The following is a 142859-nucleotide window of genomic DNA, read 5'->3' on the forward strand; positions in this document are numbered from 1 at the left end:
GCCAGTGAGCCGTTTCTTGAACTTTTTGACCGCTGACTGCACGGCGCCAGTAAAATAATGAGGGCACGCAGAGAGAGGACAGCGTTTTTGTTTGCTGCCCGTGTATAATTTAAGTTCTGCCTATTTTTCCATTACTAAAAGGACACAAATAGACATTGAGTATCTTACTTAACCTTCAACCCGACGTCTTTTTTTAGTTAAAAATGTTTTGTTGCATGCAGAAATTTAATTTCTTTTTCTCAGCAAAAATTTAATTTATATCTCTTAATACTTTACATTTAGTTCTGACTGATCCATGGTAAACTCTGCAGTTTCAGGATGAACAACTATTGTACGTCATATATAATTATGAAGTATTAAATAAACTAATGAACACAGCATGAATTAAACTTCAGCGTTCCTTACATTTTCTTTTTTTATGAACTGTATCCTCCCACAATCTAAAAACACACGTTAGTGGATGGATTGGCTGTGCAGCATTGTCTACTGGTGTGAATGTGTGAGTGTGTGATACCCAGCGATGGACTGGCACCCTGCAGTAATTTCCACAACAGAATTGTGATGACTTTTAATGCATTGCCACCTGGTGCCCAAAGATCACCACCATCATTACTGAAAGGCTTTCAGGCCTGTCCCTTGCACAGAGATTTTAATTCAATACGCTGTACATTCTGTGGATTCTCTGAATTGTTTATTCATATTATGTGCTGTAGCTGATGGAAGCCCTAGACTAGATTTGAAGCTGTGTAAAAGAGAGACAGGCTTGTTTAAACCTGTTTAGACCACTGAGTTTTCAGTACAGAGTAAAATATAATATCCACTAAAACTGTGCCAAAATGATTTTCTGGGTGTATTCCATCATTCCTAAAAAAAAGACTCATTTAAAATATTCTGCATGAAGAGCACAGTTCTGGAGCCAGCTGTGAAGACTCAAAAGGCAGCTAAGAGCCCAAGTTCATCTCCAAAAGGTGGAATAGGACCAGAATTCACTAAACAGGTTTTACACAGGAGCTCAGCTGAACAGCTTGTTAAATCCTGACACTTTACAATGAACACTGAACAGAACGCCATTCCATGCACCATTCGATCCACACACACACACACACTGGTGAGAAGCAGCACCCAAACACACACAGTGTCCTCTCAGCCAGTAACGACTGTCCACCTGGAGGACTGCATCAGCCACTAGGGGATTCACCCATGACAGAGTGCCAATCCATATCTGGGACACACACACACAAAGACATTCATTCACACACACATTCATTCACTCACACTACGACGGTGTTTTTGAGTAGCCAATTCACATAACCTCCATGTTTATGGTCTGTGGGGGGGAAACAGGAGACCCCTGAGGAAAAATACACACACACACGGGTAGAACATGGAAACTAAATGTCAGAAAGTTTGATTCCTGAAAGACAGTGGACAGCAGCTTGTCTTCTAATATTTCTGTTGACTGAATCTCCCACTATTAACTCAGCTGGTGTGAGACACTGCAGTAAAACTCTGTGGAGGATCTGTCCAGATGAATGTGGAGGAAAGGTTGTTGTTGTAGGGATATTCAGAGAGAGCAGATTCTGCAGAAAGTACTGCTCACTGTGTGATATTTCAGAGAAGTGGTGTTTAAAGAACACAGTATGTTACTAAAGTGAGAGACAAAAACTGAGTTGTGTATTAACTCCATTGAGATAAACTTTGTTTAAAAGACTGACACTGTGTGGTCATCTCTTCAGTGTTCATTAACCTCAGTGTCACAACTATACAGAGTTTTAATGTGTGTTTTTCTTAATGGAACTGTCTCTAAATCCTCTGTTCTTTTCTCCCTGTAGCTCTACCCACTCCTTCACTGACTGTGGAACCAGAGGGAGATGTGTTCAGGGGAGAGTCAATCTCTCTGAAGTGTGAGATTAAGGGTTATAGTGGATGGATATATCAGTGGGAGAAGAGTAAAGGCAGTAAATGGACTGCAGTGTCTCAGTCTGAGTATTACACTGTAAACACAGACACTCTCACCATCAGAGAAGATTATGTCTCTAATAGAGATCAGTACCGATGCAGAGGACAGAAAACTGACAGATCACTATCATCACATTACAGTGAACCTGTTACTCTCAGTGTGAAGGGTGAGTGCTTTAACACTTTATGTATTTTCCTCTTTACCACAGCAGTACATTCTATATATTCTATCTATAAATATTTAATAGTAAAGTGAAGAACCTTCTCTTTACACTGACACCTTCAGTGTTTGTCTCAGCACAGGCTCCAGCAATATATCTTCCCCACAATAAATTATAAATAACATACTGTAAATGCCTTGTTATTTTAATGAATATCACAGTGACACTTTATATTCACTATATAAGTGCAGACTGACTAATGGTAAACACTGCATTTATTAGAGGGAAGAAATCTTAAGGTACATTTTAAATTATGATGAACTGCTATTAAAAACTGCATTAATCTTTCAAACAATCAATCAGTTTATTATTTAATTATTAATTTAACCTTAAATTGTTAACATAAGATTAATTCATTAATAAACACTCAGACATTTTATTTGTTTGTTAATTTGTTCCTTCATTATCAGATGTGATCATCTCTTCACTGTACACTTCAGTATCACAGCTGTACAGATGTTTACGTTGTGCATTTTTCACTGAGGTCCTAAATGAATTGAATATGACCAGTCTCCTCCTTTCTGTAGAGCCACTAGTTGCTCTTAATTATTCATTCATCACTCTATGACTATCATTTATTAATATGTTATTTAAGCATTTGAAGATAAATGAAATCACTGAAAACAAACATTTATTCACTGACAGTATTTATGTCATTAACAGTTAATATTGATGTCTTTATTTTACTGTTCTCAGTCACTGAACAAACCTAAAGCAGCAGTGAAGTGGGTCTCTGAGTTTAATTTGAAAATGACTTAACTATCATTAAATAAACTGTTAGTTAAAACAGTAATATGTTTCATGTAAATCAGATCTATTTTAAAATATCAATCTATAACTGTTCATAGATATTACTCAATAATCTTTAAACATCCATTCACCTCAGTGTCACAGTTGTACAGACAGGAACAGATAAAATGCTGTGGTTTTTAAACACCGTTGAAACATTCCTGATGCATTTAATCACCTAGACATAAATAATCTAATTAATGAAATAAAACACTGAAATCTATTTAACAAAGGAGCCTCCAAGACCGGGAACACATGATTTAATGGAAATGATTCTAAATATTAATGCAAATGCTAACCCTACACTATAAAGTAAATAATATACATTAGAAATACGAACATTTTATTTTAACATTATTTAACAGAAAAACCTAAACCTGAGCTCACATCAAGCCGTAAAGGACCTGCACTGAGAGGACAGCCAGTGGTTCTGTTCTGTGAGCTGGGTCAGTCTGCTGGATGGACGTTTTACTGGTCCAAACACACACACAACCCTGAGAATGAGATCAGCACTGAAACACACTTCTACACCATCAGCTCAGTCAGTGACTCTGATGGAGGACAGTACTGGTGCAGAGCTGGGAGAGGAAACCCACTCTACTTCACCCACTACAGTGATGCACTCAGGCTAATAGTTACTGGTGAGTCAAACACTGTCATACACATTGCAATCAGCCTTTAACGTGCGATACAGTTTGTATTAACACAACATGGACATTTTTGTGAAATGGCAAAAAATAAAAACATTTGTTTTGGTTCTGTTCACTGAGCTTCACTGAGGCTTTGAAATGGGTCTCTGTTTAAGAGAAATTATGTCACATGATGTGAAAATAATGTTCTAATGCTTTATATTTGTGGGAATAAAAACCAAGTGTGTGCAGCAGACCAGAGACAGATGAGCTTCTGTCTGAACACAAACACACAACAGTCTTTCTATTGTTTATAATATATAGACCTAGATTTTACAGCAGTCTTTACCATTTCCATTTCATCTGCTATTAGTCAAATATTTCTCAGGCTTTTGTGCTGATGTGCACTTCCCTGTCACATGTTCATTCCCTATTTTATTATTTTTTTTGTTTTTTGTTTTAAATCTACAACCCCAATTTTAAAAAAAATGGGACAGTGTGTAAAATAGACATGAATGTAAATAAAAACAGAATGCAATTATTTGCTAATGATACAGGCCCATATTTTATTCACAATAGAACATAGAACACAAGTGAGACATTTTACCATTTCATGAAATGTATTAACTCATTTAGAATTTCGATGGCAGCAGCACAATATAGTACTGGGTATAGGGCCACGTCTACCACTGTGTACCATCTCCTCTTCTTTAAATAACTGTTTGTAAACGTCTGGGAAGTGAAGAGACCAATTGCTGGAGTTTGGGAGAGGAATGTTTCCCCATTTTTGTCTGATGTAGGATTCTAGCTGCTCAACAGTCCTGAGATGCCTTTGCTAGATTTTTTTTTGTTTGTTTCATGCAGCACTAAATGTTTTCTGTTGGTGACAGGTCTGGACTGCAGGTGGACAGTTCAGCACCTTCAAAACTCTTCTTTTGTGAAGCCATGCTGTTGTGATGGGTGCAGTATGTGCATTAACATTTTCTTGCTGAAATTCTTCCATTTTCTTGCAAGACCTTCCCTGAAAGAGAGTGTCTGGATCAGAGTATATGTTTTTTCTAAAGCCTCTATACACTGTTCAGCATTGATCAGGCCTTTCCAGATGTATAAGCCCACACTATAGGATTATTGCACTATTGCAATCCCACACTATCAGAGATGCAGGCTTTTGAACTGTGCGCTGATGACAAGCTGGATGATCCCGCTCCTCGAGTTCACAGGACACGGCACCTGTAGTGTTGAAAAATAATTTCAAGTTTTGATGACAACAGAACTGTTTTCAAATTTGCCTCCGTCCATTTTAAATGAACTTATAGGAAGCATTTCTGGATCGTGTTGAAATAGAGCTTCTTTGCATGATACAGATTTAACTTGCTTTTGTGGATTGCTGTCTGACAGCCCAAAGATCATAAGCATCCAGTATTTACCATCTGCCATGTCCCTTCCAGATTTTGATGATATTATGTACTGTAGATGTCACATAGATTTTAAAGATCTTTGCGATTTTATTTTGTGGAAAATGTTTCTGAAATTTTTCACTAGTTTTAGACAGAGTTTCTCACAGATTGGTGAACCTCTGCCTATTTTTGGCTTTTGAGAGACTCTGCCTCTCTAAAATGCTCTTTTTATACCCAGTCATGTGACCTAGTTGGAAATTGTCCCTCCATCTTTTTTATTTATTTCAATATATTACTTTTTCAGCCCCCACCACATCTTTACCTCTGAAAGCCTCAGCCTCATTTTGATGCTCTTTTAAACCACAGACCTCTCTCTACAATGAACTGATGCAGAATTTTTTAGTCCTGGTGCTGGTGTTTTATGATATCAGTTCTGTAAATACACAGTTGCCTGGAGACACAGCTTCCAGTGAACTACTGTAATACTGCACTGACTCCAGTGATGTGTAGAGACTGTAGGAGTGTAAAACTCCAGTGTACTGGCCTCATTGTTTCATTATTGAATTAAAGTGCATTCACCACAGGGAGGCCAAAAACCACGGTGTTTATTAACTCTACTGAGATAAACAGGTGTTTATAGGAGAGACTGTGATCATCTCTTCAGTGTTCATTAACCTCAGTGTCACAGCAATGTAGATTTTTCATTTGTGTTATTCATTAATGGAGCTGTCTCTAAATCCTCTGTTATCTTCTTCCTGTAGCTCCACCCACTCCTTCACTGACTGTAGAACCAGAGGGAGATGTGTTCAGTGGAGACTCAGTCACTCTGAAGTGTGAGATTAAGAGTGATCTTAGATGGACATATCAGTGGGAGAAGTGGAATACATGGAGATGGAGTGCAGTGCCTCAGTCTTGGCCTTACACTGTAAACACAGACACTCTCACTATAAGATCTGTCACAGGCGGAGATCAGTACCGATGCAGAGGGAGGAATTCTGACAGATCACTATCAACATATTACAGCAAAACCTTTACTCTCACTGTGAAGGGTGAGTGCTTTAACAGTTCTTTTTTTAAAGCATTTTCATGTTTACAGCAGCAGTTCTAAGAGTTCTGTCTATTAATGTTTCCATTAAAAATCTGAAAAGAATTATTAATATCTCTTAATACTTTACATTTAGTTCTGACTGATCCATGGTAAACTCTGCAGTTTCAGGATGAACAACTATTGTACGTCATATATAATTATGAAGTATTAAATAAACTAATGAACACAGCATGAATTAAGCTTCAGCGTTCCTTACATTTCCTTTTTTTATGAACTGTATCCTCCCACAATCCAAAAACACATGTTAGTGGATGGATTGGCTGTGCGGCATTGTCCACCGGTGTGAATGTGTGAGTGTGTGATGCCCAGCGATGGACTGACACCCTGCAGTAATTTCCACAACAGAATTGTGATGGCCTTTAATGCATTGCCACCTGGTGCCCAAGGATCACAACCATCATTACTGAAAGGCTTTCAGACCTGTCCCTTGCACAGAGATTTAAATGCAATACACTGTACATTCTGTGGATTCTCTAAATTGTTTAGTCATATTATGTGCTGTAGCTGATGGAATCCCTAGACTAGACTTGAAGCTGTGTAAAAGAGAGACAGGCTTGTTTAGACCTGTTTAGACCACTGAGTTTTCAGTACAGAGTAAAATATAATATCCACTAAAACTGTGCCAAAATGATTTTCTGGGTGTATTCCATCATTCCTAAAAAAAAGACTCATTTAAAATATTCTGCATGAAGAGCACAGTTCTGGAGCCAGCTGTGAAGACTCAAAAGGCAGCTAAGAGCCCAAGTTCATCTCCAAAAGGTGGAATAGGACCAGAATTCACTAAACAGGTTTTACACAGGAGCTCAGCTGAACAGCTTGTTAAATCCTGACACTTTACAATGAACACTGAACAGAACGCCATTCCATGCACCATTCGATCCACACACACACACACACACACTGGTGAGAAGCAGCACCCAAACACACACAGTGTCCTCTCAGCCAGTAACGACTGTCCACCTGGAGGACTGCATCAGCCACTAGGGGGTTCCCCCATGATAGAGGACCAATTCATATCTGGGAATACACACATACAGACATTCATTCACACACACACATTCATTCACTCACACCAGGACAGTGTTTTTGAGTAGCCAATTCACATAACCTCTGTGGGGGGAAACCGGAGACCCCTGAGGAAATACACACACACACACAGGAAGAACATGAGTAAATGTCAGCAAGTTTGATTCCTGAAAGACAGTGGACAGCAGCTTGTCTTCTAATATTTCTGTTGACTGATTCTCCCACTATTAACTCAGCTGGTGGGCGACACTGCAGTAAAACTCTGTGGAGGATCTGTCCAGATGAATGTGGAGGAAAGATTGTTGTTGTAGGGATATTCAGAGAGAGCAGATACTGCAGAAAGTACTGCTCACTGTGTGATATTTCAGAGAAGTGGTGTTTAAAGAACACAGTATGTTACTAAAGTGAGGAAAAAAACTGAGTTGTGTATTAACTCTGAGATAAACTGTGTTTAAAAGACTGACACTGTGTGGTCATCTTTTCAGTGTTCAATAACCTCAGTGTCACAACTATACAGAGTTTTGTGTGTTTTTTCTTAATGGAACTGTCTCCAAATCCTCTGTTCTCTTCTCTCTGTAGCTCTACCCACTCCTGCACTGACTGTGGAACCAGAGGGAGATGTGTTCAAGGGAGAGTCAGTCTCTCTGAAGTGTGAGATTAAGGGTTATAGTGGATGGACATGTCAGTGGGAGAAGAGTAAAGGCAGTGGATGGACTGCAGTGTCTCAGTCTGAGTATTACACTGTAAACACAGACACTCTCACCATCAGAGAAGATTATGTCTCTAATAGAGATCAGTACCGATGTAGAGGACAGAAAACTGACAGATCACTATCATCACATTACAGTGAACCTGTTACTCTCAGTGTGAAGGGTGAGTGCTTTAAAACTTTATGTATTTTCCTCTTTACCACAGCAGTACATTCTATATATTCTATCTATAAATATTTAATAGTAAAGTGAAGAACCTTCTCTTTACACTCACACCTTCAGTGTTTGTCTCATCACAGGCTCCAGCAATATATCTTCCCAACAATAATTTATAAATAACATACTGTAAATGCCTTATTTTAATGAATATCACAGTAACACTTTATATTCACTATATAAGTGCAGACTGACTAATGGTAAACACTGCATTTATTAGAGGGAAGAAATCTTAAGGTACATTTTAAATTATGATGAACTGCTATTAAAAACTGCATTAATCTTTCAAACAATCAGTTTATTATTTAATTATTAATTTAACCTTAAATTGTTAACATAAGATTAATTCATTAATAAACACTCAAACAGACATTTTATTTGTTTGTTAATTTGTTCCTTCATTATCAGATGTGATCATCTCTTCACTGTACACTTCAGTATCACAGCTGTACAGATGTTTACGTTGTGCATTTTTCACTGAGGTCATAAGTGAATTGAATATGACCAGTCTCCTCCTTTCTGTAGAGCCACTAGTTGCTCTTAATTATTAATTCATCACTCTGACTATCATTTATTAATTTTATTTAAGAATTTGAAGATAAAGGAAAGCAGTAAAAACAAGCATTTATTCACTGACAGTATTTATGTCATTAACAGTTAATATTGATGTCTTTATTTTACTGTTCTCAGTCACTGAACAAACCTAAAGCAGCAGTGAAGTGGGTCTCTGAGTCTTTAGTTTGAAAATGACTTTACTATCATTAAATAAACTGTTAGTTTAAACAATAATATGTTTCATGTAAATCAGATCTATTTTAAAATATCAATCTATAACTGTTCATAGATATTACTCAATAATCTTTAAATGTCCATTCACCTCAGTGTCACAGTTGTACAGAGAGGAACAGATATAATGCTGAAACATAATGCTGTGGTTTTTAAACACTGTTGAAACATTCCTGATCCATTTAATCACCTAGACAAAAATAATCTAATTAATGAAATAAAACACTGAAATCTATTTAACAAAGGAGCCTCCAAGACCAGGACTGGGAACACATGGTTTAACTGAAATGATTCTAAACATTAATGCAAATACTAACCCTACACTATAAAGTAAATACTACATATTAAAATTATACAAACATTTTATTTGAATATTATTTTACAGAAAAACCTAAACCTGAACTCACATCAAGCCGTAAAGGACCTGCAGTGAGAGGACAGCCGGTGGTTCTGTTCTGTGAGCTGGGTCAGTCTGCTGGATGGACGTTTTACTGGTCCAAACACACACACAACCCTGAGAATGAGACCTGCACTGAAACACACTTCTACACCATCAGCTCAGTCAGTGACTCTGATGGAGGACAGTACTGGTGCAGAGCTGGGAGAGGAAACCCTCTCTACTTCACCCACTACAGTGATGCACTCTGGGTAAACGTTACTGGTGAGTCAAACACTGTCTGATAAGACAGTGACACTGAACATATACATTCCAAAGACAGCAGATATAGTAACATACTGTGACTTGATGTATTTACACATCGTCATGCACATTGCAACTAGTTTTTAAATGTACTATAAATTTGTATTACGTCAATATGGACACTTGAGAATGGCTTGTGTGAGCCAGAATATAAAAACCTAAGATTTGGTTTAGTGGACAGGCTTCACTGAGGCTTTGAATTGGGTCTCTGACAATACAGCGGGAAAAACTGCACTCATCTGAAATGACTCAGAGGAGCGATCTGAGGCTCTTGCACTTTCAAAAAAAACCAAAAAACTTCAGAGCACATTAACAATCCCGCTAACGATATTTCTGAAGCAGAACCAGCAAAGAGACATGTTGCTTATGTGAGATGAACAGAAAGCATGACTGAGGGAGGCCAAGTGTGTGCAGCAGATCACAACAGTCTTTCTAATGTTTATAAAATGTGGACCTACACAATACAGCAGTCTTCACCATTTTCATTTTATCTGCCAGTAGTCAAATAATTCTCGAGCTTTCAGGCTGATGTGTATTTCTCAGTCACTATTCATCTCCAGTTTGCATTTTTACTACTGAAATACATATAGCTGTGTTAGTTTCAAGTGATTTGGTGGTCTGAGTTTCAAATTATTTTTTGGGCCAAAATTTACAACGTGGGAAATTACTTATTGTAATATATTGTAGATGAATTTATTCATGAAAATGGCTTTTTAATATAGCATTTTTGCCACCGTCATTACCCTCCATAACAGTACCCACTTGCTCTCACTCAGAAAAACAATTAAACAGTGCCACCCTTATAGCCATTTTTGTTTAAATTTTTAAATTGTTGTTAGTTCAGCGATAAATAATTTAAAAAATATCTCAAATCTTGTAACTTATGTGTATTACAGTTGGAGGTGATATTGGATATTGTCACGTCCTTGGGTTAAATGGGGAATGTTTATGTGATGGAGGGGGTGGAATGATTCATGTTCCACATGTGTGAGTTTCCATAACGGTGCAAAACATGAGGTGAAAAAGCTGTGACCCAAAATGTTTGTTTCTAGTGTTCCGATTGTGATTATTTTCTGTTTGTGCTCTTCTCTTGTTAATAAACTATATTCCTGTGTACGTCCACCTCATCGTCCTCCCCCCCAGCCAATCGGGAAGTGACAGGATTGACCACAGGTTTCCTCATTAAAACAGCGGGATCACTGGGTCAAGTTGATGGAACCTGGAGCTTGGAAAACGCATGTTTTTGACCTCACTCTATTCTATTTTATTTCACCAATCTTCAAAGGTTTTTCTTTAAGGAAAATTACAAGGACAATGTTAATTACATTTCTTTTACCCTTTGTTATTGCAAATGAACTTGTAATCAAAGAGCATGCGTTTCAACTGTCTTCCTAAAGACAAGTCTCAGTAAATTGGACAAAACAGCCACCACCAGCATTGTGCATAATTTATTCAGTGACAGTGTGGAGGGTCAAGAAACTGCCCAAATTTAACATAGGAAATTGTCTCAATTAAAATGCATAATAAATACAGACAACACCCAACTGTTTTTAAAATGAGATTTTAAATATAAAATTCCTAATATTCATTATCTGTAAACGCTTATCAAGTTCAGGGTCTGGAGCTTGGGATCACACAGTCCTTCACATTCACACTCACATCTACAGACACTTGAGTCACCAATCCACCTACCAACGTGTGTTTTTGGACCATGGGAGGAAACTAGAGCAGCTGGCGGAAACCCACGCAGACACAGGGAGAACACACCAACTTCTCACAGACAGTCACCCGGAGCAGGTCCCTGGAGCTGTGTGACTGCGGCACTCGAGTTGCACATAAGTTGCTCAAACAGTGACTTCAAACTTGACTTGAGACTCTTATCAAATGACTCAGACTCGAGATTTGAGACTCGTGAACAATCTTTGTGTAATGTAATTCGCTACTATCATTATTTATTTATTTAAATGTATATATTTATTGTTTGTATAGTGACCTGCATTCAGTTCCCTCCGAGTCCGTCCGTGTTCAGAACGCGAGACACACGAGGAAACCGCAGCTTTCTTTTCGTTTCCCCCAGACTGCACCAAATCCGGATTAAAAACAGGATTAAAAATGCAACTCATGCTTTTCAACCATAAGAGACTGAGACTCGACTTGGACTCATGATGAGAGACCTGGGACTTGACTTAGATTTGCCCCTCAATGCCTTGAGATTTGAGCTCAAAGACTTGAGTCTTGACTCAGACTTGCAAGAAAAATCATCACAGCGTTCCTCCCAAAATTTCTACCATTTTTCTGTAAAGTTCACCCATTTTGCCAGAGATGGCACTATTGTGTCAGGGTGGAAACTGGACCCAGTGATCCCTCTGTTTTCAATGGGGAACCCTGTGGTCAACCGTGTACGATTGACATATTATGCAGCGAATACTGAGAAAGTGAGCCACTGCACATGCACCCGCATGACGCAAATCTCCTGGGTGCTTTTCAGACAGTCGTACTGTGTCTGTAGAAGCTGGAAAAAATCCGGAGAATGAACACTGTGAGAAGTCTTTCCCAACATAGAGATGATTTTGCTTGGTGCACAGGCGTAGGCTTACACTGAAGTTAGTGAGGGCTTTCTGTGTGCAGTTTGACATTACATATCACCAGTAATTACTTTGGAATATATCAGTGATATATATCAAATCCTAAATTTAAATTCTCTGTGGTGTTTTTTTTTTTTTTCATACTCACTGCACCCTGCAGTTTCAACTATTATTTTCTTGAGCCAGATATTGACTCAGTTCTTCTACAAATAATGTGTATGATCATTTGAAATAGTTATTAAAAGGAAATATACTATTTTGTCACCATCCTCTCTCCGAAAGATTTTATTTCCTTTTAGCAGGATGTGGAAAATACAATACCTGTCACAAGATTGGACTTGTAAAAACTGGTGTTCAGTGAAGTACCAAGTGCAAGGTGTGATGGGTTCACTTCCAGAGCACTTCTGCTTTCACAGACACCATCAGATATCTGGACAGCCAGGTGGATCACAAGCTCCCCTTTATTTGCTGAAATACACATAAGATACAGTGGAGTCTGTGGGAGTGGGCCTACAAATCAATCTGGATAACTCTCGAGACAACGTGGGTAGAGGCAATTAGCATGCTAGTCAAACAAGTAAATAAACCTAAAACTACTGTGTGTCATGGAATCATCTCAAAATAGTAAATCTAAATCAATAAACAAACTTGTGTACTGTTTATTCCAGACCTTTCAAAAACGTGACCCACACATTCAATGTCCTGAATTGCTTTCAGTAACTTCATGCGACCTCCCACTACACCGTACCAGACTACCACTAGAGGGCGTCATTGCATCATTTAAAAGTAATTGAATAAAAGTACTCTTTGTACTCTGTTACAAAGGCATGTTTATGTCATTCAAACATACGTATTAGAAATAATACACTAGACAAGAATTCATAAAATGAACAGCAGCAAATATCTGCCACAATTTTATTTATGACTTGCTTCATGAACAACAGATTTACAAGTGTGTGTTCACCACAATTAACAAGAGACTCATTTTCATTGACACAATCCTGTCAAACAGTTACTAGCAGCACTGTAAATTGGCTCTGAGCTTCTTCAAACTTTACAGCACAGTGTTTTGAGTCACAGCTTTAATATTGTTGTGGAAAAACTTACATATTTAAGCTAGGAAGAGTTTGTTAAACTTGTGGATCAAATGACAGACAATCCACTCTCTTTAGTATTTCTCCACATTAGTTTGGAGTGTTAATCTTTGACTGTTACAGCCCAAGTATGAATACCAGTATTGACTGTCATTAATAAATTCTCTGCATAATAATAATAATAATAATAATAATAATATATTATGAATGTTATTGTTTATATGAGTTTCTTCAACAGATAATATTATATTATTCCTGAATTAAGGAATGTGAAAGTTCATGAAATAGCTGTAGTTTAAGATCGAGATCAGACTGAATTACAAATGCAGATATTGTTTTGTGATAATTGAAAAATAATTTGTTTGAAGGAAAAAAGTGAATATAAAATGACTAAAAAGTAAGGCACCCCCTCACTCCTACTTTGCCTTGATTTCAGGACAGTGCTCTAAACGTTTATTACACTAGGGGGAGCCCCATTAAAATAAAATAAAAAAATCGTACCTAGTCTTCCATTTAAACTACCATTTTGTTATTTGTCATTAGAATTCACTCCTTTTCTCACCTTTCAAAATACCCAACATTAAATGTTATGTAACCACTGAGAAATTTCTATGAGAAAGTAAAAATGCACTGAGAAAGTTACATCTTGTCTGTAGTTTATGGACAGGGACACTACAATTCCCAGGATTACACAGGGGATGTCATAGTGCTGACTGACAGCTCCCACACCAACCAGAGCCAATTCAGATGCCCTTCCTCACTGCAGTATTGGTTATTTTCACTTTGTTTATGCCTATTTAAACTACATTTCCACACAGCTCTACAAAGCATTGCCTTGTGTTTTTTCAGAGTCATACAGAGTGGTTTTCTTGTGTAGTGAGATTTAACTTTGGATTTTCAGTCTTCTCTTTTAAATTCACCCTTGAACTAGTTTGTCTTGATATTTTGCTGCTGGTTGTGACCTCTGCTTGTGTGTTTTGGACTCCTGATTAAAACTTCTCGATGTAAATTTGCCTGTGTGGTTTACCTGTTCATGTCCCCATATATCTGCTCTGAAATCACTCTTCAAATGTTCCTCCTACCTTCAGGACACATGATTTAAAGGGGGTTCCCTAGTCTTTAAACATAAGCTTCTCTCTCAAGATTATTGCAGCACCATCACAGGAGGCTAGAAGGCTATGGACAACACATTTAAGGATGGATACCGTTTTAATATATGACTCTATTGCATTCTCCACAGTCTTTAATATTGTTTTTCCTCTTTCCTACAGATGGTTCTGTAATTCTGGAGAGTCCTGTTCATCCTGTGACTGAGGGAGACTATCGGACTCTACTCTGTGACACAAAGCCACAAGTGACACAAAAGAACCAGACTACATCAAAGACGACCATCCACACTGTCTCACAGTCAGATGAAGGTCTCTACCACTGTAAACACTCACAGAAAGGAGAGTCACCAAAGAGCTGGGGCTCAGTCACAGATTTAAAATGCATTTTGTTAAAAGCAACAACTTATTCACTGCTGTGTTTTTCAGGAGCTTCGTTCTCAGTGCTGGGAGTGCTCAGTAGTTTAATGGCAGTGACCCCATATATTTTGGTGTCCATCGTGCTGGGAGTAAAGTGCTACAGAGCTCGAGGTAAGAACTCAATCTCCCTGTCATAAGCAACCTTATTTTGAAAGTCCCTCATGTCATTTAAAGCCCCTAAATACACGTTACTATTAGCTCACCTCACCCCTACACAGTCCACATGCTGCTTGAATGCTTGAGTCTGCAAGTTGAAAGGATTAGTTACTTAGAATTGTGGTATAAGAAACCCTGGCAGTCTGAATTTACTAATTTTAAGACTGCCTTCAAAACACTGTACTTTCAAAATGGAAACACTCACGATGGCATTGATAGCTTCCTACTTTTAAATACACCACATGGCCATGTTTTTAGATGTAGTTAAAGCTGGGGGAAAAAAATCCACATTATTTGTAATTTGTTTAAAGATTGGCCTAAAACTGAACAATACTGCTTTTAGAGAATCATTTTCAATTTCAAAAACTATATTTAATGCTTCCAGAAGCAATGAATAAGATGAGGCATGTCCACATGGGACTTTAAGTGTTCCTACAGCTTTAGAACTCAGAAACCTAACATCCAATAATGAACACTTAATAAAAATAATCCCTGTTTATGTAGAGTTTAGAAAAGCTAAATGTGCACTGAAACATTACGATTACATTCATTAATAACCCAAACCTATACTGCTTCTATATTTTATTACATTCAAACTGTGCAGTGTTTTTTTGCTATTATATATTAGTTAGGGTTTGGTTTTGTAGTAAATAAAATATTGAATGAATTTTTTTTTTTTTTTTTTTGTATCTCACAGCCAAGTCTGATGAAGATGAAGAGGACAGAGCATGAGCAATCAGGAAGCAGCCAGAGCATATCCACAAGTGTTTTTGAAACACTTTGTTTGTTTGTTGGTTAAATTCTGTATCCGTTATATACTGTGTCATGTTATTTTTTGGAGGTTTAATTGTGTAATGTGGCAGCTCACACAGAGGTGGATTTGAACCCCAAACCCTTGATTTGGGAAACTAGAGTAAACAGAGTGAACTACCAACAGAGTCCTGGAGAATAGGACTCCAGCACAGAGATACTGTATCAGGAAGAGTGATACAACAAGAGGGAAGACTTAAGATGTCAGAGTAAAACTGAACAGCTCAAAATCAGAGCAAAATTAAAACAAAGGCAAGAAAATGCTTCCCAAAAAAAAAGGGAAGAAAAGAGAGAAAATAAATTAATAATATATATAAAAATGTCACTTGCAAAAGAATAAGAGAAAAACTTATATTAATTTATACAAAAAAATGGGGGAAAAGGAAAATATTAAATCCCAAGGAGGGAAACCAGAGAAACCCTTAGAGATAAACTCAAAGGCAAAACTCTGGTGAAAAACTAGAAGATAGCAGGAAAGGAAGACCCAGGAGAAAACTCATGGGGCTTTACCACATTACCAGCCAAACTTGTGTGACACTCTGATAAGAGAAACCCAAGACTGAGCACTGAGGTGTGTGTTGGATTTCCGTAAGTAGGAGAGGAACAGGTGCCACTGATTTCTCCTAATTAAGACGTGGTAGCGCCATGTCTCCCTCTGGTGGCTGGGGGTGGCTTAACGTGCCTGCCCCAGCCCCACCTCTTACAGCAGGTTTCTTTGTCTAGTGTAAGTGAGTGTAGTTAGTTATTAGAAAAGTACTTATAGATAATGTTTAAATTGATATTTTTTTATTTGTCATATTTAAAAAAATCATATTTATTTTTATTATTTTGTTTGTCGCCTCATATTTCTTTTACTTTTTAGTTATTTTAAACTTTGATTTGAAGCATTTAAAGTTAAGAAAATGGCATTTTTTAGCACAGTCTGTAAACTTACAGTAAAATTATAGGTTTGATTTCTGTTTTATTTTAAATTGTATTATATTGTGTCAAATGTTTTATTCTTAAATAGTGTAGTTTTTATATTTCAAAGATATTTTAAAAGTTTTTATTCTGTTTTACATCTACTAATATTTTATTTTAATACATTTTTATTTGTTTTTTCTTCATATTTGCTTAAAAGTGTCATGGAGACTCAGCAGTTAGTGTCGCTGTCACACAGCTCCAGGGTCCTGGGGTTGAGGGTTTGAGCCCTACTCTGGGTCACTCTCTGCGTGAGTTTCCTCCTGTAGTCCAAAATCATACAACCCCAATTCCAATGAAGTTGGGACGTTGTGTAAAACATAAATAAAACAGGATACGATGATTTGCAAATCCTTTTCAACCTATATTCAATGGAGTATTGTGAATGTATGAGTGTGTGAGACCCTGTAATGGACTGGTGCCCCATACAGGGTGTATCTCTGTCTTGTACACAGTGATTCCAGGTGAATCCCACTGCAACACTGAACAGGATAAGCGGTTACAGACCATGAATGAATGAGTGAATATTTACTTATATTTGTATTATTTTAACCATTCAAATTCTCTCAACATTGGTAATGTAGAGATTTCTCCTTCTACTCCAGTCTGAAATCTTTTTTTCCTCCTCGATTCTATTCCCTCATTCACAGCCCATGTAAACTCTGTGGTAAAACCTGTATTCCTCCATCTGTGCAGTATGATCTCTTTCTCAGTCTGCTACTGAGCTCCTCATTCATGCATTTATCTCCAGTAGGCTAGACTTCTGTAACTCCATGTTGGCTGGCCTTTGCTCTTCTTCTGTCCATAAGCTCCACATGGTTCAAAACTCTGCTGCTCGGGTACTCACTCACCCCCGCACACATGACCACATTACACCTGTTCTTCAGGATCTTCACTGGCTTCCTGTTAAATACCGGATTCAATTCAAGATTCTCCTAATTACCTATAAGGCTTTAAACAAACTGGCACCTCCTTATCTGTCTGATCTTCTTCCCTACAAACCTTCTCACACTCTCAGATCTTCCACTGCTGGGCTGTTACATGACCTGTCATCCAACATCTGTATCTGTGCTCATTCTCTAGGCTTGCTCCTCAATTATGGCATTCCCTCCCAACTGTGGTTATACAATCTCCCTCTTTTTCCATATTCAAATCTAATCTTAAGACTCACCTTTTCTCTTTTGTTAATGGCCTCCCTTCGGCCTAACTTGCTAATTTTAGGTTCCTTGTAGTAGTACTGCTGGTTTGAAGTTGAACCTGTTTTGTTCGTGTGTTGAATGTTTCTATTCTAATGAATGTAAACGTTTTTGGGTTTTAGAAAAGCGCTATACAAGTGTTATTACTATTATTATATTTACAATAAAAATATGGTAGATATTTGTGATGCAGTGTAATGTGAAAATATAACTGGAGTAATGTACATTTCAGGAAGTGTGTATATAGCCTCCCAGGTTTAGTCGTTCCTGAAAATGCACAGGGTCCTTAAACAGGGTCCATTCAGAGTTTAAAAGTGAGAGTTGAAACCATTTTGGAAGGAGTCCTCTGCCAGCCTTTCTCAGAAATCCTTCACTAAACGTTTGGGCCTACCAGGGCTGTCCGGTGGTTTTCCCTGTCGACTGATCCAATTTATCACCAAACCTTGATCAGTTGACAGCTCAGCCCCTCTCTTTGCACAAGTGTCCAAGACATAGAGCCTCAGGTCTGAAGACACGACTACAAAGTTTATCATTTTTACCAAGTTTCCTCTGCTACCAAGTTCACTTATGAGCAACTATGTGTTTTAACATGGTATTAGTTACAGCCAAGCTGCAACTAACACAGAAGTTCTATAACACCCTAACACTCGGGTTCAGATCAGGTCAGTCATTTCAGTCACTGCTCTCCAGGTTTCCTGGTCATTGCCAACATGAGCATTGATGGCTCCCAGCAACACAAAGGAGTCAGTGCATGGAATCCTGTTCATAACACTACCTCTACCCAGAGCCCACATTGTGTGTAGAGGTGAGCCAAACAATCTAGTTGATACCTCTCAACTTCCTACACAAGGTCCAGATAGTTAGGTTACATTCCATGTACCAAGAGTCAGTTTCCAAGATTGTTGCCAAGTTCCATGCGACCAAGGACCACATTCCCACTACGTGTGCCCACCGGGCACTGCACCACACCCTTACCCTGGACATTGCTAGTTGTTTATCCACATGTCTCTCCCATATTGCTTTTTTGGGCTGAGCCCAAAATTATTATATGATAAATAATATTTATTATATGATAATTTTTTATGTTTTTTCTGTTTAATTTATTTATTTCACATTAATTTTGGTGAAACTTGATTCTTTTGTTCTGTGTTCAATAAACGTAAGCAAAATTACAATTCTGTATCTGCTTTATTTATTATTTAAAGTAATATTGATGCCTGCATTTTAACTGAAGGGATATGTCTATTCTGAAGATGAAGCACATTTTTTTGTCTTTTTACTGTGGAAATATGGAGAAATGAGAAAAATCCCTGGACAGCAAAACCTACTGTGCCACAGTGCCGCCCCGATTATTCTATTGTGTATTTGTATTGAGTGAATTTTATTTACTGGCACCCACTCCAGTGTGTGTTCCTACCTTGTGCCCAGTGATCGGGCTCAGGACCCACTGCAACCCTGAACTGGATAAGCAGTTACAGACAGTTAATGAATTAAATTGTTTAACTGGGCCCATCTTAGAGTTGTTGATCTTTCCTCTGTAAATACAAATAACCTCAATCGATTTCCAACATAATTTTGTTATGGAACCCTAGTTTAAAAAGGAGCTCCGTCTTCCAGTTCATGAGTGTCATGTTATAACATGTCAGGAACAACAATGCAATTAAATACTTTTGTTGAAACTTGGGTATTCCATGGCTATACAAATGAATAGTTATATAATCTAGAAAAAAGAGGAAAAATATTTTTTTACTATAATAACAGAACATGGAATACAGAACATACTGTGTGTACAGTTACTACGAAATAAATATATATAGGCTGAACTGGCAAAACAGGAAATTGCAGTTAAAAATTATGGTATGTATGGGTAGTGACCATAATAAATTGACATAAGCATAGACAAACTATAATAATAAAACAATATTTTACTGAGGAGAAAGTCTAAAATAGTAACAATAACACAGAAATTTCCATAAGAAGTGTATTGAACAATATCATTAAAAGTGTTGTGCACAGATCTCATTTGAGTCTTTAGCAGCAAAGAGTAATCCAATATATTCTTAGCAGAAGTAGGTGAGTTGATCTATTAGCAGTTTACAGTTTTACACTTATATTATCAGCATTTAGCAGCTGCTCTTATCCAAAGTGACTGACAAAGGTGCTTTGTGTTTGTTAAAGTTTGTATTCCATATACCTTTGAGCTCAAACAATGCCAGAGCAAGGCCAAACAATAACACAGCAATAACACAGCAATAACAAACAATACCTATGTGTTCACACCTAGAAAGAAGTTAAATAATTAAGCAATAAGTGCAAATACAATGCGCTACAACAAAAACATAATGCTTATTTAAGTAGAGAGTGTCAGCCAGTGGAAGAGTTTATTCCACCATCTGTGTGTCAGGAGAGAGAAGAGTCTGGATGCTTGTCTTCCATGCAACTTGAAGGACGCTGGGTCAAGTCGGGCTGTTTTATTTATATTTTTCTTGCTCGTACAAGCTGTTTTTTAATCTGTTGATTTTTAAATGGTGCTGTCATAACATTTACCAGTGTGACAGGTGAAAGGACTTCTCATCCTTGACTAAGCCCAGGACTACGGAATCTTTACCAACCTAAAAAAATGATAGTGAAGCTTCGCCTGGTAACACCACTGTGTAAATTAGAAGTACAGGATGGGTTTGAGCACACATCCCTGAGGTACTCCTGTGCTCAGAGTCACAGTACAGGAAGTGCAGTCACTGATTTTCACCTTCTGCAGTCTGCTCTTAAAGTTGCACAGAAGAATGTTTATTCCTGCCTCTGCCTCTGTGAGCGTTATGATGATCTTGGCTGGAGAAATAATATTAAATGTCCAGGAGTGAGAGGGCAGTGTCCAATATCAAAGCAACAGCTTCATATATGGCCCTGTATGTGTGATATGCAAACTTAATGCTCCATGGAGACCGAGACAGGGACACAGACGTGTGATTTGTGCAGCAACTCAATGCACTTAATGATTGTGGAGGTCAGTTTGACATGGTGGTAGTCAGTTACATATATGATTGCAGTTTCTGACTAGAATCAACAGTAGTTTAATAGTTTTTCTAACTCATTCTTGTTTATTCAGCCATGTTATAAGTCTTCAAAGTCACATTCAGCTGAAGGGCAGGCACTAGGACCTAGGGAGGCACTGGAATGGAATGGAATGGAATAAGCCCCCTCATTCTCTGAGACACTTCCTCAGTGAAGGAAAAAGAAATATTCTGCTTTAGAGTTTGTTGGATTCATGTACAACACTGGTGAACCTTGACTGTTTGATCCAGACCTTCAGTTTGTGGTCATTCTGAAAGTATGATCAGGCTTTGAGACTGAACAGATAAAATGTGTGTTTTTTAAGATGTCAATAGTCTGTTATATTGTGTCTATAGTGAGCCTTTCAGATTTTTGAGACACTTTGAAAATAAAGAGATAATATTCGCCGAAGGAAGCTAAACGTATAGTTTTTCCACAGTATGGAAGTTGTGTTCGTAGCGACAGAATCTAGCGGCGACAGAATGCAACTACTGCACCATTTAAGATGCAACAAAAAATCCTAATTAATCGATTACTTATCCCTCGTATCCCGGATGTGTATCTGAATTTTTTTCACTCGTATTTTGGCATCTGAATTTCGTCTGTCGAATTTGAGCAACTTCGAAATATATTGTTTGAATTTATTAACCTTGAATAATAACAGTGAAAACGTGTTCTTGAAAGTTCACGAGTTCAATTCAACAGCAATTATATTCAGATGCATAGTTGCGAAGCAAAATATTCAGAGGGGGAAATCTGAAGACTTAAATACAAAAGAAACAAAATTCAGATTCATAATTTCAGTGCAAAAAAATTCAGTGCTACGAATTCAAAGGTGGTAATATTTCAAAGTCTGATGAGACCAATTTGCTTCCATAAAAGTAAGTATTTTCTTAAAAGTACCAAAATGCAATGTGTGGAACTGTGGGCAGTGCACAATTTAAAGTAAACCTGGTTAGCTTTATTTCAAAGGTTAATTCCAGAAACGTAGTAACAAAACAAAGCAGAGTTCATAAATAGACTGCAGAGTGAAAGGAAATGCTCTGAACACACACAGAGAAATCATTCCAGGGCTGACCACTCCCGAGGTAAGAATTCTCATTGACTTTCAGGGACAGCACTTATTGTATTAACCATAGGAAACAAAATCAAGAAGGTAATATTATTCAGTTATCTTAACATTCTGTCAACCAGTTTGCTTAGTTTTCCCAGTCATACTTAGGCACAAAAATATAACTTATTTTTGCTTTACATTCTTCAATGTACATGACTAATGTTATGTTATATTTACATTTACAGCCATCAGCTCACACTTTAATCTATTTGCAAGGTATTTCCAGAAGTGACTGGGCAGAACTAGATTGAGATTTGGTTTGATTAGATGCAAGTGCACTTACACAAGCTGCTTATAAATATTAATAGTTTTGGGTTTGTTTCTGAAGTGTAGTTGAACATGTGAAACTGAGTGTGTCCTGTAGCACAATTTCTTCCCCTTCTCCGTACAGATCAAAACCTATATCTAACGTCAGTTTTTTTTAGCTAATTCCTTAACAATGTCAGGAACTATGTAAGTTTTTTGTTTGTTTTTGGTGCCTCACATCCATTTACCTAAACAAATTTGGACGAAGGCTCTCTGATATATCTTATGAAGGAGGAGTCATTTCTTCAGGATCTACTGCTAAAACACCAACAGTTAGAATCATTATATGATCAACACACAACACAGAATACACAACACTCACTATATAAACACCAAGTACAGTTTAAAATCATAAGGCTTTACAACACATCTAGTCTACAACCCACATAGGTCACTCATCGTCTGATAAATTACTTGAAAATGAAGCCTATCCTTCAACAAGCACCATAATGTTTGTCTTTTGTTTTAAAGGTGCATTATATGAAATTCTGCCAGTAGATGTCAAACTAAACCAACAAAATCTCAGACCATTTTCAGTCACACCTGCCCCTCGCATCCAGCAGAGGGACACACTGAACTCCACAAGAAGAGTTTACTGCCTACTCAGTCAGAGTCATGAAAACGGATTATTTAGATTTCCAGTTACACATTAAGGAGAAGAAACACCAGTTCAGAGCCATGTTGTAGGCTACTGGCTACACTTTTCTGATCCAAGAATCCAAAAATATGGTCCAACCAAAGAGGTGGTCAGGGTCTGCATCAAACAGTAACAGTTATGTATGGTAAATAAAGAATGATGTGATTAGGTGATTTGCTCACTGACTACATTCCAAACAAACAACAAGAAAAGTACAAATACACATGTAAAAACTTTTAATTTAACTGTAAACATGTTACGAAAAATACATCACACTGCCTTAAGTGAAAAGTGCATCAGTGAACATCAATTTATATAAAACTTCTCAGCAGTTCAGCATGTTTCAACATAAGGGAAAATAAAATATAGCACCTCTAGTCTCAGATATTGTCTTTTTTTCTGTCATGTTGCTGTAGTCTTTACACTCTGTATATTAGGGATGGGGAGATTCACCGATTCACATCGGTGGTTCGGCACACATGTCTGCGATGCGACTGCACCGGTAGATTCAAGTTGCATCGGGTTTAATTTGCAGGTGAATTTACGGTGCATCTCCTCTAGCCTTTTTGCATCGGCAAATACCATGGTTAAATCGGGTGTTTTGTTTTGCAGTATCTATTCCTTATTCTAACGTATTTTCTGAGTCAACGTATTTTTTTATTGATTTCTTTTTTTTCTGAGGCAACATAAATGCACCATCGTGTCCTCAGGCACGGACTCAAGCACGCAGACGTACACAACAAAAATGGAAGGAAACGAGAGCATTAGCAACGACAAAGAGATATTTAATGCACCAAAAAAGACACACAAATCAAATGTGTGACCATATTTTGGGTTTTTTAAGCGAGGTGGTCAACTTAACAAGATACACTCAATCTGCAAGCAATGCCGTGGGGCTATAAAATACGTTAGTAGTACGACAAACCTGGTGACTACACGACGAACCTCCACGACGGCACGGTGTGGAGTAGCAGATAAGTCTAGCAGACAATAGTATGTGTTGCAAATTATAATTTTCTCTATGCACATTTTTAATACTGCACTTTTGAAAACTGTTCATATATGTTTTATACATTTTGTATAAATATAGACGGAGAATATAACTCAGTAATTCAACTGAATAAAATGTAATTCTCTGTCTGAATGTATTGAATTATACATATTTTATATTATGTATTGGTTTTACTCTATTGAAAACAACCAGATGCATACATCCCTCAGATCGTTACAGAGAGTAAAGCAGAATTGTGCTATTGAGTTAAGAAAACTGATGGGTTAGGCTAATACATCCTCAAACCTCAACTAACTGTATCGAATGATTACTTATCAAACCCAATCCTCTTATAGTTAAGTCATATCGTTATCAAATCATTTCTGAATTGCATCGTATCCTGAACAGGGGTGATTTGTATCGCATCGTATCAACAAGGGTTTTCAGTGTATCGCAATTATATCGTATCGGTGGCAGTGTATCGAGATGCAAATCGAATCGACCTTAGTGGTGAAGATATACATCCTTACTGTATATGTTCGTCAGTGAAGCTCAAATATTACAAGTCGACAGTCAATGTATCAAATTAATGTTTAAAGTCTCTGCTTTTCATTGCTTTAATAACCCCACTCGAAAAATAAGTATTTTGGTCCAAATATACTTTGCCAGGAAATTGTTATGAAAAATATCAACGTCAACATGTACATATACATCAGTCAAACAGGAAGACTCTCGGGATCACAAAGATACGCCATTATAAATGTAGGACTAAGAAATTAAAGCCGAAAGAAAAAACTTCAGGTTTGTTCCTCACCAAAAACAAAAGCGTGGCCTCTCGAAGCCTGAAGAGCCCAGAGACTCACTCACAAACAAAACTGGGCACTCATTGTTTGGAACCAGAATGTTTGTCATTCTCTGCTAGTGTGAAATCAGTGCAGTGACAGCATGAGTGAACTCTCATCACTGGGGGTGAGACGATAAAATCACCAGGGATATTAAACCTCCCTCAGCCAGCTTGTTTTTTTTTTTCCACTGCACCTTAAAATGGCTCTGGAGTTATACTGTGTTTTTACACTGAAAAGGTACATGTCAATACAATTCCAGGGCTTTTTACACATTACTTTTCAGTGTAAAAACAGTATAAACTGGTAAATGAACAAACGTTGACAACAGTTCTTTCGTGCTCTCACTAAACTGCAGTGTGAAACCAACACTTACCAAGTCAGTTGTTTACAACATAAAAAATAAAATAAAATAAAATAAAAACTACGTATTGCTCAGAGACTTTTTTTTTTTCATCTGCGGTGGAGGATGTAGCTATTTCTTTCTCCTGAATGTTTGGTACTGTACTTGTTGCATGGACAATACTGTGTCTTGTCTCTTGTGGAAGGCAAATCACATTGGGGTAGGCCAAAGTTTCCACAGAGTGGGACTAACATGCACTTGTGGCTGTCCCAGCAATGAATGAAACAATACAATGGTTTTGTGGCTTCATTCTCTGCTCAAGACACCTTTATCTCACAATTTCACTGCATTTAATTTAGCGGTTTGCTGCTGAATGTTTGAAATGTCTGATATTGCAGCTTTCTTGCCTTGAGAAATGCTTTCTCTATTGAAATTGGTGTTTCCAGTTGATTCTGTCCTGACTGGCTCCTGTAGAGTCCGCTTCTCCACATTTTTTACAATTGCTGGTGTTGTCCAACCATTATTTACACTTTGTAGCTTTTCATTGTATCACCTGCTGCACCCATTTTGAATTAATTCAGGTCTTAATCACTGATAAAATATACTGTATGTGCCTGCATATGGTAACAAAGGCAAAGTGTGAGTTTTTTTCTCTTGAAATTAGTCCCACCCACTGAAAATCAAATTGTGATTGGTTGATTACAGTGTCACTTTAAAATTATGTTTTGGCCTCAAACTAATGAATGTGGAAACATAAATGATGTGCTTCCATTCCTTTTTGTTCTACTGAAAAGAAGGTAAAATAGTTCATTATATTTTTAAATTTTATACCAGGTTAGAGACAGAGACACACACTCTTCCTTATTTAAATAGCCCCACCCCTTCTGAAAGCAAATAGAGCCTGAGGTGGAGCAGTTGGTAAACTAGTCTAGAATCACAGCTCTGCTCCCGATGGATCCCTCCTCAGTATCTTGCATTCAATAGGTACATACACTCATTAGTCCTTCATTTTTTAGTGAGACAGAAGGTTTTTATTAAAACACACATGTATAGGTTGTGAAAAGTTAACAGGGGGAAAATGGGTTCCATAACAACATTGACATGCAGTTACCATTTCTGCTGTATGATGTGCAGCAGTAAACTCATTAGGGTCTGTGATATTAACTGTACAGATGGGCTGCTGTTTCTCCAGAAAGGACAGAGTACCATACGTTTCTGTTTCAGCAGCTTTGGATAAATTCAAATCTACTGCTTCATAAAGAAAGCTTAATTTGAAACTCATGCCAGTGGATTTTTGTATAAAAATGTCTGAATTGACAGTTATTGAAGAGCAAAATTTGATTGATGAAATATGGGTAAAACTATGAAATACACACACAGCTACAGATACATAACATTTCTCATTACGATTTGAAGTGGGCATTTTTTATCATATCATGTTACACATTATAACACAAGGTAAACAAATCTTTTTCCATTATTTTTGATAGCACCAGTACAAGGCTGTGGTACGAGTTTGTGGTAAGTGGAATGTTTTGCTAAAAAGAACATTCTAGTCACAGTGAAAAGTAATATGAATCTAATTCTGATTAACTTACAATGGCACAATTATTACAGTGACATTATTAGTGGTGTTAATTAGGCATGAAGTGTTGTGGTGCAGTACAAGACTATTGTCACATCCTGGCCCAGTCCTGTCTGTTTTCCCCGCCATGTGCTCTCTCAGCACATGGCTCTGACTGCTTTTGTCCATGTCTCCGCCCTTGTCCCGCCTTTGTTCCACCTCCTTGTCCGTACTCCTCGTTATCTGTTTCAGGTGTGTCTCGTCTGTAAGATGTATTTAAGTTCCCTTGTGTCATTTTCTTGTATTGGTCATTTGTTTCGTTCCTATTCCAAGTCATGTTTGCGTTCTAATTCCTAGTCAGTTGTTCCTTGTTTTCGTTTCCTCGTTTCATGTTGTTGTTTCGAGTCTGTTCATTTATCAGTCATCGTGCTTGCCCTCAAGTCTGTTTGTGTTTGTTTTGTTATTTTGGTTTAAATAAACATCTGTATTGTAGCGTGTGCGTCCGCCTCCGTCAGTCCGCCCTTCGCCTGACAACTATACTGTATTGTGTAGTACATGGGTTACCAGTCTTTTTCACAAAGGGCCAGTGTAACTGCAGGTTTTAATTCAAATTAAGCAGGAACACACCTAATGCTACTTGTCGGATCAACTATTCTCCTCTAAACAGTGTACTCCTGTTTGGTTGGAATGAAAATCTGTAGTCACACCGGCTCTTTGTGAAAAAGATTGGTGACCCCTTGTGTAGTACAAAATGTGCTTCATTTTAATTTTATTTTTCTTCAGTAAACACAGATTTTACCAGTTTTTTTTTTTTTTTAAATAAAAACAAAAACAACAACAACAAAAAAGCCACATTTCACAACAGTCATTAAATAACACTTGTAAATCGCAAAGAATATTAATTAGAGTACATAGCATATCTGTCACAGTTGGAGGGAGACAAGGTTGATGTACATGCAAGGAATCAATTTTATTACAAAACAAAATCAAACAACAAACAGAAAACAAATACGAACTGGAATATATTAAAAGAGAAAACGACCATGAACCGGTGTAGACAAATGTAAAACACCAAGACACTGAAACACTGAGCTACACACATCTACACCCACAAGATCAGACAAGGGGGCACTCAAACAAGGGACTATATATAAACAACGAGAACACCTGGAAGAGATAAAGAGAGGGCAGGGCAACAAAGGATGCACAGGTAGAAACACTAACAAGACGGCAGAGCTAAGGCAGAGACAAAGGACCAAAACAAACAGAGCCATGTGCTAAAAGAGCACATGGCAGAGAAACAGACAAACAGAATAGGAAAGAACGAGAGAGGTGTGACAATAGCGTGCCTTAATGCTTGAATCTACGTCTAGAACATCCAGTGATGGTCGTCTCAGATTCACCAGCCACTGCCTCAGTCTCTCAGTGTCCTGGTCACCTGCAGGAAAACAATGTAAAAGTGTACATTAATGTAAACATTTTTGATCAATAATGTGATCTTCTGGAATAGCAAGAGACACAAACACATTGGGATAACAACTGTAGCTTTGTGCTATCATGGACTTAATGTAACATGTGTATTTATTCATTCATTTATTCATTCATTCATCGTCTGTAACCTCTTATCCATATCATGGTCAGGGTGGGTCTAGAGCCTATACGGAGTAATGGGGGCAAGTCAGGAACACACCCTGGACTGGGCACCAGTCCATCACAGGGTACAACACACTGACCCAGTCACTCACGCCTACCGACACTTTTGAGCAGCCAGTCCATCTACCAACAGTGTGTGACACTTGTGCCGCTGTGCTGCTCTAAATTGTTATGGCAATGTCCGTATTGTGTATTTCCTATTGACACATTAATGCATTTGAAAGTGTACACTTCCTTGTCCAGTTCTGTTTTTTTTAGGTCTGGCTAAACTATTAAAATATGCTAATCATGATCTCAAATTTGTCTCTATTCCAATAATGTAGCCTGTGTCACAGTGGTACAAATGATAAAATGAATAAAATCACATGAAAATCACATCTGAAAATGTCTCCATTACTTCTGTTCAGAGCTTAAATACTTTCACCTGGAGACATTTGACTCAGGCTTCAAATGACTTCAGATTGGACAGAGTAAATATCGAAAGATAACCTTGTCTATTAGTTGAGATGATATGAAAATGGAACTCTTTTATTTACCATGCTTACAACAAGAGCAGTATGAGGCAAAAAATGTACAGGGGCGAACACATGAACTTGTACGTGTGATGTTACAGGGTTTATTTTTTTACTGTAGATTCACAAAAACTATATTACAACATGATTTACAGTTTCGTCAAATTACAGTCCATTAGTTCAGCTCTATTTGCAGAAATTGAAGATACTCCAACTAGTTTACCTCTCAAGCTACTGCAAGACGCATGCACAGCTGGTGGTAAAAAAATTAGCTGTCTGGCTAAGCAATAAGTACACTTATATATAACACTACTGTACTATACTATAACAACTGCATTTAATAAACAGAATGGATGCAATGCAGGTCTGACAGAATGGGGTGGGTCCTGCATGTGGTCTCACAATGGCCAAGACCGTCAATCACTTTTCTAAGTGTAACCCTGTATTCTTTTAACAGAAAAAAAAGACTTTTAAGACTTGATTTCTGGGTAAATTTAAATGTGCCTATATTAGAATAAGGGAATCTAACTAATGGAATTGTACACTAGAGATAGTTTAGAGGGGAAAAATGGGACTGAAAGGATGCTTTGCCATAGAAAATAAATGGGGAAATGTGGAGCTACACATCATATTACTGCATCCAGCAGAGGAACAGGCTTCACTTTTGAGAGACATTGTGCACTCTGTCTTGGGTCAGACAGAGCGTTAGGTTCCCATTCTAGAACTTGAGGGCCCGACCAATAGGAAAGATAGTTTATCCACCTATATTCTGCCTAGATACCACACAAACAAAAGGCCTGATTGGGTTTATTTTGCTGCTTCAAAAGTAATTCTTCAATGCCCTGCCAAACTTTAACAATTACAAACTCAACTGATACAACAGTGACTGATTAAAATATATATTATATGGAATGAAATTATACTATAAATTACAAACTTATTTATTTATGTACTTACATTCTGGAGGCATAGAAACCCATAAGAGTTCCCTTTTTGCCCAGAATAGCTTTCTTCTGCTAGATTAACATTTGACTCTAACTGGACATGTGAAATGCTAAAATTATATACATTCAATAATGCAAATGAACTTTCTCATTAATCTAGAGTAGGAAACCTGAGGCACAGATGCTAAGCTAATTATATTTAGAAAACCCTGCAGTACTTAAGGCAAATGTAAATGGACGATTCATACTTGATTCTATTAATTAATTCTGCAGACGTCTGCTTAAAATATGTTCATTTTTTGGTTTCAGTGTAATTTTATTTCTCTCAGTTCCTCTTTAGCAGGATGTAGGAAATTTTTTGGTAGAAATAATTGCGCAGTCAAAAGTCAGTCAGGTGAGACTTTGCCTTTGTCAGTGAATGTTTCAATATGTAAAAATACAGATGTACATATAGTGGCATATTATTAAACAGAAAAGAAAGGGACCAAACAGAGTCAGAGAGTAAGTGATTGGCCAGTACAAACCATCTACTGATTTATATTTCACATGTTGAAACGTAGGATGGAGTCAGATGTAAAGAAGACTGTGATTAAGTTTGTCAGGAGATTTGTTGTGAATACCAGTTCTAAACTAATGTTCTTTTAAACTAAGTTTTAAGGAAAGCTTCACTGTTTCTGAAATTCTAGATTTTATCATCACTAAAGACCTCTGAATCTCTGAAGAGAGGTTAAATCCTTTATCTGATCAGAAAATAAATGGGTAGATATGGAGTTTCACAGCAGTTGACTCTTTTGATGAAGGTCCACGGCTCACGAGTAAATTCATCATCAGACCATTAAATCAGTGCATGTTAACATTTCATATTTAAAAGTAAACAAACACCCCTGGCACATAGTGTCATATCATACATCATATCATATCATATCTGTAGGGTAACATTTGATTTTCCCTCACTGACTGTGGAACAGAAGCTTGATTTGGGCCAGACATTGTTTGCTTAAAATCAAACTGAAACATAGATGTAGCTGTGAAATAAGCTGTATTTGTATTTTTCTCACTATGAAACATTCAAGCATTCTTTATTTCTACTGTAATGAAACGTTATGCGTAGGACTGCACATTCAGTCATAAATACATTTGCGGATAGATCTTGAAGCTGAAGTGAAAGTCAGACTAGAAACTGTTCTATTTATGGCACTAATGGAAGGAAATATGAAACTAACTGAGGGTTTGTATCAATGTCCCAGTCATGACCAGGAACATTCATTTTTTATTCATTCATTATCTGTAACCACTTATCCAGTTCAGGGTCGCGGTGGGTCCAGAGCCTACCTGGAATCATTGGGCACAAGGCGGGAATACACCCTGGAGGGGGCGCCAGTCCTTCACAGGGCAACACAGACACACACACACTCACACCTACGGACACTTTTGAGTCGCCAATCCACCTGCATCGTGTGTTTTTGGACTGTGGGAGGAAACCGGAGCACCCGGAGGAAACCCACGCAGACACGTGGAGAACACATCAACTCCTCACAGACAATCACCCGGAGCAGGAATTAAACCCACAACCTCCAGGCCCCTGGAGCTGTGTGACTGCGACACTAACCTGCTGCGCCACCGTGCCGCCCTATGACCAGGAACATGCACATGAATAATCTGGAGACCTTCCACTGCATTTATACATCAAGCCTGTTTTTTCACTTGTGTATGTGCTTTTGTTTATTCCTGGCATAGACATATTTAACACATTCCATATGTTTAAATACTCTTCTGTGTGAAGGTCTTTGCTGGTGAAATATAGTGTAGTTTAGAACAGAATAACCATAATTTTTGGAGCTCTACAGTAGATCTGAATCCAGATTTCCTTTGTCTTGGCAGTTCACACATCTTTAGTGTGAAACAACAGGTTCTTGAAACAACCCAGATTTACATTTGAATATCAGTGATGTTATTAGTGAGATCCATGTGATTCATTTTAAACAAACATCTATGATATAAAAAAATAATCAACAGGGCTGTAGTCCCAGTATCAGTTTGCTCTGGATCATGGCAGAAAGCTTGTGTCAGGGTGTGTTTCTCTTTTTAGCATAAAGTAATCTGTTTTATTTGGTACAGTCCATAATCTCAGTCTTTTGATGCATACACACCACAAATGAGAAAAACTACTTGCCATCACTCACGCCGCTTTCAGCTCTTTCGCTGAGCTCCTTTATCACTGACAGCTGGCGGGCTGAGAATTTTCCCACTGAGAAGAAATGCTTAAAGGACTACACAGCTCTGATGAGTTAAATTATTTTTACCCATTTAATTTTTTTGTGCATTGTACACAGTTAAAGGAACACTACTTAAAATTTGGTATGTTTGCTTCTGGGCTGCCCCTTCCCCCTCAAAGTCCCATTTGTTTGTGTAGTGTGAGTGTGCTCTGATTAAGGAGGTTGGCCCAGGCACAGTTCAGTTCAACTCGAGCAGTGATTAAACTGGGCCCAGTGTTAGTACACCCTAAAACTTACATAGTGCTGTTTCTGCAGAGCTGAGCCTGGTGTATCTATGACAGAGGCTCTATTATTGGATTGTGGAGAATCATTTAGATTTTGAAGCTGTCATTCACTCTCACTTTAAAAGGCTAAAATATTATGTTAATGGTCGTCATTATGGAAGGGTCATTTCTGTCTACAACACTTTGCTTCTCGTTTCATTTAGGGCACAAGAGACAATGTTCTCAGGGATTGTGCAAGATGGAAACAACTATGAAAGCTTACAAGCTCGCACTTTCTGTGGATTTATTTTAACAATTGACCAATCACAGGCTTTGTCCATGGAGTTCACCCGTTAGCCCCATGTGCAGCATGAAGAGTGAGGTTTCTGCATGACGTCTGTGTTGATTTATTTTCTCCACAATCTGGACAGACTCTTTACAGAAGCAAGGTGAAAGTTGTCACTGGAAGAACGATGATGAGACCTTTAGGAAGAGTGTCCAATCAGGACATGTGTCTGTTAGAGCTGCATGTTACATGTTGTTTGACTTGTTACATTTTGTATTAAACTGAAGCTGTTTTTATGTATTGCACACCTTCATCTTCTTGTTATGTTCTCATTCTCCTACATTCTCTTCAGAGCCTCCAGTAGAGAGGTTACACAGCTCGTCAGCTGACGAATAAATAGGCCATAGTGTTAGCATGTAGTGGTTTTGAAGCACAGCAAGGATGAGAGGTGTAGGAGTAATGGTGGGGCAGAAGTGGTGGGACCAGGGTATGAAGGGGTACACTGAGGGACAGTTTGAGAAGGACGAGGATAACAGTGATATAAACAGTAAAGAGTGTGGGGAGAATAACGTGAGATCTGTGACCATCTCAGGCTGGTAATGTTAAGATGTTAGTGTATTCTTCAAGAATTAAATTGAGAAACAAATGCCAACTAAACAAAGTCAAATCCACATTTTTGTTCTAGATTTTTATGTTGTTACCATTCTGCATTGCCTTTTTTAAACAGACGTTGTATCTCTGTGAGTGAAAATGTTTTACTCTTGGTGTCGATGCGGTTGTGATCTTTTTCAGTTCCGCTTTGTGGGTTTGAAAAGTGGAGGAGGGGACGAAGAGCTAAAAGGCCTCTTGCTCTATTCATGACGTCATACATTTAGATTAGAGCAGAAATACAGATGTGCACACATTCACACATATCAAAACCTCTACAGCTTATTAATGAGAATAAAGCAACATCAGCAAAGCTAGAGTAGCACTAAGTGCTGTCAAAACCAACAGTGAGTTGATCCAGAAAACTGGTAGAAATCAGTATTATCTTGTATCAGTGCTGTCCTATGTGCTCCTCATATCGACACACAGACGCTAGCATACACACACTGAATTCCTCACACAGAGCTGCACCCATGCCTTCACCATGCACAATAAGCATAACCCCTACAAACAGCTCTGACAATATAAAGTAAACTTTTCATGAAGTTATCTCAGCACAGCAAGCTCAGGAGGACAGAGAAAATGTGAAATGGCCAAACAAAATATGATCCAATCAGAATGATCTGTGGTTCTTGGGGTAGAACTCCCAAGAAGGTTTCTCGATGTAGCCAGTAGCTCAACACAGTTTATGAACAACACATACATGATCCTGTTTCTGATATTTATTATCAGAATAATATTATCAGATATTTTGATATAATCAGATATAAAAAAGTTTCCTACACAAACCACACACACACATTAATAATTTATTTGTTACACTGTTATTTTGACTTCAGGAAGTAACTCACACATTCACTGGCCAACAGGAAACCAGCTCTTAAGAGCTCAGCTGAACTGATCTCACTCATTTTAAAAATAGTCAAACTTCAAAGAGTGTTATTCTTGTGTGTTTTAAAAAGCTGCAAAAGCAATAAAATGAGCTTGGAGCTCTGAAACAGACCCACTGTTGATTAGTGGTCCAAACAAGAAGTTAACTCCTTATATCTTTAAGCCATGACTCTGAGCTTCTTGTGTCTACAACCATTGTTCATTTACTTACAGACAGTGGATGTAGCAATGACCATGTTACCCTGGGTATGAGGACACTACAGATGAGGGCAGTTTCACTCTCAGACCAGTATTCACAGAGAGAAGCCTTTAAACTAGGGCTATTAATCAATTAAAAAAACTGTTTTATTAAAAATATATATTTATATTAGTAGAGCCGGTTGATAAAAAAAATATAATCACAACAATGAAGTTAACAATATTACAACTTCATTGTATTTGTGGGAGGGAGATAAATGTGTGATATTCATGAAATCCTGGAAAGAGAAAACTGTTATTTTTATTATATAACTTTTATATACCCTTTATTATAATATCTCAGTTTTGATGATTATTGAAATAGATTCTCTTTTTCTGTTGCGTAATATTTCAGACTGAGCCTTATTGGATGCAGAAGCTTTAACTCTCTATAGCATGGTATATGAAATAATGAAGTAAGAAAAGCACACATTTTGTTACCTTCCATAGAAACAATTATAATAGTAATGTAAAAAAAATAATGATAATAGGGGGTCGATTTAAGTATGTTACTTGCAACAAGATAATAAATTGAAAATGTGCATTTTACTAAAAAAATGTTTTTATTTTATAGTAAATCACATTTAATTAAAGAATTGATTAAACAACTACATTTAAAAGAGCATTTTTACTGACAAAATACAGTTAGTATCAGGTGTTATTTTAGTGGAGAGTTGTTAAGTAAAAACAACAATGTGCAAGAAAAGAATATCAGTTTTATTCATTCACTGTCAGTCCAGTCTTTAGGCTAATGAATCCAACAATACACAAAACCAAATTTTTATTGTTCATAACATTGCTGTAAAGTACTGAAGAACAAAGACTGAATTTATGAACTGTGTGTGTGGAGACACACACCCACTGAGCTTACAAAGCTACAGCATCAACATAACTTTTGCCTATGCACAGATGAGTACAAACTCAAAAAATACCATACATTTAGTTCTTTAACATCAAAAAGCAGCCATATACTGACAATTATTTCAGTATTTCTTATTCTGCCATCTGTGTGGCATATTGCTATACCGTAAAAATTTAAAGCAATAAGTCATGACGACCTATTTTTGTCATTACACTGGCGACGTCATAATGACCCAGAGCAATAGCTGGCCTGTGGACCAGGAAGCTGGACTGTACTGACAGTGAATGAGTAAAATTGATATTCTTTTCTTGTGCATTGTTGCTTGTAGGTAACAACCCTCCACTAAAACTACAGCTGATACTAACTGTATTATTTTGTCAGTAAAAATACTCTTTTAAATGTAGCTGTTTAATCAGTTCTTTCATTAAATGTGATTTGCTATAAAATAAAAACATCTTTTTTTAGTGAAATGCAGTTTCAATTTATTACCCTTATGGCATCTTGTTGCGCCCAAGTAACATACTTATATCAACCCCCTATTATCATTATTTTTTTACATTACTATTATAATTGTTCATTGTGGTCTATGGAAGGTAACAAAATGTGTGCAAATATTTACTACTCTGATAGAAGTTAAATTACTTTTTGTCCTTACAAGTGTTTCACATACCACTTCTGGAACATTGATTAGATATAGTAACTTCAGCCAGAGGAAATATTTTCCATCCATACATTTTTTTTAATGAGGAAATTGCCTGTTGTGTACAAGATGCCTCTTTAGAACCTTAAAGTTCTCTTTATGAACACAGAAAAATATGTATTTAATGGACACTGGGAAGACAATCAGTTTTATAAGTGAACTTGGACAACAACATCTTTTATGTAGTAATGCAAATCAGGGCAGTAATGGACACCGTGTTTATAGTCATGAGTTTGCACTGATTTTTGTAACGGTATGAATAAACAAACATGCTCCAAATTTAATATTGAAAATATCCTGTTTCTTTGTTTGGTCAGTAGAAATGCAGTCTGTAGTTACAGCAAGAACAGTGAGGTAAAGTTGCTGATCCCTTTGCACTTAACACTTGTGAGCTAAACATGGCATATCTTCACGCTTTAAACTCTAACAGTGTCAGCAACGTCTTTACATCTCATACAAAAATGGCAACAGCTTTTCTTGTACTTCCTCTTTCAAATGTACAGTGCCAAGTGCATGTTTGGACGTGTGCAGAGTCAGAACGCTAGATCAGTCCTGCACTTGAGGATAGTCCTTAAATGGTATCAGAGGTTTAAAAGGTTTCATGTGAAATATTTGGATCACTGCAGACAACTAAGAGCACGTTTTGCACTGTGGGCAAAGACCCTTTAATGTGTGAGTCCCGCTTCTTTCACAGATCACTTTGTGGTCCTTTAAGTGTCTGGAGGAGAACAGTGTGTTCCAGTGAAAACAGTGTCTAATATCAATTAAGCTGATCTCTGCTTCAGCGGGGGTCATTGGCCTAGTGTTGTAGTTGGCAAGTTGGTGTGACACTCTCTCTCTCTCTCTCTCTCTCTCTCTCTCTCTCTCTCTCAGGAAGTGATGATAGTTGAACACAGAGTATTGTTGTCAGTCAGTCGTTATTGGGACAGTATGGAGCTCAGTGCTCTCTCTGTAATTCTCTGTGAGTAAATCTTTTAATATCTTTATTAGAGTGTTGGTGTATGAAGTGGTTTATATTCAGACTGTTTCATGTTTTACATAACATTGACTCAGACTGGATATCTCTGCTGTATTCGGATGGTTGTCCTCACATTTCTACAGTTTCATTGATGTTATGAGAAATGCAGTTCTCTTTGCCATATGCAAAAGGAAGTACACATTGATGATAAATTGGAAGACAATATTAAACATTATTAAAATTGTATTTTCATGCGAACTCATAAGTTGTCAAAATCCTTGGCCCAGTTCAATAACTTGTAATATTACAGCACCACCATGTTTGTTGTACGCACTGGTTGATGAAATAAGCAAAAAGCCTAATGAACTGGTGATTGTCTAGAACAGAGTGGTGATAACTATACTGTGGTGGTCTGTTCAGATGCTGAAAACTGATTTAAACTGGTGACAGCAAGATGTTTTTTAGCCTTTTTTTCAGTGATGTTAGATGGTTCCTAATAATGTCTGGTGTAGACAGTATCATTGGTGTAGATCAGTGCTGTTGGAGGCCTGGTCTGTGGTCTGTAGCCTGTGGTCTGTGGAGAGATTACTTTAAATGACATCAGTCAGTTCCGTAGTGCAACAAATAAGTTGTAAGTGAATATTTTAGTAACAGAGATGTGATAAAATATGAGTATAAATGTTTAAAATGTTCAAATATCAACGATGGTTATTATGCTTAAGTCATAGGACATTTATGGGTAATGCTTTATAATACAGCCTGCATCTTAAAGTGTACTTTCCCGGCACTTACTGTGTATCTTCACAAGTATTACGGTGTACGTTCTCATGTTTTAAAGTGTATTTAACGGGTATTTACAGTATACTTTGCCATAACTCCCTTACAATGCAATAAGGGAGTTTTAGATGCACTAATGACTCCGGCAAATCTGACTATAACAGCTTTAACTAAAAGGAGAGAACCAGAAGGACACACAGACATGGGAGCATCCTGAAACACTGGCATACCTCCGCTCCACTGTCAACAAACCTGAGCGATCGCGAGAAGTGGCGGACAACACCAGCGTCTTAATTTACTATAACTCCCTGTGTCCATGGACCCCCTGGATCTGCCACCTTTATCTATGGCGTAGCATTAACTATCAAAAGCTAAACTAAACAAACAAGATTTTAGCCTAGATTTGAAGATTGCGACTGAGTCCTGAACATTTTCTGGAAGATCATTCCAGAGTCTGGGGGCTTTATAAGAAAAAGCTCTTCCCCCAGCTGAGGTCTTCTGAATTCTGGGAACTATTAAAAATTCAGTACTCTGTGATCTGAGTAATCGTGGAGGCTCATAATAGGAACTAGTATCTTGAAGGCATTCAGGAGCGATCCCATATAGGGCTTTATTTGTTAATAACAGAATTTTGCATTCGATGCAGAATTTAACAGGCAGCCAATGAAGTGATGATAGAACTGGGCTGATATTTTCAAATTTTAGTTTTAGTGAGGACCATGGCTGCAGCATTTTGAACTAGTTGAAGTTTACTTAAATTTCTGCTTGTGCATCCTGACAGTAGTGCGTTACAATAGTCAAGCCTTGAAGTAATAAAGGAATAGTGTAATAATGTAAGGAATAGTGGAATAATTATAAAGTAACCACAAAGTAAGTGTTGTTCTCTCCTTCTTACACCATTAACACAGGGAAACAATGGGGAGTGGGCTGGATTATGTAGTTCCCCACAGTTCACTCCTTCTTACAGTATAACTACAGTGAAACAACGGTGAGCGGGATGGATTATGTAGTGGACAACTGTTATCCCGGTTTACTCTGTAAATACACAAAAACAACAGGGAGTGAGCTTTACCTCTGTGGTGTGTTGTTCATGATTTGCTCTGCCACTGGATTGAAGACACCCACACATCATAGTAATGTGGAGAATTTATTTTCCTTGTCTTCACAAAGTGCACAAAAGATGGTTAAACAATGTCAACAAGTACCAATTTAAGGTAATTATATTCAACAAAAAATGTGAAACAATGTTCTACGAACAATCAGTACCTGTAATCTCTCTTCATAATTTACATTCCACCTTAAATGACACCTTAACTCACCTCAGACTCAATCACGAGTAAGAGTAAACATAGCAAAAAAAAAGATACTCAAAACATACTCAATATATACCTAGATGTTGGAAATAAGTGGGTTAAGGTGATTTATGTCGACAATTAGAATATATAATACATTTTCAGGCCTAAAATTAAGGAGCCGTGCCATACCTCAACACGGTGTTATAACGATAAGTGGGAAAACGGCCTACTTCCCACACGGAAAGGCTATTGAAACTCCGCCTGTTTGGACAACTAATAAGCCTTTTTATTTATTTATTCATTCACTGTGGTGAGCTACATTATCTAGTCCGCTAAGTGAAATACAAGATATAATTATTAGAAAAATAATAAGTCTCTGGAATGTGAGTGAATCTTGCCCGCTGAATAAAAACATAAACAATGACTGTCATACACATAGAATGTACACCATAAATTCAGAGAAATGACATGGTAAAATATCCGAAATTACACTTCTATTTAACTACTAGAAAGAACCCGTAGGTATTTGATATTTACCAATTCATATATAGAATCTGTAAGTTATGTGAAGGTACACAAGTATGAGGTAAAGTTTTTTTAAAACGCCAGAATGTACACCATAAAAATGGACACGTTAAAACGCAGGCAGGTAAGTGTCTTAGATGTAATGACGCATATAATAAAGTTATGGGAAGGTACTCTGTAAGTACCGGGTAACTACACTTTAAATCACGGGAAAATACACCATAAAACACGTGAAGGTACATTGTAAGTTCTGGGTAAGTACACGTTAAGATGCAGGCTGTATTATAAAGTGTTATCCATTTATGCATATGCTATGTTTAGCTGCTTTTCTAAAAATAATTCCACATCCTTAATCTATAACTATATAAAAAGTCAATGAAACTGAACCAGAGTTTTCTAAACTTTTGCACTGCAAGGTATTTTTGTTGTGAGCTGATAAGAATATACTCCTATATTTAACATAAAGCACTGAACATGTTAAGTTCATGTGCAGCTGCTCCAGACCATCACATTTCATTCATTCCTTTCTGCAGATATTTTAAAGCTATGTGCACTACTGAATGACTCTGTCCACAATGTGTGTGACTTTAAGTTGAATTCACTAGGTATAAGGGGTGTCTACAAACAGTAACAGTGGTAACAGTGAAGGACAATCATCCGTATTTCTTCTCTTTATCAGTTTAACTCTGCTTGAACAAATGCTGATGTTTATTATTGTGTAAAACTTGTTGAATGTGTTTAAGGTTGTTGTGGAGATAGACGCAAAGTCTTCAACTTTTAGAACACGTAACAGTGATATCTCTCTTTACAACAGGACAAACGTTAACATCTCCCACACTTTTATGAAACTTTCTGAGGGTGTGGGTTTCTATTTTAATTTAGTATCAAAGTTAGGAGCTTGACAGGGAGTGATTGAAAGACTGGCTGTTCTTTGTGGTGAGACAGACCTTTGACCTGGAGTACACATTTTTATTTGAATGCAACCTGAGTGTTTTCTGACTGATCTGCATTCTGTATTTTGAGCTCCAACTTAGAGGCTGACAAAATTCTGTCCAAACCCCATCTGACCCAAAAGAAAAACAAAAATAAAAACAAAAGAAGTCTCAGACTCAAGCAAATCTACCTAAAATGACTGGCATTACCCAGTGTCCAATATAACATCTGACAGGACGCTGGCAGTTACTTTCCTGTGAAAATAGCATTTTTCCAGTCGTCATAGATACTACAATGTAAAATAATATGCTATAAGGACATGTCCTAAATCAAAATTAATTAATGAATTAATCAAGGTTTATTTTTACACAGAACAAAATCTATTGAACATAAATGTACCAATCACTGGGTTAGGAACACCTCCTTTGTATCTACACTCATTGTTGATTTTATCAGCTCCACTGACCATACAAGAGCACTTTGTAGTTCTGCAATTACAGAATGTTGTCCGTCTGTTTCTCTGCATACATTCTCATTCCTATATCACCCTGCTCTTCAACCACAGAGCAGGCATTATTTAGGTGGTGGATCATTCTCAGTGCTGCAGTTACACTGATTTACATTTACATTTATGCATTTGGCAGACGCTTTTATCCAAAGCGACTTACAAAAGAGGATCTAACATTCGAACTACAGCACAAATTATACAAAATACCTTACATTAAGTGCATTATGCCAGGAAGTAATAAGTGCATTAAAGAATGATGTGTTGGTGGTGTGCTGTTAGGTTTTCAAGCCCTTAGTGTCACCAACCAAAAATATCAGAGTGATGTAGGTGTATCTAACAGAGTGGGCAGTGAATGGACACAGTGTGTACAAACACAAGCAGCCCTGCTGTGTCTGATCCACACAAACTAGCACAGTACACACTAACACACCTCCATCAGTATCACTGCAGCGCTGAGAATGATCCACCACCCAAATCATACCTGCTCTTTGGTGGCCCTCTGGGGGTCATGTAGGGGCTCTAATCACTCAGAGTGTAGGTGGACTACACTCTGTAATTGTAAAATTAGTGCAGATGTCTGAGTGTGAGATGGACTGTGTTTAATCTGAGCAAGTTATACTGACAATGAAGCATTTATTAATAGAAGTGAAACTAATGTTTCACAGAGACACACCCTGCGTGTGCAGTGGACACAGACAGGGAGGAGTAGTGTGTTTTCAAGGCTGACAGGTGTGAGGTGCTTTGGGAGAAAACACTTCTTCAGGGGTTAAATGCCCCTGTGAGAGAGCGACAGGAAGAATTTAACTCATGTGACTGAAACTGAATCACAGTGCAGTTCTAGTGAACAGGTGCCATTTGTTGCTACCTGTATTTACTGGTAACGATAACATACCGTATGTATAGCTCATTTTGCCATTGTTTTTGTGAGATTTTTTAATTATAATTCTTTTGTGAACACTGTCCAGCAGTTCTATTTCTATAGTACATGGCTTGGGGCACACTGATTTTCTGATAAACCCAGATGTACCTCTCTTCTTGCAAATGAGTGATAGAGGCGTAGAGTATGAGGCGTAGAGGGGTACAGAGTATGTACCCTTGAGGGCAGAGCCGGCTCTGGCCAAACTGGAGCCCTAGGCAAGATATTGGCTGTTGCCCCCTGGCCCAGGATATGCTGGGATTGGTTTCAGATGTTTCAAAAGTGCATCTGAGGAGAACAGAGATGTACAGGTGACCTTTCAGGGGTACAATATATTAATTTTAAAAAGCTGCTGACAGTGAATCCCAGCCAAAATCAAGAAAATGTCTAGCATAAATGAAAAAAAAGGAAATAAATCCTACTTACGTAATGAATTGCTTTATTGGGTCTCACATGATATCTAAAACAGAACTGCAAAATCACACTCATTCTGGCAGCAAATAATAAAATAATATAAACAGAATGTAAAATATGAAATACACAAAATACTACAGTAGGTTTAATTAAAACACATGCTACGGATTTTATTTTATATAATAGAAATGTTCAAATAAATACCAAACAATGTGTGTGAACTCTTTTAAATAAAACTTACTCACACACGAATAAACTGAGTTTATAACATAATATACTACAAACACATCATCCAAAGAGAACAAAGGGAAAAAGAGTTCCATTTCAGTAAAATTCATGCTGTTCTGGAAGGTGCATAATCTTACATTCTTAAGGTGGAAACGGAACCCAGTGCTTAAACAAAACTATATATTACAAATGTCAGTGCTAATTCCTTCATTATGTTTTATTTGTTTTTTGTATTTGTATTTGTTATTACTTTGTTTAGTTTCCTGTTCCACCTCAAGTAGTACAGAAATATGTTTCTGCTTCATTTAAGGTGGAACTGAAAATTGGAAAAAGCAACTGGTAAATTTATTTCTACATTACACTGCATCTAACTTTGTGTCGCCTTTCATCTTCTTCTTCTCCCTCATCATCCATGATCAAGAGCAGTTGACAGTGTCCTCTCACCGACTTTAACCACAGCCCCGCTCCACTGACCCAGCTTCTCTAAACAGCCTGTCTAGTCTCATCTCACCTCTATTTTTAATGTTGCCTCCCCAGCACACCACAAAATACAAAAGACAGCTACTGACCACAGACTGGTTCACTGTAAAAAAAAACATCACCAGCTTCAACTCAAAAACGTCAGTTCAAAAGATGCCTTAATATTTTAAGTTAAATCCAATTAGAATTACTATTTATTTCAAATCATGCCTTTAAGTCAAGTTTGGCCTTGAATAACTTTCTGCAAATTTAATTATTTGTGACGACTGGTGTCAAGAAGAACATCCAGCATCATAGTTGTCTTTAATGCTCTTTATTAAAACTCTCTGTAAATAATGTCACAGAATAAGAACAAGCAACACACAGCATTTGGGCGTGGCTTGTAAAGACACTCAGCCGGAACCTCACCAAAGCTGCTGTGATTCACTCTGAGGGTGAGGGCTCTGACAAAACACAGTTCATGCTACAAAGAAAGACCTAATAGATCCAAACACCAATAAACAACCTAAAGGCATCATAGATATTACTCTCACCCTCAGAGCACACAATAATGCCTGCGGTGCATGCTGGGAGCTCTTCCTGAGTGTACCAAATTACTTCCTGGGAGTAATTTAAAAACTTGTGTTGAAAGTCTGAAAACCCAGTTGAAATCCCCAAACTTAATTTGATAAGGTAAATGACAAAAATATGTTGTCAAGACTTATTGCTTAACAAATTATTTACAGTGTAGAACAATCACTGGAGATTCCAACAGATGTTAAAGTAGCCCTACTTCTATAGGATAAAGAGCTTTCCCTTTAGGTAATGTATATCTGTGTCCTAAGAGCAGTCCAGATTGTCAGAATACCTATCCGCTTGTTAAGTGTTACACCACATGTAACGTTTCGCCATTTCCAGGTCCAATCACGCCTTTGGTCACATCTCTTACATTCATTACGCATGTGTTTATGGTTTGAATAAAGCTGCATATCTCAATTAATTTGGGTATCTTGGTTTAGGGGTTCATTAAAAGGATAATTTAAGGGTAAAATTAAGCAAACATGTCTTTGGCAGCACTGTTTGCACATTCGCAGCTCATTTTCATCAATGTGATGTGCCGTGTGGACTGACTGTGTGCCTCTGGGAGAGAGAGCTGCTGCCAGTCCGTCTCTGGGAGACGTCTCCGGCACACGGTCAGTCCCAGTGTTCTGATGAGTTGTACTATTGATTATCTAATATAAATATAGATTTGATGCCTGTCATTTTTCTTCATAATAATTAGCTAGACGGTCTGAAAAGTCACTGCATCTAGCAGCAAAATCACTAACGTTGCTTTACCGAGCAGCAGTGTGGACCCAGAGGTGGCGTTTCACAAGGTCAATATGTCACATCTTCACAAGTGGATGGGTATTAACCACCTCCAATATTGAAAACCATGACTATCACACTGCTACCATACTTGTCCAGGTGAGAGCAAACCCAGTGGAGAAATTAGAGGATGGTATCCCACCTTCTCGCAGTAGGAGAAGTGTCAGGGGTTGAAGGATGTGTTGATACAGTCGCTCCAGGTTCTTCATAATGTTAAATGATATTGCGACAGGCCTGAAGTCATTAAGGACACTTGGACACCTCTCCTTGGGCACAGGAACAAAGCATGATGTCCCCTACAGTGTGGAGATCATCCCCACTTGCAGACTCATGTTAAAATGTGCTGTAAGGGTTCCTCCAACTCATGACATCAGAAGTCTTGGATAAACTTTGTTTGGTCCCACTGATTTCCTTATGTGGAGTCTCCTCAGTTCACCTCCAACCTGATCTGCAGTGAAGGATGTAGAGGCAAAGAAGTGGTGCTGCAGACAAGATCTGAATAATTAAGGCTGTTTTCTGATTCTGCACAATGCCCTGTGCCATATTGAGCATTTTTATGTTTGCGTTGGTGTCTGCATCACTTTGCAATAACACCACCAAAACACTAGGGCTGAATCACAAATATGATCCCCGATTTTATATAGTACACAATTTAGTGGTGTAGTAGTAATAGTTTTATCACTTGTGAAGTGCACTATGTAGGAATCAGAGTGTAGTGGTTCCAGGACAGAAATACAAAGTCTCTACATTCTCTAGCTTGGATCCCTGCTCCTTATAAGAAGGTATTTTTGGCAGATGTTATTTACAATTAGATGAATATAATCAAGTGACACTATATTTTTCACTGTTATTCCAGCTTTTTATTTGTTGCTTGGTGTCCAAACCTATGTCTAGGGAAATCTATCACCATGAATTTGCTGCTGTCTGCAGTCTCTATATCTCTAGTGTGGTGAAGAGGAGTTTTTGTAAGTTAAGCTGTGTACATACTCTACTTCAGTTTTTCTGGGTTTTTTTTTACTGCTTGTTTTTTCCCTACTGTGAGGGATTATGCACCCAAGTTTTTCACTCACCTTACACAGTAAATTCATCCGTGTTAAATCAACACTATTAGTGTTAACTTAACACTGAGAGTGTTAATTTATTACACTAACAGTGTTAATTTAACACTGGTGAATTTACTGTGTACAACTGTGTTACTTGATGTGACAGTAAACCTGGTTGGATTTGATTTGATTTGATTTGTGGACTCTCTGTTATCCCTCTTCAACTTCATCCATGTTTGTCTGACTTCAGACTAATCACAGCTGTTGAGGTCTGCATCAACATGTTTCATAGTTACATTTCTGGGGAAGGTGCACATCAGGCTACAACACATGGAACAGCGTAGGGTTTTTGTGGCTGTGAGGCACCTAAGCATTGCCTATGGTGTGGATTCGTCACAAATATAAATTGGCCTTTAGTGTGTGAGGAGTTGGGTGAGGGGGCTGCATTGTCTGTGCTGACAGCCTGAAGGATGAGTGAATCATGATGAGGCATTGCTATACAGGCAGGGTGAGGATGTGCTGGTGGTAAACAGGAGCTGTAGAAATTGGAACAGGGCAAACAAACCACTTATAGAAAATCCAAACTCATTCTCTGATGCACCGTCTGTTCTCTGTTTACAGCCTGTAATCGTGCTCATAATATTCCAGTAATTAATCATGTTATTCTCCCATAAGTTCTGCTCTACCTTCTTCCTGTAGGACTCATCTGCCTCTCGCAACTGGACTTTGTCTTACCTCTGTATGTTCCTTAGCTCCTCCTGGTTATTGTCTTCTTATTGTTCAGAAGGTCTTTGACATTGCTAGTTATCCAGGCCTTGTTATTAGCAAAGTAGTGTGCAGTTTTTACAGGAACAGCCATGTCCACGCAATAGTTCATGCAGTGTGTACCCACTCTGTATGGCTTCAGCTGAGGTTAGCCTCAAAGCAGTCCCTAAGAGGTTCTTTGGCTTCCTGAAGGAATGAGTAGTGGTTTGTTGCCTTTGGACACAAGGCTGGTGTGGCTCTAGGATGACCAGGTTGTGGGCACAGGGATGTAGAGGTGTATGCTTGGTTTGGGCGGAATAACTGAAATACTATATACTTTGGTATTTAAAAATGTTGATGATATCTTAAACTGAGAGTGGTGTTGTGTGTCCAGTTTCTGTTGTGTGTCTAAGTTAAGTACAAGGCAAATTGAGAGCATTCATGTGCATTTAGGAGAGCCATGGGAAGGGAGCACTGATTAATATAGCAACATGTAGCACACACCATGTTGTGGCATGTTTACCGTATGCTGTGAATTAGCTTTAGACTCACACATTTCCTACTTTTGAGTGCAACATTAATGTTCATTCATTCATCCGTTGTCTTATCCAGTTCAGGGTCACAGTGGGTCCAGAGCCTGAATCACTGGGTGCAAGGCAGGTACACACCCTGGATGGGGCCCCAGTCCATCACAAGGCATCATACACTCACACATTCATTCACACTCACACAGCAGTGGACATTTTTGACTAGGCAACCCTGTCCAAATAAGTGGTGAAATCAGAGCACCTGGAGGAAACCCACACAGACATCAGGAGAACACACTAAATTCCTCAGTCATCTGAGGTGGGTCTTGAACCCACAAGCCCAGGAACCTGAAGCTATGTTACCTGTACTTCCCTCAAACATTGACGTTACAAGCTACAGACCACTTTGGGGTACAGTATCATATTAGATTTCATATTAATGCAATATTTCTGTTTTCTCTTCCTCTGCTCTAGTGCTGATTGGAGTAATTTACAGTGGACAAACTGTAGAGGACAGCACTAACGTTGGCCCACCTAAACCAGGTGAGATGTTCTTATCTTTATTTCATTTCATAAAATTAATTTGTAATTTTACAAATGCAGTATTAGTGTGAGTATAGACTAATGTAGGGGAAGCAGAGAGACGAAGGGAAGGACAATGAGAAACTATCAAAGTCTAAGACGAAGGCAATGACCCAGGCAGGTCTTTTTAAACCAGACATTTCCTCATGAACAGAGGCAAAGCAGGATAAACAAGGGTACACAAGGAAAAATTAAGTGAAGTTCTGTTTCCTGGACTGAGCTAATGGTGTGGTAACCAGTTCGGTTAGTTCAGCTCCTCACAACTTGAGGCTGTTGAAGCTGCTGACTTTAAAATGTGTGTAAAATTACGCTGGTCAAATTCCATTATCCATTCTGATTGGTGGAGAACTTACAGACAAATATTGCACTAAAGATCTCATGCCTGGTATGGTTCATGAGCACACAGGATAAACCCGAGTACAAATGTGGAACACAATGAGCAGCGCCAGTTTGAGAAGAAGAGTGAAAATTTGAGAGTGTGCACTGAAAATCTGAACAAGGACATAAATCTGGCCAAGAGAAATTAAACTCTATAAGTTCTCCATGACTAGTGTTGTCTGTTCCCGCCAGTGATTCCGGGTAGGCTCTGGACCCACCGCGACCCTGAATTGGATAAGCGGTTACAGACAATGAATGAATGAAAGAATTAACGGCTTATGAATGCGTATGAAGCCAGACCCCCCCGTTGGATAAATGAATATGAGAAAAGGGTGGAGACGGGGTGGAGGCAGGAGCGAGTTTAAAACAGAAGGCTCAGTGATCCCTCAGTTGGGGGATCAGCAGGAATGACCCAGCGCAGAAGAGCGAGCTGACGTCGTGAAGCAGTTGAGTCGAGATCCATCTCCTGAACTAAATGAGGCGAGTTTGTCCGACGCGGAAATTACGTGAATTTGCAGGGTATATATAGGGCTGAGAGGAGGAGTTCGGGCGTGGTCCTACTTCCAAAATTATGTTATTACATAACTTCACTTATAGATATTATTTTATAACTGATAAATATGTGAATTTCATTTTCCTGTGAATTCCGTGTTGCACATATATATATATTTATTAACTCTTATATTTCATATAATAAATAGAAACCTTAACACTTAACTGAATAAAACTTCACCAATTCAACACCATAATCCTGAGAACCAGCCCTTTCATTTGATGCATAATTTATTCATTATATTATTTGTAGAAATGAACAATATTCATATATCCTTTCATTTTTCTTTATTTTATTTTTGGTGATATGCTTTCTTTGAGGCAGATTCTTCATTATCTGTCTTAATTCTTTAATAGATTGCACCACTCTAATGGAAAGAGAACATTTCTAGCTTTCACATGGGATCTTCATATGTCTTGTATATATTTTATACAATATGAAAGTTATGAAGGAGCATGTGAAATTGCTGTTGCTGAATGTAATTCAGGTTTACAGTCCTCTTGTGAAATCAAGTGTCTCTCTTTCTCTCTCTCTCTCTCTCTCTCTCACACACACACACACACACACACCCTTCTCTCTCTGTCTCTCTCTCACAAACAAGCACACACACACACACACACACACACACACACACCAATTAAACCAATATATTTCTCATGATATACACTAGACCTTGTTATTACAACCATAAACTATGGTATTACTCTAGCCGTTATAACACACAGCAACCGACAGAAAAGCACTTATTACAATCATCTATGTCCAGTGCTAAAAAAGTGAGCTAATCTGGTTAAGTTTGCAAGAGCCACCACTGGCCCTTATTCATCTGTAATTCATCTGTCTAACATATTATCATCAACAAAGCTTGTGTTCCACTGACACAAAGTGTAACACTTGCCATTAAAACAGTACCCAGGAACAGCACCTATTACCCGAATTGTTGTCTAATGCTAAAAATGAGCTAATCCAGCTAAAGTTAGCAGCTGCAAACCCTGGCTCACTGCTCAGTAATTCTAAGAAACCTGACTATTGTCACAGTTGCTAAAATATTGAGACACACACACATTACCCTTACAGCAGCTTTTATGAAATCCCATTCTAAATCAATAGGCATTAATATGGAGTTGGTCCCCCCTCCATATAACACCATCCACTCTTTGTGGAAGGATTTCTAGACCACTTTGGAGTGTATCTATGGGAATATTAGCCCTTTCATCCAGAAAAGTAATTGTGAGGTCAGATGTTAATGTTGGAGGAGAGCGTCTGGTTCACAATCTCTATTCTAGTTTCTCCCAGAGATGTTCAGTGGAGTTGAGGTCAGGGCTCTGTGTGGGTCAGTCAGGTTCTTCTACACCAATCTCATCTAATCTCGCCTGTATGGACCTTGCATTGTGCACTGGGGCAGAGTTATACTGGAACAGAAAAGGCTCGTCCCAAAACTGTTCCCACAAAGTTGCAAATATACAACTGTCTAAAATGTCTTGGTATAGTAATGCATTAAGGTTTCCCTTCACAGTAACTAAGGAGCCGAAGTCAGCCTCTGAAAAATAACCCCACAGCATTATTCCTTCTCCACCGTACTTTACAGTTGGCCTCAGTGTATTCAGACAGATAATGTTCTCCTGGTTTTGGCCAAACCCAGACTCATCCATCAGACGGCCAGATAGAGGCGTGAGTTGTCACTCCGCAGAAAACATTTCCATTTCTCCAGAGTCCAGTGGCAGTGTGCTTTACACAACTCCACATGATGCTTTGCATTGTGCTTGGTGATATAAGGCTTGCAAACTGTTGATTGGTGGATATGTAGGGTAGAAGATATGTAATTAACTGATTTGCAGCAGTGGTGGCATCAACACTTTTGAATCCAGTAAGCATTTTAGAACAACTCATTCTTTCACAAGTGTTTGTAAAGGCAGACTGCATGACTCAGTGCTTGGTGTTATTCACATGAGGCAATGAAATTGAATGAAACACCTGATTTCTGTAATTAGGAGGTGTGTCCTAATACTTGTGTCCATATAGTGTACCTCATTTAATTTTGGTCTCTAAGAAATGAAGAAGCAATGTGTCACTGATGCAAAGCACAATAGCACCCCCTTGTGGAGCAGTCCCTGTGATTATGAGAGAAGTGGTGCCCCTTGATTTGCAAACATGCTTTTATTGGTCTTCCAAATATGGTTTTGGGGCTTGGGGTGGGGGGTAAAATAATAGCGTTGTCTGCTCCTTAAATCCACTGCTGTTTTGAGTGTGAACAAAGCATCTATCCCCAGTTGCTCCTAGGGTGCTGTGGATGGCTGTTCTGTGTGTGTTTGTGTGTGTGTGTGTGTGTGTGTGTGTGTTCTTTGCTGAGCAATTTTTCCATCTTTAATAATGATTTTTATTTATGTATTTATTTATTTTTGATTGGCAGTCACAGATGCTGGGTCCGGTGAAGCAAGTAAGTAATTGTTTATTATGTTGTCACTCATGAACAGGGTTTATCTGTCATTTCGTTGCAGACATTAGACAAAGCCCTAGCAGCAGAGATTGGCAAACTCCCATAAAACTCTTATTAGACCGTCTGGACAGTTTAAAGCTTTCTAAACAGAAAGGATCCTATTAAAAGCAGAAACCCAACATTAGCTCCTGAGACAGTACACAGTGAGTTTGAGAGTATGAAATGTAAAATGTATATGCATAAATAAAAAAAAAAACATGTGAAAATGACTTAAATTACAGTGCAAACCAATGGACTAGCCACAACTAGAAGCCGAACAGACACTGTTCTCACACAGTTGCAAATATACAACTGTCTAAAATGTCTTGGTATAGTAATGCATTAAGGTTTCCCTTCACAGTAACTAAGGAGCCTAAGTCAGCCTCTGAAAAATAACCCCACAGCATTATCCCTCCTCCACCGTACTTTACAGTTGGCCTCAGTGTATTCAGACAGATAATGTTCTCCTGGTTTTGGCCAAACCCAGACTCATCCATCAGACGGCCAGATAGAGGAGTGTGATCTGTCACTCCACACAACATATTTACACTGCTCTAGGGTCAAGTGGTGCTGAAGGAATAGTTTTATTTTCTGCTTCTTAAATCCACTGCAGCGTTTACTGTGACCAAGACATATATCCCTCAACTGCTCGCAGAGAATGGTGTGGATGGCTGCCCTGTGTGTGTGTGTGTGTGTGTGTGTGTTTGTGTATTGTAAAATGACTTTATTTATTTATTTATTTATTCATTACTTTTTTTGATTGGCTCCAACAGCTGCTGTGTCCGAAAAAGCAGGTTGGTAACTGTTTATTATGTTGTCAGTCCTGGACAGAGTTTATCTGTCATTTCTTTGTAGACATTAGATATATGCAGATATAACACCATCCACTCTTTGTGGAAGGATTTCTAGAACATTTTGGAGTGTGTCTGTGGGAGTATTTGCCCTTTCATCCAGAAAAGTAATTGTGAGGTCAGACGCTGATGTTGGAGGAGAGGGTCTGGTTCACAGTCTCTATTCTAGTTTCTCCCAGAGATGTTCAGTGGAGTTGAGGTCAGGGCTCTGTGTGGGTCAGTCAGGTTCTTCCACACCAATCTCACCTAATCTTGCCTGTATGGACCTTGCATTGTGCACTGGGGCACAGTTACACTGGAACAGAAAAGGGTCGTCCCAAAACTGTTCCCACAAAGTTGAAAATATACAACTGTCTAAAATGTCTTGGTACAGTAATGCAATAAGGTTTCCCTTCACAGTAACTAAGGAGCCTAAGTCAGCCTCTGAAAAATAACCCCACAGCATTATCCCTTCTCCACCGTACTTTACAGCTGGCCTCAGTGTATTCAGACAGATATGTTCTCCTGGTTTTGGCCAAACCCAGACTCATCCATCAGACGGCCAGATAGAGGAGTGTGATCTGTCACTCCACACAACATATTTACTCTGCTCTAGGGTCAAGTGGTGCTGAAGGAATAGTTTTATTTTCTGCTTCTTAAATCCACTGCAGCGTTTAGTGTGACCAAGACATATATCCCTCAACTGCTCGCAGAGAATGCTGTGGATGGCTGCCCTGTGTGTGTGTGTGTGTGTGTATTGTATAATTACTTTATTTATTTATTTGATTGGCTCCCACAGATGGTGAGTCCCATGGAGGAGGTAGGTAACTGTTTATTATGTTGTCAGTCCTGAACAGAGTTTATCTGTCATTTCTTTGAAGACATTAGAGAAAGTGGTAGCAGCAGAAACTTGCCGCTGGGACTCTTTTCCACTGCAGGGCCAAGCCATTACATGCACCTATGATAACTTTTCCGCTGGCTGTTCCACACAGACACGGTTCGGCACAGAACGCAGTACCACTTTAGAAAAACACGACACTTATAAAGGTTTATAAATGGTTTAAAATCTGTTTATTAAGTGTTATTAATTATGTTGTTATTACATTAATAGTCGTTAATAGTCAGTTATAACAAATAGATAGAAGGGGCAACACTGATTTTGTTTGCCAAATAGTGAACCCACAACCATCTACACTGTTAAACCTCAGATCTTGCCAAATACTGAATAGATGCTGTCAGTCTTGGTGGGCCTCCAAGGCCTTTACACACATTCTCCATGTTTTCTTTGCCTCTGGGACAGCTGGTGTTCTGAAGAGTTGTGCTACCCTGTTGAAACGTACTGCCATGGTGTACTTTTATATTTACAGTTGTTTAAATTAAATAGTAGGTACGCTAAATGTTGTGTATCAGGAGATGCTGCCTACAGAAGTATAAGCAGGAGACATGCACAGCCCAAATCCCCTTATTAAAAATATTATAAGATTAGTATAATAAGTATAAAATATATAATAGTATATTAGTGATAAGAAATGTTTTTATAGTTTTTTTACATTTAATTCACTGTGTACAGTTTTGGAACATTCAAGTGAATAATAACAGTGAACTATGAATGTGTATTGCATAGAGAAACACATATTTAACAAGTAGCACTTTTCGACAAGGTAGCACAACTCATCCGAACACCTGTGTACAAGCACACACTACTGCAGAAAGAACTGGACTTCTCTGAGAAAGTGATGTTCAGAACAGTTGCAAATCCAGAAAATATACTAATTTTAGAGCTATTATTCACAGCATTGGTCTAGTTTCATAATTATTGCATATTGTTGATTGATTCTATGATGAAACACAAACACAATTCAATTTCATGTTTTTTTATCAATAAATAAAAATCTAGTGTAGGTCACTGTCACAAAATCAAAGTTCATGAGGAATGTTGCTGGGTTTATTTTATTAAATTTATACATGAGCAGTTGAAATATAAGAGTTATAATCCGGGAACAAAAATTGTGTTACATAGTGTAATGTTCTCCTGGTTTTGGTCAAACCCAGATTAATCCATCAGATGCCAGATAGAGAAGCGTGATTTGTCAGTCCACACCTCATATTTCCACTGCTCTAGAGTCCAGTGGTGGTGGAGGAACAGTTTTTTCTGCTCCTTAAATCCACTGCTGCGTTGACTGTGACCAAAACAAATATCCCTCAACTGCTCCCAGAGAATGCTGTGGATGGCTGCCCTGTGTGTGTGTGTGTGTGTGTGTGTGTGTGTGTGTTTGTGAGAGAGAGAGAATAGGGATAGAACTGGCCCTTTTTTACACCAGAGAGCATCTTGTCTCAAGAGATGGGTCCAGCTGGTTCTACGGGTTGGAATCAATCTTTGAGAAAGATCCGAGTGTTGCCATTGACCAGAACATAGCCCTTCAGAATCCAATAACATTGGATGTTCATGTGTGTATGAATGTGTGTGTGTGTATTCTAAAATGACTTTATTTCTTTATTTTTTGATTGGCTCCCACAGATGAAGCATCCCAAGTAAGAGGTAGGTAACTGTTTATTATGTTGTCAGTCCTGAACAGAGTTTATCTGTCATTTCTTTGTAGACATTAGAGAAAGTGGTAGCAGTAGAAACTGGCCGCTGGGCCTCTTTTCCACTGCAGGGCCGAGCCATTCCATGCACCTATGATAACTTTTCCGTTGGCTGTTCCACACAGACATGGTTCGGCACAGAATGCAGTACCACTTTAGAAAAACAAGACACTTATAAAGGTTTATATATAAATCTGTTTATTAAGTGTAAATTATGTTGTTATTACATTAGCAGTCATTAATAATCAGTTATAACTAACAGATAGAAAGGGCAAAAGTGACTTTGTTTGCCAAATAGTGAACCCACAACCTTCTACACTGTTAAACCTCAGATCTTGCCAAATACTTATTAACTTAATACTTATTAATTAACAAACAACACATTCTTACCCTTGATATTTTCAGCTCACTGACACTTTCAGTACTAGACAAAATATGTTGTCACTGTCGCACTGTTACAAATGATTATTAATGACTTTTAAGGTGTTTACATCCTAATTAATACTTGTGTAATAAACGGGCATTAAAACCATTTACAAGGCTTTATAAATGTAGTCATATTTTAAAGTGATACCCAGAGCGCTTACAAAACGTTTTCTCACCACGACTAGCTAACTGTACTCAGGGCCACAAATTGTTTGAAGGAGCCCAGGAGCAGTGAGAGACACACTATCCTCCCTTTTACAGGTCGAAAACGCCTCACAGTCTTTTTGAAGGTATTCATTTTAGGTAAAAAAAATATGCCATAGTGTTTGTTTAAAAATTATTTTATTGTTTAAAAACATAAATATCTCATCTACACAATTAATGGGGCCATGGCTGGTGTTTCTTCATCATTTAAATCTGCTAAAGGAAATAAACCCCACCTCACTAGTCAGTTTTAACAAGGCAGCAGTAGAGGTACAGTCGTCATGATTAGAACAGAAACAACTTGAAGCTTAGTTTCAGATGTGTGAGGCTGAGCATGTTCTGTGTGTGTTTGGAAGGTTGTAGTCCTCGCAGGAGCACACTGAGAGTGGTGTGGTGTACTGAGATGCTAAGAGTGTGTTTACTGCTGTAGATCTTAAACATACACTGTACGGACTAAAATATTCAGACACACACACATTACCCTTACAGGAGATTTTATGAAATCCCGTTTTAAATCTATAGGCATTAATATGGAGTTGCCCCCCCGCAGATATAACACCATCCACTCTTTGTAGAAGGATTTCCAGACCATTTTGGAGTGTGTTTGTGGGAATATTTGCCCTTTCATCCAGAAAAGGCAATTGTGAAGTTAGACGCTGATGTTAGAGGAGAGGTTCTGGCTCACAATCTCTATTCTAGTTTCCCCCAGAGATGTTCAGTGGAGTTGAGGTTAGGGTTCTGTGTGGGTCAGTCAGATTCTTCCACACCAAACTCACCTAACCTTGCCTGTAATGACCCTGCATTTTGCACTGGGGCACAGTTATACTGGAACAGGAAATGGCTTTCCCAAAAACCCAGTGGTGGTGAAGGAACAGTTTTTTTTCTGCTCTGAAATCCACTGCAACGTTGACTGTGACGAAGTCATATATCCCTCAACCGCTCCCAGAGAGTGCTGCAGATGGCTGCCCTGTGTGTGTGTGTGTGTGCATGTGTGTTCTCAATGCCCATAGTGCACTAGTGTGTGTGTGTGTGTGTGTGTGTGTGTGTGCGTGTGTTCACTGCTAAGCATTTTATATTTTGTACAATGAATATTATTATTTTTTGATTGGCTCCCACAGGTGCTGTGTCGCAAGAAGGAGGTAGGTAATTGGTTATTATGTTGTCAGTCCTGAACAGAGTTTATCTGTCATTTCTTTGTAGACATTGAAAAAGAAAAGTAGAAAGTGGTAGCAGCAGAAACTGGCCGCTGGTCCATGAAATAAAGACCTCTTTTCCACTGAAGGGCTGAGCTATTCCAAAATTTGACTGTGTGCAATGAAAATCTGAGCAAGCACATAATTTTGTCCAAGAGAAATAAAGATCCATGAGTGCTCCATGACTTTCACATTTCATAATTCTACTTACTAAATTAAGACTAAACCTGCTAATGTCTTAAAATAATGGTTTGGTTTGAGCTGATCTTCACACAGACCCTGATATTACAGCTTATAATAACCTCATTCATGGGATCTTGATATACTTAATAGAAAACAAACACAAGGACTGAACAATGATCAAGATGTATTTGTTTGTTAACAGAAGAACAGTTCAGCAGTTGTTTTCTAAAATCCCATGAGTTTTTCCTGTTCGGAATTCCTATTATGGGCAGGATTCAGAATACACAAGAAAATGACAGTTCAGTGGTCGATTAACTAGTTTGTTTTTAGGCTGGAGAAATTTAGTCATAGCCTAAAGGTTATTGAAGCATGTGTGGAACTACTAGGTCATTGGTTCGAGTCCCATCACCTACAATGGGTAAGTAATTGTTCATTAGGCTGTCATTCCTGATCAGAGTTTATCATCTGCCATTTCTTTTTAGACATTCAGATTCTACACTGTAACAAAATAGGCTTATAAAACAGTAATTTTCTGGCAGCAGGCGCTATTCTTTAGTTTTAGAAAGCTAAAGAATAATTTTCTTTAAAAAATATGAAGAACAGTTTAAGTTTAGGTGATTACTACTGTGATTACAAAGGTTATCATGTATAACACACATGAAAATTTTAATTTTACTTAATTTTACTCTAGCTGTCAGGAAAAGCACAATCTCGTTGTGCCTGAAATAATGTCTTAAACAAAGTAGTGAAATGTCTTTTGTCTTAAACAAAGTGGTGAAACTCTCCTTATCTTGAATTCTGAAAGATTCAGCCTCACTGAGATACTCTTTTTAAACCCAAATATGTAACTGACCTCTCCAAAATTAACCCACTTAGTTGTGATGTGTTCCACCAGGTGCTTATTACCACTAAATTTCTCAGTCTTGTTGGTGCTGTCCAGTGAGTTCTGTAAATAAACTTATACTGGAGACACAGCTTCCAGTGAACTACTGTAATACTGCACTATAGTTTTTACAGTGAGTCTCTGACTCCAGTGATGTGTAGAGACTGTAGGAGTGTAAAACTCCAGTGTACTGGACCTCATACACTGTATCTGTTCATTTATTCTGTTAAACATTGTTGCAGTAGTGAATTAAAGTGTTTACATTAGTATTTTGTTTTGTAAACTGAGGCCCTTATGTTCCCACAGAGAGAACAAACACTGTGTTGTCTATTAAGATAAACAGGTGTTTTTAGGAGAGACTGTGATCATCTCTTCAGTGTTCATTGGCTTCAGTATTACAGCAATATGGGTTTATCATTTTTAATGTTATTCAAATATAGAGCTATCTCTAAATACTGTGTTATCTTCTTCCTGTAGCTCTACCCACTCCTTCACTGACTGTAGAACCAAAGGGAGAACTGTTCACTGGAGACTCAGTCACTCTGAAGTGTGAGATTACGACTGATGGTGATTGGACATATGTTTGGGAAAGGGTTCCTCCTGAAGAGTCAGCTACAGGGATCCAGGCTGATACTGAAGACAGAAACACACAAAGCGTTATAGTAGCTGCTGTTGATGGAGCTCAGTACAAGTGCAGAGTACAGAAATCTGACAGAACACAATCGTCACCGTACAGTACTCCTGTTACCCTCACTGTGAAGGGTGAGTGCTTTAACACTTCTTTTTATGCATGTTCATGTTTACAGCAGCAGTACATTGTGTTTCTACACTCACAGTCTGCTCTCTCAGGTAACTGTGAATACAGAAGCACTTTGTAATTGTAATATTACAGACTGTAGTCCATATCTTGCTCTGCATACTTTTTTAGCCCTCTTTCACCTTGTTCTTCAATGGTCAGGACCCCCACAGAGCAGGTATGATTTATGTGCTGGATCATTCTCAGTGCTGCAGTGACACTGATGTGGTGGTGGTGTGTTAGCGTGTGTTGCACTGATATAAGAAGATCAGGTAACATAAGAAGGTAGGTGTGTCTAACAGAGTGAACAGTGAGTGGACACAGTGTTAAAAAGCTCTAGCTGCACTGCTGTGTCTGATCCACTCACACTACTCACAACACACACACACACTCCACCACCACGTCAGTGTCACTGCAGCACTGAGAATGATCCACCACCACCCTGGGGGTCTTGTGGGGTCCTGACCATTGAAGAACTGGATGAAATGTGAGAAAACAAAGTATGTAGAGCATGAGATGGACTACAGTCTGTAATTGTAGAACTACAACATACTCCTGTTTCATCAGTGGTGCTGAGAAAATAGACTGTGAGTAGAAACGAGGAGGTGGTCATGATGTGATATGGTTGATTGGTGTACACATTCTATTCATACATTTTTCTATTAATAAAGTGATGAAACATTTCTGTTTAACTTTTGTTATGGATTCTGCCTCTAAATATTTCTATTAATAAACTGAAGAACTTTAGTAGTTAATTTTACATATTGTGTTTGTTACATACAGTGTTTGTTCCAGGAATATATCTTCATCAGAATAATTTATAAACAGCCCGAGTGCCTCATTATTTCTGAACATATTCCCTGTAACACTTTATATTAAGTGCTGATTGTGATTTTTTTTAAACATACATTTAAAAATATTTCACTTAACTGTGATAAATTTATCCGTCTTATACGGTACTTGATGTAAAGTAAAGCAAAATGGCAAAATATTTTTTGTTTACTTTCATATTTTCTTGCATGTATACTGTATTATTAACATTTTTTAATAATTATTTTTATGTAGGCTATTTGGAAATCATTTGGAAATACAGAGAAATTACGTAAAAATACATTGGGAAAATCTGTAAAAAATATTTTTTTTTTACAATGTAGGCACCCCTTTACCAGTTTATGGCGAGTCATTTGAAAACCCAAACAGGGCTAACCAATCATGCCTTTTGGCTGCTAACCAAATCAATTTCTTCTACCTTCGAAGGCAGTTGGGTAGTGATTTTGCACACCAGCCTTTAACGTTTCGTCCTGGTCTCGTAACCTTAACAAAAATAATAAATTAATACATTTTTCTCCTGAAATAATATAACTAGTGAAAGAGGTGTGAGGGTGGGAGGGATTTATGCATCTGGCTACAGTGATTCATTTAGGAAAGTATCACACGTCAGAAGGCACATTTACAGTGTCTGGTGTGAGATGGGCTTAGACAATCAAAGTGGCTACTGCCTCTCATCTGCCTCGCGCTGCCCTTACGTCCCTTGTGCTCCAGCTGAAAATCTGACTTGGGGAACTGTGCACTGAATAATCAAGAAGGACAACATGTCTGCACACATTAGCTATATTTCATAGACTTTGCTTAGCTGTAGACAACGTAGCAAAAAATAACCTCTGTAATACAGGTACAGTTCAATTAATCACAAATATATGAAATAATTACAAATAAAGATGCAGCTTATCTCAGTTTACTAGAACACTTAGAATAAAAATCCAGCACAATTTAACAAATAATCACTAAGAAAACAGTATATTTAACAAATTACGTATACGTAATGTCTCTATCTTGTTTCTACTTTTGTGTAGTTGACCTTTTAGTTCATAGTTCTTCTTTTGTGACTTGTACACGTAGTTTATATTTAGGCTCCTTAGTTCTTTAGTAGAGTTCTCTTAAGTCCCTTTAGTCCTCTACCACTCCATCTCTAGTTTGTTCTTAGTGTATCTCTTTATTATTTATTATTTTTTTCTGTCTTTGTTAGAGTTTAGATATTTTTGTTTATTTTAATCTGTAGCTTGTCTCCTGTTGTGTGTGTGTTCCCTTATCCCTGTGTGAGGTTTAGTTCTTTTTTATTCCCTGTGTGTGTTCTAGGCTCTATTCTGTGTGTGTCCTTGTGTATACTCTGTTATTGTCTTGATTTATTTTAGCTTTTTAGCGTTTTGTATTTCTCTAACTTTAATCTTTGTCTGTTGTATTTTAGTCTTTTCACCTGTCTATTGTTATAGGTTTATCCTTAGTTCCTGGTTCAGATCTTAGTTTTTCTCTGTTCTTATATACTTTTTGCATATTCCAGTTTATTGTCCTGGTTTCTTTTGCTTGAGTGTTTGGCTTTCTGCTTAAATTCCTGTCCTGATTAGTATATATCTTTTGATTTTTCAAACTCTGCATCTCTGCACATACTTCCATCCCCTATGTCCCTTGATCTCTGCTCTCCTTCATGACAGCACACTGAGTAAACAGCAGTACAGCTGCCGGTGCCACTGGCGCTGACCAATACAAACTCTGCCACATACCAAGCCCAAACACATTAACACCACCACCACGCCCCATCCACAAAACACAATCACAACATAATCCCCTTCAAACCCTAAAACAACCCCAAACTAACCAAACTGGTGGCTGCCAAGAATGCTGTGATCTCCCTCACAACCTCCCCAGCCTCTCTCGCACTCTGTAATGTATATCCATGAGGAAGAGCAGTATTCTAGTGCCCTCTATTGACCAGTCGCACCTGTTGCCTGCACAGTCTTAAGCAAAGTGCTGAAACTCTCCTTATCTTCAATTCTGAAAAATTCAGCCTCACTGAGATTCTCTTTTTAAACCCAGACATGTAACTGACCTCTCCACAATTAACCCACTTAGTTGTGATGTGTTCCACCAGGTGTTTATTTGCACTAAATTTCCCAGTCTTGTTGGTGCTGTCCAGTGAGTTCTGTAAATAAACTTTTACTGGAGACACAGCTTAGAGACTGTAGGAGTGTAAAACTGCAGTGTACTGGATCTCATACACTGTATCTGTTCATTTATTCTGTTAAACATTATTGCAGTAGTGAACTAAAGTGTTTACACTCTGTGTGCAGCTGTATTTTTTTGTAAACTGAGGCCCTTATGTTTCCACAGAGAGAACAAACACTGTGGTGTCTATTAATATAAACAGGTGTTTTTAGGAGAGACTGTGATCATCTCTTCAGTGCTCATTGACTTCAGTATCACAGCAATATGGGTTTATAATTTTTTATGTTATTCATATATATGGAGCTTTGCTACATACAGTGTTTGTTCCAGGAATATATCTTCATCAAAATAATTTACAAACAGCCCGAGTGCCTCACTATTACTGTATTACAATATACAGTACATTCATTAGGGAGTGCTGTATTGACCAGCTGCACAAACAAAGTGGTGAAGCCCTCCTCATTTAGACTTCTGAAATATTCAGCCTCACTGTGATACCTTTTTTAAACTTTAAGATCTGTAAATAAACAGTTACGGGAGACACAGCTACCAGTGAACTACTGTAATACTGCACTACAGTGTTTACAGTGAGTGTCTGACTCCAGTGATCTGTAGACTGTAGGAGGGTAAAACTCCAGTGTACTGGACCTCATACACTGTATCTGTTAAAATATTAATTCTGTTAAACATTTTTTACAGCAATTAAAGTGTATACACAGAGCAGTGCTGTTTTATGTTGAGGTCAAATGCTCCATCATCTTTATGTAATTTATTTCCATAAGCAGCCCTGCAGACCTTACGATCTGTCCGAGTTAAAAACTGAAAAATCCAGTATTATTGGTGTCAATCAATAAAAAATATTTTTGTGAACACTCATGATTAATCACAAGTAAAATGCTAGTATTTTCAGTAACACTCTATAAAGAATGTATTTAAAAGCCTTTATAAGTGCAGTTATTACAACTTGTAATTTGGTAATAATGCTTTGTAACCATTCAATCCATTAATAAAATCTATTAATGCCTCATAAGGCTCTTATAAGATATATAATCAATTGTTTTGCAACATATAAACATATAGTAGCATAAGTGCCACTATTAATTATAATGCCTTTTAAATGAATAATGACTTTGAATGAATAATGTGTATAACTTTAAAGAACCTATTATAAATAATGAAAAATTATAAACATATTATAAATGCTTTCATTGGCATTTTGGCATATTCATTGCAATTTAAATATTTGTATTATATTTATGATTGTTAATATGTATTATAGGCTTTTTACAATAATGCACAAGTTATTATCCATTTAAAAGGCATTATAATGAATAGTGACATTTTTATATAAGATGGACATTTTTAAATATACCTCATAATAATTGTTATATGAGGCCTTATTAGAGTGTATATGTCTAATTACAAAGCATTATTACCAAGTTACCAATAGTTATAACTACATTTATAAAGACTTATAAATACCAGCTTCATAGAAAATGTTAGAAAAAGTATGATTTTTTTTTAAAAGGGATACAAAACAATGTGTCAATTCCTCATAGTACGACCCACACACACAGTAACTCCTGACTACACCACCCCTGTCATAAGCGTATGGTGAACCCACTTTAGGCCACTCAACTGAGTGCCCAAAGCTATCTAATAATATATATATATGTTTAGGTTTAATGTATTACTAGGACTAGTATTAATATTAAAATATTTATATTAATTTTAGTATTATAATACTTAATATTAGTATTAAACTGATGTATTAATAGGATTAGTGGAAGGTTCACACTCAGTAGTTGAAAATTATATACTTAAAATGTATTCAGTTTTGAGCTGTTTTTTTTTTTTTTTGTCAGTGATTTGAGAAGACACTTCATGCAATTTGTATTATTAATACATTTTAATAATTGTGAACTCCCTTATTAGACCAAACATTTTACGGTGAACCAATGATTTTTGTCAAAATATCAATTGTGGTTTGTGAACTCTTCACAGATCATGTTTTTGGGAAGTGTTCCTGAGTCCATGCAGTGATTTCCAGGACAGAATTGTGTCTAATTTTAATGCAGTGCTGCCATAGTTGTCCACTGGTGTGTTCAGCCTTGTCACTCACAAACAGAGATTTAACAGAGATTTCTCATGTTTTTCTCAGAAACCTTTACCTGCTCTGTATGATTACAAAGCAATATTTCCAAGTTACAAATACTTAAAGCTACATTTATAACGGCTTATAAATATTGGCTTCACCGAAAATGTTATGGTATTTTTTTTTTTGAACAATTCCTTTTTTTGTAGAAGGGAGACAAAACAAATGTGGCAATTCCACAAAGCACATCCCACACACACTTAGTGTACCCTTACTACAGCACCCCTGTGATAAGGGTAAGGGGACCTCACGCTAGGCCACACAACTAAATTCATTCATTCATTCATTATCTGTAACACTTATCCAGTTCAGGGACACGGTGGGTCCGGAGCCTACCCGGAATCACTGGGTGCAATGCAGGAACACTGCCTGGAGGGGGCGCCAGTCCTTCACAGGGCAACACACACACACATGATGTCAGAAATAGCTATATTTTCCTTCAGCAGAGTGTTTTCTTCTATTTCGTCTTCATGTGTACAGGATTCTCACTGTGTTTCTCTTTCTTTGGTCCTTGATTTTGTCCTTCTGGATGCCAGAGTATTTATTGGGTTTGATCTCGGCTTGGTGTTATATCTTCACCAAAATCAGTTAAAAAGAAAAGCATTAATGCATTTCTATTTCTATGAATATCCCTAAAACACTTTACATTAAATGCTGAATAGCTGATGGTAAACACTGCATTAATTAGAATCAACAAAACGTAAAGTAGATCATTAATAATTCTGAATGAGTAGAGCCCATTTACAGAAATGCAACATTGTGTGTGAGGCACAAGGCCTAAAACTAGTATTAGCTGGCTGTTGTCTTCAGGCCCTCAGATGGCACTGAATTAAAAACAGACACCTTTCTTTACTAGAAATCACTGCATGGGTTAAGAAATACTTCCTAAAACCACTGCCTGTGAATACAGCTTTTCCACTGCATCCACAAAAGCTAATGCTGCCACCTTTCTGGGCCCAAGCTCATTTAAGAAGGACTGAGGTGAAGTGGAGCTTGATTTAAATGAACACTGTGGGTAAACGGAGGCCTTTATTTTCCCACAGAGGGAACAAACACTGTGGTGTCTCTTCATTGTATTAAGATAAACACTCCTCAGTGTTCATTAATCTCATTGTCACAGCAAAAGGTATTTAATTTGTGATTTTCATTAACTGAGCTGTCTCTAAATGTTTGTCTTATTTCTGTAGCTCTACCCACTCCTACACTGACTGTGGAACCAGACGGAGAAGTGTTCACTGGAGAGTCAGTCGCTCTGAAGTGTAAGATTAAGGATTATAGTGGATGGACATATCAGTGGGAAAAGCAGAACTCCGATGAATGGAAACCAGTGTCTCAGTCTGAGTATGACACTGTAAACACAGGCACTATCAACATCAGAGAAGATTCTGCAGCTGTTGATAATTACAGGTGTAGAGGAAATAGACAGGGAAGACCAGATTCATCAAATTACAGTGTCGTTCTAAAGCTGACTGTAAATAGTGAGTGAATTAAACTTTTTAGATATTTTCATATTAGTAGCATTCCATTCTGGATTATTTCACATTAACGTTATGCTCCACATGCTGTAAACAAATGCCCTAATTAATGTTAATGTATACTATGATTAAATAAGCAGTGTTAGTGTAAAAATTGCTGAAAAAAACTTAAACACTAAATGAGTGATGCCCAGTGTTCATTCATTCATTGTCTCTAACTGCTTATCCAGTTCAGGGTCGCTGTGGGTTCAGAGTTTTTAGATATCAGTGTGGTCACTGTTAGGAGGTAATTACTCTCCTCACTGTTCTGTCATTAGGGAGTGTATGGGTCAACATACTGAAAATATTCAGTCATTCATCTCTCTCTCTCCCTTCACCAGACATCTTTACTCTCCCTCTCTTCCTTAGGTCTTCACCATGACTATTATTTTACTGATAGAACACAATGCACTGAAAACTACGCTCTTATTATTTTGTGTGAAATGTTTAATTCACTTGCAGCAATGTCTCCATTAATACAGTGTTTCTTCACAGTACTCACACTGTTATAATTACAGTATTTACAGTGTTTCTAAATGCAGTTAATGAATATATTTGTCGACAAACATAGTTCTATTTGCTTCTGGTTTCAATGACACAAAGATTCATCCAGACTAACTACAAGACTGACTAAGAAGGGTCCTTCACAATTTTCAGAATGATGAACAGAGCCCAAGGGCCTAAGAGACACAGCTGAGACATGAATGTATACAGTGTCACTAAGACTGAAAGGAAAGTTTATTAACTGATTATTTGATTAATTAATTGATTAATTGACTAATTCATTAACCCAATTGATTCATTCATTCTATTCACTGTCTGTAACTGCTAACCGCTGACTACAGCACCCCTGTGATAAGGGTAAGGGGACCTCACGCTAGGCCACACAACTAGATTCATTAATTCATTCATTGTCTGTAACCCTTATCCAGTTCAGGGTCGCGGTGGGTCCAGAGCCTACCCAGAATCACTGGGTGCAATGCAGGAACACTGCCTGGAGGGGGCACCAGTCCTTCACAGGGCAACACACACACACATGATGTGAGAAATGGCTATATTTTCCTTCAGCAGAGTGTTTTCTTCTATTTCGTCTTCATGTGTACAGGATTCTTACTGTGTTTCTCTTTCTTTGGTCCTTGATTTTGTCCTTCTGGATGCCAGAGTATTTCTTGGGTTTGATCTCGGCTTGGTGTTATATCTTCACCAAAATCAGTTAAAAAGAAAAGCATTAATGCATTTTTATTTCTGTGAATATCCCTAAAACACTTTACATTAAATGCTGAATAGCTGATGGTAAACACTGCATTAATTAGAATCAACAAAACGTAAAGTAGATCATTAATAATTCTGAATGAGTAGAGCCCATTTACAGAAATGCAACATTGTGTGTGAGGCACAAGGCCTAAAACTAGTATTAGCTGGCTGTGGTCTTCAGGCCCTCAGATGGCACTGAATTAAAAACAGACACCTTTCTTTACTAGAAATCACTGCATGGGTTAAGAAACACTTCCTAAAACCACTGCCTGTGAATACAGCTTTTCCACTGCATCCACAAAAGCTAATGCTGCCACCTTTCTGGGCCCAAGCTCATTTAAGAAGGACTGAGGTGAAGTGGAGCTTGATTTAAATGAACACTGTGGGTAAACGGAGGCCTTTATTTTCCCACAGAGGGAACAAACACTGTGGTGTCTCTTCATTGTATTAAGATAAACACTCCTCAGTGTTCATTAATCTCAGTGTCACAGCAAAAGGTATTTAATTTGTGATTTTCATTAACTGAGCTGTCTCTAAATGTTTGTCTTATTTCTGTAGCTCTACCCACTCCTACACTGACTGTGGAACCAGACGGAGAAGTGTTCACTGGAGAGTCAGTCGCTCTGAAGTGTAAGATTAAGGATTATAGTGGATGGACATATCAGTGGGAAAAGCAGAACTCCGATGAATGGAAACCAGTGTCTCAGTCTGAGTATTACACTGTAAACACAGGCACTATCAACATCAGAAAAGAATATGTTCGTAATGGAGATCAGTACCAATGCAAAGGACAGAAAACTGGCAGATCACTATCATCTCATTACAGTGAACATGCTACGCTCAGTGTGAAGGGTGAGTGCTTTAACACTTTATTCATTTTCATGTTTAAGGCAGCAGTACATTCTATGAATTTTGTTTATAAATGTAATAAAATTTAACTTATAAATTTATTAATGTTAATAAACTGAAGAAATGTAGTGATAGTGACACATTGATTGTCTCAGCACAGACTCCAGGAAAATATAATCAATAAAATAATGTATAAACAGCTAAAGTGTCATGCTTTTTCTGTGAATATATTTAAACACTTTACATTAAGTGCTGAGTGATATCCGCTTTTATATTAAGTGCTAATTGTCTATTGGTAAATAATATTATTTTTATTAGGTTTACTAAGATAAACAACTCTTAAGATACAGTATTAATTATGATGAACTACTGAAAACTGCATTAAAGAAATGTATATTATAGTAGAATAAGCAGTGTTGCCCAATAGATTCACTGTCTGAAATGATCATGTGTAAGTAAAATATTTATGTAAATTAATAAACGCAGCTTAGTAATATGTGCTTTTAGATGTCAGTGTGGTCACTGTTAGGAGGCAATTACCCTACTCACTCTTCTGTCATTAGGGAGTGTATGGGTCAACATCCTGAAAATATTCATTCATTCATCTCTCTCTCTCCCTTCACCAGACAACTTCACTCTCCCTTTCTTCCTTAGGTCTTCACCATGACTATTATTTTACTGATAGAACACAATGCACTGAAAACTACACTCTTATTCTTTGGTGTTCATTCATTCATTATCTGTAAGTGCTTATCCAATTCAGGGTTGCGGTGGGTCCAGAACCTACCTGAAATCATTGGGCGCAAGGCGGGAATACACCCTGGAGGGGGCGCCAGTCCTTCACAGGGCAACACACACACACACACACGCACACCCCTACGGACACTTTGGAGTCACCAATCCACCTACCAACATGTGTTTTTGAACCGTGGGAGGAAACCAGAGCACCCAGAGGAAACCCACGCGGACACGGGGAGAACACACCAACTCCTCACAGACAGTCACCCGGAGCGGGAATCAAACACACAACCTCCAGGCCCCTGGAGCTGTGTGACTGTGACACTAACCAGCTGCACCACTGTGCTGCCCTATTCTTTGGTGTGAAATGTTTAATTCACTTGCAGCAATGTCTCCAGTAAAACAGTGTTTCTTCACAGTACTCACACTGCTATAATTACAGTGTTTCTAAATGCAGTTAATGAATGTATTTGTTGAAAAACACAGTTCTAGTTGCTCCTGGTTTCAATGACACAAAGATTCTTCCAGACTTTTCCCCAGCTCAGAGAATCAGAGACATGTTTTTGAGAAGTAGAGAAGAAGTGTCCTTCACAATTTGCAGAATGATGAACAGAGCCCAAGGGCCTAAGAGACACAGCTGAGACATGTATGCAGTGTCACTAAGACTGAAAGGAAAGTTTATTAACTGATTATTTGATTAATTAATTGATTAATTGACTAATTCATTAACCCAACTGATTCATTCATTCTATTAACTGTCTGTAACTGCTAACCGCTGACTACACCGCTGACTAAACAGTACAACCTAAATGGAGTGGGTCCATCCTGTATAGGATTTGCTTTAGCTGGTGCTTACTGTGCTACGGTCTCAGCTGAAACTCAAAGGTGACCAGGCTTTTGCTGTTGCTACACCGAGACTGTGGAACAATCTACACCTGGGCATTAGATCTGCACCCTCTGTGGATGCTTTTAAGTCTAGCGTTTGGCTCAGTAAACTGATCATGGTTGTATTCATTGTTCTGCCTGTACATTAGATGTTGTTTTATATTGTAATTTTAAATGCTTGTTTGTACAGCATTTTTGGTTAAAACCTGCTTCATAAATTCATACTTATTTACTTACTACAGGAGCGACTGTGATCATCTCTTCAAGGTTCATTTATCTCAGTGTCACAGTAATACAGTTTTTTATATGGAGTTGTCTCTAAATATTCTGTTATCTTCTTCCTGTAGCTCTACCCTCTCCTACACTGACTGTAAAACCAGAGGGAGATGTGTTCAGGGGACAGTCAGTCACTCTGACCTGTGAGATTAAGGTTCTTAATGGATGGATGTATGAGTGGGAGAAGAAGGTTAAAGGCAGTAAAGGGACTTCTGTGTCTCAGTCTGAGTTTTACAATATATACAGAGACACTCACACCATCAGACAAGATGATGTCAAAGATGGAGATCAGTACCGGTGCAGAGGGTCGAATACTGGCAGAGGACTATCATCACCCTACAGTGAACCTGTTACTGTGAAGGGTGAGTGCTTTAACATAAACATTCCACCAGATTAAAGAATGCAGGACAATTTATTAGAATGTGTGTATTTTAGTGATTACCAGTGGTTCTCAACATTGGGAGGACATGTACATTACTTTATAATTACCTTACCATTATTAAACCACACCCATGCATTTCAAAAAGACTACCATTTAAGGAAGCCCTTGGACCGAGGAATCACAGGAAGAACAGTTATTTCTTTTGCTTTTCTCTAAAGATGTTAAATGAGTAGAAATCAATATTTCATTGAATGAAGTGTATTCAAATGAGCAACTTTTTTCCCATTCTAAATATTTGTTGCTTACACACTGTAGATTAATGTAGCGAGACTGTACACGGATTAAGCCGTCTATAGGCTGAGTTATAGTTTCACTGCAAACTGTGTGACTCCAATAATGGTGTGTGAACGTGCACAAAAGCTAAAGACATTTTTAGTTTACACACACACCTTCTATAAGTTTTTGGCCATTTGACTCTAGTCTTTTGCAGATGAGCTGTTCCTGCTCTGCAAGAGCTTCTTCAAATGTATTTGTTTTGTTTAAAGAAAGTTAGAAATATTTTTGCGTGTGCACATCCTCACACAGACACAAGGCACTGGGATAACTGCAATTGCCTCATCTTATTATGGCATGCACAGCCTCGTGCCAGTTGTACTGTGTGAAGTATAACCCTTTCTTAAAATCCCTGGGATGATGTTTGGATGATTGAAGGCTTAGGAATCCCTGTATATAACATTCCAATGTTCAAGGAGCTGAACCTGTACGGGAATAACATGGGATCTGTTGGTCTCAGTGCTCATAGTTGACTTTAAACTGTTGCACAAATACAGCAGAATAGATCTGGACTGTTATCTAGATAGAATGGATCTCAATAGAGCAGCAACCAACCAGCGAATCATCAGATGTGGCCTTGAGGTCAGTGAAGAGGTTCAATTCCTGGGACCGTCAAGGAAAAATACATTCATGGCTGAAGTGGCCTTGAGCAAGGCATCTAACACCCAAACTGTTCCCCGGGCGCTGAGGTGGTTGGTGGCCCTCTGATCCAGTTGTGTCTGTGTTCACTGCCCCTAGTGTGTGTAAAGAATTGCTCACTAGTGTGTGTTTTGTGTGTTCAATGCCACGGATGTGTCAAATGCAGAGAAACAATTTCCCTAAGGATTAAATGTGTTTCTTCTTCTGCTTAATAAACCTGTATCTAAAGACTCTAAAGATGCTAAGGTTCTCTCTCCAGGGGCCTCATTTATAAAGGATGTGTACAGACAAAAATGGGTCTGAAATGTGTCTGAGCAACATCTCACACAGTGATTTTATTTTTAATAGTTGGTGTGAAATCGGGCTGACATTTAAGCAAGATTTTACCTACGCATACACCCATAAAACACTGCAGATAGAGAGCGAATTGGTGGCATCTTGTGGTAAATTAGAGAACTGTAAGTAAACGCATTTAAAAAGTCAACAAATCATTATTGGCTGCATATTACTGCACATTATTAGACGCCTAAACAGCTGTAACTGCACAAAATCACAGGTCTATAAATAGATGAGAGGCTGATGAATTTTCGTCATAATGCCTTTTTTGGCATTACTAGAAGACTTAGAGAAGACGACACTTGTTTTAAGAGATCATGATAGTTTTTTGCTAACGATGATGACTGGTAAATGTGCTGATTAAAAACTCTTTATTGCTGCAGTCATATGCTGCCACTCAAACTAGTGTTTGTAGGCAATGCCAGTACTGAGGCCACCAAACAACACATTCTTTGCCTCGAATTCTGAAACAAACCTCTACCTCACATTCTCTTTTTTGTTTTCAGTCCTCCGCTGACTCCACTCTTTCACTCGAAAATGAATGTGGAAGCCCATATTTAAATATTCATGAAGTGACGTAAAGGGACAGTTTATAGGTAAATGTGGGTGTTATGGAGGGAAAACAGGAGGCTGGTTCATCTGCTTACATTGTGAAGAAAAGTGTGATTTATAGAGAGGATAAAGTGCATAGGCAGGGCTCTATATAACTGATTTATTATTTTTAATGTGTATGATTTTGTAAATTTTGTTTGTACTTAAGAACATTGAGACTACACTGAAATAAATTATTTTTATGTCAAATATATCTACCTCCAAAGATAAACTTTGAATAACATGTACTCATTCTCCAATGTTATATATGGATATACAGGGGTTGGACAATGAAAGTGAAACACCTGGTTTTAGACCACAATAATTTATTAGTATGGTGTAGGGCCTCCTTTTGCGGCCAGTACAGTGTCAATTCGTCTTGGGAATGACATACACAAGTCCTGCACAGTGGTCAGAGGGATTTGAAGCCATTCTTCTTGCAGGATAGTGGCCAGGTCTCTACGTGATGCTGGTGGAGGAAAACGTTTCCTGACTCGCTCCTCCAAAACACCCCAAAGTGGCTCAATAATATTTAGATCTGGTGACTGTGCAGGCCATGGGAGATGTTCAACTTCACTTTCATGTTCATCAAACCAATCTTTCACCAGTCTTGCTGTGTGTATTGGTGCATTGTCTTCAGTGATGTGTAGAGACTGTAGGAGGGTAAAACTGCAGTGTACTGGATCTCATACACTGTATCTGTTCATTTATTCTGTTAAACACTGTTTCAGTAGTGAATTAAAGCATGAATGCAGAGGCTGTTATTTTTCCCCAAAAATTATTTTTTGCCCAGAAACTGTGGCTTGTATTAACTCTACTGAGATAAACAGTGGATTATAGGAGAGACTGTGATCGTCTCTTCAGTGTTCATTAACCTCAGTGTCACAGTAATGTAGATTTTTCATTTGTGTTATTCATTAATGGAGCTGTCTCTAAATCCTCTGTTATCTTCTTCCTGTAGCTCCACCCACTCCTTCACTGACTATAGAACCAGACGGAGATGTGTTCAGGGGAGACACAGTCACTCTGAAGTGTGAGATTAAGAGTGATCTTAGATGGACATATCAGTGGGAGAAGATGGATGGAAGGAGTTGGTGGAGTTATGTGTATCAGTCTGAGTCTTACACTGTAAACACAGACACTCTCACTATAAGATCTGTCACAGATGGAGGTCAGTACCGATGCAGAGGGTGGAATTCTGACAGACAGATATGGTCACAGAACAGTAACACCTTTACTCTCACTGTGAAGGGTGAGTCCTTTAATGATTGTTTTTTTAATGCATTTTCATGTTTACGGCAGCAGTACAGAGTTCTGTCTGTAAATGGTTCCATTCAAAATCTGAAGAATATAAGGGATTTCCTTTAGAGTGACACCTTCAGTGTTTGTTTCTATAATAATAATAATAATAATAAACCCCAGAACAAATACTTTGCTATTTCTATGAACATCCCATAATACTTTATATTTAGTTCTGACTGATCAATGGTAAACACTGCAGTTTCAGGAAGAACAACTATTGTAAATCATATATAATTATGAAGTATTAAATAAACAAGAAACACTGCATTAATTAAAGTATTGTATTATCATTGAATAAGGAACTTTTCCTAATAGCTTTATTAGCTGGAATAACCATGTTTACGTACATATAAAATAATGTATATAAACTAATAAATACAGCATATTAATATAAATAAACCCCAATTCCAGAAAAGTTGGGACATGATCTAACAATAAAGAGAGTTTAAAGGCGCTTTCCCAAAGGCTTCATCTTTAAAAGTGATGATGGATCATGATTCACCACAAAACACTGAGAGAAATTTCAATCAGTTCAAAGGTTTCTCAGCACAACACCGTAAAGAATGTAGGTCTTTCACCATCTACTGTTTATAAAATCTAGTGAATCATAAATTCATACTTATTTACTTACTGCAGGAGCGACTGTGATCATCTCTTCAAGGTTCATTTAACTCAGTGTCACAGTAATACAGTTTTTTATATGGAGTTGTCTCTAAATATTCTGTTATCTTCTTCCTGTAGCTCTACCCTCTCCTACACTGACTGTAAAACCAGAGGGAGATGTGTTCAGGGGACAGTCAGTCACTCTGACCTGTGAGATTAAGGTTCTTAATGGATGGATGTATGAGTGGGAGAAGAAGGTTAAAGGCAGTAAAGGGACTTCTGTGTCTCAGTCTGAGTTTTACAATATATACAGAGACACTCACACCATCAGACAAGATGATGTCAAAGATGGAGATCAGTACCGGTGCAGAGGGTCGAATACTGGCAGAGGACTATCATCACCCTACAGTGAACCTGTTACTGTGAAGGGTGAGTGCTTTAACATAAACATTCCACCAGATTAAAGAATGCAGGACACTTTATTAGAATGTGTGTATTTTAGTGATTACCAGTGGTTCTCAACATTGGGAGGACATGTACATTACTTTATAATTACCTTACCATTATTAAACCACACCCATGCATTTCAAAAAGACTACCATTTAAGGAAGCCCTTGGACCGAGGAATCACAGGAAGAACAGTTATTTCTTTTGCTTTTCTCTAAAGATGTTAAATGAGTAGAAATCAATATTTCATTGAATGAAGTGTATTCAAATGAGCAACTTTTTTCCCATTCTAAATATTTGTTGCTTACACACTGTAGATTAATGTAGCGAGACTGTACACGGATTAAGCCGTCTATAGGCTGAGTTATAGTTTCACTGCAAACTGTGTGACTCCAATAATGGTGTGTGAACGTGCACAAAAGCTAAAGACATTTTTAGTTTACACACACACCTTCTATAAGTTTTTGGCCATTTGACTCTAGTCTTTTGCAGATGAGCTGTTCCTGCTCTGCAAGAGCTTCTTCAAATGTATTTGTTTTGTTTAAAGAAAGTTAGAAATATTTTTGCGTGTGCACATCCTCACACAGACACAAGGCACTGGGATAACTGCAATTGCCTCATCTTATTATGGCATGCACAGCCTCGTGCCAGTTGTACTGTGTGAAGTATAACCCTTTCTTAAAATCCCTGGGATGATGTTTGGATGATTGAAGGCTTAGGAATCCCTGTATATAACATTCCAATGTTCAAGGAGCTGAACCTGTACGGGAATAACATGGGATCTGTTGGTCTCAGTGCTCATAGTTGACTTTAAACTGTTGCACAAATACAGCAGAATAGATCTGGACTGTTATCTAGATAGAATGGATCTCAATAGAGCAGCAACCAACCAGCGAATCATCAGATGTGGCCTTGAGGTCAGTGAAGAGGTTCAATTCCTGGGACCGTCAAGGAAAAATACATTCATGGCTGAAGTGGCCTTGAGCAAGGCATCTAACACCCAAACTGTTCCCCGGGCGCTGAGGTGGTTGGTGGCCCTCTGATCCAGTTGTGTCTGTGTTCACTGCCCCTAGTGTGTGTAAAGAATTGCTCACTAGTGTGTGTTTTGTGTGTTCAATGCCACGGATGTGTCAAATGCAGAGAAACAATTTCCCTAAGGATTAAATGTGTTTCTTCTTCTGCTTAATAAACCTGTATCTAAAGACTCTAAAGATGCTAAGGTTCTCTCTCCAGGGGCCTCATTTATAAAGGATGTGTACAGACAAAAATGGGTCTGAAATGTGTCTGAGCAACATCTCACACAGTGATTTTATTTTTAATAGTTGGTGTGAAATCGGGCTGACATTTAAGCAAGATTTTACCTACGCATACACCCATAAAACACTGCAGATAGAGAGCGAATTGGTGGCATCTTGTGGTAAATTAGAGAACTGTAAGTAAACGCATTTAAAAAGTCAACAAATCATTATTGGCTGCATATTACTGCACATTATTAGACGCCTAAACAGCTGTAACTGCACAAAATCACAGGTCTATAAATAGATGAGAGGCTGATGAATTTTCGTCATAATGCCTTTTTTGGCATTACTAGAAGACTTAGAGAAGACGACACTTGTTTTAAGAGATCATGATAGTTTTTTGCTAACGATGATGACTGGTAAATGTGCTGATTAAAAACTCTTTATTGCTGCAGTCATATGCTGCCACTCAAACTAGTGTTTGTAGGCAATGCCAGTACTGAGGCCACCAAACAACACATTCTTTGCCTCGAATTCTGAAACAAACCTCTACCTCACATTCTCTTTTTTGTTTTCAGTCCTCCGCTGACTCCACTCTTTCACTCGAAAATGAATGTGGAAGCCCATATTTAAATATTCATGAAGTGACGTAAAGGGACAGTTTATAGGTAAATGTGGGTGTTATGGAGGGAAAACAGGAGGCTGGTTCATCTGCTTACATTGTGAAGAAAAGTGTGATTTATAGAGAGGATAAAGTGCATAGGCAGGGCTCTATATAACTGATTTATTATTTTTAATGTGTATGATTTTGTAAATTTTGTTTGTACTTAAGAACATTGAGACTACACTGAAATAAATTATTTTTATGTCAAATATATCTACCTCCAAAGATAAACTTTGAATAACATGTACTCATTCTCCAATGTTATATATGGATATACAGGGGTTGGACAATGAAAGTGAAACACCTGGTTTTAGACCACAATAATTTATTAGTATGGTGTAGGGCCTCCTTTTGCGGCCAGTACAGTGTCAATTCGTCTTGGGAATGACATACACAAGTCCTGCACAGTGGTCAGAGGGATTTGAAGCCATTCTTCTTGCAGGATAGTGGCCAGGTCTCTACGTGATGCTGGTGGAGGAAAACGTTTCCTGACTCGCTCCTCCAAAACACCCCAAAGTGGCTCAATAATATTTAGATCTGGTGACTGTGCAGGCCATGGGAGATGTTCAACTTCACTTTCATGTTCATCAAACCAATCTTTCACCAGTCTTGCTGTGTGTATTGGTGCATTGTCTTCAGTGATGTGTAGAGACTGTAGGAGGGTAAAACTGCAGTGTACTGGATCTCATACACTGTATCTGTTCATTTATTCTGTTAAACACTGTTTCAGTAGTGAATTAAAGCATGAATGCAGAGGCTGTTATTTTTCCCCAAAAATTATTTTTTGCCCAGAAACTGTGGCTTGTATTAACTCTACTGAGATAAACAGTGGATTATAGGAGAGACTGTGATCGTCTCTTCAGTGTTCATTAACCTCAGTGTCACAGTAATGTAGATTTTTCATTTGTGTTATTCATTAATGGAGCTGTCTCTAAATCCTCTGTTATCTTCTTCCTGTAGCTCCACCCACTCCTTCACTGACTATAGAACCAGACGGAGATGTGTTCAGGGGAGACACAGTCACTCTGAAGTGTGAGATTAAGAGTGATCTTAGATGGACATATCAGTGGGAGAAGATGGATGGAAGGAGTTGGTGGAGTTATGTGTATCAGTCTGAGTCTTACACTGTAAACACAGACACTCTCACTATAAGATCTGTCACAGATGGAGGTCAGTACCGATGCAGAGGGTGGAATTCTGACAGACAGATATGGTCACAGAACAGTAACACCTTTACTCTCACTGTGAAGGGTGAGTCCTTTAATGATTGTTTTTTTAATGCATTTTCATGTTTACGGCAGCAGTACAGAGTTCTGTCTGTAAATGGTTCCATTCAAAATCTGAAGAATATAAGGGATTTCCTTTAGAGCGACACCTTCAGTGTTTGTTTCTATAATAATAATAATAATAATAAACCCCAGAACAAATACTTTGCTATTTCTATGAACATCCCATAATACTTTATATTTAGTTCTGACTGATCAATGGTAAACACTGCAGTTTCAGGAAGAACAACTATTGTAAATCATATATAATTATGAAGTATTAAATAAACAAGAAACACTGCATTAATTAAAGTATTGTATTATCATTGAATAAGGAACTTTTCCTAATAGCTTTATTAGCTGGAATAACCATGTTTACGTACATATAAAATAATGTATATAAACTAATAAATACAGCATATTAATATAAATAAACCCCAATTCCAGAAAAGTTGGGACATGATCTAACAATAAAGAGAGTTTAAAGGCGCTTTCCCAAAGGCTTCATCTTTAAAAGTGATGATGGATCATGATTCACCACAAAACACTGAGAGAAATTTCAATCAGTTCAAAGGTTTCTCAGCACAACACCGTAAAGAATGTAGGTCTTTCACCATCTACTGTTTATAAAATCTAGTGAATCATAAATTCATACTTATTTACTTACTGCAGGAGCGACTGTGATCATCTCTTCAAGGTTCATTTAACTCAGTGTCACAGTAATACAGTTTTTTATATGGAGTTGTCTCTAAATATTCTGTTATCTTCTTCCTGTAGCTCTACCCTCTCCTACACTGACTGTAAAACCAGAGGGAGATGTGTTCAGGGGACAGTCAGTCACTCTGACCTGTGAGATTAAGGTTCTTAATGGATGGATGTATGAGTGGGAGAAGAAGGTTAAAGGCAGTAAAGGGACTTCTGTGTCTCAGTCTGAGTTTTACAATATATACAGAGACACTCACACCATCAGACAAGATGATGTCAAAGATGGAGATCAGTACCGGTGCAGAGGGTCGAATACTGGCAGAGGACTATCATCACCCTACAGTGAACCTGTTACTGTGAAGGGTGAGTGCTTTAACATAAACATTCCACCAGATTAAAGAATGCAGGACACTTTATTAGAATGTGTGTATTTTAGTGATTACCAGTGGTTCTCAACATTGGGAGGACATGTACATTACTTTATAATTACCTTACCATTATTAAACCACACCCATGCATTTCAAAAAGACTACCATTTAAGGAAGCCCTTGGACCGAGGAATCACAGGAAGAACAGTTATTTCTTTTGCTTTTCTCTAAAGATGTTAAATTAGTAGAAATCGATATTTCACTGAATGAAGTGTATTCAAATCAGCAACTTTTTTCCCATTCTAAATATTTGTTGCTTACACACTGTAGATTAATGTAGCGAGACTGTACACGGATTAAGCCGTCTATAGGCTGAGTTATAGTTTCACTGCAAACTGTGTGACTCCAATAATGGTGTGTGAACGTGCACAAAAGCTAAAGACATTTTTAATTTACACACACACCTTCTATAAGTTTTTGGCCATTTGACTCTAGTCTTTTGCAGATGAGCTGTTCCTGCTCTGCAAGAGCTTCTTCAAATGTATTTGTTTTGTTTAAAGAAAGTTAGAAATATTTTTGCGTGTGCACATCCTCACACAGACACAAGGCACTGGGATAACTGCAATTGCCTCATCTTATTATGGCATGCACAGCCTCGTGCCAGTTGTACTGTGTGAAGTATAACCCTTTCTTAAAATCCCTGGGATGATGTTTGGATGATTGAAGGCTTAGGAATCCCTGTATATAACATTCCAATGTTCAAGGAGCTGAACCTGTACGGGAATAACATGGGATCTGTTGGTCTCAGTGCTCATAGTTGACTTTAAACTGTTGCACAAATACAGCAGAATAGATCTGGACTGTTATCTTGATAGAATGGATCTCAATAGAGCAGCAACCAACCAGCGAATCATCAGATGTGGCCTTGAGGTCAGTGAAGAGGTTCAATTCCTGGGACCGTCAAGGAAAAATACATTCATGGCTGAAGTGGCCTTGAGCAAGGCATCTAACTCCCAAACTGTTCCCCGGGCGCCGAGGTGGTTGGTGGCCCTCTGATCCAGTTGTGTCTGTGTTCACTGCCCCTAGTGTGTGTAAAGAATTGCTCACTAGTGTGTGTTTTGTGTGTTCAATGCCACGGATGTGTCAAATGCAGAGAAACAATTTCCCTAAGGATTAAATGTGTTTCTTCTTCTGCTTAATAAACCTGTATCTAAAGACTCTAAAAATGCTAATGTTCTCTCTCCAGGGGCCTCATTTATAAAGGATGTGTACAGACTGTTGAGGACAGGCATAGGCTTGGGTTTTTTTTGGGGTTTGTGTGCACCTAAGGGATGACGTGCGCTAACTGGGTCACGTGGTGTTGGTGGCGGTAATGGTCTGTAATATCACCTGTTCACTCGTTAGATGAGGGGAAGTGAGTGGGTGATGGGGGAAGCCTACTTTTTGCTGACCGTCTAAAACGCTGTAACCTTGGCCGATGTAAATATTTTTTGCCTGTGAACTGATTGAATTGGATCTTATACCGTTGTCGATCGTGGATTTCTGTGGACCGATTCATTGATACTTTAATGCTTGAACGTTGAAGATTTGATAAAATAAAGCAACATCAACTGAAGCTTGGACTTGTGTTTGAACAGCAGAACGCGTCGGGCATTCGTTTCCCCTATTCAGCTGCTCGGCGACTCTGAAGTCTATTGAAGTCGCTAAACATTTGTCAGCAAAAAATACGGCAACGGAGGCTTCCGGATTCAGTGCACAGCCTGAACGCTGACGCGAGCCCACACACCACTGCCATTAAACCAACGAAAGCGGCCCGCCCGAGAGAGTCGGGAAGACAACGGTGGTATGTGCTTGTGCTGTTTTTTTGGCTATTGCTTGTTTGAACGCAGTTTGGTTACTTCCAGGAGAAGACGTTGTGACGGGCTTGTCGCTGTGTTGTTGGACTGTGGCTATTGCCGTTTAGAGCTGTGTGTAGGCCTGAAGTTCATTGGGAATTTGGCATGTGTGTTGTGGCTTTGCGTGTGCTTAGCGAGCTGTTAAGAAATTGCTACTGATACTGAAGGCGCCTTTAAGCTGGTTTTGCATGTTCTTTGTTTGAATGCTAAAAATGAGCGGATCACAAGCTGCATCTGTCGTTGGGAAAACTGAACAGGATAAAAGATCAGTTGTTCTTACTGGGAAAGCCATTGCAAATAAAATTGAAATAATTCAGACAGGAAGAAAAAGGCATGTGAATAAAATGAAAAGGGTAATTCTGTCTCTTAAAGAGCTAATGAAGGATGATAAAAATGATTCACAGGTTAAATCACAGCTTGATGAATTAATGCATCTGTTTGAGGATGCCAGTGCACTGCATGAATCCTTGCTGCCTTTAATTCCATCTGATGAGAAAGATAAGCAAAATGCATGGTTTTCAAGCATCATAAAGTACAATAAAGGGTTTATTGAGGATGTTAAAATATGGCTTTCTGAGGTCGATAAATGTTCAAGCAGGCCATTTTTTGACACTGTGCCATCCCAAGAAACCCCATTAGAGGGGGAAATGGGTTTTCAAGACCACGCTGAAAAGGAACCTCAATTGTTTCCTAATCTTCAGCATGACATCTATGATGATGTGTTGCCATCCGATAGTGTATCAAATCAAGGCAGCAAGTTAAGCTCAAAGGTATCGTCAGCTACGTCTGCACATCTCAAGGCAGAAGCAGAAATGGCTGCCTTGCTCGCACGTCAACGTATGCTCAAGGAAAAACATGCAATTGAAGAACAGGAGGAGCAATTGAGGAGAAAGAAAGAACAACTTCAACTTGAAGCAGACATCGCCACAACTGTTGCAAAGGTCAATGTGCTGAGAATTGGATCCACTGCGCGTAGTACAGCTTCACGGAAATCCAATGGAATGGAATCCTATTTTAAAATGAAGGAAAAATTTTTTGAAATCCTCAATACTGATGCAGAGACCTTTTTTCCACAGACAATTAATTTAAAAGGAAATACAACTATTAGAAATGTGAAGCCTATGGTTAAACCAGTGCAGCAAAGCATGAAAAGGGATAAGCCTGCACCTCTCTTAAGGGGGCCTTCTGATCCTTTAAGACCATGTAGCGCAATCCCAGGTTTGCCACTGCAGCCAACCGTTCGCCCAGCAACCAGTGAAAATCTTTTTTCCATTATGGAGAAACAAAGTGAATTAACTAGTATGCTGGTCTATCAACAAAGTCTTTCATTACTGCCTAAAAGAGAAATTCCAGTCTTTGATGGCAATCCTCTGCACTTCCATGCCTTCATGCGTTCGTTTGAACAGGTCATAGAAGCAAAAACAGGCAATGCTGACGATTGCCTGCATTACCTCGCACAGTATACCAGGGGGCAGCCCAATGAACTCGTCAAGAGCTGTCAACATATGTCTGATGGTACTGGATATATAAAGGCGAAGACACTGCTGTATGATCATTTTGGAAATGAACATGTAATTGCATCTGCTTATCTGAACAAGGTCCATTCATGGCCATTAATCAGATCAGAGGATGGAAAGGCTCTTCAAGCATACTGTTTGTTTCTACGTGGGTGTTGCAATGCGATGGAAGAGGTTCATGGCCTCTCTGAATTGAACACGCCTGCCAATATGCTTGCTGTGATTAAAAGGTTACCATATAAGTTGAAAGACAAATGGCGAACAGTAGCGTGTGACGTCCAGGAGAGGCAGCATCGCAGAGCTACATTCGTTGATATTGTTTTCTTTCTTGAGTGTCAAGTTAAAATTGCAACAGATCCTGTCTTCGGAAGTCTATGCGACACTCCTCCAACACATTTAACAGTAAAAAATAGTGATGGAGGGAAACGTCCTTATCCAAGAGTTAAAGGAAGTAGCTTTGGTACAACTGCTATTGCATTTGGGAGAAAAAATCAAACAGAGGCCCAAGATCATCACACTTCTGTGGAGATTTGTTTGTTCTGTAAGGGTGGACATATGCTGGAGTCATGCTCTCTGCTTGATAAGAAACCTCAAAATGAAAAGATTTCCTTTCTTAAAAGGAATGGTATTTGTTTTGGCTGTTTGTGTATTGGGCACATCAGCAAAGAATGTAGAAAACGCCTTTTATGTAAAATTTGTGGTTTCAGACATCCAAGTATCCTTCATATCCATCACGAGGAGGAAAAAGAGGTCGAGTCTGACACTGAAGCAGATAACATTCCCGTTACAGTTCAGACTATTGGTCTTACTGGGGCCGGTGAACAAGACTGTAAGCTTGCCATTGTACCAGTTAAAGTAAAATCAAAGAAAGGCCGAAGAACAGTGGAAACGTATGCCTTCTTGGACCAGGGAAGTTCAGCGTCATTTTGTACAGTGGGTCTTCTGGACAAACTGAATCTTGCTGGGAGAAAGACCAAGATTCTCTTGCGTACCATGGGACAAGAGAAAGTAGTGGAAAGTTTCGTTGTGACTGGATTAGAAGTTGCTGGGTTGGAGAGTGATGTTTACTGTGAAATGCCTGCTCTCTTCACTCAACATAGAATGCCAGTTAATGTGTGTAACATCCCAAGACAACAAGATCTGGATGACTGGCCACACTTGAAGCATGTTTATTTGCCAGAAATTGAGGCACAAGTGGAGCTTTTGATTGGCATGAACATGCCCAGAGCGTTGGAACCTCTGGAGGTCGTCCAGAGTGTAGATGATGGACCTTTTGCCATTAAGACTGTGCTTGGTTGGACGGTAAACGGGCCACTTGGCAGGGAGTGCTGTGGAAGGCCAGGATGTTCGTCAACAGTCACCGCCAACAGAATTTCTGCTGTTACGCTTGACAAGTTATGGAAACAGCAGTTTAAGATGGACTTCCCTGAGAGCAGCCAGGATGAGCAGCTGGGACTATCAAGGGAAGATGCCAAGTTCTTGAAGTTGGTTAGTGAGACCACGATTCTGAGTGATGGGCACTACAGTATTGCCCTGCCTCTGAAGGACAGAGATATGAGAATGCCTGACAACCGTGCGATTGTGGAACAACGCACCTTAAGTTTGAAGAGAAGGTTCATCAGAGATAAAGACTTTCACGAGGTTTACACCGCTTTCATGGAAGATCTTATATCCAGGGGGTACGCGCAAAGAGTGCCAATCGAAGACTTGGAGTGCAGTGAGGGTAAGGTTTGGTATGTTCCCCATCATGGGGTTTACCATCCTTTTAAAGGGAAACTCCGGGTTGTCTTCGACTGTGCAGCATCATTTCAAGGTGTTTCTCTTAATGCACAACTTCTGAGTGGTCCTGACTTGACGAATGCATTGGTTGGTGTGTTGACTAGGTTTAGGAAGGAGCCAGTTGTGTTGATGTCTGATATTGAAGCCATGTTTCACCAAGTGCGTGTGCCAGAGGAAGATGCTGACCTTTTGAGATTTCTCTGGTGGCCTGGTGGCGATTTCAGTCAGAGCATGCAAGAATATAGGATGGGTGTTCATTTGTTATTTTCACAGCCAAGAAGATTCTTCAAGATCTGTGCCAGAAGGGGATAGGATGGGACGACGTTATACCACTCGCAGTTTCCCAAGAATGGAAAGACTGGGTGGGAGAGTTGCATCTGTTGGACAACATTAGCATCAGAAGATGTTTAAAACCTCCTGACTTTGGAGAGGTGACCACTGCTCAGTTACATCACTTTGCAGATGCAAGTGAGAAGGGGTATGGTGCTGTTACTTACCTGCTCCTGCGTAACAGTTGCTCACGCACCCACAGTTCCTTTATAATGGGGAAGTCCAGGGTGGCACCCCTAAAACTAGTAACGATTCCTCGTATGGAATTGACGGCAGCTGTGGTGGCAGCTCGTATGGATATACTGTGGAGGAGGGAGCTAAGGCTATCTCTCTTAGATTCAGTGTTTTGGACAGATAGTACCTCGGTGTTGAAATATATTAATAATGAGACATCTAGGTTTCGTGTTTTTGTAGCGAACCGAGTGTCCGAGATTTTAAAGGTTTCCAGGGCCTCCCAGTGGAGATATGTGAACACAACACACAACCCGGCAGACCTTGTTTCCAGAGGTATGAGGGCAGAGCCCTTTTTAATTAACACTGAATGGATATCTGGTCCTGCATTTCTTATGCAGCCAGAGAAAGAATGGCCTGTAAACCCAGAGAACATGCAGGAACTTCCACATGAAGATCCTGAAGTCAAAGTGTCTGCCGCTATTAATGTTTTGCAAGCAGATGATGATGGTGGCCCATTGACTGATTTAATTAGTCGTACCTCTTCTTGGATACGCCTTGTCAGGGTGATGGGTTGGATCCTGAGGTTTAAGACATTGTTTTTGCATTATGGAAAGGACAAGGCACGTTTTCAGCCTTTATCGGATGCAGCTCAGCGTAAGGATGCTCATCGCAAGGTGGAGTTCCGTAACGACTTTCTCTCATTGGAAGAGATTAAGGATGCTGAGATGCAAATAATAAAGTTCTGTCAGTGGAAAAGGTATGCTGAAGAAATCTCCTGCCTCCAAAGGGGAGAGAGCGTGAAACGAAGCAGCCACATCTATAAACTGAATCCTGTTTTAGAGGATGGTGTGCTCAGAGTTGGCGGACGTCTTAGTAGGGCTGTTATGTCAGAAAATTCCAAACATCCTGCCATAATCGCTAAGGATCTTCATATTTCTAATCTCATTTTACAGCATATCCATAAAGAGGTGGGTCATAATGGTAGGAACCATATTCTCTCAAGGCTGCATCAGAAATATTGGATTCCTGGTGCGGGCACCTTGATAAGAAGCATCATGTCAAGGTGTGTGGTCTGCAGACGGCTTCATGGATCCTTAGGCCAGCAGCAAATGGCTGACTTGCCTGAAAGTAGAGTGACCCCTGAGAAACCTCCCTTTAGCTTTGTTGGAGTGGATTATTTTGGCCCATTTGAAATAAAGCGTGGGAGAAGTATTGTGAAGCGTTATGGAGCCATCTTTACGTGTTTGGCGATTAGAGCTGTACATATTGAGGTTGCCTCATCTCTTGATACTGACTCTTTTATTAACGCTTTACGCCGTTTCATTGCGAGACGAGGCCAGGTTCAAGAACTGCATTCCGACAATGGTACCAACTTTGTGGGGGCAGAGCATGAGCTGAGACAAGCTATGGAAGAGTGGAATCAGGAAAGGATTGCTGATGCATTGGCTTTGAAGGGGGTTAAATGGAATTTTAACCCTCCAACTGGATCGCATCATGGAGGAGCATGGGAGCGGTTGATTCGCTCCATCAGAAAGGTTCTCAACTCCACCTTGCAGACACAGTATTTGGATGAGGAGGACCTTCAAACTGTTCTGTGTGAAGTGGAGTCAATCCTGAATAGTAGGCCCATTACACAGGAATCCAATGATCCAAATGATTTGGAAGCTTTAACACCAAATCACCTCCTCCTTCTCAAGTCTAATCCATGCTTACCACCTGGTCTGTTCCAGAAAAATGATCTTTATGCACGTAAGAGATGGAGACAGGTCCAATACATATCTGACCTCTTCTGGAAAAGATGGGTTAAAGAATATTTACCACAACTTCAACAGCGCCAGAAATGGGCACAGAATAAACGCAACTTTACTCCTGGAGATGTGGTTCTCATAGTGGATGACTCTGCCCCTCGTGGTTCCTGGATAATTGGCAGAGTCACGGCAGTTGCACCAGACAAGAAAGGATTTGTACGTCAGGTCTGGGTTAAGACCTCAACCAGCCTTGTACGTAGACCGATCACGAAGCTATGCCTTCTTCAGGAGGCTTCTGACCTATGACACATATTGGAACCAACTTGATAGGACTACAATATGACTTGATGTTGACAACACTACAGATATATGTCACAAACTGACTTGATATTTAGGCTAAGTGCTGGTAACCTCTGGCCTATGACTGACTGACAAGAAGAAGAAGAAAAGAAATAACTTGGATGGATTTTTAAGTGCATTGTATTATTATTATTATTATTATGATTCTCTTCCTTTTCATTGAGAATCTGTGATGTAACGTGTTTTTTGTGTGTTTGATTGTGGTGTTAGATGTATAATTATTACTGCGTGGTAATGTAATAATTAGGGGCCGGAATGTTGAGGACAGGCATAGGCTTGGGTTTTTTTTTGGGTTTGTGTGCACCTAAGGGATGACGTGCGCTAACTGGATCACGTGGTGTTGGTGGCGGTAATGGTCTGTAATATCACCTGTTCACTCGTTAGATGAGGGGAAGTGAGTGGGTGATGGGGGAAGCCTACTTTTTGCTGACCGTCCAAAACGCTGTAACCTTGGCCGATGTAAATATTTTTTGCCTGTGAACTGATTGAATTGGATTTTATACCGTTGTCGATCGTGGATTTCTGTGGACCGATTCATTGATACTTTAATGCTTGAACGTTGAAGATTTGATAAAATAAAGCAACATCAACTGAAGCTTGGACTGGTGTTTGAACAGCAGAACGCGTCGGGCATTCGTTTCCCCTATTCAGCTGCTCGGCGACTCTGAAGTCTATTGAAGTCGCCAAACACAGACAAAAAAGGGGCTGAAATGTGTCTGAGCAACATCTCACACAGTCACGCAGAAACTGTGATTTTATTTTTAATAGTTGGTGTGAAATCGGGCTGACATTTAAGCAAGATTTTACCTACGCATACACCCATAAAACACTGCAGAAAGAGAGTGAATTGGTGGCATCTTGTGGTGAATTAGAGAACTGCAAGTAAACGCATTTAAAAAGTCAACAAATCATTATTGGCTGGATATTACTGCACATTATTAGACGCCTAAAGAGCTGTAACTGCACAAAATCACAGGTCTATAAATAGATGAGAGGCTGATGAATTTTCGTCATAATGCCTTTTTTGGCATTACTAGAAGACTTAGAGAAGACGACACTTGTTTTAAGAGATCATGATAGTTTTTTGCTAACGATGATGACTGGTTAATGTGCTGATTAAAAACTCTTTATTGATGCAGTCATATGCTGCCACTCAAACTAGTGTTTGTAGGCAATGCCAGTACTGAGGCCACCAAACAACACAAAGTGGATATGTGACCACAACAAGAGGATAAAGTGCATAGGCAGGGCTCTATATAACTGATTTATTACTTTTATTATGAGTATGATTGTGTAAAATTTGTTTGTACTTAAGAACACTGAGACTACACTGAAATAAATTATTTTTATGTCAAATATATCTACCTCCAAAGATAAACTTTGAATAACATGTACTCATTCTCCAATGTTATATATGAATGTACAGGGGTTGGACAATGAAAGTGAAACACCTGGTTTTAGACCACAATAATTTATTAGTGTGGTGTAGGACCTCCTTTTGCGGCCAATACAGCGTCAGTTCGTCTTGGGAATGACATATACAAGTCCTGCACAGTGGTCAGAGGGATTTTAAGCCATTCTTCTTGCAGGATAGTGGCCAGGTCTCTACGTGATGCTGGTGGAGGAAAACGTTTCCTGACTCGCTCCTCCAAAACACCCCAAAGTGGCTCAATAATATTTAGATCTGGTGACTGTGCAGGCCATGGGAGATGTTCTACTTCACTTTCATGTTCATCAAACCAGTCTTTCACCAGTCTTGCTGTGTGTATTGGTGCATTGTCTTCAGTGATGTGTAGAGACTGTATGAATGTAAAACTGCAGTGTACTGGATCTCATACACTGTATCTGTTCATTTATTCTGTTAAACACTGTTTCAGTAGTGAATTAAAGCATGAATGCAGAGGCTGTTATTTTTCCCCAAAAATTATTTTTTGCCCAGAAACTGTGGCTTGTATTAACTCTACTGAGATAAACAGTGGATTATAGGAGAGACTGTGATCGTCTCTTCAGTGTTCATTAACCTCAGTGTCACAGTAATGTAGATTTTTCATTTGTGTTATTCATTAATGGAGCTGTCTCTAAATCCTCTGTTATCTTCTTCCTGTAGCTCCACCCACTCCTTCACTGACTGTAAAACCAGACGGAGATGTGTTCAGGGGAGACACAGTCACTCTGAAGTGTGAGATTAAGAGTGATCTTAGATGGACATATCAGTGGGAGAAGTGGAAGAAGTGGAATACACGGGGTTCGTGGAGTGAAGTGCCTCAGTCTTGGCCTTACACTGTAAACACAGACACTCTCACTATAAGATCTGTCACAGACGGAGGTCAGTACCGATGCAGAGGGTGGAATTATGGCAGACGGATATGGTCACAGGGCAGTAACACCTTTACTCTCACTGTGAAGGGTGAGTCCTTTAATGGTTGTTTTTTAATGCATTTTCATGTTTACGGCAGCAGTACAGAGTTCTGTCTGTAAATGGTTCCATTCAAAATCTGAAGAATATAAGGGATTTCCTTTAGAGCGACACCTTCAGTGTTTGTTTCTATAATAATAATAATAATAATAAACCCCAGAACAAATACTTTGCTATTTCTATGAACATCCCATAATACTTTATATTTAGTTCTGACTGATCAATGGTAAACACTGCAGTTTCAGGAAGAACAACTATTGTAAATCATATATAATTATGAAGTATTAAATAAACAAGAAACACTGCATTAATTAAAGTATTGTATTATCATTGAATAAGGAACTTTTCCTAATAGCTTTATTAGCTGGAATAACCATGTTTACGTACATATAAAATAATGTATATAAACTAATAAATACAGCATATTAATATAAATAAACCCCAATTCCAGAAAAGTTGGGACACTTTCTAACAATAAAGAGAGTTTAAAGGCGCTTTCCCAAAGGCTTCATCTGTATATATATATATATATAACATTCCAATGTTCAAGGAGCTGAACCTGTACGGGAATAACATGGGATCTGTTGGTCTCAGTGCTCATAGTTGACTTTAAACTGTTGCACAAATACAGCAGAATAGATCTGGACTGTTATCTAGATAGAATGGATCTCAATAGAGCAGCAACCAACCAGCGAATCATCAGATGTGGCCTTGAGGTCAGTGAAGAGGTTCAATTCCTGGGACCGTCAAGGAAAAATACATTCATGGCTGAAGTGGCCTTGAGCAAGGCATCTAACACCCAAACTGTTCCCCGGGCGCCGAGGTGGTTGGTGGCCCTCTGATCCAGTAGTGATCTAGTAGATCCCCTAGTGTGTGTAAAGAATTGCTCACTAGTGTGTGTTTTGTGTGTTTACTGCCACGGATGTGTCAAATGCAGAGAAGCAATTTCCCTAAGGATTAAATGTGTTTCCTCTTCTGCTTAATAAACCTGTATCTAAAGACTCTAAAGATGCTAAGGTTCTCTCTCCAGGGGCCTCATTTATAAAGGATGTGTACAGACAAAAATGGGTCTGAAATGTGTCTGAGCAACATCTCACACAGTGATTTTATTTTTAATAGTTGGTGTGAAAACGGGCTGACATTTAAGCAAGATTTTACCTACGCATACACCCATAAAACACTGCAGAAAGAGAGCGAATTGGTGGCATCTTGTGGTGAATTAGAGAACTGCAAGTAAACGCATTTAAAAAGTCAACAAATCATTATTGGCTGGATATTACTGCACATTATTAGACGCCTAAACAGCTGTAACTGCACAAAATCACAGGTCTATAAATAGATGAGAGGCTGATGAATTTTCGTCATAATGCCTTTTTTAGCATTACTAGAAGACTTAGAGAAGACGACACTTGTTTTAAGAGATCATGATAGTTTTTTGCTAACGATGATGACTGGTTAATGTACTGATTAAAAACTCTTTATTGATGCAGTCATATGCTGCCACTCAAACTAGTGTTTGTAGGCAATGCCAGTACTGAGGCCACCAAACAACACAAAGTGGATATGTGACCACAACAAGAGGATAAAGTGCATAGGCAGGGCTCTATATAACTGAGTTATTACTTTTATTATGAGTATGATTGTGTAAAATTTGTTTGTACTTAAGAACACTGAGACTACACTGAAATAAATTATTTTTATGTCAAATATATCTACCTCCAAAGATAAACTTTGAATAACATGTACTCATTCTCCAATGTTATATATGAATGTACAGGGGTTGGACAATGAAAGTGAAACACCTGGTTTTAGACCACAATAATTTATTAGTGTGGTGTAGGACCTCCTTTTGCGGCCAATACAGCGTCAGTTCGTCTTGGGAATGACATACACAAGTCCTGCACAGTGGTCAGAGGGATTTGAAGCCATTCTTCTTGCAGGACAGTGGCCAGGTCTCTACGTGATGCTGGTGGAGGAAAACGTTTCCTGACTCACTCCTTCAAAACACCCCAAAGTGTAAAACTGCAGTGTACTGGATCTCATACACTGTATCTGTTCATTTATTCTGTTAAACACTGTTTCAGTAGTGAATTAAAGCATGAATACAGAGGCTGTTATTTTTCGCCCAGAAACTGTGGCTTGTATTAACTCTACTGAGATAAACAGTGGATTATAGGAGAGACTGTGATCATCTCTTCAGTGTTCATTAACCTCAGTGTCACAGTAATGTAGATTTTCCTTTGTGTTATTCATTAAAGGAGCTGTTTTTAAATCCTCTGTTATCTTCTTCCTGTAGCTCCACCCACTCCTTCACTGACTGTAGAACCAGAGGGAGATGTGTTCAGGGGAGACACAGTCACTCTAAAGTGTGAGATTAAGAGTGATCTTAGATGGACATATGTGTGGAAGAAGTGGAATACACGGGGTTCGTGGAGTGAAGTGCCTGAGTCTTGGCCTTACACTGTAAACACAGACACTCTCACTATAAGATCTGTCACAGACGGAGGTCAGTACCGATGCAGAGGGTGGAATTCTGACAGACAGATATGGTCACAGAACAGTAACACCTTTACTCTCACTGTGAAGGGTGAGTCCTTTAATGATTGTTTTTTTAATGCATTTTCATGTTTACGGCAGCAGTACAGAGTTCTGTCTGTAAATGGTTCCATTCAAAATCTGAAGAATATAAGGGATTTCCTTTAGAGTGACACCTTCAGTGTTTGTTTCTATAATAATAATAATAATAATAAACCCCAGAACAAATACTTTGCTATTTCTATGAATATCCCATAATACTTTACATTTAGGGCTGACTGATCAATGGTAAACACTGCAGTTTCAGGAAGAACAACTATTGTAAATCATATATAATTATGAAGTATTAAATAAACAAAAAACACTGCATTAATTAAAGTATTGTATTATCATTGAATAAGGAACATTTCCTAATAGCTTTATTAGCTGGGATTACTATGTTTACGTACATATAAAATAATGTATATAAACTAATAAATACAGCATATTAATATAAATAAACCCCAATTTCAGAAAAGTTGGGACATGATCTAACAATAAAGAGAGTTTAAAGGCGCTTTCCCAAAGGCTTCATTTTTAAAAGTGATGATGGATCATGATTCACCACAAAACACTGAGAGAAATTTCAATCAGTTCAAAGGTTTCTCAGCACAACACCGTAAAGAATGTAGGTCTTTCACCATCTACTGTTTATAAAATCTAGTGAATCATAAATTCATACTTATTTACTTACTGCAGGAGCGACTGTGATCATCTCTTCAAAGTTCATTTAACTCAGTGTCACAGTAATACAGTTTTTTATATGGAGTTGTCTCTAAATATTCTGTTATCTTCTTCCTGTAGCTCTACCCTCTCCTACACTGACTGTAAAACCAGAGGGAGATGTGTTCAGGGGACAGTCAGTCACTCTGACCTGTGAGATTAAGGTTCTTAATGGATGGATGTATGAGTGGGAGAAGAAGGTTAAAGGCAGTAAAGGGACTTCTGTGTCTCAGTCTGAGTTTTACAATATATACAGAGACACTCACACCATCAGACAAGATGATGTCAAAGATGGAGATCAGTACCGGTGCAGAGGGTCGAATACTGGCAGAGGACTATCATCACCCTACAGTGAACCTGTTACTGTGAAGGGTGAGTGCTTTAACATAAACATTCCACCAGATTAAAGAATGCAGGACACTTTATTAGAATGTGTGTATTTTAGTGATTACCAGTGGTTCTCAACATTGGGAGGACATGTACATTACTTTATAATTACCTTACCATTATTAAACCACACCCATGCATTTTCATATAAGGAAGGACTGAGGAATTTAATTTAATCATTTTGCTTTTCTCTAAAGATGTTAGATTAGTAGAAATTTATATTTCACTGAATGAAGTGTATTCAGGAAGAACAACTATTTTAAATCATATATAATTATGAAGTATTAAATAAACAAGAAACACTGCATTAATTAAAGTATTGTATTATCATAGAATAAGGAACTTTTCTTAATAGCTTTACTAGCTGGAATAACCATGTTTACGTACATATAAAATAATGTATATAAACTAATAAATACAGCATATTAATATAAATAAACCCCAATTCCAGAAAAGTTGGGACACTTTGTAACAATAAAGAGAGTTTAAAGGCGCTTTCCCAAAGGCTTCATCTTTAAAAGTGATGATGGATCATGATTCACCACAAAACACTGAGAGAAATTTCAATCAGTTCAAAGGTTTCTCAGCACAACACCGTAAAGAATGTAGGTCTTTCACCATCTAATGTTTATAAAATCTAGTGAAAATATTCAGTGAATCAGCAGAAATCTTTGATGATTCAACACCAAGAGCATAAACTGCTGCTGAATAAGTGTGAATACCGAACACAGACGGTATTGTTTCAGTAATTATTGTGTTAATGTGAAGGACACAGCCACAAAGACTTGGGAGCACTTTGGGAAATCACTGTCACTGAGTCCATGTTTCAGCTTGTTTTGGGTAAAATCAGACTTCAGGTTCATGCCAAACATGAAAAGACAACACCCAGACCGTTACCAATCAGCAGTTAATAAACAGCGTCTGTGAGTAATAGTGTATATTACTGCAATGTTTTTACTGTAAATGTATGTCAGTTCTTTATAGTGTAATGGATCAGTACCATCTACTAAAGGTTTATTAAGCAATAATGAGAATTATTATTACCGGTGCCTGCTGCATGTGTGATCTGTAGATATGTGAAGGCACCGTAGATTCAGAGGATTATATTTATATTTTGGACAGACATCAGTGTTATGGAGGCACTATGTGTAGACATAGAGAGTGTGTGCTCAACCTGCAGTAAAGATCTGTCTCCTCCTGAAAACATATGCATTATGAAAAGAATGAGACAGTGATGTCCACAGACTGTTGAGCAGCTCAAGGCTTGAATGGGCAGTAATTCATGATTCAGGGATTCAGTTCATGGTTTGGGGAAGTGTTCCTGAGCTCATAAAGTGATTTCCACTACAGAATTCATTCATTCATTCATTGTCTGTAAGCACTTATCCGGGTTCAGGGTCGCGGTGGGTCCAGAGCCTACCCGGAATCACTGGGCGCAAGGCAGGAACACACCCTAGAGGGGGCGCCAGTCCTTCATGCACACACACCAGTTTACTCACACACTCACCCCTATGGAGACATATGAGTCGCCAGTCCACCTATCAAGTGTGTTTTTGGGCTGTGGGACGAAATCGGAGCACCTGGGGGAAACCCAAGCAGACACATGGAGAACACACCAAACTGCTCACAACCCCAGGACCCTGGAACTAAGAGTGACACTTCCTGTTGCGCCACTGTGCCGCTCTTAACAACATAATTAATAACTATTAATAATCAGATTTTAAGCCATTTATAAACCTTTATAAGTGTGGTCTTATTCTAAAGTGGTACACTGTGTTGGTCCGTTGCACTAGTTTTTCTTGCTCTCTTTCTCTGCTCATGGCAGAGTCATCTAGAGTTGTTTTAGAAAATGGAGAGAACTTCAAACATTGAAAAGCAGAGCTTAGAGCTGCATATCACCACAATCATAAATGTTTGGAGAATTCAAGCTTGATAATACACTGCAAATATAAGCACTTGACAAATAGGTGGATGTTTGTGTGACATGAGGTACACTTAGTTGTATGTTTTAAATGGATATACTGGGAAATAAGAAGTGTTTCAAAACAAGCTTTGTTTTTCCAATAAGACTCTTAATGGAGCCATTTAAGGTGGAGCTTAATGCTTGAATATGAAAATTGTTAAAGGCTTGTAAACACATGGAAAATATGGCATCTCTTTCAATTTTTGCCTTTTACTTAAGTAAATAGATATTTAGTGATATGGCACATTCTTTTTACCCATTACAGTCCTAAGTTCGTAAACTCTTAAATCTTCTTGATTGTTCATATATGTTGAGTTTTCCTCAAACTGGCAACCTGGTTGAGCTTCACCTTTGGGGAGAGGGAGAAGACTATAGAGAGAGATTAGTCTCAAAATATTGGACAAATGTGTAAATATTAATGCACAAATTAAACACTAGTCACAAATATGTTTCACTATTCGCAAAAAAACTCATCCCAATCTGTGTTTTCAATTTGTACAAATACAGTTTAATTCATAAATACATGTGTTTAGTCTTCATAGATATATAATTGTATGCAAAAATATCCATTTGTTTAAATTTAAATTGCATATATTTCTAAAGTCAAGTCTCAAATTTAAAATGTATTTATAGCTGAGGCTACAGCACATTTGTGGATGAGGCTGCATTTGTAAAGTCTCAAAATCCAAAAACCCACAGGAGCAAATGAACAAAAAATATGTCACAGAAAACAGACGAGTGACTTCACAAATGCAGATTCAACACTTTATAAATTTATTTCAAATTTGAGACTGTGACTTTACAAATATATGCAATAAATTTAAAACAAAGTATTTATTTTCACATGAAATACTATCTATGAAGTCAAAAACATGTATTTATGAATTGCTCCTTTAAGGTATACATTTTTAATTATGAGGATCAGCTCTTAAATATCTAATGAAAATGGCATCAATCAATCAATGTGTTAATTATTTAACTCGGTTTGTTCAGTTGTTCATTGATTATCAGGTGATCATCTCTTCAGTGTAAAATTAATTTAATATAGTCTCCTCCTTTCTGTAGAGCCACTAGTTTACCTAATTATCCATTAATCACTCTATGACTATCATTTATTAATATGTTATTTAAGATAAATGGGTGTATTTAAGAGAGATTGTCTAATCTTCAGTAAACATTTCTGATGTGTGTTTTCATCAATGGAAGTGACTCTAAATACTCTGTTCTTCTTCCTGCAGCTCTACCCTCTGCTACACTGACTGTACAACCACAGGGGGCTGTGTTCACTGGAGAGTCAGTCACTCTGATGTGTAAGATTGCCGGTTTTAATGGATGGACTTATCACTTTGAGAAGCAGAATAAACAGAGTGAATGGACAACAGTGTCTCAGTCTGTGAAGCACCCTGTAAACAGTATCACTTTCACTATCAGAGAAGACACTCCAGGTTTTGTTCATTTCAGATGTAGAGGACAGAGACAAGAAAGACCAAAATCATCTCAGAACAGTGATACTCTTACACTTACTGTAAAAGGTGAGTGCATTATCATTCCTTTAAGTGTTTTCATATAAACACTGAGCAGCACTGTGTTGCTGCCGGTAGTGGCACTGCCACACAACTCTGTGGTGGTGGGTTCAATACCCATCTCGGGTCACAGTCTGTGAGGAGTTTGGTGTGTTTTCCTGTGTATGCGTGGGTTTTCTCCTACAGTCCAAAAACATTTGTTGGTAGGTGAATTGTCTGTGTGCTCATAGATGTGAGAGTGTGATGCCCTGTGATGGACCGGTGCTATGTTTAGGATGTTTCCCTTACTTATGCCCTACACTTCTGTGTAGGCTTTGGGCCCGACTTGTCCTAGAAAAACATGAAGCAGTTACTGGAAATAAATGATTGAATGCTAACAGTGGCATTACATTTTGCAAGTTGTAAACAAGTGCACTAATTTATGTTGTGTGTTCTGATTGAAAAAGCAATTTCACCTAATAGCTTAACCAACTGGAAATACCTTAAAGGGGCATATTACGCCCATTTTCAACAAGGGAATACAGTTCTGGGATCTCAATAAAACATCTGTTGACAGCAGTGTTCTCCCCGTCTAAACAGCCCTCTTTAGAATGTCTGGCTTTAGATCCTTTTGTTTTTAAGTAACACTGTAAGAATTGGCTTTTTTGGAATCTGCAGTCAACAAGGTGTAATAGTACTGGGACAACACATCCGAGGGTTCTTGGTTACGATACTCAGGTAAATATATGCTCAAATCTTCTTGCAGTTGACTGTAAACGTTTTTCATGATGCTCATCACACACTTATCTGGTTAGTCGGTAACCGTAGACTCCTGAACCAAAGCATCACAAATGATGGTCTCACAATGATCAGAAAATTCATAATTTTTTCCTTTTATCTCGCTGTGACGGGTGATCAGTTTCACACCCAGGACACTATTTCTCATCCTGGTCATTAACACAAATGTTCTTCTCCAGGTCCTTTTAAAAAATGACATGACATATTCCTTTCTTCTTTTTTTTTAAAGAAGTTTTTTTTAAAGAACTTTGTTCTCTTTTTCAAACTCCACACACCCTCAAAACCTGGAGAGCTTCTCATCCCATACTGATGGTCTCTCTCACTTAGCGAAGGTGATAAAGGGGGACCGTTTGTTATCTTCATTCTTCATTCATTCATTATCTGTAACCGCTTATCCAGTTCAGGGTCGGGGTGGGTCCAGAGCCTACCTGGAATCATTGGGTGCAAGGTGGGAATACACCCTGGAGGGGCACCAGTCCTTCATAGGGCAAGACACACACTCACACATGGACACTTTTGAGTCGCCAATCCACCTACCAACTTGTGTTTTTGGACTGTGGGAGGAAACCGGAGCACCTGGAGGAAACCCACGTGAACATGGAGAGAACACACCACACTCCTCACAGACAGTCACCCGGAGCAGGAATTGAACCCACAACCTCCAGGCCCCTGGAGCTGTGTGACTGTGACACTACCTGCTGCACCACCGTGCCGCCCCATCTTCATTCTTGTCAGTTGTAAAGACTCATAGCTTGGTGTAGGAACAACCTTCACACACACACCTTGCTAGCTGGTGACAAAGAGAGATACATTTTAAACGGTTTGAATGGGTCAGTACATGTTTTTACTCGGGTATGTTCAACCTGATATAAAATTCAAAATGATTTTTCACATAAAAATATATATATACTGAGACAGGGCATGTCGTATATGTCCAAAAGAATCCTATTGATCATGTTCTCATATTCCTTTTTCTGTATGAGCGAAAAAGTAAAGTTATTAATCCTCTTTATTCTCAAAGCTTTTCTCACATAAGACCCGGGCTGTACGTGTCATCAGTTGGCGTTTTTAGGTGTGTTCATGATCAGTGAAATCAGTCAGAGATATTCGTTGTGGGTTTTAACTTTCAGACTTATTATTCCACCCTCCTTCACAGTCACCAAGACACTCAAGTTGTGTTTAGTGGATCTCACATATTGTGTCTGAACGATCATGGAATGCATTTCACCCTCAGGCTTTTTTTCAGGATGTTTGTGGATGATATGTTTTTAATAAACATATCCTTGTTTATTAGACAATATAGTTACGAAAACGATTCTTCATTTTACTTAAAATCACCAGCCTACATTTTCTCTCACATTCCTTAATCTGACATCATTTGAACAACCTATCAGGGTTTAGGTAAATGTTTCTTTTATATTTCATTCACTTTGTTCTCTGTGATCACAGGAGGCCAGTATATCAGTATGTTGCTGTAGACGAATATCTTCTGCACATCTGATATTTCTTAAACAGTGGATTGTAGGGCCTTTATGCAAAGCAGTATATTGTGATGATGCAGGTTATTCACAATTTTCTCTTGGTACTTCTCCACAGTAAAATCACCACCGGTTAATTCCATAATTAATTTCTTTAGGAAATTAATTCCAAGTGAATTCCTAAACTAAACAGGCCAGGTTACATCATTTGATTGTGTCAGCTAATTACATCATCTGATGATGCCATATGAGAAAAAAATCCAAGAATTTTTCCGGTCATCAGTTACTTTGACAGAAAATGGTACCGTGCACTACTCACATGAATTTACTCATAATGTCCGCTGGCGTAAATTGCACCCAGCATTCTATGGGCTGCTACATGAGGCAAGGGCCTGAAAACCTGTTCTCTGGGCATTCTGAGCTCCCTGATAAACATTAGCAGAGCTGGCGTGAATCCAGTGGGCTCCTGCAATGCAGACTGTGACGCAAGAAGAACCAGAGGCAGGTGGCAGTTCCAGTCATACTGGTGCTGTGTCGTGACCATGGTGAGCTGGGCCATTAGTGTGTTGTTGAACCGCTCTACAAGGCGAGACTGCAGCAGTGTTGTGTGCTTCTTCTGAATACCCAGCTGGTTACAGACTTCAAACGTGACTGCTGACTCAAAAACTGCACCCCTGGTCACTGTGAAGCTCCTCTGGAACTCCAAACCTAATACGTGGCACTGTTTTAATGGATCCTTCTTGGCAGCTCCACATCTGTCTGACACCTGGGCCAGTAAAACCGCAGGAGCTGCTACCTCAGGGTTTAGACCACCCTGAAGTGTCACACCACCAGTGCCCAATGCACAGGCCTCAGCACCTCCCTTCACAAACTCCTGGGCACCAACCGTAGCCCCATGCACCAACCAAACCTTATAATAGTTCACCATGTGTCTGGCCTTTGTCCATGTTGCACCCACTCCAGGGCCTACCCCCAACACAGGAGCACACCTTCCAGCTGTCTCCGCTTTCTTCTCCAAATGCTTGTGGTAGTGGCACCCTGCAGCAGCACAGGGGTGAGACAGGGTGTCAGCATTGTTGTGTAGATGTCTGACCCGGTGCTGGTTTTTGTGCAACACTGCTATCCACTTTCTTGTTCTTTTAAAAACACAAAGGCTTGGCGAATGAGGTGTGTTGTATAAGTTTGTGATGTACTATAAATAATGTAAATTAACTATTTAGAAAATATGATTCATTATCAACATTCTACATGATTGATAAATCACTGGAGCCATTGCTTACAGTTTACAACCAACAAGGCTCAAAACTATTTACAGTACATCTTTGACCCCAGTGATCTATAAAGACTGTGGAGAGTCTAAAGCTATGTGAGGTATAATTGGTGCAAAACCCCTGAGCATATGTGACAGTGAAATGTGAAGTAGAAAATAGTCACACATGTGTATCAGTAAACTTGAAGTCACAGAGTCACTGTTCAGAAATTGGAGAACCACTCTGACAACTCAGAGGACTCGTTAGGTACGTGTCGAATGCTATTGGATGAGGTCTTGTGGTTCTGTTACTGAGTGCCTCCTACGGAAAGTCTTCTCCAGAAAACAAAAATGGAGGACAGAGGGTCTGTGTAAGAAAAGGAATGGAAACCTGTAAAGTAGTTAATAATGCTGAACAAGTATAAACCCATTTGCAGAAATGCAACACTGAGCATAATGTTAATAAAAACAGAATGTAAATCAATGAAATGTGCAAACCAAAACCCTATATTTAATTGAAAATAGAACAAAGACAATGTTTCAGTTGTTGAAACCGGGAAAACTGTGTGTAAGGCACAAAGCCTAAAACTAGTATTAGCTGGCTGTGGTCTTCAGGCCCTCAGACGGCACTGAATTAAAATAAGACAGCGTTCTTTACTGGAAATCACTGCATGGGCTCAGAAACACTTCCTTAAACCACTACCTGTGAACACAGTTCGTCACTGCATCCACAAAAGCTAATGCTGCCCCCTTTCTTGGCCAAGTTCATTTCAGATAGACTGAGGTGAAGTGGAAATGTGTGCAGTGTTCTAACAAACCAGAATTTGAAATTTCTTTTAGAAATGAAGAGTATGGATTCTACATCCTCCAAAAAAAGAGAGGAACCATCCAGATTTTTATATGGGCACAGTTCCAAGCCGGCCTTTGTGATATTATGAGGTGGATTTGTGGATGTGGCATGGTTGACTTGCACATCTGTGAATGCTGAATGATATAATTGTGGATTTTTAATTGACTACAATATTTGAAAACAGCAGCTGCCTGTCACATTGTGTGAAAGTTTCATGAATGGACCAATAGAAATGCTCAAAAATTACTTGGAATAAAATCGTTTTGCATTGACTTCCATTGAAAGTTAAGACGGTTTTTGATTCTGCTATAAAGCTACTATTTTGGAGATACATGCTTTTCATTGGGCAGAGAAGATCTACAGGTTTGAAGCAACATGCTGCTATCCAGACAGCATCCTTTTGGGACATGCCTTGTTTATTTCAGTAAGATAAGTCCAGTTCACATTCTAGATTCTTTGTAAAAGAGTCCGGGAGCTAAACTAGTCCAGACTAGTTTATATAAGAATATAATAGGTTTAATTCAAGTGCTTGTGTGTATTTTATATATATATATATATATATATATATATAAATAAATATGTTATAATCTCTTGTTCACTCTGTGTTTTGGGGTGTACTGTTCTGGGGTGTATTTTGTCTGGTATGGCAATCCCCTCTCAGTGCACATGCGCAGAAATGTTTTATGTGGTAAAGAAAATGTATTGTTCCTTTGAAATCTTTCCTTGTGAATCTGAGTAATGTCCATACTATGTGCACAAACATTTTACATTTACATTTATGCATTTGGCAGACGCTTTTATCCAAAGCGACTTACAAAAGAGGATCTAACATTCAAACTACAGCACAATTTATACAAAATACCTTAGATTGAGTGCAATATGCCAGGAAGGGTATGCCAGGAAGCTGGGTTTCTGTTGCTCTGATAGTGCTTGGAAGCTCGTTACACCAGCGTGGTACCAGAGATGAGAACAGCCTTGACTGACCTGTACGGGGGGTTGGCCGTGTTAGGTGGCGCTCCTTTGAGGAACGGAGAGGGCGGGCGCTAACATATGGTTTTAATAGTCTATTGAGGTAGATGGGAGCAGAACCAGTGAGTACTCTGAAGGCCATCATTAGTGATTTAAATTTGATGCGAGCAGCTAAGGGTAGCCAATGCAACTCAACTAATAGGGGCGTGACGTGCTCTTTTAGGCTGGTTGAAAACCAGGCGTGCTGCAGCATTCTGGATCATCTGTAGCGGTCTCACAGCACAGGCCGGAAGACCTGTCAGGAGGGCGTTGCAATAGTCAAGATGGGAGATTACTAACGTCTGAACAAGGAGCTGTGTTGCATGTTGAGTTAGGTTTGGCCTAATCTTCTTTATGTTGAATAAGGAGAAGCGGCACGATCAAGCTACAGCGGTAACGTGCTCTGCGAAGGTCAGCTGGTCATCAATCATGACACCCAGGTTTCTTACAACCTTGGTGGGAGCCACTGATAGGGACTCTAGCTTGATGCTGATGTTGTGGAGAATAGCTTGCTTGGCTGGAAGGACCAGCAGTTCATTTGTGGATAAATTCAATTGGAGGTTGAACATTGTGTGTGTGTGTGTGTATATATATATATATATATATATATATATATATATATATATATATATATATATATATATATATATATATATATATAAACAAAAATATAAACGCAACTTTTGTTTTTGCTCCCATTTTTCATGAGTTGACCTCAAAGATCTAAGAACACTGGGATTTTATTGTTTTTTACATTTTTCATTAATTTATATTTACAATTATATAGCAACTTTCTAAACACCCAACACTGTACAATCAATACTCTACAGAAAAACATTCCACTCAACATTCAATCTACACACACACACACTGGTGAGAAGCAGCAGCCAAACGCACACAGTGTCCTCTCAGACAGGAACGATCAAAGGACCTCGTTGGGCACTAGGACTTGGGGGTTCATTCAGGACAGAACACCAATCCATATCTGGGCACACATACAAATACAGACATTCATTCACATACACACTCTTTCGCTCAGGACAGTGTTTTAGAGGAACTAATTAACCTAATCTCCATGTTTATGGACAGTGGGGGAAACCAGAGACCCCTGAGGAAACCTACACACACACACTGGGAGAACATGGAAACTAAATGTCAGCAAGTTTGATTCCTGAAAGACAGTGGAGAGCAGCTTGTCTTCTAATATTTCTGTTGACTGAATCTTCCACTATTAACTCAGATGGTGTGAGACACTGCACAGTAAATTCACCAGTGTTAAATCAACACTATTAGTGTTAAATGAACACTGTTAGTGTAATGATTTAACACTCTCAGTGTCAAGTTAACACTAATGGTGTTGATTTAACACTGGTGAATTTACTGTGTGCAGTAAAACACTGTGGAGGATCTGTCCAGATGAATGTGGAGGAAAGATTGTTGGGCTCTGAAATTCAGAGAAAGCAGATTCTGCAAAAAGTACTGCTCACTGTGTGATATTTCAGAAAAGTGTTATTTAAGAAATACAGTATGTTACTAAAGTGAGAGGCAAAAACTGAGTTGTGACTACCAACACTATGACTACCATTTATTAATATGTTATTTAACCCCTTCAACTCCGCAGTCTGAATGTCTGAATGCGTCTGTGAGCTCCGTATACCGTTAGAAAGCGCAGATCCTACCGTTTCTAAATATAGCGCTCTCATCGCGGTGCTGTGAAGCCTCTGGGAGTAATCCAGTGTGAAAAACCACCTAAAAATCAAGGCGCTCCTTCAAAATCTGTGTGTTATGTTCTTGTCATGAAAGATTCTAATGATATTCACTATAATCATAAATGAAGACGCTGCAAAGGGAAAAGAAAGACGGTGTTTACTTTCAGTTTCGTTTTGACTCACAATGTCTCTGGGCAGAAAAATATGAGTCATCAGCAAAAACATATTCCTATTATTGATTTATAGTTTTTCAAAGTTTTTGTAGGTTTCACATCAAATAATATTGCATTAGATCAACAAATATAAACTAAAAAGCTTAAATAATTCTTTATTTTGTGTTTTCTAAATAAACAAGTATTATTTCATCATATTTTTAAAACATTATAATAATAATAATAATAATAATAATAATAATAATAATAATAATTGTAATTACTATCACCAGCTGAGAAAACTGCCAAAGTACCAAAATAATTTTTATTTGTTGGGATATTGTCCATATTTGCCCTGAACTACATTCCTGAAAGTCTGGGCCTGCTGTGACTATCAGAGCTTCATCAGTCATACATCCCAGAGCTTAGAATATCAAGAAAAATATGTCCGTCTGATGCTACAAATTTATTTTGTCACAGAATTATGCCATGTAATAAATTAGCATCAAAAATGCTTATGTTTTCAACTAACAGACACCTCACACTAACAATCTGTGTCAAGATATCTGATGTGGGAGTATGATTTCAAGGCTATACATTGAGAAATATAAAAAAAAAAAAAGCAGGCGCTTGGTAAAATTTTGGTCAAAACATGACAAATTTATAGAAAAATTTACTTATCGGTCAGCATGAAAACCTCAAGTGATTACATATTTGAGTAGCCAAGGGTCTTCAGAAAATAAAACAACACATTGAATATGGCTATGTCACATAATTACTGTTTAAATGCAACTGAAAGAGGCACTGAAAAAAAAAGCTGAATGACAAAATAGCTATATACATAGGGTCCACACAAGAGGATCTAACATTCAAAATACAGCACAATTTATACAAATTACATTACATTACATTAGTGCAATATGCCAGGAAGTAATAAGTGCATTAAAGAAAGACTTTCAGTGCAAGAGATACTCTCGGAAGAGCTGGGTCTTCAAGGATTTCTTGAATGCGGAAATTTCTAAGCACCACTTAATGGACCTCCATGAATATTTCACATTATTTTAGTTACTGACATATATAAGCATGAATTAAAATGGAAATAGCTGCTTAATTTGCTTTAAAACTGACAATTTTATTAAACTGACGGAGCTCGCTACGGAAATTCTTGAACGCAACCGTGACGTCACTGGTGGACAAAAGCTGAACAACGCCGCGGTAAAACACCGTTATGACTGACTGTTATGACAGTATCTAGCTAAATAACCAACATTATTCATGACAATAGCCTAGCAATAAGCTAAACTCAAATTTAGAGGTACCGTTATTCTTGTAAATGTGATCGAAGTCGAACTCGAATTCATCCGACACTATAAACCTCCGTAATGCAGCTACGTAGCCGAGTATAATCTGAGCCACAGAGTTTAGCGAGTCAAGCTAACGTTAACTAACACCAACTAAAACAGGCGAAGTGAGTGTCCTTACCCTGTTTACCTCCATGTTACAGAGGCTCTTGAACACCTTTCGTTGGTGTCCTTACATGCCCATATTGTTGGAAAAGCACCAGTGAAATGAGCTACAGATAACGGAGTGAGCGGATGGTCCTTTCCTAAGTGCCCGTTTAAAATTGACAAATCTAGTCCATTTTCTGGATATTTTGGGATCTTTGGGCCATTTGTGCACAGATGTCCCACTGTACATTGAATTATTGCAGCCAAAAACAACACACCTTTTCGTCATTTTGCATTAAATTAAGTGCAACTTTTAGAGTTGTTGTCCACCATCTACATCATCATGTTTTCTGACCATCAATAAACACAAGTTAGGAACTCAAATTACACTGTATGTATTTGTTTGACACTTTCATATAGCTGCTGCTTAGCCTTTAAGAATACGAAGATAAAGGAAAGCACTGAAAACAAACATTTATTCACTGACAGTATTTATGTCATTATCAGTTAAAATGGACATCTTTATTGTATTGTTCTCAGTCACTGAACAAACCTAAAGCAGCAGTGAAGTGGGTCTCTGATTTTATGTCTTTAATTTGAAAATAACTTTACTATCATTAAATCAACTGTGTTAGTCAAAACAATAATATGTTTCATGTAAATCAGACCTATATTAAAATATCAATCTTTAACTTCATAGACATTACTCAATAATCTTTACAATGTCCATTCACCTCAGTTGTACAGTTGGACAGCTGTTGTTTTTAAACACTGTTGAAACATTCCTGATCAATTTAATCACCTAGAAAAAATAATCTAATTAATTCATTCATTATCTGTAAGCGCTTATCCAGTTCAGGGTCGCGGTGGGTCCAGAACCTACCTAGAATCATTGGGCGCAAGGCAGTAATACACCCTGGAGGGGGCGCCAGTCCTTCACAGGGCAACACACACACCTACAGACAATTTTGAGTCACCAATCCACCTACCAACGTGTGTTTTTGGACTATGGGACGAAACCGGAGCACCCGGAGGAAACCCACGCGGACACGGGGAGAACACACCAAATTCCTCACAGACAGTCACCCAGAGCGGGACTCAAACCCATAACCTCCAGGTCCCTGGAGCTGTTTGACTGCGACACTACCTGCTGCACCACTGAGCTGCCTAAATAGTCTAATTAATTAAATAAACACTGAAATCTAACAGGGGCGCCTCCAAGACCAGGACTGGGAATACATGATTTAACTGAAATGATTTATGTAAATACTATGCCTACACTATGAAGTAAATACTATACATTAGAAATACAAACATTTTATTTTAACATTATTTTACAGAAAAACCTAAACCTGAACTCACATCAAGCCGTAAAGGACCTGCACTGAGAGGACAGCCAGTGGTTCTGTTCTGTGAGCTGGGTCAGTCTGCTGGATGGAAGTTTTACTGGTCCAAACACACTCTCAACTCAGAGAATGAGACCTGCACTGAGACACACTTCTACACCATCAGCTCTGTCAGTGACTCTGATGGAGGACAGTACTGGTGCAGAGCTGGGAGAGGAAACCCACTCTACTTCACCCACTACAGTGATGCACTCTGGGTAAACGTTACTGGTGAGTCAAACACTGTCTGATAAGACAGTGACACTGAACATATAAACTGCAGGAAGAAAGGGTTATATAGCATCATATTAGTACTTGATGTATTTACACAGAGTCATACACATTGCAATCAGCTTTTAACGTGCGGTACAGTTTGTATTAACACAACATGGACACTTGAGAATTGGTAGAAAATAAAAACATTTGTTTTGGTTCTGTTGACAAGCTTCAACGAGGCTTTGAAATGGGTCTCTGTTTAAGAGAAATTATTTCAGATCATGTGAAAATAATAATGTTCTAATGGTTTATATTTGTGGGAATAAAAAGCCAAGTGTGTGCAGCAGACTAGAGACAGATGAGCTGCTGTCTGAACACAAACACACAACAGTCTTTCTAATGTTTATAATATACAGACCTAGATTTTAAAGCAGTCTTTACCATTTTATCTGCTATTAGTAAAATATTTCTCAGGCTTTTCTGCTGATGTGCATTTCCCTTTCACATGTTCATTCACAATGTGTTTTTTTTAATATACAACCCCAAATTCAAATAATTGGACAGTGTGTAAATAAGAACAGAATGCGATTATTTGCTAATCTTACAGACCCATATTTTATTCAAAATAGAACATAGAACACAAGTGAGACATTTTACCATTTCATGAAATGTATTAACTCATTTAGAATTTCGATGGCAGCAGCACAATGCAGAATTGGGTACAGGGCCACGTCTACCACTGTTCACCATCTCCTCTTCTTTAAATAACTGTTTGTAAATGTCTGGGAAGTGAAGAGACCAAATTCTGGAGTTTGGGAGAGGAATGTTTCCCCATTCTTGTCTGATGTAGGATTCTAGCTGCTCAACAGTCCTGAGTCGTCTTTGCTAGATTTTTTTGTTTCATGAAGCACTAAACTTTTTCCGTTGGTGAAAAGTCTGGACTTCAGGTGGACAGTTCCGCACCTTCAAAACTCTTCTTTTGTGAAGCCATGCTGTTGTGATGGGTGCAGTATGTGGTTTAACATTTTCTTGCTGAAATTCTTTAATTTTCTTGCAAGGCCTTCCCTGAAAGAGACTTTGTCTGGATGGGAGTATATGTTGTTCTAAAGCCTCTATACACTGTTCAGCATTGATCAGGCCTAGATGTATAAGCCCACACTATAGGAACTATTGCAATCCCACATTATCAGAGATTCAAGCTTTTGAACTGTGCGTTGATAACTAGCTGGATGATCCCTCTCCTCGAGTCCACATGACACAACACTGGTAGTGTTGAAAAATAATTTCAAGTTTTGATGACAACAGAACTGTTTTCAATTTTGCCTCCATCCATTTTAAATGAGCTTATAGGAAGCATTTCTGGATCGTGTTGACATAGAGCTTCTTTGCATGATACAGGTTTAACTTGCTTTTGCGGATTGCCGTCTGAGGACCCAAAGATCATAAGCATCCAGTATTTACCATCTGCCATGTTCCCTCTAGATTTGGATGAAGTTTAAACATCTTTGCAATTTTATTTTACGGAAGATCTGAAATATTTCACAATTATTAGATGTAGTTTCTCACAGATAGGTGAACCTCTGCCCATTTTTGCTTTTGAGAGACTCTGCCTCTCTAAAATGCTCTTTTTATACCCAGTCATGTGACCTAGTTGAAAATTGTCCCTGCAGCTATTTATCTATTTTAATAGTAGCACTTACTTTTTCAGCCTTTTGTTGCCCCACCTCAAATTTTGTGAGAAGTAATGTTATGTGTAATTATTTGTCATTTTACAACGAAATGTGTCTTCCGCATTTAACCCTTCTGTGGCAGTGAACACACACACACACACACACACACACACTAGTTGCTGTGAACACACCCAGAGCAGGGGCAGTCATCCCTGGTGCCTGGGGAGCATTTTGGGGTTCAGTGCCATGCTCAAGGGTACTTCAGACATGGGTGTCCTTGTTGGTCCTGGGGATTGAATCGGCAACCTTCCGGTACCAAGCCTGGTCCTCTAACCATTAGGCTAAAGCTGCCATTGAGGTAAAATGTCTCACATTCAACATCTGATATGTGTTCTATGTTCTATTGTAAATATATTTCTGTGAAATTTGCAAAATTTGTTTTACATTTTACACAGCATTCCAACTTTTTTGGAATTGGAGATGTATATAATCTAAAATGAATAGTGATATATTTATAAGTAAAAAAAATATTTAATTTTAGCTCATTATAAGAGATTTATGGGGCAATATTAGAGTTTATAAATATGCTTACAAAGCATTATAACAATTTGCACACAGTTATAAAAACATTTATGAATGTTTATAAACATTATTATAAAAAAAAATCGACTTTTGCGCTACTTTTATTTTCTTAAAAAACACCCTGATTTGCCGAGCCCTACCTAACAGCAGCTTCTGGGGTAGAACCACTTATAAGACCTTTAGAGTAAGAAGCCTTAATTAAGGCTTCTTTTTGCAGTGGCCCCCATTTCATCTACTTTCCTGCATTAATGATGTGCTATGTCACTGATATAAGACATATCATTTGTGCAGCATTAGGTAAGAATATGTTTAGCAGCTTGTTGTATTTTCACTTTTTCAGCAACGTCTCAAGGTGTTTCTCTGGTGGTCAGTCCCAGCAGAACTCAACACTTTAGTACTGACCCTCTCTCACTGAGCTGTGAGGGACAGAGGGACTCTACTGGATGGAGAGTGAGACGATACACACACAGTGAGAAGGTGTCAAATTGTTCATCAGTTACAGGATCTACCTGCAACATCAGCTCCCTCTCCACATCCCACACTGGAGTGTACTGGTGTGAGTCTGAATCTGGAGCAGGCAGTGAACCTGTCAACATCACAGTGCACAGTGAGTCTAATTTATTCTTACTACTAATAAGAGACCAAAAATCTAGTCAGATATTTCAAAGATGTAGTAATAGCACATGACCAGTTAAATATAGTGCTATAACATAGAAAACACTGCAGATAATGCTGTTTTCATGTCTAAAATTAACAGAAGGAAAAATATTAGACATTTTTCCCACTCAGCCTCTCATTAGTGTCCACAACACTGACCTTAGTAATGTTTCCCAATTAAAAAATACAGTGATCTACCACATTACTAGAAAGATATTAACACTCTACTGTCCCATATACTGTATCAGCTTCAAAACGCTCTTCAACTTCAATACATATCATATTAAGGGAGCTTTCCTGTTCTATAAAAGCACAACAATTCACTCTAAAGACAATTGCAGCAATATCATACAACACCTGCAGTGAACAAACTGCACTTTTCAGTTTGACTGGAGAGCCTCTACAGATTTCTTCATGCATTTTACTATGCATTTTTTTTTAGCTTTTTTGTCGTTCCTACAGATGGTTCTGTAATCATGGAGAGTCCTGTTCATCCTGTGACTGAGGGAGACTCTCTGACTCTACGCTGTTTATATCGTGACCCAAAGCCCTCAAACCTCACAGCTGATTTCTATAAAAATGGATCACTCCTCCAGACCCAGACTACAGCAGAGATGACCATCCACACTGTCTCACAGTCAGATGAAGGTCTCTACCACTGTAACAACTCACAGAAAGGAGAGTCACCAAAGAGCTGGGTCTCAGTCAGAGGTGAGAAAACAACTGGGTTTAATTTGAATCCTGCTGCTACAATTAAGCTTACAAGTGCTGAAATGCAAATTAATGTACCTTTTTGTCTTAGCTTCTGGATCAAAAATGTTAATCATTGGAGGAGCAGTGGGACTGAGTTTGTTCCTGCTCATCATCATACTAAGCATATTTCTGTGCCACAAAAAGAAAGGTTTGTTGATCCAAATTTGTACGCTTCTCTTACAACGCTAAAGGCATTTGCTGACAATGTTTTCATGGGACATCAGCTATATTTATCTAATTTACTGCAGCATATTAATCCTACAACGAATGTACATTTGCAATGTTTACAACTGGTTTACTCTGAGGATACCTAACATTTGTCTTCCTCTAAAGGGACCCCAAAGAGCACCGATCTGGCATCAGAACCGAGTCAGAATACTGCATCCACACCACTGCAGAATGGTCAGTTTCCATCACCAAAAAACCTAGTTTTCACACTAGTCAGCCATTTTCACCAAAATATATTAATGTTTTTACAGGCGGTGATCAAGTGTATGCCAATGCTGACACAGTGGGAAACACAAACACAGGTACAGTTCATTTCAATACTTTAACAATTCTTGTTTTAAAATGACATTTCTGAGGAGTTCTCTTTAATTAAATTAACTGACTTACTCTGTTCCAGATGATTCCGCAGATGCATCTAGTGATGTAACTTATGCACAAGTTACTTTTAATAAAAAAGCAGCAAGAGGAAACGGTAAGCATAGTGTATCTTCAGTTACTAACATCTGTTTTCTCTTCTATTATCATCTTTGTGTAAAATGATTTCTGTTTTGGACGTTTCAGTGCGAAGTGAAAATGAAAAGCCCTATTCCCAAATTGAGATGAAAAACTTAAAAAGTCACAGCAAAGGTAAGCGACAAGTACACAGACACATCCAGGAAGAGGGAGCTAGAGTGCCTGCACTTTTGGCCTCAAATTTTAATCATATTAATAATATTTTATGTGAACTGCAGCATTTTCCAGAATCCATTTCAGAGCGTAACATCTCAAATGCCTTGTAGTGAAGTTGTAGCATCTTTGAAGATCTTATTTAGTAACTCTGACCTGTCACAGATATCCTGGAAATCCCTCTAAAAACGTTTTACATTACATAATACTGTTAATACCATTGTAAAGACTACTAACTTACTAAAGACAACTGTTCAGTAAAAAAAAATCATGCAAAGTTTTGTGGAGCTCTTAAATACCACTGAGACTGCAGTTTTTACACATTCAGCATCATATGACTATTTTGCACTGCCATTTTGAACATCTATGTGCACAGACCTGTTATTAGAGTAATTAAAAAGTACCCGTAACACTGTTTATGTGAAAAGTTTTAAATAATTAACATATTGTTTGTCCCTTAATTAATTGTATGAATGTTGTTGTTTTTTTATTATAAATTAAATAGATGATGCCATACCTGCACCAAATGACACAGTTTACGCACAGATTCTGGCAAAAAACAATAAACTCAAAGGTAAATCTAAATCAAACTTTTGCAAAATATATTTCATTTAGTTAAAATTATATATATATAATAATAATATTAATATTAATCTGTGTACTCTACGTTTTCCTATTTAAACAGTGGCATGATATTGGTTATGAAAATTATTTATGTTGGCTGATCTACTGGTCAGTCTCTAAAACTGGTGTAGTTTAATGGAGTGTATTGTACGCTGTAGTATTATGCACTGAAATGACTGATAGTAGAATGCAATGGAACTAATGTAAAATTTTTCTTTTAGGTTCTGAAGCCAAACCCAGTCAAAATGCAGTGTATGCTGACATTGATCTGAAAGGCAAGAAGACAGCAAAGAAAAATAAGACCAAGGGTAAGAACGTTTGTACATATTGTCTATTTGAAAATACTTTATATTTTGCTTTACTGTATAGTAATAGAAAAGCTATTGTGGGAGAGGTTCTTTTAAATAAAACTTTCATGTTCTGGCTTTTAGAGAAAAGCAGTGTGGGTGCCGATACTGTCTACTCAGAACTAAAGCAGAACACAGGTAAAATAAACAAGTCATTAAAGTGCTGGTGATTTGTACAAGAACCATAAATAGCCTTTTGTGCAAAAGTACCTTGACTGACTGTGTCTTTTTGAAAGTTATATAGATTCTGTGTGTTTTACAGTAGCATGATTTGTTTTGTTTTAAGGAGAAACTGCATAAAGATTTATAAAGTCTAAGCGTGAGTTAGTAAACAGAGATGCATTCACAATGCTTTAATACTGTATGGTGCAGGTTGAAATGTAATGCATAGTATGAAAAACACATTAAAAATGTAATTATTTGTGCAATCCCTGTGAGGTTTGTCAGCACATTATAAACGTACCTCTCCTGAGCATTTTAACTTAACAGGAATTTAAATTGGCTGTCACACCCATTCAGTAATATTCATTTATTCATTCATTCATTGTCTGTTTGTAAGTGTGTAAGCACTTATCCAGTTCAGGGTTGTGGTGGGTCTGGAGCCTACCCAGAATCACAATAGTGTTTGTCTCTTAATTGATTGTATGAATGTTTTTTTTATTATTATTATAAATTAAATAGATGATGCCATACCTGCACCAAATGATGCAGTTTACTCACAGATTTTGGCGAAAAACAAGAAACTCAAAAACAAAGGTAATTCTAAATCAAACTTTTGCAAAATATATTTCATTTAGTTAAAAAATGTGTTATCTGTATACTCTATTTTCCTATTTAAACATTTGCATGATATTGGTTATGAAAATGTACATTATAAACCTGGAAGGGCAGGGAATATTAATGTTGGCTGATTACTGGGTGCATGGCGGGAATACACCCTGGAGGGGGCGCCCGTCCATCACGTTGTGACACACACTCACATATTCACTCACACCTATGGACACTTTTGAGTTGCCAATCTACCTACCAACGTGTGTTTTTGTACCATGGGGGGAAACCGGAACACCTGGAGGAAACCCACGCGGACACAGGGAGAACTCAGTAATATGTCTGCAATAACTCTTGCCTGAACAGAATTAAAAATGTAAGATTTATAAAATATAATATACTCTCACTAAACAAAAATCTCTTCTCTTAAAGGTCCATGAAGAAAGCTCTATAAGGAATTCTAAAGACAATGTTGTGGGTCTCCAGGAAGCTCATCCATGAGTTGCATCTTGCTGCTCCTTGCCACGTGAGCAGTTTCTTGTTTAAAAATAAAATCTGGTTTCTCATTGTGATCATTTTTACACTGGTCAGAATAATTTATTTTCAGTTGATATTACTGAAATAATATATTTGAACATAATCCACACAATGCACATCATGAAGATTATGGGAAAAACATATTGAAGGGGTATTTTCATAGTCTTTTTTTATTTTTTACAAATTGTAAATATTGATTTGAAGTCAAATGTGTCTCTTACTCATTTTGTTGATTGTAATAGGACGTTAAGGACTGTTTAATATTTTGAACTCTTTGACTGGATCAGCCAGGGATACTATAGTGACAGTGTATTTGAAGCTCTGTAATTCAGCAAGTGCTTTCTTGTTATACTCTGTACAACAGTGACAACTAAAGAGAAAACTCTGGTTGCATCACAACTATACATCTCATAATTGAAATTGTTTGAAATGATTGTGTTATGTGTATTAATGTATGATTAGCTGTGTTTGCTTTTATTAATCTAATTTTCTAATGTATACAGTTTAGTTATGAGAGTTTATATTATAACCAATTTGTTATTATAATATTTATTTTACTTTCCCATTCCCGTTTACAGTATTTGTGTGCACTGATGAGATGTCTTTATAAATTAACAATTTATTTTAGTGTTGTTGTTTAATTAACCATAATTTTATATACAAGGGGTGTTCAGTGTGTTCTCTGTATAATCAACTAATCCTAAACCCAGATAAAGCTTATAAGTCAAAACATGCTTGGCATCCAAATTCATTCATTCATTTGTTTGTGACCGCTTATCCAGTTCAGGGTTGCGGTGGGTCCGGAGCCTACCCAGAAGAATCGGGCAAGGCAGGAACACACCCTGGTGGGGGCATGAGTGCTTCACAGGGCAACACACATTCACTCACACTTTTGAGTCACCAATCCACCTACCAACGTGTGTTTTGGACCATGGGAGGAAACCAGAGCACCTGGAGGAAACCCACGTGGACACAGGGAGAACACACCGAACTCCTCACAGACATTCACCCAGAGCGGGACTTGAACCCTCAACCTTATCTCTTAAATTTTACCGCTAATAAAATGTATTGTTTTAAAAGCTTTGAGTAAGGAGCCATTTCCAATACCACCACTAGTTTGGATATATAAACTAGTGGTGGTATTGGAAATGGTTTCTTGCTCAAAACTTTTAAAACAATGACATCCGGTGGTTAAAAGTAAGAACATCACATATCATTGGGTAAAGTTTAGGATTTTTCCAAGAATACCATGACTTTTAAATAATGATTAGTTTATGAGTAAAAAGTAAGTAATAACATGTTTCTTAGTAAAACATTTAACCTTATAGAAATGTTATTTATCATAAAAATCCTTCAACATTTCTTTACATTTTATTATATTAAAATTACATCTTTAAATAATTATTACACTGAGCAAGGAATGGTAGCCAAAAGTTTGGGAAACACTCCATGCCAGCTGGGACAGTGGGGCAACTGGAAAAATACCAAAAATACCAATAGTAAATTGTTGCATAGAAACATGAACCAGAGGCAACCAGTACAATACCAATGAGTCTGTGAAATGCAAAGTGTTTACATTGTTTATTTAACTGTAGAATATTTAATGTTTTCCTTTAGTTTAGCTTTGCAGATTTATACAACATTACTAAAAGTGAAATATTGGAACAAAAATATCAGTTCATGATGCAACATATTCATTCATTCAACCTGTGTACTTCATCTTGATGAGGGTGAATCTGGAGCCTCCGCAGAATCACTGGGAACAAGTAGAAACACATGGACAGAGCTGATCCAAAGCATGACCAATAAAGTATGAACTTCAGTAGGATATAATAAATCTTTGCTGTTTCTCAGCTGCTGCAATAGATTATTCATTTTTATGTCTAAACTAAACATGAATTTCTCTGAATTTTCATGATTAATGCAGCCAGGAGTAATGACTGACAGTCTTGACATCTTCACTAAAGTGGTGGGGCTAAAAGGTCTCCAGAGAAACACTTATTTTACAGATGTGTCCAACAATTATTACAATTGAACACCTGTAATTAAGTGATGGTGCTAAAAGCAGTGGTGGAGTTCCAATCAAAATCAGTAAGTAAAAATGCCTCTTCTAGGCCGCCCCAGTAGGCAGTCCAGCAAACACAAAAATGACAACTATATTTAGCTCAGAATATTTAATTAAGCTTAAAATCAAGAACCCAAGAGAAACTGTTGACACTCAGACCATACTCTGGGATAAAGGAAATAGAGGATCTTATTTTTCCCCCATATACCTAATATGCCCAAGACATATAATGGAATGTATGTACACCAAACAAATTCAAATAATACGCAAAAATACAAAACATCCCATTTTTTCCCTTTTTGCAGATGAACACATTTTTAAAAGATCTTTACAAATATTAAAATAATTTAAAATTACTGCAATGAAATGTCATTAAAAACAGAGCACACACACTAGTGTTGTTAGATTTTTATTATTTTTTTTACATTCTTCAGTCTGAGATATAACTGATATAACTCTTAGTGAGGTAAGTATTGATGAGTCTTAGTTAGCTGCATGTACTGTAATGACATTAAGTGAATCATTGGCACCGTATACAAGATCTGAGTTTGTCTTATTGTGTGATCTTAACTGGGATATGTTCAGACCTCTGGACAAAATAATACAGCAGTTTGACTCAGTTTGAGTGTGAATCTTCATCAAATTATACATCACATCTTACCAGATGCAATCATAATTCTCCAGATAAGGCTACTTTAATTGATATGGTTCGTAAAAATTCCCCATATATGTATAATTCTGGGGTATTCTGTAATGATCTCAGTGATCACTGTTTCATTGCTTGTGTACGTAAGAGCCATGTATCAAAAGTGCCTGCAAGAAAGTGAAAAAATAGGAATTTTAAACACTTTAATGACCAAGCTTTCATACATTACTTGGCTGAGGCACAGAATAAATCTAATTCCTACTGTGAATGAAGCATGGAGAGCATTCAGAGGATGTTTAGTGCTGTAATTAACAAACATGCTCCTGTCAAAAACATTCGCAAAAAAAAAAAAAAAATTGAATTAGCCCTTGGTTCTCTCCTGATCTAAGTATATGGTTGCGACAAAAGAATGCTTCTTGGCACAAAGCTCATTTATAAGGATCTCAATCGGGCAAAACTACTTTCCATCAGATTCTAAATAAGGCTACCCAAATCAGTGCGGCGATTGTCGCTGTGTCTCTGACCAAGAGGAAGAAGAGGAATGCCAGCGGCTGCAGTGCTACAGGCCTGCGTCTGCAGTGCTCCAGGAAGCCCGCACCAGAAAGCATCGCTTGTCAGTGACATACTCCCATCTCCAGTCCATCTCTACAGATACCTAAGGTCACTTACATACATTTCATAGCTCAGGAGTGATGCTGAATCGTTGCTAGGATAAACTATAGCCTTTTTAAAATTTAGGGTAATTATCATCGAGAAATTCCCTCATTTATTAATCTCCCTGCTCCCGCATGTATTGCTCTAATCCATTTCATTATATGAATGTATAATCAATATTCATGATTTTATATTACAATTAATAAATCAGTTATGTGATAAAAACAATCCTTGGTCATTTGTTTATGTGTGCACCTTTCTTTTACATAATTATTACTTTTAGTTCAGATTCAATTTCAGAGCCAAGAACCTACAGCGGGTCAATGAGCATAATTAATTAATAATAATTCATTCTAGCTAATTCTGCTATATAATATGTAAAGTCATCTAACATGATGACCTAAATGTCCAAGCTAACACTGGACAGGTAAAGACAATACATATTATTTAATGGCTCCCAAACATGGAGCTTAACAAAATGAAATATTAATTATTAATTATCACTGACTCCGCTATGCAGTATTTATGCAGCCGCAACGTGGGGCATAGTTATTTTACTGCAGCACTCAAAGCTTCAAGCTGATTTTGTTAAAATATTACATTATAGAGTGTTATTAGCTGAAAATGTGTTTAACTGTGGTCATGACTGTGCTTTAGTGCAGAAGAACTATCCTGTAACATACTGTTCTTATCAGTGACCAGCTGAAAAATGCTCAGAAGGCCTTAACTCAAGTAGCAGAATATTGTTAAAGAAACACAAGAGGACCATTTAAGACAGAGATTCAATTTGATAGTCTGCATTGATTGAATGTTTCATGATGGATAAATTAGAACCAATTTAAAAATGACTTGGAAATACAACTTGTTTCACCGTCTCTCATTCAAAGTTTAGAAGTTTTCTTTCTCCTGTAAAATTTGTGTAAACAACTGATTTTTTCTCCCCTTATTTGATTTGGTGTTATATTGTATTTGTTGATGAATTCTCTCTGCTGCAGGTGTGTGTGTGTGTGTTTCGTCTGAGGAGAACACAGTGATAGAGCACAGAGATACTGGGAGATCCCTCACTTTACCTCTCAGATATCCAAAAGAATCAGTCTCAATAGCAAGGTGGAAATTTAAAGAAGATATCATTGCTACGTATAGAAATGGAAAAGTTACTATAAATAAACAGCTACACTTCAATGGAAGGTTAAAGGTGGGCAGTGATCATCTTAGTGTAGAAGTGACCAATCTTCAACTCCAAGACTCTGGAATGTACACCACTGTAGCAGATAAACCTGGAGGACAATATCGAATGAAGACCATCAGTCTGACAGTCCATGGTGAGTACTTCTGAGAAAGACAATGAAGTTGAACAGATGTTTTTTAAAAGTCAACCTCAGAAGTGTAACAAGTTATTTCCCATGTCCAAGTAGGACGATATGTTAATGCACAGCCACTAGGATTGCAGTCTGTATACGCTTTAAGATTTTAAGGGAGAAAGATTTATTTTTAAATAAATAATTGTAATGCTCTTTTTGGTACTATTTTTCCACCTGTACATTTTTAATAATTACGTAGAATCATTGGAGAAATTGATTAATTGATCACTCATTTAAAAGTATTTACTATATAGTTTTACTATATTCTATCTATATCAGAGAACCATAAGACGAAGGAATCATTTAGAGCCCTTTTTTTCTGAGTCATTTTGTTTTAATTACGTAAAATGGCCACCCCATTAGAAGACACTCAACACTCAGGAGGTGACTTTAAGCCTTGTGTTTGTGTGTGGCCAATAGATGCATTTTCATAACAGGTGTCTACAAACATTTGGACATAATATGTATGAACACAAATAATTGCAGTATTTATCTTTAGAATGTGACAGCTTATGTAAATTCCCTATTTATTCTGGTCAAAATTGATTTTCTCTGAGGGAGGATCTTAAAAGTTAAGCTTTTTGTAAGTATGAAATTGTAACTTCAGACTCAAATTTCTCATCTCACAGGCAATAGTGAAAATACAACAAACTACAGTCTGCTAAAATACAAATCTCTAAAACTTAGGGGTAGAATGTCTATGTACTTTTGATTTGTCATGACATACAGGTTAAAGTGCTCATGGAAAAGGTCCCTAAATGCATTGCCATATGTTCTCTATTAGAATCAACTGTAGACTGTTTGTTAGCTCTCACCACCCTGAAAGAAAAGATGTTTAGGTGGCCAGGAATCTACTGACCAAACACAGTGTTACTACATTCTTAGATCTGTGAGAGCAGAAGTAGTTTGATTTCTAAATGTAGACACATTTCTGAAGACGAGTCCTCATTCTGTAGGAAAGGTAGACACCAAGGGTCTAAGCTGATTTTCTAAGGGGGAAAATGAATGCAATATTTAAACAATTGTTGCTGTTGCGTAAACCTAATTCCTTTTGCTACTCAAATGTTTCTCCTTCAGTTATTACTGGATTCTCTGAAATATGAGGCCACCAAAGAGTGTTAGTTAAAAATTGAGTATCTGGTGTTACAGGATGGTAAAAATGTGGACGGTAGCTCAAAATGAGGGTGGTCTTTATGACGTTTGTTTCTGTTCTGTGTCTTTAAAAGTTGGCTCTAATGTTCATGTGCATTTAAGAGAGCCACAGGGAGGGGGCACTGTGAGAGCTCACTGACTACTGATGTCACAGTCTGAAATCGGGTGGAGAAAAGCACAAGCCCAGTAGCCCACCGTAGTGTTAGTTTAGCACTGAGTTTGGGTTATAAAAGAGAGAGGAAGAAAGCTGTAAACTATGATGGAGATTTAGGGCCATGGCGTTGAAAAAAAAAATAAGATTCTGAAAATAAACTCAGAATTCTGAGAATATTCTCTGAATAATTCACTGCACCTATAGTGGGGCAGACACAGTGTAATTGAGGAATGCAGTGTGATGCTGAAGTCATACTATGGTATAGATTTCAGGAATAAACACTTCTCTTCCACATCAGGACCAGATTGTGATTAGTATTTAAACCCTTAATCGGTGCACGAACCCATGGCCTGTAGTTTCACATGATACAATTAATGATCACAAAAATGATAGATCCAGAGCGAGGGGAACTCCGGTGTGCCCACGAGGCTCCATCGTGTTACGGCTCGGACAATAAACTAAAGCCTTATGCATCAGTCAGGGGCTGCACTGACGGGGTTGTCATGGCGTGTGGATGCGTTTAATAAATAATTCTGTTCACTTCACTGACTGCTTCTTTCACAACTCACTCATGGCACACAGACTGTGAGTCTGTCTGTGTACATATTATAATAAATAATAACCCAAACAGTTTTTCTAAATATTCTGATTATATTCTCTAAATGATACAGACATTTTTTACAGAGATTTTTTCTCAGAATTATGCCGAGAATATTCAGAATCTTCTTTTTTTTTTTCCAACGCCATGGCCCTAAAACTCCATCCTAGTAAACATTCTCAGAAAATCCTTCCCTCGACTTTGTGCTCACTAGTGATGGCAAAAGGAGGCTTCATGAACCAATGGGGCGTTCCAGTCCAAAGGTTCACCAAAAGGTTCATTACCCAAAGCCTCATTGATTCGTTCTCACTAGTGACACCTGCTGTGCAAAGGAATATATGACAGACTAAATTAACCTTCAGCTATGTTTAAATTTTATTTATGGAATGTCTGTTTAAAATGAATTATTTTTGCCTCTCTGCCTGTTTGCATGGAAATAATAATTGAATGCGATGTTTTTGATGGTGAACACTGAAAATAAATACACCAATATGTACACTGACACCGAGTGCAAAAGTGCCTTTGGAACTGGGAGTGAAACATGGTAAACTGCAACAGAGCAGTATGGAGAAAGGGACCAATATAACTTAAATTAATTATTACTTTAAAAAAGAAATAAAACTTAAGTAGGTCGGGGTTAAGGCGATCTCTTTTCTCTCCTCATCCCTGATCTCCTCAGCCTTAGAGAACAGAGAATACCCTTTCACTGAGGAGGCCGGAGTGCATAAAAATGACGCCTTGTTTCAAATGTCACATCACTAGTGCTCACAGGTATATGGCTTTATCCTCTAAATATGTATGTTTTGAGCCTCAGTTCGCTGAAAAATGTGCTGTGGAATTAGTCTATTAGTGCCAGCTGTGCTTTTAAACAGTGTCTTATTTCACTTATTTTTCAAACTTTTCTGTTCCTTCAGCACCAGTTACTGAAATTAGTTCTCTCAGAAACACGTTTTTATCGTACACGTGTGTCGGCGCACACTATCGGGCTGTGTTTAGCTAAATTCACTCAACTTTGTGCTCAAAGATATAAGGCTCAGCACAGCCTGCCAGAGCAACCCCTTCCCACAGTAATACCATATACCGAGATAATATTTTGAGATGGTATTACGGTATGAAAAATGTGGATACCGCCCATCCCTACATTTTACTTTATTGATTTTGCTTTATTCTTTCCATACATTAGACACATACACATCTCACAACTGAGGACCTTGTAGGGTCACATGACAAACAAACAACTGTGTATAAAACAAGAAACACACAAAGACAAAAGAGGCATATAAAATAAATTGATATACATACAAATTGCACATTGTAGAAGTAGGGATATGAGATAAAGGCAGATTACCAATTACATGTGTCCCTAAATATGAGTTCTGAGAAGAGATTTAAGAGTTCAGAAGATTTCACGGAGCTAATTCCACAGATGTGGACAATCACTAGATTAGGAACACCTACAGGAACACCACAGAGCAGGTATGATGTGGGTGGTGGATCATTCTCAGCGCAGCAGTGACACTGATGTGGAGGGGGTGTGTTAAGCTGGTACAAGTGGATCAGACACAGCAGTGCTGCTAGAGTTTTTACAGCCGTCAGTGTCACTGCTGGACTGATAATAGTCCACCAGCCAAACATATCCAGCCAACAGTGTCCAGCGGGCTGCGTCCTGTGTCCACCGATGAAGGACTACAGGACGACCAACACAAACCGTGCAGCACCAGATGAGCTACTGTCTCTGACTTTACATGTACAAGGTGGACCAATAAAGTAGATGTGTCTAACACACACTAACCCACCACCACCATTCCAGTGTCACTGTAGCACTGGGAATGACCCACCACACAAATCATACCTGCCCTGTTGTGGTCCTGACCATTGAAGAGCAGGGTGAAACAGGTGGACTATAGTCTAATTATATAACTACTGAAGTATATCCAAATGAAGTAAAATTTAATGTCCACATATGCACATGTTATTAAGTGGGTGCAGTACATAGAATGACCAATTGTTCTTCATTTTTGCCTATATATATGTGTTTTTGTCTCTGTGAATGGGATGTTGGGAAAGCTTTCCTGGAGGTAGCAAGACAGGATGTCCTTACAAGGTACCTCTTTTTACCAGGACAGGAAATGAAGTAAACAAAAGTCATAGTGTTCACCATATGTTGACACTGACCAACCTATATAAGCTGAACATGCGAGTTAACATGTCAGAAAGCATTGGCTAACTTCTAAACAAGCTGTCCACTAGGGCTTGTTCAGATGCTGTTCTTTTCATTGTAATGAACCTGATTATTTTGCAACAAAAGAATGGTGTGCAGTGTAGAAGTCTTTATCAGCATCCTCGTCATAATACTAAAAATATACAACACTACAAAGTGCTACTCTATGGTCAGTAGAACCGATAAAATGGACAATGAGAGTAGATACAAAGTAGGTTCTCCTAATCCAGTTATTGTTTAGTGAAGAAATGCATTTCAAAATGAGCTAAAGTGCCATTATAGTGCAATACTGGCACGCTAAGGACATCTCTCAGCCAGACATATAGCAGAGACAGATCTAACTGTGAATTCACAATAAGAGTCCTTGATTGGCTACAGAGCCAGAACCCAAACAATAAAAATGGGCTCCTGTCCAAATACTTGTCAGTTCCTGTAGCCACTACCACTGAAAAAACAAACTTCTTTATTTACAGCTGTACTTACAGTTCAGATTGAGAGCAACCAGACCTGGACTGAGTCTAAAAACAGCTGTAAGATTGATCTACACTGCAGAGCGGGTGAAGATCAGAGTGTGTCGTACACATGGAGCAGCTTTAAGACTCAGACTGGACCTAAGCTGAGCTTCACTCCCACCAGGAGACCACCAGGTATTCTCTACTGTTTAGTACTGTGCCATTAATATTAACAATGCAATAATACTGCTTACAAAATAAATAAATAAAAATGAAAAGATATAATCAGAGTGTCTATGGTGAGCATGTTCATAGCTTCATTATTAACGTTCAGCAAAGGAACTTGGATTTATTCACAAGTGATTTTTGAGCAGCCGGCTGCATCGGTCTATGTCATGGAACCTTTTATATTACAGTCATTTTACTTTATTCTGTGTTTTCAGATTCATCTAATTCAGGAGCTTCATTCTCAGTGCTGAATCTGCTCAGTAGTTTAATGGCAATGTCTCCATATCTACTGGTGTCCATCATACTGGGGGTCAAATGCTACAGAGCGTTCATCATTGTGTATTTCACAGCCACACCTGATGAGGCAAAAAGAACCATGCAATGATAGAAACTACAGAATAATGAGAGATTTCAGAGTGTTTATGCAGTTATTATAATCCATACTATAAAATTATTATAATGCTCAATGTAATGTGGCAGCTCACCCAGGGGTGGATTGAAACAGGGCAAGCCACCAACGGAGCTCTAGAGAAATAGGCCTCAAGTGCAGAGACACACAAACAACCCCTCTGGAAGTTAGGAACACCAAGACAAAATGAAACAGGAGAGGAAAACTTAAGCTGTCAGGGGAAAACTGATCAGCTCAGAATTGAGCAAAAGAAAACAAAGGCAAGAGAGCTTCCCAAAACAAAAAGGGAGGGACAAGACTAGACAAAAGAAATTAACGATAGAACACAACTTATTTCTAATTATTTATTTATACTAAAAAATGGTAAAGAAAAGAAAATATTGAATCCCAAGAGAAAAACCAGAAGGAAAGCTCTAGTGGAGAAGAAGAAGATAGAGTGACCCAGGAGAAAACTCAAGAGCCTTTACCAAATTACCGGCCAGACTTGCACGGCACTCTGAAAAGAGAAACCCAAGACTGAGCACTGAGGTGTGTGTTGACTTCCCTTAAGTAGGAGTAGCCCAGGTGGAAACAATTGCCCAAATTAAGAGTGCCTCTGTCTCCCTCTAGTGACTGGGGGTGGCTTAGCAGGCAGTCTCGCCCTAGCCCCAGCCCCAGGCAGACCTCTTACACATAAACCAATGTGGGGTTTGTTTTATGAAATTTGTAATGAAAGCATTTCATATTCTCTGAATAGAACACATTTGTGCTTGTTTGCATTGCATTTTAATATCATTCCTCTTTGTCTTGCTAACAGATGAAATTTGAAATGCTCTCCTTAAACATCATTTTATAGTATATTTAAAATATAACACAATTACAGAACTACAGCAAAGCCTGTTACACTGTGATGATGACAGATGCTGAGAGGTGTAGGATACAATGATAATGTTCTATTAATTCACCTTCTCCAAATATGATTTATTTACAGTGTATGGATTCACAATCTATAGATATTTTATAATCTCCATGTATTTTAAAGCTGAATGGTATGTTGGAGGGGTATTATGTTTGTATGTGGCTGAGGTTTAACTTCTCTGTACGTTTTTCTTCACAGAGTTATCACAGAAACTCACTTTAGGTCTGTGTTTACTTTATTTATTCAGTTCCTGTGCAAGCTTTCTGCCCTTCAAATCTGAGTGTTCATTGTACTGTAGTGCCACACTCAGGGCATCACTTTGTTCTGTTAGCTCCTCACTGAGAGACTTTGGAAAGTTTACAGCACTCTAAATGTCTCTCCCACATTTTTGAATATGGAAAATCTTTCCTGAAGGACTGTGGTTGCAGCATCAACAAAAACATTGAAAAATGTCACCTCCATTTTCATCAAGGCATCACTGAAAGGCTCATCAAATGATTCACATGATGAATCCACTTTGTGGACCTCAGCTTTTTTGTCGTAGAACAGCCTCTACATTCATGCTCTCACAAATGTCACTGGCTGACATCTGTGCAGTCATGAACCTGTTGCCCTGTAATGGCTAAGACCTATTTCTGTCTGTCTGAGAAGACTGCATCAGCTTGCTGACCTGTTGGATCTGGCTGAGGATGTCATACCACCCTACTCTAACAAGGACTGGCCCTCAGTCTTTACCACAGGGTCTTTGGTTTGATCCCTGACCTCATCATGTGCCTCTCTTACTGCTGCTGATTGATACCGCAATGGCTCAACACAATTAACTTTACTTTTCCACTTTGTGTCTGTCCACACTTTGAGCTTAATATTCACATGCCTTTTCAGGATGGCCCATCGCTGTACAGATGTTGAGAACAAGGTGTACAGTTTGTGTAAAACTCCAAAGTAAGCTGTGGCATCGACTGCATATTTAGCAGCATCAGATACAACTAGGTTCACAGTAGTTTGCTTTTGCCTCTCATGATGGCCCCATTATAATAAGACTGTCCTCTACAGTCCTCAAAAGGACTCCTGCAATCTTTTGAGAATCAGGGAGGCCAAATGTTGGCTTATGGACTCTTCTGCCTCCAAAAAAAAAACATAAAATGTTCCTTTATGTTTGGCCCTTCCTTCAGGGACACAACTCTAATCACAACTGACAACAGTTCAGTGTGACTGACAACTGGAGTGCAATCTAGAATGATGGAGAATAATTTTGCTAGCTTGATATCCTCAACCTCAACAGTGTTTGTGTTTCCCCTTAGATTTCTTATTGCCAGAGACTGCACAATGTCAGCACCTCTTTCCATCTTCTTCTGTCAGCTTCTACTAGTGCCAACTCATACAATTGTTTCCCCTTTGTTGATCCTCTTTGCCATTTCCTTCCATGTTTTCTTGCAGTTTTTGGTGTTCTTGAATGTTTCCCATCTGTCAGTCCTGAGATCGTTAAGTTAATTTTCCTTTTAGAAAAGAGTGTGTAGCAGAAGCAGAAGAGGCTGTTATTTCTTTCAGAATATACCAACCAACTTCTTTCACCAATCACCAAGGTCTTACTGAAATACTGGCAGTGACAACTTTTTCCATTACTCTCATTTCTTGGGAAAACAAAGTTAGGTGGTACCTCACTTGGTCCTCTGCAAACGAGCTGTGTCCGAATTCTGTCAGTCATTAGTGAAGGTCAGTCAGCAGGGAGTGGTCCATCCTCAACTGAAGGATTTGGTGGGAAAGCTGCTACAGGTATTTCTACTGAAAACCATATGGGCATTAGTTTACAAATTTGTAATCACAAAATTTATAATGATGAAACATATGATGTGTTTATTAGCAAAAAGAGATTTTTAAGTTAATTTTCTTTAGCCATGACTTTTTTTTATGTGCACTCCAGGTAATATAAATAAAAATAAATAAATACATAAATTATTAAAATTAACTCTTAATATGTGCTCAGTAAAAATATTGTGTGTGTGTGTGTGTAACAGACCTGAACATTCCTAGGAAGTCATAGCAAATGAGTCTTCGTCATCTTTCTCAAGCCCAGAAACAATTTGTGAAGACACTTGTGCAGTTAAAGAGGTGGTCATCCTGGTCACTGCCAGAGGGTTCTCCAGCTCCTAAATATTTTAGACGTGCCCCTAAACTGGAAATGAAATATGGTATATAAGACGTACAGACACATTACTAAAAATTATTTAATTCATTTATTAAAATAAATGATAATGCAATATAGCTATTAACAGCATAGTAGCTAATACAACTACAGGAACCCCTCACCAAATCAATACTAAAGTTGTGACACAGGCTAAGTAACCCCTGATAGAGACTACACACATCATTGAAGAAAATGTGTAATTATGTCATTAAATACAGTAAACACAGTATTTATATTAAATATCGGACATGGACTTTTATCAGTCAATATTGTTTAAACAAAACACATGGTGGAACCAACAGGAAAACACACAACAACGGGAAAGCTACATGACAGAGGAGAACATCATGATGACAGGGTGCCTGCCTGTTAACTACATTCATTTAGTAACTTGATAAGCAAATTTTTAAATTTGATTTAATTTTATAATTTTTTTCTCAGAGTGTGTGTGTTACCCTGTGAAGGACTGGTGCCTCCTCCAGGGTGTATTCCCGCCTTGCGCCCAATGATTCCAGGTAGGCTCTGGACCCACCGCGACCCTGATCTGGATAAGCGCTTACAGATAATGAATTAATTAATTTTCTCAACGAATTAAGTTCTCAACGTTGCATACCACCCATAAAATATTGAGCCTGGGGAAGGTGTGTAATTTAATAAAATCATGTTGACTACATGATTATTGCTCATAATATACACTGGACCATGTTACTATAACCATAAAATATAACTTTAGCATTACTCTAACCATGATAAATGCACACGCGCAAATTATTGTGTTAGAAAACAGACGTGCATATCCAGAGCACATATCTGACATTTTTCATTTAACTCTTATTGGGCCAAGCTCCTACACATTAGTGATGGTAAACCAAAGCTTTCTGAAGCACTGAAGCGTTCCTCCTAACTTTACCATCAAAAAGATACATTACTTAAAGCTTCATGACACAGTGTACATTAGCAGCATCTGGTGGCCAAAGCAATGAAAACTAATATTTATCTGACAGAAAAAGAGATTCCTCTTTTCTTTTTACAGTTTTTAATAATGCTCCATTGTATTAAAAAGCATGAATTTGTTTCAGTAGAAGACATTTAAAAGGAAATCTTTAAAATCTCATTGCTGAGTAGTAATGGCTGAGTAATGTATTACAACAGATGAAGCAGTATTCAGAATCAATTTAAAATACACTCAGAATATTTGATGAGGCACATTGGGAAAACTACTCTGTTGTAATTATTATTATTATTACAATGTTGCTGCATGGCACTTACTGACAGGTAATAATTCTGTTAATATATCTACAATATATCAACAAACTTCCAAGTAGGGCTTTTGACAGCTGAGTCAGGGTTTTGACAACGCACCACAAACAATTAAAAGCACCACACCCACACACCACAGAATAAAATGAAATACAGAACACTTGAGTAAAGAAACAAAAAGTGGATGTGAAAGCATGTTTTTTTAAAATACTCCAGAACGTGAAAATACTGTAAAAAAAAATGTAACTGTTAACCACTGCTCATTCTCCTGGATTGGTGTTGTCTATTATTGTGTATATCTGAGCTGAACCTAAAGCTGTGAGAACAGTGGAAGGTTAGCATGGAGTGGAAGGTGGGCATTAGCAATCTTAATGTAGAAGTGACCAAACTTCAGCTCCAAGACTTTTCAGCAGATAAACCTGGAGGACAACTTCCAAAAAATACCATCGTCCAACAGTCCATGGTGAGAACTTTCATTCAGCTTCATTTTCTTTCTCATACTTATATTAAGACGGCATCAGAAAAGTGTAGCAACGTTAGTTTCCATTTTCCCATATTTAATAGACATTTTATGTATGTTTACTATAGAAACAAATAATTAAATCAGGACAGTCACTGTGTGAAACTAGAGAGAGGTGTTTTACATTTTTCAGAATATCTGAATATTAAAACATCACTGACAAAATGTTTTATATAAAAGGACACGGATGACACAGATTCACTGATGACACAGATTTCACCAAAGGAGCTTGATGTGATTCATGGTATTTATTTAACAGCTTAAGTCTGTCTCTGTTCCTGTAATTGGTGCAAAAGTCTGAACCATCCAGAAGTGTTCACACTGCAAACAAAGTGGATTTGGATCAGTGTGAGCCGGATCACTATCACCTCTTTGGTCAGACTCAATTCTGCTCCTTTGGTCCGGATCATGGTCTGAGGCACATTTCACACATGTAGTTATGGTTTGGACCAAAATTAAAAGTCCCAAGCACCCTTATTTTTCCTGCCTGTTATACACACCAAACACTTTTGTAGCATTTCTAGCATCATATGTACGATTGTAGCCATCAAAAACAAAAACTAAAAAAGATCTACACAATTCCATGATCTTGGAACCCTGGGTTTGATCCTCTTTTGGGATCTGCTCACCATGTCAGCGGTTAGGAACGATGGAGAATGATGCCTTATCATAACAGTAGTATCTCCTCAAAAAGAATATCTGCTGTAGAAATACAAAGCATTACACTCACACAACTGAATGATATTAAACACAGAAAATGGATTAGTGTGTGAATGCGGCTAAACTCTACTTGAGTAAAAATGACACGAGTAGAAGTGAAAGCAATTTATTTTAAATGCCCCAGAAAGTGTAAATTAAACAATGAAATGTTAACCACTGCTCATTCCGCTGGGTTTCTGGTGCTTATTAATGTGTATTTCTGAGCTGAACCTAAAGCTCATGCAGTGAGAACAGATGAAGCCAGTAAAACCACACACACCTTTTAGCCAATTCAAAAGAGTCACTCTCTCATTCTCTTTAGAGGACACTTCAGCTAACGATGTTTCTAGATAAAGGTACTGAAAGTGTGAGTTATTTATTTACACATTTAAAAAACACATCATTTTGACATGAACACAATATTTGCATGTGATTTACATTATAGAGTGTCATTAGCTGAAAGTGTGTTTAACTGTGGTTGTGACTGTGCTTTAGTGCAGAAGAACTATCCTGTAACATACTGTTCTTATCAGTGACCAGCTGAAAAATGCTCAGAAAACCTCAGGCCTTAACTCAAGTAGAATATTGTCAAAGAAACACAAGAGGACCATTTAAGAGAGAGATTTAATTTCATACTCTGCCCTGATTGAATATTTCATGATGGATGAACTAGAACTAGTTTGACAATAACTTGGAATTGAAACTTGTTTGATTGACTCTTGTTCAAAGTTTAGAAAGTTTCCTTCTCCTGTGAAGTATGTGTAATTTTTTCCCTTATTTGAGTTGCTGTTATATCGTATTTGTTGATGAATTCTCTCTCTGCTGCAGGTGTGTGTGTTTCGTCTGAGGAGAACACAGTGATAGAGCACAGACATTTTGGGAGTTCCATCACTTTACCTCTTGGATATCCAAAAGAATCAGTCACTTCAGTAACATGGAAATTTAAAGAATATAAATTTTCTACCTATAGAAATGGAAAAGTTACTATAAATAAACAGCTGCACTTCAGTGAAAGGTTAAAGGTGGGCAGTGATGATCGTAGTGTAGAAGTGACCAATCTTCAACTCCAAGACTCTGGAATTTACTACATTACAGTAGATACATCTGAAGAACAGCTTCCAACAAAGACCATCAGTCTGACAGTCCATGGTTAGTACTTCTGTTCAGCTTCATTGTCTTTCTCAGAGTTTGTTTTTTTTAAAAGTCAGCCTCAGAGAAGCGTAGCGCCGTTATTCCCCTGTTCAAGTAGGACGTAGGTAAAATTTTCCCACCTGTACATTTTTAATAATTACGTAGAATCATTGGAGAAATTGATTGATTACTCATTTTATTTACACTTTCTTGATATATTCAATGAAGGCATAGGTAAACAGTTTCAGTAAGTTAAATGGTCACTCCTTTAGAGGACACTCAGCACTAAGCTCAGTAACCTTAATTAACCATGCATCTGTATGTGGTCAATGATGGATGTATTCCACAACAGGTGTCTACAAACATTTGGACACACGCACACACACTAGTGCCCTAGAGGCAGTGAACACACACTCCGTCTCAAACCCCTTCTCTAAGCTTTAGGCCACGGCTGTGTGTCTGTATTAGTAGACTTGACTGAGTACTAATTACTGTAATTTCAGACTCTCTCAAATTTCTCGTCTCCCAGACAATAGTGAAAATACAACAAACCACAGTCTGCTAAAATACTACTAAACAATCTCTAAAATTTAGGGGTAGAATGTATACGTACCTTTGATTTGTCATGACATAAAGGTCAAAGTGCTCATGGAAAAGGTCCCTAAATGCATTGTCAATTATTAAAATCAACTGTAGACGTTTTGTTAGCTCTCATCACCCTGAAAGAAGAGATGTTCAGGAGGCCAGAAAACAACTGACCAAACACAGTGTGTCACTACATTCCCAGATCTGTGAGTGTAGAAGTAGTTTGATTTCTAAATGCAGACAGATTTCTGAAGACAAGTCTTCATTCTGTAGGACAAAGTAGGCACCTAGGGTCTAAGCTGATTTGAATTAATGCAATATTTAAACAATTGCTGCTGTTGTGTAAACTTAATTCCTTTTGCTGCTCAAATGTTTCTCCTCCAGTTATTACTGGATTCTCTGAAATATGAGGCCAGCAAAGAGTGTTAGTTAAAAATTGTTAATCGGCTCTTTCTGTAGATGTCTACATTTTGAGTATCTGATGTTATTTATTTTATTTAAATTTACATTTTAGATAAGCTACTGTCTCTGACTTTACATGTACAAGCTGGACCAATGAGGTAGGTGTGTCCAAAAGAGTGGACAGTTGGACTTGTGCCAGCGCAACACACCAACACCATTCCAGTGTCACTGTAGAAATGTGAATGACCCACCACCCAAATCATACTTGCCTTGTGGTGATCTTGTGGGGGTACTGACCAGTGAAAAGCAGGGTGAAATGGGGATAAGAAAGCATGCACAGCAACAGGTGGACTATAGTCTGTAATTATAGAACTATAAAGTGCTCTCCTATGGTCTGTGGAGCTGATAAAATAGATAATTATTGTAGATACAAAGTAGGTTCTCCTAATCCAGTTATCATTTAGTGTATTATGAACAATGTAGGGATTAGAAAGTAGAAATGCATTTAAAAAACAGCTAAAGTGCCGTTATAGTGCAACACTGCCACTCCAAGGACATCTCTCAGCCAGACATATAGCAGAGACAGATCTAACTGTGAATTCACAATAAGAGTCCTTGATTGGGTACAAAGCCAGAACACAAACAACAAAAATGGGCTCCTGTCCAAATACTTATGTCAGTTCCTGTAGCCACCACCACTTAAACAACATAAACTTCTTTATTTACAGCTGTGCTTACAGTTCAGATTGAGAGCAACCAGACCTGGACTGAGTCTAAAAACATGTGTAAGATTGATCTACGCTGCAGAGCGGGTGAAGATCAGAGTGTGTCGTACACATGGAGCGGCTTTAAGACTCAGACTGGACCTGAGCTGAGCTTCACTCTTTCAGCAGAACAGGGAGAAGTTACACTCAACTGCTACAGAACTGACTCTAACACGACCGGAGTGAAGTGCACTCCCACCAGGAGACCACCAGGTATTCTCTACTGTTTAGTACTGTGCCATTAAAACTAACAATGCAATAATACTGCTTACAAAATAAATAAATAAATGAAAAAATAAATAAATACAAATTCAGATTAAAAACGAAAAGATATAAATCAATCAGAGTGTCTATGGTGAGCATGTTCGTAGCTTCATTATTAAAGTTCAGCAAAGGAACGTGGAACTATTCACAAGTGATTTTTGAGAAGCCTGCTGCATCGGTCTGGAACCTTTTATATTACAGTCATTTTACTTTATTCTGTGTTTTCAGAGTCATCTAATTCAGGAGCTTCATTCTCAGTGCTGAATCTGCTCAGTAGTTTAATGGCAATGTCTCCATATCTACTGGTGTCCATCATACTGGGGGTCAAATGCTACAGAGCTTTCATCATTGTGTATTTCACAGCCACACCTGATGAGGCAAGAACACCACATGCAGTGATAGAAGCTACAGAATAATGATGAGAGATTTCAGAGTGTTTATACAGTTATTATTATCTTGTGTGTTCATCAACTAATGTGAGGTTTGTTTTTTGAAATGTGTAATGAAAATCTGATTAAATCTGATGTTGTATATATTTTAAAATATATAATTTTTTTTCATGTAATTTTGTACACATTCTTAAATATGACAGAAGGCTGAATACATTGTGTGCTTTGTAAGAAATAAAATAAATAAAGAAAAGTATCTATAACAGTAAAATTATGACGTTCTGCTCATTCATCTTCTCTAAACATGATTGATTTTTACACACTATAAATATAAATGTTTTTAAAGTCACATTTTAAGTTGTGCAAATTGTAGTTATTTTGAATAAAACTCTGAACCACTGATGTTCTAGATCTGCTTTGACCCAGAGTGTCAAGTGACCCTTCTCTAGTTATTAATATCCAAATCAAAACTATTCCAAGCATAAGTTAAAGCACAACTACACATTAAATGACGGGGTTTATTTCACCACCAAGCTCACTACTAGGACTTCATCAAGGTCCCTGAATAAAACAAACTGTATGTCATTCATAAAAGTAACCTCTACGATCGTGGGGAAGCACTGTTCTCTTGTTTGGTTACATTTAGAAGCTCCATGTTCTTTTTATATGGAATGGTATGTTTGAGGGGAAAATAATTGTGGCTGAGGTTTAACTTGTCTGTAATTTTTAATTTAGAGTTTGAATTACCACAGACACTTTTTAATTTGAGTTGTTCAGTTTTGTAGCATTTTAGGTCTGTGTTTACTTTCATGCAGTTTGCACTCTTGAAAATTTAGAGTCAGTTCCGCCTTAAGTTCATTTAAGTTGACAAAAATAAGTCAATATTACACACCTTTTTTCCAAAAGCATTGGACAGTTCCACACATTTGTTCCACCTACCAACATGTGTTTAGAATGTGGGAGGAAACCCATGCAGGCAGGGGGAGAACACAACATGTCTCAATCACAATAAGATATCTTACCAAATTTTGCAATAGGTTTAATGACCAGGCTGTTGAGCTGGCACAGACTTGACACGCACACGCACGTGCAATGGCTGAGTAATGTATTACAACAGATGAAGCAGTATTCAGAATAAATTTAAAATACACTCAGAACACATGAGGCGGCACATTGGGAAAACTACTCTGTTGTAATTATTATTATTATTACTACAATGTTGCTGCATGGCACTTACTGACAGGTAATAATTCTGTTAATATATCTATAATACATCAACAAACGTCCAAGTAGGGCTTTTGACAGCTGAGTCAGGGTTCTGACAACGCACCACAAAGAACTAAAAGCACCACACCCACACACAACAGAATAAAATTAAACATGGAACACTTGAGTAAAGAAAAAAGTAGTAGATGTGAAAGCATGTTTTTTGAAAATACTCCAGAATGTGAAAATACTGTAAACAAATGTTACTGTTAACCACAGCTCATTCTCCTGGATTGGTATTGTGTGTATCTGAGCTGAACCTAAAGCTCATGCAGTAAGAACAGATGAAGCCAGTGGAAGGTTAAAGGTGGGCAGTAATCATCTTAATGTACAGGTTTGCAAACTTCAACTCCAAGATTCTGGATTGTGCGGCATTTGAGGTGAAAAAACCTGGACAACATTTTTAGCATCACATGTAAAATTGTAGACATTAAAAACATAAAAAAACACAACTATAAAAGAGATCTACACAACCACAGAATTTTAGAATCCTGGGTTTGATCCTCTTTTGGGGTCTTCTCACCATATCAGCGGTACAGAAGTGTCTCCTCAAAAAGAAAAAAAATACCTGCTGTAGAAGTACAACGTGTTACACTCACACAACTGAATGATATTAAACACAGAAAATGGATTAGTGTGTGAATGCAGCTAAACTCTACTTGAGTAAAAATGACACGAGTAGAAGTGAAAGCAATTCATTTTAAATGCTCCAGAAAGTAAAAAAATTGGCATGAATACAATATTTGTATGTATATGTATCAACTTTTTTCAGTTTAATTTTAGATGCAATATATTTCATTTTTATTGAAATGCAGTGAACATTTGAACATTTCCTCTCGTGCACTTCTTTTTAGAACAGTATTTCAGGAAGTGTTTTTTTTTTCTCTAACACAGACAACAACAAGAAGAACGTCCAGTCTTAAATATGAAGCCCCATTACAGAGATCAGGTTTTACACTCTGGAACGGTGCTGCTTCTTCTCTCTTACGGTAGGTATATTTATAATCACACATCTTTACTAATGTAGAATATGGAGCTCCTTATACTGAACTCTGTGAGGAAAAGTTAAGGTTTGGCATTTAATCCTAACACAAGCAGCCAGTCAAATTCTCGACCAGAAGTAAATATTATTTAGAAAGTTTAAGTTTGTTATAACACTCAATGCTTTAAGCTGATTTCGTTAAAATATTACATTATAGATTGTCATTAGCTGAAAGTGTGTTTAACTGTGGTTGTGATGGTGCTTTAGTGCAGAAGAACTATCCTGTAACATACTGTTCTCATCAGTGACCAGCTGAAAAATGCTCAGAAAACCTCAGGCCTTAACTCAAGTAGCAGAATATTGTCAAAGAAACACAAGAGGACTATTTAAGACAGAGATTTAATTTCATACTCTGCACTGATTGAATATTTCATGATGGATGAACTAGAACTAGTTTGACAATGACTTAGAATTAAAACTTGTTTCATTGACTCTTGTTCAAAGTTTAGAAAATGTCCTTCTCCTGTAAAGTATGTGTAATTTTTTCCCTTATTTGATTTGCTGTTATATTGTATTTGTTGATGAATTCTCTCTCTGCTGCAGGTGTGTGTGTTTTGTCTGAGGAGAACACAGTGATAGAGCAAAGAGATGTTGGGAGTTCCCTCACTTTACCTCTTGGATATCCAAAAGAATCAGTTACATTTGGAACATGGAAATTTATAGACGTTAACTTTGCCACATATACAAATGAAAAAGTTACTATATATAAACAGCTGCACTTCAACGGAAGGTTAAAGGTGGGCAGTGATAATCTTAGTGTAGAAGTGACAAATCTTCAACTCCAAGATTCTGGACTGTACTACATTTCAGCATTAAAACCGAAAGAACAGCTTCCAACAAAGATCATCAGTCTGACAGTCCATGGTGAGAACATCCATAAAGCTTCATTGTCTTTCTCAGACGGTTTTAAAAACTCATCCTCAGAGAAGTGTAGCGCCGTTATTTCCCATGTTCAAGTAGGACGATATGTGAATGCACAGCCACTGGGATTGTGGTCTGTATACGCTTTAAGATTTTAAAGGAGAAAGATTTATTTTTAAGATTTATTTACTGATTACTCCTTTGAAAGGTTTTACTACATAGTTTTACAATATTCTATTTACATCGGAGAACCCTAAGAATCTCAGTTTTATTCACACATTCTTGATATATTCTATGAAGACTCGGGTAAACATCTGTAAGCCATTAAGAGCCCTTTCTTTCTGAGTCAGTTTTGTTTTCAGTAAGTAAAATGGTCACCCCGTTAGAACACAAGCAGCTTAGTGAACTTAAGGGTTATGTGCATCTGTGTGTGGTCAATGCATGCATTTTCACAACAGGTGTCTACAAACCTTTAGACATAATATGTATGAACACAAATAATTGCCGTAATTATCTTCAGAACGTGATAGCTTCTTAGTGCACTACAGGCAGTGAACACACACCTAGGCTCAAGTCCCCTTCTCTAAGCATTTGGCCACGACTGTGTGTTTGTATTAGTAGACTTGGCTGAGTGCTAGTTACTGTAACTTCAGAAATTTCACATCTCCCAGACAATAGTGAAAAAATAGTGTCACTACATTCCCAGATCTGTGAGTGCAGAAGTAGTTTGATTTCTAAATGCAGACAGATTTCTGAAGACAAGTCCTCATTCTGTACCAATGAAGATGGACCAATGAGGTAGGCGTGTCTAAAAGAGTTAAAGTTGTTAATAAGAGTAGTTAATCTGCTCTTGCTGTAGATGTCTACATTTTGAGGATCTGATGTTATTTATTTTAGTTAAATTTACATTTTAGATGAGCTACTGTCTCTGACTTTACATGTACAAGCTGGACCAATGAGGTAGGTGTGTCTAAAAGAGTGACAGTTGGACTTGTGCCAGCGCAACACACACTAACACACCACTACCGTTCCAGTGTCACTGTAGAAATGTGAATGACCTACCACCCAAATCATACCTGCCCTGTGGTGATCTTGTGGGGGTCCTGACCAGTGAAAAGCAGGGTGAAAATGGGAATAAGAACGCATTCAGAGAAACAGGTGGACTATCGTCTGTAATTATAGAACTATAAAGTTCTCTCCCATTGTTTGTGGAGCTGATAAAATGGATAATTATTGTAAATACAAAGTAGGTTCTCCTAATCCAGTTATCATTTAGTGTATTATGAACAATGTAGGGATTAGAAAGTAGAAACGCATTTCAAAACATCTCTCAGCCAGACATATAGCAGAGACAGATCTAACTGTGAATTCACAATAAGAGTCCTTGATTGGGTACAGAGCCAGAACCCAAATAACAAAAGTGGGCTCCTGTCCAAATACTTATGTCAGTTCCTGTAGCCACCACCACTTAAACAACATAAACTTCTTTATTTACAGCTGTGCTTACAGTTCAGATTGAGAGCAACCAGACCTGGACTGAGTCTAAAAACATGTGTAAGATTGATCTACGCTGCAGAGCGGGTGAAGATCAGAGTGTGTCGTACACATGGAGCGGCTTTAAGACTCAGACTGGACCTGAGCTGAGCTTCACTCTCTCAGAAGAACAGGGAGAAGTTACACTCAACTGCACTGCAGCCAACAGCTACAGAACTGACTCTAACACAACCAGAGTGAAGTGCACTCCCACCAGGAGACCAACAGGTATTCTCTACAGTTTAGTACTGTGCCATTAAAACTAACAATGTAATAATACTGCTTATGAAATGAATAAATAAATTAATTAATTAAAAAATAGATATAAAAGATATAAATCAATCAGACTGTCTATGGTGAGCATGTGCGTAGCTTCATTATTAAAGTTCAGCAAAGGAACTATTGGAACTATGGAACTATTCACAAGTGATTTTTGAGCAGCCGGCTGCATCGGACTACGTCATGGAACCTTTTATATTACAGTCATTTTACTTTATTCTGTGTTTTCAGATTCATCCAATTCAGGAGCTTCATTCTCAGTGCTGAATCTGCTCAGTAGTTTAATGGCAACGTCTCCATATCTACTGGTGTCCATCATACTGGGGGTCAAATGCTACAGAGCTTTCATCATTGTGTATTTCACAGCCACACCTGATGAGGCACATGCAGTGATAGAAGCTACAGAATAATGATGAGCGATTTCAGAGTGTTTATACAGTTATTATTATCTTGTGTGTTCATCAACTAATGTGAGGTTTGTTTTATGAAATCTGCAATGAAAGTTTTATTCCATATTCTCTGGATAGAACACGTCTGTGCTTGTTTGCTTCGCATTCCTCTTTGTCTTGCTAACAGATGAAATGTGTAATGCTCTCCTTAACCTTAAACATCATTTTATAGTGTAACACTTGCATATATATATATATATATATATATATATATATATATATATATATATATATATATATATATATATATTAGTAAGTATACTAAGTATAGTATTATTAGTAAGTATTAATAACATTTGTGTGTGTATATATATTTAATGACCTAGACCCTTTTTTTAAACAAGTTGGATTAGATTTTTTAGAATCATGAATGTCACCTTTAACTGACTAACAAAATGCAATGTTCTTCAAACTAAAATACATAAATACTAATAATAATAAATGTAACTTAAAGAGTATAAAATGTCTAGAAATAGTCTGGGCTGATGCCTTGGAGTTTTCTCGCTCATGTAAAGACCCAGGACAGAGCAGTGGTTCCCAAAGTGGGAGTACTTGGAGCCATTACATAACTCATTTCACCTGCGATAACTCCGGTGTGAATGTAATGTTTCCCTTTATTTTATACAGTAAGTAGTTGCAGTTGGGTATGAATTACAGCATTTTAATTTCCAGTCGAGTCTGGAGGCAAAAAAGTGTGCATGTGTTGGAATGGAAAAGCTCAAAATATATTTTCATCTACAAAAATCTGATGTGTCCACTGATGAAGGACTACATTTACATTTACATTTATGCATTTGGCAGAGGCTTTTATCCAAAGCGACTTACAGAAGAGGATCTAACATTCGAACTACAGCACAAATTATACAAAATATAGTAAATAAGGAAGTAATAAGTGCATTAAAGAAAGACATTCAGTGCAACAGATACTCTCAGAAGTGAGCACCAATGATTTCTTGAATGCAGAGAGGGTTTCTGTTGCTCTGATAGTGCTTGGAAGCTCGTTCCACCAGCGTGGTACCAGAGATGAGAATAGCCTCGACTGACCTGTACGTGGGGTTGGTCGTGTTAGTTGGCGCTCCTTTGAAGAACGGAGAGGGCGGGCGCTAACGTATGGTTTTAAGAGTCTATTGAGGAAGATGGGAGCAGAACCAGTGAATACTCTGAAGGCCATCATTAGTGATTTAAATTTGATGCGAGCAGCTAAGGGTAGCCAATGCAGCTCAACTAATAGAGGCGTGACATGTGCTCACAGCACAGGCTGGAAGACCTGTCAGGAGGGCGTTGCAATAGTCTAGACGGGAGATTACTAACATCTGAACGAGGAGCTGTGTTGTATGTTGAGTTAGGTATGGCCTAATCTTCCTTATGTTGAATAGGGAGAAGCGGCACGATCGAGCTACAGCGGTAACGTGATCTGCGAAGGTCAGCTGGTCATCAACCATGACACCTAGGTTCCTTACAACCTTGGTGGGAGCCACTGATAGGGACTCTAGCTTGATGCTGATGTTGTGGAGAATAGCTTGCTTGGCTGGGAGGACCAGTAGTTCAGTTTTGGATAAATTCAATTGGAGGTGATGTTCCTTCATCCATGTAGATATGTCAGAGAGACAGTCAGAGATTCGAGTTGCCACTGAAGTGTCTCCTGGATGAAAGGATAAATAGAGCTGTGTGTCATCTGCATAGCAGTGATAGGAGAAGCCGTGCGAATGTATGATTGGGCCTAGAGAGGTAGTGTACAAGGCAAAGAGTAGGGGACCCAGCACTGAGCCTTGGGGCACACACACTGATGTTTGTCCAAGCCATGACACATTGAAGGATCGTCCAGTGAGATAAGACTCAAACCAGGAGAGTGCATTGTTCTTGAAGCCCATGTCAATGAGTTTGTTTAGTAAGATGTGGTGGTTGACCGTATCAAATGCTGCTGATAGGTCGAGCAGAATGAGAACTGAACGGACTAGAGGACGACCAACACACACTGTGCAGTAACAGATGACCTACTGTCTCTGAATTTGCATCTACAAGATGGTCCAACGAGGTAGCTGACAGTGAATGGAAACAAGGTTTAAAAACCCTGCACTGCTGTGTCTGATCCACTGGTGCCAACACAGCACCACGACATCAGTGTCACTGCAGCACTGAGAATGATCCACTACCCAAATCATACCTGCTGTCTGGTGTCCCAGATCATTGAAGAGCAGTGTGAAAAGGGGCAAACAACGTTTTCAGAGCAACAGAGGAACTTCAACCTGTAATTGTAGAACTACAAAGTGCTCCTGTATGGTCAATTGGTCAATGGGTACAGAGGTTAGAGAAATTTACATACTGGGTTTTTTCCCCCCTAAACTGACTGAACATTTCTGGAGTGGAGTTGCTTCCCTGTGGCCATAGAATAATGGCAGTAGTTTTGTGGGCCTAGCTCAGCAGTATTCCACAATGTTTCAACTTTCACATGTTTGTGGATCTATATGTTCATAATACACAACTTCAGCATAACACCACAAAGTTTCCCACCAGCTTTGTTTTGTTTGGAAACCAACCTAAACGAAAAAAAAAAAAAAAAAAAAGCTAAAGCAGACCCATTAACTCATATCAGAATATTATGACCACCTCTTTGTTTCTACATTCACTCTGCATTCTCTCAGCTCCATGACCACAGAGGAGAACTTTGCAGTTTTACAATAACCCATTACCGCCCCCTACTGGACGCTGAAGGAGGTGCATATGGAAACCGAGCCACCTGTGGTTGTCTATTACAGCTTGAAAGTATTCAAGACCAGAGTATCGAAGGTAGATCTACTAAAGGTCTACTAAACATTTTAAACCGCATGCAAATTATTTAATGATATTTTGTATTATTAAAATATTATTAGGCTTATTCATTATTAACAAACTTGAAATCTAAGAGTTCATCATCTCTACAGATCATATTTAGATCTTTCAGAATCAATCAAATTGCAATTTAGGTATGACCCCAGCAACTTTAAGCTCTAACGCTTGCATACTTGAGGTGTTGGTCTTTTGGTGCTATATTATACAAAGTTATTGGAATGGGAAACTCAGAAGCACACAACTACACAACACTCTCTCTCTCTCTCTCTCTCTCTCACTCACTCTCTCTCTCTCTCTCTCCAGCAGAGGGAGATATTACAAACTACAAGTTCATGATATAAATAAAAAGGTGGTCACCAAGTATGCAGCAGGAAAAACAAATATGTCTGTTTAGATGGTGTAGTTGATGTGGGTAATTTTGTTTTCCAGTATATGTATATTAATACTTATACTGGAAATCAATTTTGAGTCACAAAAGTTTACTCACTTCTGTCAAGCCTGAAAAAGAGAAATGAGGAACCAGTCACAACAGGGAACTTTTGGAGTCAAAGCCGATACAGTCACCATTTCACCAGATACAGTACAACAGTCTTTTAAAAATCAAGAAGAGAAGCCTTCACCATGGGTTACTGCAGTTTATTTTGACCAAGTTTGTTTAGCTGCATGTTAGTGATGAACCACAGTGGGAGGTAGACAAGCCTCCAAAGCGAGACACCAGAAAGCCCCTAAACCACAAGCCTTTTCAGACAATACCAAACAAGCACGACCTTATAGGTGTCTATACTTCACTAGACAATGCACTACATTCTCTAGACAATTTGATCTACAGTAAATATTTAGGTCAGTGCTCTCAGAGGGGAAGCCTTGGTGCCTTCAGAACATTCAGAGAATAATTTATGATTACAGTAACATCATTTTTTAAAAATATATTTTTGGTTAAAATAATAAATAAATAATAAAGTTTTATCTTCCCATTAGAATTTCAGCAGTGGACTCAAAGACCAAGACAGGGGTTAACTAACTTCATTAGGAAGCGACAGTGGAATTAAAGAGTCAGGTATGGATCTTCAGTGTGCTTGATTGGTTTGATGCTTGTCTATCTGAGGTGAACAGTGGTCATGTTGCAATATTCATTCATCCATCCACTCATTTTCTGTATCATGTTCATCCAGTTCAAGTTCACAGTAAGTCCGTAACATACCTGAAATCAATGGAACCTGACGGCCCTTCACAGAGCATCACACACTCACACATTTGTGTTGCAACATACAAATTAAAATATATTTGTTCCAAATAATACTTAGGATCTATTGTTTAAAGTTTAAATATATGTTATTTTTAACTAGAAAAAAATATTTTAAATATTTTAACAGAAAAAAAAAGTTTTTGAGCAAGCTTAGAAGTGAAATATTTTCATAGCTATACCAAAGCAAAATGTTCACCCACTGGTTGCATGTCAGTTTCACAACACACTTTCTTTGGAAGACAGGAAGCCAGTAACAATGACCCATAGATTTGGGAAAGACTGCAGCGATGACTTCAGAGGTAGAGAAACCAGAAGTGATGTACTCAGTGTTTTTGACCTCTCACGATGAGAATATCAGTTTGATCACACAAAGACCTAAACCTGTTTAGCACAAGAGCCTGCCGTTGATGCAGTAAACTAGTATTCCTTTGTCCTAATCTCAGAGAATAAATCCTAGCCAAATGAACTAAGGTTATTCTAGATACAGAAGTCAGTGCTCATACATAAAAAGAGAGAAATATGGGGAAAAAATCATATGTGAAATATCATACAATACTAATTTCTGATAACTAGAAAACTAAGTATTGCAAAGTATTACAATTCAAAGCGTTGTAATTAGTGCATGATTAGTAATTATTTAAATACTGCACAAATCACATAGATCAGTCTGCTTTTGAAGACTTCGTGTCAAATGAGACTTTACTGTTCGAAAAGCCAATGATAGAGATCTTGAAGCTTGACATAACAAGAGGCCCTTCTAATTTATCTTATTACTATGGATTCCTTTTTAATTTAGTTTGAATTCAAGCTTTTCAAATGGTTACTCAAAAATGCACGCAAATTCATAAACATTTATTTGCAATCATGCTCTGTCCGTATAATGAATGTGAGTTTCAGATTCAACACTCTTATCCACTTATCTCTTTCCATCAAAAAAGAAGAGAGCTGAACTCAGGAAACCCTTAACATTATCTATAGGAAATGTGGCTTAAGTAGAGATTTTAATCTTGAAGTTACCAAACCTCTTTATTTAATCATGGGTGAAGTTCAAGAAAATGAAAGAAAAAACAAAAAAGCCAAAAAGTATTATGTACTTATATATGTTTTTTTTATATATATTCCTTTTCAAACACCATGGCTTGATATGGGTTTGTGTGTATTAGCTGATGAGAATATAGTCTTAATATAAAAATAACATTTGGATTGGAAATGTTTGGGCAGTGATACTAAAACTGTTCGAGGTGAGTACCATATTAATACTTACACCTGATGGCATGCATCTTCCAACTGCTTCAGGGTAAAGTGATATGTATCTTCAACTACATACAGTATTTCCAATCATTTCAAAAGCAGCATATGTTACTTTAAGATCTCAGTTTACTTTTCTGCATTAATGTTGCCATCCTAGAAGTGTAAATCACACTGACCCTGGCTTTGAACGTGCTGCTGATAACATTCAGGACGGTCCATGGTTTTCATCTTTGACCCAAAGCGCACAGCTTCAATTCCAAAATAGATCTCAGTTACTAACTTATCAGAAAACAATACACACATTCACTGTGTGATGGTCCATTCCAGACGTCTCTAAGTCCAGAGTGGAGGTTATGAATATAACTCTTTACTGTAGTCCTTGACAGCAGTATACCACAGTAAATGTCCATATCATTATATCACACTGAAATTCCTGTTGATTCCTTGAATGGTGTAAGAATATTAGGCACTAGAAATGGAAAAGGAATACCGTTTTTAAAAAATCCCAAAGTTTTTTCACACATTTGTTGACTGGAGCCCCTTCCAGCTGTATACTGCTTTTGTACAATCACAACATTTTTTTAAATGTATTTTTAAAACCTCATTATTAGCCTATATTTTCTGCCTATATTTTGGAATGTGCTGCAGGCCTGAAATGCATGAAATGCTCTGTTTTAAAAATGAATTAAAGTAGACCTGGAAAATCATAAAATATCTTAGGTTCATACTATTCACCAAGAAATAAACATCAAAGTAAATGTAAGAAACACTGCATTTATTTTTATTTGCATTTTCCATACTATACCACCTTGTCCTGACTTGGGGTTGTAGCTGAATTAGCTTTTGACAGGTTCTTGTTTTTCCAAAATGTTTATTGTTCTCCAGCTCTTATTTGTCTTAGCGTGGCTAAGATGAATTGGGGGAGATATGTGTATACAAATACATTTTCCGAGGTGAAACTATTTAGTTCAGGCCAAGCATAAGGTCTCAGATTGTTTGGATCTTCAGAAACTCAGTTTTAAAATTTCACAACTTCACAGTGTGGTTGCATACTGTCAACTTTACAGAGTGGTGTTCAGACCGGAAAATGTGCAGATCATTATAATCATGGTAAGAATCCAAGTTCTTAAAATAGAAAATGCAGTCTTCCTTTCAAGTATTTTTCTCAATTTAAACAATGTTGTCTTGATATTTGACACCTTTTTATAAATGGTTACATTAGTACAATATGCCTATAGTTAATAACACGACTGATTTAAACTTCTCTACTAAAGATTCATGCGGCAGAGGCTCAAGACTCAACTAGCACATGCACC

General features: G+C 38.1%; 3 protein-coding genes across 3 annotated transcripts in view; all 3 read left to right on the forward strand.

The window, feature by feature from the left end:
• Positions 1-16546, forward strand: part of LOC136707273 (leukocyte immunoglobulin-like receptor subfamily A member 3) — a 34928-nt gene extending 18382 nt beyond the window's left edge. Inside the window, exons 4-11 of the mRNA XM_066681253.1 lie at positions 1833-2126; positions 3335-3610; positions 5757-6044; positions 7709-8002; positions 9227-9502; positions 14492-14638; positions 14756-14857; positions 15600-16546. Coding sequence (XP_066537350.1) covers positions 1833-2126; positions 3335-3610; positions 5757-6044; positions 7709-8002; positions 9227-9502; positions 14492-14638; positions 14756-14857; positions 15600-15634 — 1712 coding nt within the window. The 3' untranslated portion in view covers positions 15635-16546. The remainder of the gene's footprint in view (positions 1-1832; positions 2127-3334; positions 3611-5756; positions 6045-7708; positions 8003-9226; positions 9503-14491; positions 14639-14755; positions 14858-15599) is intronic.
• Positions 16547-36858: 20312 nt separating this feature from the next.
• Positions 36859-112454, forward strand: LOC136707274 (immunoglobulin superfamily member 1-like). Its single transcript, XM_066681254.1, has 32 exons — positions 36859-36889; positions 47098-47166; positions 50547-50573; positions 51386-51406; positions 52242-52262; positions 53961-53981; positions 55777-55797; positions 57395-57679; positions 64056-64346; positions 66195-66488; positions 68456-68746; positions 71627-71917; positions 72709-72999; positions 75880-76170; positions 76962-77252; positions 87168-87467; positions 89773-90063; positions 90855-91145; positions 94362-94655; positions 104658-104933; positions 107511-107777; positions 108290-108538; positions 108630-108728; positions 108914-108982; positions 109060-109110; positions 109206-109280; positions 109370-109435; positions 109980-110048; positions 110320-110406; positions 110530-110583; positions 111127-111201; positions 111646-112454. The coding sequence occupies exons 1-32, from the start codon at positions 36859-36861 to the stop codon at positions 111651-111653; spliced, it is 5157 nt and encodes a 1718-aa protein (XP_066537351.1). The 3' UTR covers positions 111654-112454.
• Positions 112455-132958: 20504 nt separating this feature from the next.
• Positions 132959-136349, forward strand: LOC136706723 (CD48 antigen-like). Its single transcript, XM_066680324.1, has 4 exons — positions 132959-133042; positions 133639-133959; positions 135454-135717; positions 136000-136349. Exons 1-4 carry the CDS (start codon positions 132979-132981, stop codon positions 136176-136178), a joined length of 828 nt encoding a protein of 275 aa, XP_066536421.1. The 5' UTR covers positions 132959-132978; the 3' UTR covers positions 136179-136349.
• The last annotated feature ends 6510 nt before the right edge of the window (positions 136350-142859 follow it).

This window comes from Hoplias malabaricus, chromosome 9, assembly GCF_029633855.1.
Source record: "Hoplias malabaricus isolate fHopMal1 chromosome 9, fHopMal1.hap1, whole genome shotgun sequence".
Lineage (NCBI taxonomy): Eukaryota > Metazoa > Chordata > Actinopteri > Characiformes > Erythrinidae > Hoplias > Hoplias malabaricus.

Excerpts from the sequence above, each read along its gene's own strand:
- LOC136707274 (XM_066681254.1), top strand. The coding sequence starts at position 36,859 with ATGGAGCTCAGTGCTCTCTCTGTAATTCTCT. Across the intron at positions 108,983-109,059 it reads ATCCACACCACTGCAGAATG|GCGGTGATCAAGTGTATGCC; the intron begins GTCAGTTTCCAT and ends ATGTTTTTACAG. Across the intron at positions 110,049-110,319 it reads AAAAAACAATAAACTCAAAG|GTTCTGAAGCCAAACCCAGT; the intron begins GTAAATCTAAAT and ends TTTTTCTTTTAG.
- LOC136706723 (XM_066680324.1), top strand. The coding sequence starts at position 132,979 with ATGAAGCCCCATTACAGAGATCAGGTTTTACACTCTGGAACGGTGCTG. Across the intron at positions 133,960-135,453 it reads CATCAGTCTGACAGTCCATG|CTGTGCTTACAGTTCAGATT; the intron begins GTGAGAACATCC and ends CTTTATTTACAG. Across the intron at positions 135,718-135,999 it reads TCCCACCAGGAGACCAACAG|ATTCATCCAATTCAGGAGCT; the intron begins GTATTCTCTACA and ends CTGTGTTTTCAG.